This window comes from Eublepharis macularius, chromosome 11, assembly GCF_028583425.1.
Source record: "Eublepharis macularius isolate TG4126 chromosome 11, MPM_Emac_v1.0, whole genome shotgun sequence".
Classification (NCBI taxonomy): Eukaryota; Metazoa; Chordata; class Lepidosauria; order Squamata; family Eublepharidae; genus Eublepharis; species Eublepharis macularius.
In genome coordinates, this window is record NC_072800.1 from 10,793,077 (window position 1) to 10,937,255 (window position 144,179).

General features: G+C 46.3%; 1 protein-coding gene across 1 annotated transcript; it reads right to left on the reverse strand.

Annotated features, from left to right (window-relative positions):
- Window positions 1–11,758: 11,758 nt before the first annotated feature.
- Window positions 11,759–91,264, reverse strand: SLC9A3 (solute carrier family 9 member A3). The gene is made up of 17 exons (XM_054991718.1): window positions 91,060–91,264; window positions 56,572–56,874; window positions 43,162–43,322; window positions 41,104–41,182; window positions 35,895–36,072; window positions 33,849–34,069; window positions 32,004–32,206; window positions 29,777–29,866; window positions 26,901–26,971; window positions 25,373–25,502; window positions 22,762–22,877; window positions 20,296–20,425; window positions 19,204–19,380; window positions 17,399–17,456; window positions 15,484–15,591; window positions 13,993–14,236; window positions 11,759–12,329 (listed from the first exon to the last, which is right to left on the reverse strand). Exons 1-17 carry the CDS (start codon window positions 91,262–91,264, stop codon window positions 12,326–12,328), a joined length of 2,478 nt encoding a protein of 825 aa, XP_054847693.1. The 3' UTR covers window positions 11,759–12,325.
- Between the last annotated feature and the right edge of the window lie 52,915 nt (window positions 91,265–144,179).

Here is a 144,179-nt window from a genome sequence, read left to right on the forward strand (position 1 = left end):
TGGGGCGTGCTGTATGCTGTTTTAAAGTTCCTGCTTATTAGATTCACCTATTCTTCTGTGGGGGGAGGTGTCTTTTCCCCTGTTGCTGGTGGTTTGTTATTGTAAATTTTAGCTAGTTCTTTGGGGAGGGGCTTGTTTTCCCATGTTGTTGTGACTGCTCTTTCTTTACAGAAGATTGGTTGGAGTTTCTGTTTTCTGGGGGTGTAGATGTTTGGCTTGGTGTTCACTGAAGATTTTTGTTGGTTGGTTATTCTTCTTGGGGGGGCATGTTTGTGCTTGGTTCATTTTATCTAGTGGTGCTTCAGTGTACTTTGGGTAGTCAGAGAGGATTGTGTGAGCTTTTAAAAAGTGTTTTAAGATAGTTGTAGGTCTTGTAAAACAAAACTTAATTAGTTTTTAGGGACCAAGAGAATTCCCCCCCCCTTAAATAGACTTGAGTAGGAACGAAGAAGGGTTCAGGTGTGTTTGTTTTCTACTCAAATTCTTTAGATAAATTGGCCACCTATTAATGACATTTAATTTTTTATTTTATTTATTTATTTATTTCAGATTTCTACTCCGCCCTCCCTGTGAGCGGGGTCAGGGCGGATAACATACTAAAAATACAATTAAAAATTCATGTACATTAAAAACAACACATTTAAAACAGGGTGGTGGACAGCCTTCACAGGGAAAGTTAAGAGTTATACACCCCTTTTTTTCAGGCTGGCGGAGGCCCAGCCTCAGCCATATACCTGACAGAACAACTCTGTCTTGCAGGCCCGGCAAAAAGATAGTAGGTCCTGCTGGGCCCTGATTTCAGCAGACAGAGCGTTCCACCAGGTGGGAGCCAGGACCGAAAAGGCCCGGGCTCTAGTCGAGGTTAGGTGGGCCTCCTTTGGGCCAGGGACCTCCAACAGCTGTTTGTCCCCTGATCGGAGTGTCCTCCGGGGAATATATGGAGAGAGATGGTCCCGTAGATACACTGGTCCCAGTCCGCACAAGGCCTTATAGGTCAATACCAGAACTTTGAATCTGATCCGGTACTCCCCTGGCAACCAATGCAGCTCGCATAAGATTGGTGTTATATGCGCCTTATTTGGCACTCTCATAATAACACGTGCCGCTGCATTTGTACCAGCTGTAATCTCCGGGTGAGGCTCAAGGGCATCCCTGCGTACAGCGAGTTACAGTAATCTAGCCTAGAGATAACCGTTGCTTGGATCACTGTAGTTAAGTCATGGGTTGACAGGTAAGGGACAAATTGCCTGGTCTGCCGCAGAGGGAAAAAAAGAAGACCTGACAACTGCTATGACCTGTGCCTCCATTTTCAGAGAGGCATCCAAGATCACCCCCAGGCCCTTAACCCTCGGAACTGGCACTCACGGTGCCCCATCGAGGGCTGGGAGCCGGAGTCCTGAACCTAATCCCCTATGGCTCAAACACAGGACCTCCGTCTTCATTGGGTTCAGTTTCAGCTGATTCTGCTTCAACCAGCCAGTCACGGCTGCAAACGCATGTTCCAGGACATCTGGGGCTGAGTCAGGCCGGCCGTCCATCATCAGATACAACTGGGTGTCATCTGCATATTGATGACACCCAAGTCTGAAACTTCGCACCAACTGGGCAAGGGGGCGCATATAGATGTTAAACAATAATGGGGAGAGTATTGCTCCCTGTGCGACCCCGCACACCAAAGGGTGGCGGGATGACAATTTCTCCCCAATCGCCACCCTCTGTCCCTGACCATGGAGAAAAGAGACAAGCCACTGCAAGGCAGTCCCTCGTATCCCCACATCGGCGAGGTGGTGAGTCAGAATATCGTAATCGACTGTATTGAACGCTGCCGACAGATCCAATAATATCAGCAGCGCTGAGCCACCTCAGTCCAGATGTCTATGAAGATCATCTGTGCGGGCGACCAGCAACTTCTCTGTCCCATGTCCCGGACGGAACCCGGACTGGAAGGGGTCTAGGGCTGATATCCTTCAGGAATTTAACTAGGCTTTCCCTGCCCATCTCTGGCTCCCTTGGAGCCAGGTCAGGCACATTAGAAGTAGATTTTTTGTCATAGCCTTACCTGTTGATTGGGGTTCAGGCCAGGGGTAGCTTCATTCCTGAAGACAGTTCAGCTATTTGTTATTGTAGTGACAACATACGTTTAAACTAGCAACAGAGCCCATTGTGAAAATAAATACAACGGGCTCTAACAGTGGGGCCCTGGGAGGGCTGTGCAGGCGCGGCCCTCTTACAGCCCCGCAGCTGGTGCAGAGGCAGCAAGAAGGTCGTGCAGGGAGGGGCTCACGCTCCCCTGCCCTCTGCCTCATCACTGCCTCCATGGCCCCTAAGAGGCCTGCTGCCAGCAGCACGGAGGCCTGGCATGGACCTCCAACAGCCCCACAGCTAGGATTTCCAGGTACCCCTCACCTCCCATTGGGACCTGGCATTTACCGTTTTCCGAGTACGAGGTGTTCTTTTGCGCGCATGCAAAACACATGTGTGCCCTGGAGCCGGCGTGATGCTGTCACTTTCGAAAGTGACATCACCACGCCAGTGCACGAGTGCTGCCATGCTCTGCATGGGGCTGATTCGGCCCATTTCGGGCCCAAATTGGCCCCAAATGAATCATGGAAACGCTCCTGTGAGCAGTGCAATGTCACTTCCGTGACGTAGCTGTGCCGGTTAGGAGCGTGCATGGCACGTGCTTCTTAGGTGCCTGCTGGTGGCAGGCAACCTCTGGTAGCATGTCCCTCTCGCTAATCGCTGGGCGATTGGCAGACTAGGGGGCAAATCCCCAGGAGTTTTTTGCCACCAGCGGGCATCTGGAGATCCTACCTGCAGCTGGTGCAGAGGTGGTGGAAAGGCCACTCAGGGGGGCTAGGGCTCCCCTGTACTGTGCCTCCCCGCCACCTCTGCGGCCCCTCAGAGACCTGCTGCCAGCGGCACACAAACCCGGCATGGACCACTGATGGCCGCAGAGGTGGTAGGAAGGCTGCATGGTGGGGACAGGGCTTCCCCCATGCTGTGCCTCCCCCTGCCTCAGAGGCCTGCCGCGCTGACAACTGACCTTTTATTCTGGTGCAGGTGCACCCGCAGTGCGACTGTGCCAGAATAAGTGGTGAGTTGTTGCCAATATGACTTGGCTTTTATGTATAGGATGCAGTCTTTTAAAACGTTTGAAGAGCAAGATTATGGTCTAGTTGCATGAAGTTTTTCTTGTTGCTAATTCTGGTGCAGCATGTGAGAATATTGATCCCTGCACCTTTCTCATTTTGGTCTTTGGTGGAAAAAAAACAGGCAGCCAATTTGTGAATGTGTGCTCCTTTTAATGAGTAGCACCACATGGCTGTGTGTCTGACCATATTCAATAACATCATCAAGTGGCGGCGGGGGGGGGGGGGTCTATATTGGGGACAAGTTGCACCTGCTTAGAGCTCTTACATGAAATTAAAAAATTAATACATTCCAGTGGTTTAAAGCCATTAAAAATGGCTCTTTAAAGGAGCCTTGTGGCTTTAGTTGCACTGATGGCCTTTGCAACACTCGTGCTGTTCCAGGCCCTGCCAGCTTCTCCTTGGGGCACAGCAGGAGTGGAACCACGTCACTGGGCCCACTGGCTGGTAGGTAGTCACCCCCCCCCATCCACTGGCTTCTATATGTGCAGGGGTGGGCTCTCCAGTCCTGGACACACTCATCTCTAACATCTCAGTGGGACTGGAGTGTGTACATGGAAGCCTTTGTCCTTGTGTCTGGATCGCAACCTCTGCTTCCACAGCCCTGCTCGCCTTGTCAGTTAGTGCAAGCACAGCATTTGCCCTATAACAACAACAGGGTGCGTATATACCGCCCTTCCACTCAGAGCAGTGAACAAAGTCAGTGTTACTATTACCCCCACAAAACAATGGAGGAGTGTCAAAGAATAAGGAAATTTACTATAAACAGTTTATTGCATGCATGCACGGAGAGCTGCCTGAGTCACTCTGAACAACCTAAACCTGGTAACAAGAACTCAGAGAGGCGAGCTCTGCAAGTCTTGGGCAGAAACATTTGTTACATGCAAAGAACTTGTTGCAGGGCCAAAGGAGAAGTAACACGTGACTGGGTCACATGACCCGGCTCTCGAAGAAGGTGTGGCATCTCGAAGAAGGCGTGGCATCATCTTTAATGCCTCCTGTTGTACCTTCTTCTTCCACAGCAGCTGGGGCTGAGAGGAGTGGCTTGCCCAAGGCTACCTGCAAAGTTCATGGCTGCAGTGGGAGTCGAACCAGCAGAGTGTTGGCTTGGAGCCCTTAACCACAATGCTACAGCAGTTCCGCAGGAGTCTTTCCTCAACATGCCTTCTTCTGCAGTACAAACCTTGCCTAGCAGTCATGACCAGCTCCAAGCCAATGGAAAATCTCACGGAAACAGGGCCCATGCTCATGTAGAACCAGAAAGCCCTTCCCAAACCCATTGAGAAACTGTAATAATTGCCAGAAAGGGAAAACACTGTGCACCAAAACACCAGTTGGGATTATTTATTTATAGCATTTATCAGCTACCTTTTCTCCACATGTACTCAAGGCATGCAAGCACCAAGTGATTACTGACCCACTGGGGGACGTCAAATCGCGCCGTTTTCTTGGCAGACTTTTTACAGGGTGGTTTGCCATTGCCTTCTCCAGTCATCTACACTTTACCCCCAGGAAACTGGGTACTCCTTTTACCAACCTTGGAAGGATGGAAGTCTGGGCTGCAGTACTGCAGGTTACTCCTGTACACCATGGGGCTCTTACATGAAATTACCCAAGCTCTGCTCATGACCTGAGTTTGACCCTGGCAGAAGCCGGGTTCAGGTGGCCAGCTCAAGGTTGACTCAGCTTTCCATCCTTCCGAGGTCGGTAAAATGAATACCCAGTTTCCTGGAGATAAAGTTTAGATGACTAGGGAAGGCAATGGCAAACCACCCCGTAAAAAGTCTGCCAAGAAAACGTCGTGATGCGATGTCCCCCTGTGGGTCAGTAATGACTCGGTGCTTGCACAGGGAACTACCTTTACCAAGGCAGCTTACAAAGTAAAATAGAAACCAATAGTTAAAACACAGTTAAAAACAGAGTTAAAACAGTGTTAAAATCCAGCCCACATTGAAAAAAAGTCCTAAATAAAAGTCTTCAACCGCATCCTGAAGCTAGATAATAAGGGGGCTAGGCATGCATCCCTGGTGAGATTGTTCTACAATCATGGGACTGCCACCAAAAAGGCCCTATCTCGCTTACCCACCACTTAAGCTTCCTTGGTTGATGGGACAGTCCAGCGGGCCTCTCCCTGTGATCTTAACTCCCAGGCAGGAACATATGGGATAGCCTGGTCCCAAGCCATGGATGGCTTTCAAGGACAGAACCAGCACCGTGAATTGGGCTTTGGAGTGGATTGGTAGCCAGTGTAATTGCTGTAATATTGGGGTCACATGTTTCTGATAACTGGCCCCAACCTGCAACTAGACTGAACCGTCTTCAAGGGCTGCCTGAAGTAGAGCACACTGCAGTAGTCCAGTTGAGACGTAACTAAGGCATGGATCACTGTGGCTAGATCAGACTGAACCAGGACTGGATGCATCTGACGCACTAGCCGAAGCTGGGCCAAAGCACACCAAGCCACGTCAGCCCCCTGGCTTTCTAAGGTGACCACTGTGTTAAACGGTACTCCTAAGCTGTGAATGTAACTTTTCAGGGGGTGTGGAACCTCATCCAAAACAGGGGAGATCTCACATCACTGGTCAGCTTTTCTACTAACTTGGAGAATCTCTGCCTCTCAGGATTGTTTCAGCTATTGCATTACACTATGATCAGTTTGGTTGGGACACCCACAAACACATTTTGTTGGATAATATCCCTCTCAGGCACATATCCACTGAGTCACCTGCTTTCTTTCTCCCCTTGTTATCCTGTGGAACATAAACTGCATCAGCAATGCACTGTAGAATATACAAAGGATCAACTATCTCCCTTCATTATTTGCCAATGTCATTAATTTTCCTATTAATATTAGCTATAATACTAACAAATGGGCTCTGTTTGTTTGGCATTATAGTTAGTTATGATTCAAATGCTCCTCTTAACTGACTGCTGTTGGAAACAAAATGCTTAACTAAGTCTGCTTCTTAAGGGCTTCTAAGTTTTGATGATAGTTCATTCAAATGAACTGTAGACGTTTTGAAAGAACTCAAGTCAGGAAAAGGTTCCAATAAATTACTTTTAATGCTGTATTTTTTTGTCATATGCAACCTTGCTAAACATACAGTTTTTGATATTGTACATCAGTGTCATACGATTCAATGTCAAATGGTTTTGTACAATCTGGTGTGCAAGCATTATTATATCAATACATTTCTCAAGCATAATAACCATGTAATTATCACAAAGAAAGGTAAAATTGTATTGCAAATCACCCATAAAATCATTTAAAAGCACCAGCTCTTTATGGAATCAGATTGTTAAGGCACATAATTATGAACATTTACAGCTTTTCCTACATAAAAGTTTTGATGTTTTTCACACACATTATACAGCATATTCATATCTTTACAACTCATTTCAATAGATTGCATATTTCTGATATATGTATATATACATATATATTCATGAGCAAGTTAATAGTGCAACGTAGTAAAATTTATAGAAATATAGAACTTTAAAATATTCTCTTTCCACAATAAAGACAGTCATGGTTCCGTGTTAGACAAAAAGCAAAATACTCCCCCGAGGCTAACATATGAACATATACCCACCCCCCTCCTTCACAATAATTCATTTATTATCAGCTTATAGACTTCCCCACAAGTCCACTCATTTCAGTAAAAGTTTCTAGCATTCCAAAAAGCCGGAGCATCATCAATCCAAAGTTAAGCACTTGTCGAGGCCATTTGGTCTCAGGGCCCAACTGCACAACACTCTCCCTGCAGGGCCTGATTGCAGTCATGGGGAAGGAGTTCCAGTTTCCCTCCAGCATCCCAACATAGTTTTCCCAAGTTGAAATAGTCCCAGGGGCACCTTTTGTTCTATAGTGGGGCTGCATATACTGTACTTAGGGGGGGGGTGTAGCCTCGCAATGGGGCAACTAATGCCTCCCTCCGAGCCAGGACTTTTTTTCTGGGAAAAGAGGTGATGGAACTCAGTGGTTTGCCCTTGGAGAAAATGGTCACATGGCTGGTGGCCCCGCCCCCTGATCTCCAGACAGAGGGGAGTTTAGATTGCCCTCCGCGCCGCTCGGCGGCTCGGCAGCGCAGAGAGCAATCTAAACTCCCCTCCGTCTGGAGATCAGGGGGCGGGGCCACCAGCCATGTGACCATTTTCAAAAGGTTCCGGAACTCTGTTCCACCGCATTCCAGCTGAAAAAAAGCCCTGCTCCGAGCCATTTATGATGCTCCTCCTCCCCCAACGCCATAATCTCAATTCAAATCAGGCCATGCTGCATTTGAGTAAGGTTGCAAAGAAAGCAGGTTGGGTCAATCCAACTTGTGGCCAAACATACCGCCTAGTTTGGCCTTCAATGGAGGACTTAGGTGTGAGATGACCAGTGGAATCCTAAGCAGATTTACTCCAGTCTAAGGCCATTCAAGTCAATGGGCTTAGACGAGTAACTTTTCTTAGGATTGCATTGGACATTTTCCCTATTGATACCAGCTGGCCTGAGAAGTGCTTGATTTTGACTGGATTGCATTCTTGACTTTCACGCATCAAATTCTTCACAGGTTTGAGACTTTTAGACATACGTGTTGTTCAATAGTTCCTGTCGGACTTGACAACAGTTTGCAATAAATTTTCATAGACATAAATAGAGAATAAAAGATGCATGGTGGTAATTCCTTTTGTTAAAAAAACAATAATATTGCACAAGAACAGCAAAAGGATATGGACATTTCGAAGACATTTTTCAGTACCTATAAATCAGTCTTGTGCTGCTTCAACATAGAGGTATATATTTCAGCCCTGTGCAGATCAAACCTAATAACAATGCTAAAGGCATAGCCCCACAAATTGATGCTGGATCTATGAAACAGTTCCACCAGTACTCACGTCCTAGGAAGTCCACACACTACTTTACATGTGGGTATTTGCCAATGGATCAACAGATACAGCAAGATTACATGTATGTACCAGAGAGCCATCAGACACCCATTTGCACCAGACAGAACTTTCACAGCACCTAAAATGCAATGTTTTTTGAAAATGCTCGCGTGCGTTCATCCAGTTGCAAATAGTCAAGTAATAATGTACATGCATGTATGAACTGGCCCCATGAGATGTTAAGGATGAGGTCTTCTGGGAGCTGTTAACTGTGGGCTACAACGCAGAGAGGGAGGTGTTTTCTTGATTCTCCGAGCATCTTGAGACAGAGTATGTTTCTAAGGGTGACCATGCAAGGTGCGTACCTATTTGTGAATGACAGAACACATATATACTAAATGCTACTGGCTTTCATTAAAAAGGAGTGCAGGAGGGGAAGAGGAGCCTCCTTGCTTGAAAAAATGGCTCGGAAGTTGAAGGTTCAGGACATGATGCAGCCCAAATGGGAAGCTCTCTTTAAGTTTCAGTGGGGAGATGCAGCACATCTTTAAACTTCTTCCAAGGGACAAAAAAGGACTTCACTTTGTTTGAGTTGTATCCCTGATTAAGAGGAACAAGTCAGCCATTCTGCCAACGAGCATGGACATTTTTTTAAAAAAAATCTGTGTTTAATTTAGTGGCAGTTCAGTTTTGCCACAAACATTATGGGTTTTATTCTTGTGAAAAGGAGAAGTGAATGACATCCCATTCATTTGCACATGTGCCAACATACTTCTGTAGAAGCAAAGTTTGGTCTAGGGACATGAATGCTGCAAATGTGGTACCCCAGTGGAGCAAATAGTGCCCCCTGGTCATTACAGGGTGGGGACAGCTGAAGCTCCACCCCCCCTGCCATGGTCCCAACCTACAGCGGGTCCAGCACACTTGGGATCTTTGCTTCCGGTAGGTCATGAGATGGCTGGGCTCATGGCTGTCAAGGTAGAACTTGTTTAAGTATGTGACAGAGACAGGACACAAGAGAAACTAGGGTAACTCAAGGAAACTCTGAGAGCTGATCTGATGGATGTGTATACATTGCTTGACACAATGTTGAAGGCCTCCAAGCAACATAGACAAATAAGTCCTCCAAACCCTTTAGAAGAAGCCAACATGCATCTCAAAACCATTCACAGCGCAACTCAAGGAGAATCCGAAGTAGACAAAAAACAACAACAACCCTCAGTGAAATCAGAATTCTTCTGTTCCTTGCAGTGGAAGAAGTGATCCCTTAGAGCTAGTTACACCCTTCTAAGGGCCAAGCTAGAAGTGACGAATGACACTTGAACAGCAAGTGAACAGACTCATGTGTATTCCTCCCTGTTCACTTGCGCTCCACGTAGTGATTGAGTGGAGTGCAAGTGGAGTGCAAGTGGACAGGGAGGAATACACATGAGTCTGTTCACTTGCCATTCAAGTGTCATTCGTCACTTCTAGCTTGGCCCCAAGTCCACTAAAAATGAATTTAGAAGGGGTTTAACTTGATGATTACACTGTTTGCAAGGGATTACCTCTGTATTCAAGGTGAGCCATGTCAGATTATTTCTTCTGTTTCAGAATTGCTCTGACATCTGCATGATTTACCTGTACTGTAGTAGAGAATAGAATTCATTTGGAAAATGAGATCTATTTTGCTATCTAGGGTGGGCACCTATTTTGTCATTGCTTCAGAAAAACTCTTATAGGCACATTTCTATTCAGTCACAAAGTTGGCCCTGAATGGAAATAGAAGCCACACACACACACACACACACATCCAAACTGTCAGTTTACAGTACTATGAGGTGACCTGAGCTGTCATGGCACTTAAATGAGTTGTCAAATACAGAAACCAGCAACACTTGAGGAAACCATAATCTCAAAAATGTTGACCACACAGAACTAATTTGGTGAGATTCTTTAAGAGTGCCATCCTACGCAGAATCAGAAAGAGTCCAGTAGCACCTACAGACTACTACAGACTAACAGGGCTAACTCCTCTGGATCCTACGCAGTTACACCTGCCTAGACCCACTGATTTCAAACAGCTTAGACAGGAGTAACTCTGCATAGGATGGCACTGTAAGTCATCCAATAACACATTTAATTTGCTCTGGATGAGACTTATATGAAATAGATGCTTTATGAAAATGAAATGCTTGGGGTGGGGCACACTGAAGATCTATACAATTTTTAAATAAACATTCTTTAATACCCTGCAATATTGATTGTAGAAAACAGAGAATTAAACTGCCACAGATAAATTAGTGGTTCACACATGATAATATTTTACAATAGGAAAATATATCTTCTTAACTATCTCAGTTGATACAAAAAGGCACTAATCCATTACAACCAGAATAGATTTCTGCTGCCCCTTTTTGTGTTTGTAATTAAAATATGGCATAGGGAACTGTTTTAAAATGGTCAGGGATTCCAGAACTTGGACCAAGAACTCCAGGGTCCGAGGGTGGAACCTGGCCTAGTGGGCTAATGTGGATGAAGTACGCTCTGACCTGCAAGCCTACTTCTGGGGCAGAAGGGACAGAGAAATGTGCAATATCTAGTGTGCAATATCTAGTATGTGCAGCCTTTGGATTGGCCAGGCTTAATGTAAAAACCGCAAGCCTGGCTTCTGCTAAGAGAGCAGTGCTCAGTCTGCTGATTATGAGCTCCTACACCCATTCCTGGCCTAGATTTGGGTGCAGCTGCCCACAGTCCCAGCTTGGCCCTAACAACCACCACCTGCTTCCTTATCCAGTTTCAGAAATCTTCCTATCACACACTGCACCACCGTGCAGCCCCAGCTGAGGGAGACCGACCCGAGGGGTGGAGGCCCCAAAGGTGCCAGTCCAGAAGTCACCATATTCCAGCCTTCTGGCCAGCTGGCTGATGGGTGCAGGGGGGGGGTGGCCTCTGTCCCCCACAGCAGCAGTGGATCAGCAAACCATCTCCCAAGCGTGGGCAGCGTAAACAAAGCCATGGGAGCACAGGGACCTTCTGGCGAATGTGAAGGGGTGGTGGTGGGGGGGGGGTGGCTGAGAGAGCGATGGAGGTCTCGAGAAGGCTGCCAAAGAGCGAGCCTGAGGCTCCCAAGAAAGGGTGCGGGATAGAAGCTGGGGGGTGGGTGGAGAAAGCGAGGAGAAGAGCGAGAGTGGCTGAAAGAAGCCAGCCAGGGAGACCAAGGAAGGGATTGGAGGGAGGCAAGAGAGCAAGGGAAGGAAGCTGAAAGAGAGGAGAAGGTGGAAAAGGAGGGGAGGCAGCGGAAGAAGAGGCTGGAGTACCAACTGGCTTAGTGGGGAAGAGGAGGCAGCACTGGAGGCGTCAGAGGGGAGGCAGGTGCAGGCCAACACCTTGAATTTGCCATCAGTAAAGGCTCGCAGATCTGCAGTTCTCCGCTGAGCGACTATTGCGCGTAGCCATGGAATGGAGGCCTAACATGCCCTGCCCCTGGGCAGGAGCCACACACCCCTCTGGAAAGAAGACTGGATTTATTTATTCACTTATTGCATCCTGTCTTTTCTCAGTGCTCACTCTTCGATTCCTTCACTGCGAACTGGGGACGGCTGTTACATCGTCAGCTGAACAGAGAGTACAGTATTTCTAAAAAGACATTGCACAAAACAGTACAGCTTTAATACGAACTCCATATAATTCTCTCTCCCACACACTCACTCACTCACTCACTCACTCATTCACTTGTTTATCTGATTCAAGTCAAGAGTTACAGCTGGGTTTCTTCCTGTTCCCAAGGATACGGAGGGAAGTGAAATGAGGCTGGAAGAGAGGCCAGCTTCTGAAGTTTGGGTCGCTGCACTGGCTTCGGCCTGTGGAAAGAGCGCCGACTCTGTACCCGTCTGGCTGCTGCAGACCTGTAGTGCGGTTGTGTGTTCAGTGGCCAGTTCTTCTCGCGGGTGTTCCAAAAGACAGGCCCCTCTTGCCCTCTGGCCTCAGGAATGGAATGTTCCAGAAGTGAATTCACTGGCTCATAGCTTGTTTCAGTACAGTAACTTGTATTTAAATGTGCTTGATCACTTGTACTCGAGGTTGCCTGCCAGCGGAGGTCAGGTGGCTCCCAGCGAGGAGGAGTCAAATACTCCGAGAACGTGAAACTGCTCTCCTCCTCCAAAGGCGCATAGTCATTTTGCCAAGGCCCCGGAAGGCACACTGGAACAAAGCTGAGGCGTTCCTCTGGCAAATAAGAGTCTGGTTTGGTTTGTTCGTATTCCCAAGAGGGGAGCATTTCATCAGAGGAATATCCTGACACTGCAGCACCAAAAGTTAAGTCACCTGTTGCGGCAAAAATTGGGAAATCAGAATGCAGTTCTCTTATAATGTGCCCCCCAATTCAGTAAAGAGTGGCTCATTTTCAACAGTAATCTCCCCAGGGGCTCTTTGATCACTGTGGTCTGCTTGAAGGCAGTGCCACTTTTGCAGGGCATGAGATCGGCCGCTAGATCTTCTATCCAGTGGAGAACGGGAGGGAAAGACTACCCGAGTGCCAGCATCTCTTTGGGATTTCTTATTTTTGAGCGCCACCAAGTGGCCACATAGCTTAGTTTACAGTGGAAATATTTATACGTATATTTGAGGAAGGATCCGGGGGCTTCCCATGTCTGCATCCATCCCTCTCTCTCCCAGCCCTGGGTATGGATCACATGAGCTGTGGAGCTTGAGGCACTTCATTCGGGGGGGGGGAGGGCTGACTGGGGTTGCTGAACTCCTGTTTGCCCCATGATGCCATTCTACATGTCGACAGGAGGAAGAGGAGAGAAGGGCTCCGTTAAACCAACCAGAAAGTGCCGCACGTGGGCATAGTTCTCATAGAGAACTGAGCCATGCTTTCATTTTGTTAAATTTTAAAAGAAATAACAGGTGTATGTATATCTATAAAACCAAATTATTAATAATGGGACAAATGTTTACATTCAAACAAACTGTCATGCTTCTAGGCAAAACCACAACTTTGGGCTAACCTTCATTTCAAAGCCCCCACATAGCTTCCTGATGACCCACCACAGGACACAACATTTCTCAGCCCCCTGCCCTATTGCATATCAATCCAAAGAAACGTTGTGAAAAAAGGAAAGGCAGCTTAGGAGGAAGAAAGAGGAAGAGAGAAGCCGAGGAAGGAACAACTTCCAAAGAAAAGAGATGCTGTCCGTGTGCGAAGGGAGGCGGAAGAGGTCTGGCTCAGCCGTGCATGGCAGCAGCAGCTTCCCTGGAGGAAGGGGTCTCTTTGTACTAGTACAAGAACCTGCAGCATGAGCTTTGTCCAGGGCTTTTTTTCCGGGAAAAGAGGTGGTGGAACTCAGTGGGTTGCCCTTGGAGAAAATGGTCACCTGGCTGGTGGCCCCGCCCCCGATCTCCAGACAGAGGGGAGTTGAGATTGGCGCTGCTTGGCGGCGCGGAGGGCAATCTCGACTCCCCTCTGTCTGGAGATCAGGGGGCGGGGCCACCAGCCATGTGACCATTTTCAAGAGGTTCCGGAACACCGTTCCACCGCGTTCCCCCTGAAAAAAAGCCCTGACTTTATCTCATTATCAGGACTTTCTAAAGGAAAAGGGCTCTTGAGCATGAAAATACCGAAGTATCACCCGCTTTGAGGCTGACACACTTTTAAAGATCGGTTCAGATATATTTTTTTTCTTGGTTCTGGAATACAAAATGCTAAAGTTAGTGCCAGAAGTGACTAAAGAGATTAAAAGGAGGGAAAGGCTCTAAAGCGTTTAGATGTTAGTTTGCAGGGAATTTGTAAAATCAAAGGGAGCTGGTAAAATTTAAGGACCAGCATAAAAAAAAAATTAAGGGCCTGCTCAGAGTGCAGAATGAAGAAGGTTGGCTATCAAGTGTAGAAGCCCAAGGAGGAAACGTAAGAATAGCAATTTGCAGGTTAGATGGAGACTACAGAGAGACTGAAAAGTGGAGACAACCAGCATGTTTAAAACATTACATGGGTGCTGACTCTGGGAGGAAGGTTCGGGGCCGTTCTTCAGGGCAGTCAACTTGCAAAAAGGAATCTATGGATCGACTGCTGAGTCGGAAGGGGGCCAGCCGCTGGAAGTTGTTTGGAGAATACGGAATCTGCACTTGAGCCCTTGGGGACGGCACTACCGTCTCTTCGGAGGACAGCCAAGGAGGAAACCTCATGGGGGCGCTTTGTTCGATGTCAGCTGAAAATACTGGATTATCAATTCCTATAAAAAGTCCATGAGTAACAAATTCAGTGGTTGAGTAAAGAGATGTGTTCCTCAGTAGTCCGCAAGGCCATTGGCTCGCTGCAGCTGCCAGGTGGAAATGAGCAAGGCAGAACTCGGTCAGGCCCAGGGCTTTTTTTCAGCAGGAACGTGGTGGAACGGAGTTCCGGAACCTCTTGAAAATGGTCACATGGCTGGTGGCCCCGCTCCCTGATCTCCAGACAGAGGGGAGTTGAGATTGCCCTCCACGCCACATCAATCTAAACTCCCTTCTGTCTGGAGATCAGGGGGCGGGGCCACCAGCCATGTGACCATTTTCTCCGAGGGCAACCCACTGAGTTCCACCACCTCTTTTCCCAGAAAAAAAAAAGCCCAGGTCAGGCCACTTACGAGTCTGGCTCACCTTGCAGTTCAGAAGGCTCGCCTCAGGTGACTGAATTTAAATTAGAACAGGAAGCAGGTAGAGAGCAAGTCAGCCTATGACTTCATCTGGCCTCGTTTAGTCCACTTTCCCCCAAGCGTCTTTTGACTGGAGGTGCCATGGATGGAGCCTGGGCCTTCCCGACAGAGATACGCTTCCCCACTCAGCCAGGGGTCCACCCACAAAGGTGCTTTCAAGTTACCCAAAAGTGACAAATCAAGACAGTTCATAGTTTCATTAATTCTGGTTTATCTCATTAAAAATGGGAACTCCCTTCCCCTCTCCGAACAACAGAAGTATGCCTCCTCTACCGGCAAGAATACTGTTAAAAGAGTTAAGAACAGATAACCTGTTTATATTGGTACAGACCTTTTCATTACCCAGATCTTTGACAGGCATCTTTTGACGCGGTCTGTCTAAAATCAGACCAGTTCTGTACTTTTTAACTCTTTTGTGGCACAAAGCACTTTCTCCCTTCTAATGACAGAATGAATGCGGAAAATCAAATTTTGTTTGAGTTTGCACAATGCAGTGCTACAATTTTTCCAGTTCACTATGAAATCCAAATCCTCGCTCCTTTGGAGAACTGAAAAGTTGAAGTTTTGCAGCCCCGAGAACTAAGTTTGGTGCCCAGAACTCTGGTTCACAAAGTTTATGCCAGTGGACTGAAAATACGTTTGACTCCAGATATGAAAAACCCTACGCAATTTTTCATTTCGGTGGCCATTATTACATCACAAATCTTCACCCAATCATGATCAGAACCTGAACTGACACAGTACCTTGAGAATACTGTAGAACAAAAATCCCATATTGATTTCCTTACCACTTGTATCTGTGAAATTCTGCCGGGTGACATTAGCTAGGAAATCCATTGCCCGCCCTGCCTGGAGATGTTCATAAGCATTCTCTTCAGCTTCACAAATCTCTGTTTCTGAAAGGAAAAAAGATGAGATTCATCACTAAACTGTATGATTATACTGATGTATCTTCCAAAGAAATGTACTGTAGATCTTTGACAAGTTATCCAAATCAGCTTTAAAACTGCTGGCGTGCTTAAAACTGAAGAGTCATATGGACTAAGCCACTGGTGAAGTATGAGAATGATTTGGGCCTTGTCATGTCCCTTCCCCTTTGACAGAAGCCTTCCCTGGAGAACTGGCTGTTGCAGAAATTGGTTTCTCCAAGCAAATCCACGGAGTGCCGTTCCCGGTGGTTTTGTTTGTGTTTTCTATCTATCAAAGAGCAGGGTTTTGTATGTGTTTAATATTGTTTTCTTGTTATTTGGATATCTGTAGTTTGCATGTGGATAACCAAGGACAGAAATGGGAGGGCTGAGTGGGAGGGAGGGGTGAGCCTTTATTAATGACATGAAATCCCTGATCTTGCAGGAAAATAAGGGGGGGGACAAGCCTCTACATCCTTTACAGATGCGCAGACAACATGTGGTTGGATTAGGCTGAGCATGGCCCGGGCAGCTGTTTTGCACCCGTATCACTGGCAGTTCCCTTCTGCTTGGGAGATCTGACAGCCCTCCTATCCATCTTTTTCTTGCTGCTGGACAGGTAAAGAGGGAAGGGGGAGGCTGTGATTAGTCATTAAAAGGCTAACTCAGACAGCCCCTGAGCAAAGGGAGACATTAGCACAAAGTTAATGCATTGTACCCTGCAAAGCTCCCTGTGCTACACACCACTCTTAAGTACAAGTAAGATTTTATTTATGTTACTTATAGTCCACCTTTCTTGGTGAGACTCACACATCCAACTCTACCAGTGTGGCTGTCTCTCTCGGTGCTAGTCTCCTTAGACCAGCCCACTTGTTGCAGCAGAAATAAATGGATTTAGGGATTTGTCTCTTAGAGAAGCATTAACTGTCATCGCATTAATAACCTTACATTGCGGGCAGCTGTGTTATACCTAAAAATCAACAGCATATACACACACAGTATGCTCATTTGGGCTCCAGTTCAACTATTAAACAAGGGCATTTCTATAAAGATAACAGAGCTATATTATAACAGAATGGTTCAGAAAGGTGCTTTTATAAAGAGGACAGAACAGTGGACTGTGCCACTGTGTATAAAACATGTTAACTGTTTGCGGGATGTATTTTCTTGCTCTCACTGCATAGTTCTATGTATTTTCTGTGTTGTATGACAACGTATCTAATACTTCATGCTTTGTTTCAGATTTCTGTAATCTTTGTCCTACTACATTGCTTATTTTATGTTTCATCCTATGGATTACATTGATTTAACCTACGTAATCCACCTTGAGTCTCAGTGAAAAGGCAGACTAATTAAACAAAATGAAATATTAAGACTAGTGCAACGAGCGAATGTTAAAGTAAACATCAGCAGGGCTTTTTTTCACCAGGAACACAGTGGAACGGAGTTCCAGAATATCTTGAAAATGGTCACATGGCTGGTGGCCCCGCCCCCTGATCTCCAGACAGAGGGGAGTTGAGATGGCCCTCCACAGCGTGGCACGGAGGGCAATCTGAACTCCCCTCTGTCTGGAGATCAGGGGGTGGGGCCACCAGCCATGTGACCATTTTCTCCTAGGGCAACCCACTGAGTTCCACCACCTCTTTTCCTAGAAAAAAAGCCCTGAACATCAGTATTCATGTGGGAAAGAGTCATCAAGAGGAAAGCCTGCACCTGCAGCAGGAGCCAAATTTTTGTCCCCGCTAACCCTTCAAAAGATACAGTTAGCTCCTATTTTTTCAACAACGCAACTTACCTTTCTCCTTTATGGCTTCTGTATACAGGTTTCCATTTGGTATGACGTTACTGTTTTTCTGAGATGAATAAAATGAGAGGTAAACATCTTTTTCACTGTCCAGAACATAAAAGCAGATTAAGAAGATATATTTCAGCAGATCCACATATTCCAGAATGAAATAGAATGTAGGCTTTCACGTGGCACATGGCAGAAAAGCACGGTCAGGCTTACGTTGTACTTCCTCGCTAAAACAGCCACCCCAGGAAAAGAGATCCATTTATTCTGTTATATAAAAGATGAACAGGGCTGCTCCCCCCGACCCTGGCAACATAAGCTAACGCATGCGTCGTCATTCATAGACTACAAGAGGTCACCCCCTCTACCCTGTCACCGCTCAGGAGATGCAGATATTCCACAGCAGAGACTCTGAGCTATAAACGGTGCTTCCAGGCCCGTTTTCACACTGCTTACCGGCCATGGAACATTGCGCGAAGCTCCCGGAACAACAGCGTCTTCCTGGCGCGATTTCGCACGAGAACTGCTGTTCTCGTGTGAAATCACGCCAGGAAGACGCTGTCGTTCTGGGAGCTTCGCGCAATGTTCCATGGCCGGTAAGCAGTGTAAAAACAGCACACGTCAGAAGGTGGCGACTGCAACAGCTGAGTCTATGCCTGCTTTCTCAGTGGTAAGTCCTACAGAATTGAATGGGGTCTATTCTCAAAGAAGTGTGGCGATAGACGGCAGGCACGGCTGTATAGTATCTCTCTAGTTCAGTTAAATCCTGCCCTTCTAACTAAGGAGCTGAGGACACCACATAATTCTCTCTTCCCGATTTTATCCTCTCAACAGCCTGTGAGGTGTGTGTGAAAGAAGCTTCAAGGCAGGGCTGCCATCCCCCTACTACTGAAACGGAGATCTCCCACCCCCAGCCCTGCCCCCTCCCTTCCCACTCACCAGGCTGGTGGGGGCAAAACACGCATGCACTTCCACTTCTGTATCACGCTGGAAAATGCTGTCGTCGCATGCAGTGGAAGCTACAGGTTGCAGTGGGGGAGAAATTGGCTAAAAAATGCCCAAAAGCTTAGTGTGTGTGTGGAGATTTTAGCAAATCACTCTCCCAGCACAGAATTCTGTGTTGAGCCAACAAATGACGTCATTTCCCAGCATGATGGGTGAGCATGAAAGTGATGTGCAGGAGGTAAGTTCCCTCTGGCCCCTGCCTCTCACTCCCATTTGATACTGGGGGACTTAGCAACCCTATCTACAGCCCAGTCAGGACTAATGCAGGACCCTGGTCTCAGGTTTGACTAAGAGCTCAGGGTTTGAAGAAATACATTTATTTCTAAAATAAGTGGGAAAGGAGGCAATAATACTGCACTCAATAAGGGGTGGTGGTGGTGGAATACACACAGCACTTTTCTTCCTGCGATGAGGCATCCAGTTGGAGCTTCCACACTTCACCCCACGACCCAATACCAACCAGCAGGGCTTTTTTTCAGCGGGAACGCGGTGGAATGGAGTTCTGGAACGTCTTGAAAATGGTCACATGGCTCCAGACAGAGGGGAGTTGAGATTGCCCTCCGCGCCGCCGAGTGGTGCGGAGGGCAATCTCAACTCCCCTCTGTCTGGAGATCAGGGGGCGGGGCCACCAGCCATGTGACAATTTTCTCCGAGGGCAACCCACTGAGCTCCACCACCTCTTTCCCCAGAAAAAAGGCCCTGCCAACCAGAGCCACAGGAAACCCTCCCATGGGCAGGGAGACTCTCCACTTCCTTTCCCTTTGCCAACATTAGTGAAACGACGGCTAAAGCTTCGCTCTTACTCTTTTCTGGCCTCGGTCTCTCTTGTGGATCTTGTTCAGCTTTTTGGTGTGGTTGAGGCCTAGCTTGGTGCTCTTGAACGACTCCAGGCGTTTCCTCATGGTTCTCTGGAAAATCTCCCTGTTCTGCTTATCTTCTTCACTGGGAGCTATTTCATGACGGCTGTAAATATGTTTTTGCTGGAGCCGAGAAGGGGAAAAAAAGAGGAGAAATCCCTGACGTCCAGGACAAAGACACCCAGCTAGAAAAGCTGGCTTCTTGCCACCTTATTTTTAATTGTTTGTTATTCCCTTTCACTGAATCTTGACTTAGGGCTCCAAAGAACAATGAGGATTTAAAAAAAAATAATGCTAATGCCACTGTGTCGAAAAGTTGGAATTATTGAGAAAGGCTAGGTAGGTCCACAGTTAATTTACCTTCACAAAATAAGAAACTGGGGGACACACAAAGCTGATCCCTCAAAAGGAGGGAAAATCTCAGTCTGTACAGTCCATGCGTACATGCAGATTCTGAAATGAATGCAAAAGTAAATCCAAAAGAACCCAGCAGAGAATATTTTGCAACCTCCTGCTCGTACAGGATCGCAAAGAAGAAATGAGACAGGAAGTGTGAATGCCATGCTGTCACTCCCCCCATTTCGGGGGTCTGGGTTCCGATCCCGCACTCGGAAGACACACACATTTTCTTGCATTGGGAGTTTACACTCTCCTCCCGCCTCAGATGGAACTTCAGATCATCCATAGTGGCTTTCAAAGCACAGAGCGGGACCCTAACATGAGCAGAAGGAAAATGCTGTTCTGGAAAATACTTAGATTGCACGCCATGCAGTATGTCATATTGCCGTTCCACTTGCACAAGAAATTACACAAAGCTCTTGCAAAAGAACAGCTCTCAAGTGTGGGGTATAAAACAGCCCTTCCAAAGGCAGAGAACAGCCTGTGGATCCAAACAATGGACAGCTACTCATGTGAGACGAAAATCCATTTTTGAAACCGGATTCATTTGAATGGTTTCCCCTGGAACATTAAAAAACGGCATTGTTCTACCCCTCGGGTTCTGGATTTAAGTCACCCATCTGAGCAGCTCGTTCCTACCTCTTGCCTGGGCTTGTACAGATACTGCTGCAGAGTATGGTGCGTGAACATGTCCTCTGTGTCGCGGATGCTTTTTCTTCTCTGCTCTATTGCCTGCATATCAAGGCAGACGGAACTGGCAGTATCCCTCCTAGAGCAAAAGAAACAAAGATGGGAAATTAGGGTGTGTGTGAGGGGGGTGCTGTCCCCACTGCGCTCATCCAACAGAACTGGCAGGCTTGCAAACATTAAAACGCAGTGCGTGGAAGGAAGGGAGGGAAACATCCCTCCGTCACGTCGGCTCCCTTTGACTCCTGAAAAGAGACCCGCAGGTTTTCAAGAGCTGCACGGAAGGGCAGCCTTCAGGGCCAGCCCAGCAGGACAAGGGGATGAAGTTGTCCTCCCTCCTTAGTGGTGCTGTACATGCAGAACAGGAAGGCGGAGCTATTTCAGCTCCATGTCCCTCCTCGGTCTCCCTCAACTCCAGTTGCTGTTCCTCCACACGGCTCCTCTGCCTGATCTCTCCAAGGGTTGGAAAGAGCTACAGCTGTGAATGCAGCAGAACTACACCTTCGGCGCACAGAGTGGCCAGAGATAACCCTGATGCAACTGCCTGCCACAATTCCTTCGTAGCTCATGGTTTTGTATCTCAAAGAGGAAGCCCTGCTTATTAGGATCACAGAGCTGGAATAAAACTGCCCCGCTCTATGGCGTACTTGAATGCTTTCCTAGGAATCCTTGCACATAGAAAACTAGCACATATAGGTTCTAGCTTCTCCTTTGGCTCAATGTGCTAGTTTTCTATATGCAATATGCACTCCTCTCCACGGAAATCCTTAGTAAAAGGCAAAAGATTTATGCAATCTGAAATCACAAGATAATATAAATAAATATATATGACAGTTTAAATATATAGTTCTGCATATTCAGTCTGAAGTGATACAATCTAGGAAGTTCTGGACTGGTTAACACAAGTGGTACGATCCAGCCAGAGGCAAGCATTTGTTAATCCCATTGATCTGAATTAAGAGAATAAAAAGCAATCCAGGGAGACTGCAATCCCATGCAGATTTGAGAAGTCCATTTAAATCAACGCAGTTAGACTGGAGTAACTTGGCATAGGACAGCACCACAAATCTTCCCTGTTTTAAACAGTGGGATTTAACAGGGCTGGACTTGGGCTGCATTGTACCCAAAAGGTACTCTTCCCCCTCAGCTGCTGCTTTGTGCTGTGTTAATTTTCAAGTAGTTGATGAACACAGTGGTTAACTGGTTAGGCTGCAAATCAGCACTCTGCTGGTTCGACTCCTACTACCGCTATGAACCCAGCAGCTGGCCTTGGGTAAGCCCCTCCTCTCAGCCCCAGCTTCCCCACTGTATTGTGGGGATATTAACAACAATGACTTGTGCGCAGCTCCGAGCGGGCCTTTAATCTCTCTAGACAAGTGGTATATAAGCACAGCTGCTGCTATTGTTATTATTACCATCATCATCATCATCACTCCACTGTTAATCTCTGTATCTAGTTGTAAAGTGGCCGGCCCAGGTGTGGATGATGGAAGGAGCACAGCCAGGCCACCCACGGATAAGGTAGGGAGAATTGTTATGGTCAGGGGATCCCCACGTTGTGCAGAAAGAGAAGATTCTGTACATTAACCAAAACAAGGAAAAAGAAACAGGCCAGATTAGGACTGAGCAGGATCCAGGAGGGACAGCTGAGAGAATTATTGGGGGTGGGAGGAAGAGATGAGGGAATTGGCCTGCTCAAGAGCTTGGGAGCTTCTACAGCCTGACGGGCAAGATGGATGTGAACGGAAATGTCTTTTTCCAGTCTTTTATTTATTTCAGATAATACATTCAAACAGGGACACTTCTGAATTGCTTATCCTCCCATGGCCTGTGATGCCTCACAAGTCCCCAGCCTGTCTACTCTGACAGCAAAACCATCATGAAGGCAGGGGCAGGGGCCCTCCCACTGACACGGCAGGGACCCCTGTGGGAACTCTTAGACACGCAGGAAAATGTTAATTTGTGCCTTTAAAAAGAAGCTACTAAAAAAAAGAATGCCGAGGGGAGCTGAGAGTAAGGCAAAGAAAGAAAGAAAGAACAGAAGGAAGCAGGGAAACAGACCTGCATCAAGTGCCCCATTATTATCCTGGAGGGAGAGACTGGGGGCCAAGCTACAAGTGAGGAATGACACTGGAATGGCACGTGAACAGACTCACGTGTATTCCTCCCTGTTCACTTGCGCTCCACTTGCACTCCACTTGATGATCGAGTGGAATGCAAGTGGAGCACAACTGAACAGGGAGGAATACACGTGAGTCTGTTCACGTGCCATTCCAGTGTCATTCCTCACTTGTAGCTTGGCCCTGGGTCTTGAGGAGGGAAACCTCCTAATGTTTTATGCCCCACATAATTCCTTATGGGAACCCAGTTTATCAAACGGTATTCATAAAGTAGGGGCCAACGTTCTGCTTCACTTACAGTAACTGGGAGACAGAGGGTTCTCCGTTCATTTGATTAATAGTGCTGAAATCCACGTTGGCTGTGTTGTCAATGCTTGGAGAGCGGATGAATGCCAGAGAACCTCTTCGCTCTCCCTGGACAAGGAAAAACAAGACATTGGTGTGCAGGCTTTTTTTTTTTTACATGAAATGATAATGACTTTACATAAAAAGGAGTGAAGTTTTAAATGAATCCTTCAGGGCAAAGGGGAAAATGTAATTCCACTCTTCACTTTTCTGTGCAAGCTTTACCCACCTACAGCTATATAAAAAGTGGAGGTGGCGGGCGGTGTTTGTTTTAACCGTTGTTTATATAAATGACACTGAACTTATTTCCTGATTTCCATCGTGTAAATAACCATAATGAGCTTTTAAAGTCAGTGATTGCCGTGGTAACTGCACCTTAGTTTATGCAAATACTGTCCTTTTGCTGGGCTCAGGAGCACAAATTCCAGATCCGTGTGGAGTCCCTGCCAGTTTCTGCAGCAGAGATTCAAGAGTTCCTCCCCTGCCCATGCCACACCAGAAGTGTTAGAAGAAGTCACGCCGGCCACTAGCGCTCTCTTCTCAGGGCTTCCTTGCACTGTGTGAACACGTCTTTAACTAACTAGGTATAGTCCCAGGAGATGCTTTCTATAGTGGGACTGATTCTGAACTGAACACTTCAGTAGCGATTGGCATCAAAAGTAGATATTCAAAGCCTGAAGAAAACCACATGGGACGTGTGATCCAAGAGAATCTCACAGTGTTATAAACAGTAATCTTTGATCCCAATAAACGAGAAAATTAAACTTTCACAGAGGTTTGCTGTTCACGGCTGCTGATGGCACGTCTGAGCCTTCCTGGCTGCTGCTGGTGCCAAACAGCAAAGAGTAAATTACCACCTCATGTAACCTCTGTATTGCCTGGCATGCACACTGTATCTATCGCCTGGGCTCGATCCAGCCAACATCAGGCATTTTTAGGTCTGTGGCAAGCGCTCACTTTGATTAGCGAAATCTTAAAGAGCAGCTTAGCTGAACTGAACAACCTTCATACTGAGAAATGCATGAAGACAAACTTTTCTAACTATGAACTGCTGACCCTTGTGTGTCATGTACTTAACTGGATGGTCGTGAAGGTTCAATCACTGGCCTTCATCCAGAACAAGGGATCCAGTCCTTCACAGGTACCTGGTGCAAATTACCATCCTTTGGATTACTCTAACTAATCATAACTGAATGTTTACAAGCCACCAGGAAGCTTACCCAAACTTCGGATATTTTGGTTGTTGTGTGTTTTCCAGGCTGTATTGCCATGGTCTTGGCATTGTAGTTCCTCACGTTTCGCCCGCAGCTGTGGCTGGCATCTTCAGAGGTGTAGCACCAAAAGACAGAGATCTCTCAGTGTCACAGTGTGACTGTGACACTGAGAGATCTCTGTCTTTTGGTGCTACACCTCTGAAGATATCAGTCACAGCTGCGGGCGAAACGTCAGGAACTACAATGCCAAGACCACAGCAATACAGCCCGGAAAACCCACAACAACCATCGTTCTCTGGCCGTGAAAGCCCTCGACAATACATTGGGATATTTTGTTTATTAGCTTTTGGAAGAGTACGAAGCAGATTCTTCCCCCTGTGAAACACCCGCAGGGGTGCTTCGGCTGCATCCACCCAGCATGGCTGAGCTTCCTGTTTATTCTCCATTGGGAAGGACTAGGGGGGTCTAACTCCATTTGGGAAGATGCCTTGAACAAAGACATGGAGTCCCAAAAGACTCCGAGGGACCCTGCCTGGCCTGACGTCCTGGTTAAACAGTGAAGAAGAAAGTGAACGCATTTTCATTTTGATGCCTTCTGCAAGTATTTAGATATCTTCTGCTTCTTAAAATACCATGCAAATTTCTGATTTTCCTTTTTTTGGAAACAGCTTGCTGAATCTAGATTTGCGTTTTTGGGATATTTCACCTTCCACCTACCCGTACTGCCCTGCTATGCGATTATGTCATCATTCATACTGGAGTTATTTCCCTGTGTATGTGCATATGTGCGTGTAAACATGTGTGCTGTCAAGCAGCGACCAACTGATGGTGACTCCATCAAGGGGCTTTCAAGGAAAGCGAGAAGCAGAGGTGGTTTCCCATTTCCTTCCCCTGCAGAGTCTTCCTTGGTGGTCTCCCATCCAAGTACTGACCCTGCTTAGCTTCGCAGACCTGAAGAGATCGGGCTATACCACGCTGCGTTCCCCACCTGACTCCTTATCGAGGAAACATGTGTGCTGTTCATGTGCAAGCTGATGGCAGAAGTGCTGAACCCTCGTTTGATCAAAGAGAACCAAGTCTGAGTACAAGACTTTAAGCTTTCCAGCGCTCTGCTTGTTCCCAGCGATTTGGCTTCTCCAGAAAGTCTCATTAACAACCAGTCAGGCAGATGCCAAGCTCATTGAAATCAATGGGATAAAAAGGCTTACCCATGGTTAGATCATGTCCCATGGTTAGATCATGTCATGTTTAGCATATTACTAATGTGCTAAATTACTAAAGTTTAGCACATGAGACCCAAATCTAAACAAGGCAGCATCAGGTTTCATTCAGAATTATTTTTAGCCTTACCTCAGCCACGTAACTAATGGCATCTTTTAAGTTGAGCTCGCGGAAAACTTTAAGAATCTGGTCTCTTGTTTTCTGAGCAGACTGCCGCATCAGGACCTTGCTGAGGACTTTTCTGTCGAAGTTGGTCCATCTGATGATTTCAACAAACAGGATGTGGGGCAGGTATGAGATACATGGACATGCACACGGTTATTTAGGCGACCAAGGCTGGCACACCGCTTGAGCACGAAGAATGAATGCTGGGCAATGTCACAATCAAGAAAAAGAACTTTCTATTGATCAAACTACAGGCGTAACATGTGTCAGGGTTCCTCTAGCCCAAGTTTGTTGCAGTCAGTCACATATCGCACTAATTTCTCAAGATGTTGAGAGTTCTGAAAGAAGCAGCAGCAATTTTCTTGCATTTGCAAAGGGCAAGGAAAGTGCTGCTGCTGCTCTACACAAAGCTTTCCGAAGTGTTCCGAAATGCTTCGGAAAGCTTTGCTTCGGGCTTCCCTAATTGGCTCAGCAATGCTGAGGCCAATTCGGGAACCCTCGAATCTATACAAATCGGGCCCTATTCGGGTTAAAAACCCGAATAGGAAATCCGAAGCACGCACCCCTAATACAGACATCCTCTGAACCTTGTGACTGGTGGCAAAGCCCAGCTGGACAGGTGGCAGCATCAGAAACCAGCTTGGCTTGGCTTTCCCATGAAGGCAGCTTCCTTCTTCGTGGTGGAGAGTGCCCTCAAGTCATAGCTGATTTATGGCGACCACTGGTGGGGTTTTCATGGCAAGAAACTATCAGAGGTGGTTTGCCATTGCCTGCCTCTGCAACCCTGGTCTTCACTGGCGGTCTCTCATCTAATTACTAAGCAAGGCTAGCTTCTGAGATCGGAGAAGAATCAGGCTCACCTAGGCTATCCAGGTCAGGGCAGGTTCCTTCTTTACACACACTGAATATTGCACTTTCAATCCACTTTGAAACTGGATTTTACAATGTGAAAATGCAAAATCCACTTGTGAACAATTGCGAAAGTGCATTGGAAGTGCACTGAAAGTGCATTATTCAGTGTGCGTGAAAGTGTCAGCCTGTGGCCAACCATGATACACGAAGGCCATGAAAGACATTTTCAGTAGGGATATTCTACCACAGGAGCCCTTCAAATTTTTCTGTGAAGGACAACATTATAGTAGAAGATAATGGTAGTTTAGCTTTTAATTACCTCACAAGTTTACCTTTCCAAGCTGAGTTAAAACAAACCACAGCGTTTAGTGCTAATACGAAGGGGATTAGATATGCAAATTCTGAATTGTTTCTAGCGGGCACAGTTGATACAAAGATTTCAAAGAGTGGGAAGAATGCCAGCAATTCCAGGACCTGATAGCAAGAGTTTCCCCAAAGGGTGTCCGACTAGGGGCAACAACCTGTTTCGCCCACTTTGGGCCCTCCGATGAGCAAGCCGACCTTATTGTTCTCCTAGTGACCCTTTTCCATTCACTCTGAACTGTTCCATTCCATTAAGATAACTCCCAACTCCACTTACTTGTCCCTCATGTAATGGTGTCCTATTTGACCAGATATATCTTCAATAGCCGAAAGAATGTGGTCAAAGGCCTATGAAAACAAAGAACATAAAATCAGCCAGGGCTGGCTCATCACAGCCATTGCCCTAGGACAGCTTAAATGCAGACAGGAGCCAAGCCTGGACAGTGTACACACATCGGGGATAAAGCAATCCGCTTGATGAAGGTCACTATTGGTTTCAATGATATGCATGATCTGAATCTGGCACGACAACCGGGCACCTGGGACTTTGCTCCCTCCGATCGCTGACAACAAGGAGTGTGTCCAGGGGTGCCCCACAGGACTTTGGCATGACCAGAGTTCCCTCTGTGAGGTCTGCTCCCTGGGTGGTATCTAGTTTTGGTGGTATGCCGTTCTGAGTGGAGAGATGATGAAGACAGCAGGCAGAGGCCCTCAGTCCCAGGTAAGAAGCGGGTGTAAATTAGCGAGGAAGCCTCTGTGGGTCAGATTTGCACCTGGGTCTTTAAGAGCCTTGCAGGTTTACTTTTTAAAAAACCAGAACACTTCACTATCACAGCAGAGTAGTCTAAACAAATCCCCTCTGAATCCTGCCTCATTATCGGCAAAGACTGCTGGTCTATTCTTGTTTGGCTTGGCCTTTCCCTTTATCACATACCTTTCTCAGGGCCAAACTACATGCTACGAATTTTGACAAGTCAGGTCCAGCTTCCCTGGACGCGACTCGCTTTCCCCACAATCACACAGCAGCTGCAAAGGAAGGGATTTTCAAAGGCCACAAGGGACTGATTCGGCTCAGGACAGTGGCTCGGGGAGGAACTCTGCAGACCTGCCCTGCCCACGTTCATAACATGTAGTTTTGCCCTCAGAAACATATTGGCACAATTCGCAGGGGTCTTAACTCTGTGTTTGTGTGTATAACAGCCCAGATTTAATCTGCCGTGCCTCTGTGTAGCCTTTGAAAGCAGCTGCCAGAGTAGACTGTACTGAGAGAGATGGACAGATGACACGGTTTTATTACAAGGCAACATCGTCTATCAAACAAGACTCCAGCAGGGGAAACTGAGGCAGCTCTGGGGTTGTTACAACTGCATATAGATATGACACCACGCCTCCACTTGAAGCCAGCTGGGTGACTTCGGGTCAGTCACAGCTCTCTCAGAGCTCTCTCGGCCCCTCCCATCTCACAGGGTGATTGTTGTGGGGATAATAACAACATAAACCGCTCTGAGTGGGTGTTAAGTTGTCCTGAAGGGCGGTATATAAATCGAATGTTATTATATTATTATTATTGTGATTGGAGAGAGAATTTCTTTGATTAAAATTATTCATGCACTATCAATGATTTAAAAAGAGCCATACCTTGGGGAAGGTAATTCGTGCTTGCACACTGAAGGCAACAAAGTTTACCCCCTGCAACCTAAAATTCTGGTATCTGAATTCCTAGAGAGCAGGACCCTCAAGACTCAGCATGGCAGGTCCAGCCTAGCTAGTTTTTTCTGGAGCTGAACGCCGTCTTTTGAGCTAAACACCGAGTGGACACTGACTCCTGCATGTGCTTCTGTTTTCCACCATCAATACTAACATGTTTATGTTGGGTAGAGCCAAAAGCTCTGGCTGTCAGGAAAGGCACATCCAGCCAGTGCAGAAATATATTATAATGTCATTCTCTTACCACTGGTGGCTTTGGGTTGTTCATGAGCAGTAAAGATAAAATAATAGCTTAGGAAGGAACACAGGAACCTGCCTTACATTGCCAGACCGTTCACCCCTCTAGCCTAGAACTGTCTACTCTGTCAAGAGTTCTCCAAGGTCATAGGGCAAAGGTCCTTCCCGGTCCTGCTGCCCAAGAACCGTGAAGCCAAAGATATCAGGGACTGACTCGGGGCGCTCCTCACGCAGAGCATATACTCCGCCACTAAGCCATGAGCCTGCACACAAAAGAACATCAAGATGGGTAGCCATGTTACTCTGTCTGTAGCAGTAGAAAAGAGCCAGAGTCCAGTAGCACCTATAAAACTAATAAAAATTGTGGTAGGGTACGAGCTTTTGTGAGTCACAGCCCACTTGTTCAGATACACCTAGAAGGTAAGTCCATCTATCCTTGTATCTTGGGGAGTGATTACAGAAGCGAATGATAATAGCCAGTGAATGACAAAGATGGACATGATTGGATAGGGTGGGGTATTCAGAGGGGTAGTGGGTGTGGAGAAATCAGCATTGGTAATGAGACAGGAAGCCTACGTCTCAATTCAGACCAGGTGGAGGCATTGTCTTGAGCTTTGTTATCAGTTGCAGTTCAGCACTCTCTCTTTCTAAGGTGCTACTGGACTCTTGCTATTTTCTACTACTATAAAAAAAAATGTTCCTGTTGGCCCCAGGGACAAGAAGGGCAAAATGACACATTCAAAGCAAAAGTTGGACATCTTCAACAGTATCAGAAAGAAACAAGCGACACTTTTTCTCTCTCATGAAGTGGTAAGGACAGGTTATTGCTCCAAGACTAAAATCAACCCCCCATGCTCAGGAGCCCCAATTCTTCACAAATGAACACCATGCTGCCAGACCCAGAAGCACAGAGGCTCCTCAGCACCTTTGGGTCTGACTCAGAAAGGGCTGGGACTCTTCCTTGGCGGCAACATTAGGGCAGGGTTTCTAGAAAACAATAGGCAACCGTTACTCGACCTCTTTGGGTGAAAAAGTATACAAGACTCCAGCATAGACCGCTTGCCATGTGACCTTCCCCCTCAGCAACCTCTCTTTCATTGTCGTGTCTTCTGTGCAGTCCCACATGGGAACTGCACAGAAGAACAGTCGATGAACAACCGTTACAGGTAGGTGCACCCCTGTTTTCTTCCCCAACCTGGCCTGGCTTACCCTGCCATGGAGCTTTTCATTTAGCTTGGGTTCTCTGTGCTCGCTTTTTTTCACCTTCAACCACTGCACCAAAGGCTTGATTGTCAAACCCTGCGGAAGGAAACAAATACATTAATTTGACTTTAGTTGAAAGGGGATTTTTTTTAAAAATAATGGAGACTGCCCACTTACTCTGGCCACGGATGTGCTACAGCAAGGACAAATGCAGTTCACTGTGTGCATACCCATCAAGTGGTGTGCGCATGTGTGCACACATTCACACAGATGCCTCTCAAATGCTCACGACAAAAGAGGCATCAACTGGAGACCTCCTCATCATGCAAAGTGGGCCCTGGCGGTGGGGTTGTATTCAAGAAATGCAGGAGAGACTGGTCAGAGGATGGCTAACCATGCTCTGCAGGTATCCCAGGCCCGCTTATAGCGGGCTTGACTCAACAGAGCTGTCTGCGCAACCATCTCTTGCTCAACTTCTCAACACTCCCTGAACTCCAGAAAGGTGTTTGCTAGATCCCCCCTCCCTGTGCCAGTCACCGCTGCCCCATGCCGTCTTTGAAAGGCCTGAAATGTGGGACACCCATGGGTTCTTCGCCAAGCCTGGGCTGTTTGAGCTGGCAGTGTCGGCACGGGAAGGAGCTATGCCACAGCCCCTGGTGCAGTTTCTGCATTTCAGACATAACTGGCAGGAAGCCCCGGCTGCAATCACACGGCACCAGGCTGCAACCCACAAAACCTACAGGAGCAGGCACCGAACATCCCGGCCCTACTGCCTTCTGAAGCATCTACCGGAAAATTGTCCACACCACTCCACTATCGAGTCTTGTCCAGCATCTATTCGAATGCACGACCAGAAACAAAGACTAGACTGCTCTGGTACAAGATCAGTTTCATTCATTTAGAAAATGTGTGTGCTCTTCAAACCTGTGCGAGGCAGTTCAAGGAAGTGTAAAAATATAAAACGTTATTTCCAAATTTCACAGGTGTTCAGCAGATGCTACGATGTTCAAGCGCTGACCGATGGCTCTGAATGCTCTGCAGCTCCAGAGCTTTTGACCATCTCTGCCTTTATAAAGATTGCTACAGGAAAATTAGGATTTTCCTCTCACTCATACTATCCAGGGAAACCAATGACCAGCTATTAAAGCAGAAAGGAATTATATAAGCACATCCTTCCGCTCCCTATATATTTGTGGTGTAAAGATTTTTGAATGGAAAATTGTATTTGCTCTTGCAGGTACAAGCAAGGGCTTGCCTTGGTTTTATGGCTTTCTCATGAAATATTAACTTGAAATCTATTAATGCACTGAGGTTTTCCATGGAGGTTTCCATTTTCCCTGCAGAAAAGATTGCATTTTGTCCTGCGTGGGACCAAGGGAAAACATAAAACAGGGTCTCCGGTTACGGAAATTATTAAAATAATGACACTCTCGGCTCATTGACAGTGCCTGAGTTTAGGATCTGCTTTTGCTTTGGGACCTGGTCAGACTTTATTTCCTGAACACAATACAGCGGGTGTGTGTGTGTGTGTGTGTGGAGTTTCAAGCTCCTGTACATTAAATGCCCTACCCTCTCACTTCCCATGTCCAAAGTCGTGTCTGACCTGGACTTCATTCAGAGACTAAACAGTGTGTTCAAGTAGATCCCAGGTGCAGATGAGCAGAGGACACAGAGAGCCAAGCTACAAGTGACGCCTGACACAGGTTGGACACTTGTCAGCTTCCCTCAAGTTTTGATGGGAAATGTAGGCATCCTGGTTTTACAGCTTGGCTCTCCATTACAGCTGCAAGACCAGGATGCCTACATTTCCCATCAAAACTTGAGGGAAGCTGACAAGTGTCCAACCGGTGTCAGGCGTCACTTGTAGCTTGGCTCTCAGCTATCCGTTTAGTCCAGTTTCACCCCACCTTTCTTCCAAGAGTGTGGGGCTGCATGGAGGTTTCTCTCCTCTTCATTTTACCCTCATAGCAACTCCCTGAAGGAGGTGAGGCTGGGACTCTCCCAAGACCATCCAACAAGCGTCACGGCAAAGTTTAAACGCCAGCTCCCCTGGTCCCAGTCCAGCACTTTAACCAGGGTGCCCCACTGGCTGGGTAAAGCGGCGCTTTCTCCTTGAGAAGAGGAGGGCAGGCAGAGCAGGGCGAGGGTGTGGCTGGGTTCAAGGAAGTATGGTCTGACCAGGCCCTTTGCCTTCCAAAGCACATACGAAAAAAGGTGGAGTAACTGAAATTACCTGGAATATAACTGTAAAAAATACAACAATGATCGTTGTGCTGACAAACAGGTTTTTTTCTTTGACTCGTTTTTCATCCAAAAGCACCACCAAAGCAAAAGCGACTGCCCCACGGAGGCCACCGTACGACATCACCACTTGGTCGATGATTCCCAGCGGGACCATGCGGTAATAGTTCAGCACCCAGGTCTGTAGAACGACACCTGTGAAAACAAATGCCGCGGTGTCACACGAGCCCGTGGAACCGCATTCCTTTCGGAATTAGGAAATGTATGACCAGAGAAACATCGTAAAGCAGAGTTGCTGCTGAAACGCAAGGCTTCCCCACCTAGAAACGGCAACTCTGCTGATCGCGGTGACTGAACGGAAAGGTGAACTGCCCCAAGCCAGCAACGGTCATGCTTTGATACAGGCACAACTTCAGCCCCGTTAGACTTATCTGCTCAGTTCAGCTGGGGCTGGATAAACATTGTAGTTCACCTCCTAATCTGCAGCACTCACAGAACTCCGTGGCTGGATCAGGACCGAGTAGCAGCATTTTTTTTTTAAAGTGGAATTGCTTTTTATTTTCAATCTTGCTGGTGCTAACTGTGCTTTGGGATTAACAGAGGAATGCCATGCAAATAAAATAGGTGCTCTGAAATGTCTTAGATGTGGACTACATTCATATCAATGTGTAGTAAACCTTAATGCAAAGGCCTACTACCTTTTATAACTAAAGAGCCAAAGTATGTCAACATTCAGAGCAAAAGACCTACAAAGAGCCAGTATAAGGAAGTACCATAAATGAAAATAATACATTATTGATAATAGATGTGTTGATTAATAATCCCTAAAGCTTCTGCAGCCCAAACACTGGTTGTTGCTAGACCTTTAGCAGGAAATGGCACACTGCAGGAGCACCCTGCACAATTGTTTCAGTGCACTGGCATAAACCTGCACATTGTTTGCACATGGATTACTGGCAACTGTTCACCTCTATAATTTCCCTTTCTGGAAAGCATCCTTAAAAAGCCTTCAGCCCCACAAATATCCTTGCCTGCCATTCCCTTCACATACTGTTTATTCTAGCATTCCGCTTACCCTTCCACCACACTTTAATTTAGAAAATCCATTTTCTTTTTTTATGAGTGCTGTATTTGGTTTCACACTGAGCTACATTTCGCTCTGGAGCCATTGGGTCTCTTCATGAGGACTACCCCACCCACATTTTACTTTCCCCTAGCTGTTAGGAATTACCTCAGCCTAACCGTGGACAGCCTTACCTCCCTGTCAGAGTGAGTCTCAAAGCAATTATCAGGTCCAGTAACAACTTAAAGACCAACTAGATTTCCAGGGTGTGAGCTTTCGAGAGTACTGGACCTGAATCTTGCCGTTCTCCTACAGACCAACACAGCTACCCACCTGAAACTATCTTCAAAGTGATTATGTGAGAGACAGGGAGAATGAGGTGCTCCTGGAACACCACCTGGAAGACACCAGAGCAATTACTTCTAACCAGAAAGCATGGCCAGCATTGGCTAAGGACAGGCAGCTGCCCAAGCCTCAGGGATGTTACAAAGGCCTGGCCGGACCTGGTGCAGGCACGATACTTATTCTACTTTCCTTGTTCTTCTAAGACTCAGACCAGCAGGGAAGGGGTAGGAGCAACAAACAAGCACCCTTTTGCCAGGGAAGAGACGGGGCTCCAATCTGGCCACTGCAGTTCTCTTGAGGAAAAACAGTGCCTGATGAAACATACCAGAGATTCTAGCTTTTTCTTCCCACCGAGCAAGTGAGGATGGGATTCCCAAACTCACAATCAACTAGCAATCTCATCAGGAACGGGAGAACCCATTTTCTTACCAATGGCCCTGTAGACAGAGATGAAGACCAATGTCAAGAGTATGAAAGCCGTGTTCCAAGTCCAGATTTTAGGATCAACAGCAGAAATTCCCAGGAACATGAAAATAATTGTCTCCGCACCACTAGCCAGCATCTTCATTGTGTATCTCACAGTAGTGGTGGACTGCTCTGAGATATTCGCCTTGACATATTTCTGGCAGCAGATACCACAGAAAGTTATACTGGAAGGGGAAAATACAAGAAATGGTTTAATGGTCCTTGTAGTTACCTTCTCTCTGCTGAGGTATCTATTCAATTCTTCTTGAATTGATTTATGACTGTTTCTCTACATATGAAGCAGGCCAAGACTGCCAAAGGATTTGGGCTCCAGAATCATACGTAACACATAGGCGGGTATAACAACAACAAAATTCGATTTATATACCGCCCTTCAGGATGACTGAACACCCACTCAGAGCGGTTTACAAAGTATGTCATTATTATCCCCACAACAAAACACCCTGTGAGGTGGGTGGGGCTGAGAGAGCTCCAAGAGAGCTGTGACTGACTCAAGGTCACCCAGCTGGCTTCAAGTGGAGGAGTGGGGAATCAAACCTGGCTCTCCAGATTAGAGTCGCGTGCTCTTAACCACTACACCAAACTGGTATATATAAGAGATTAACTGGAAGGCCACGTTGCAAGGACCAGGGTATTCCTTTGTGTGTGTCTTTAAGGAAAGGGTAAAAATAGGTCTCAGGAAGCCAAGCTGGCATCACATATATCTGGGAGCTGGATTTAAAATAACAATGCATTTTGTAACAATTTAAAGACTAAAAATAATTATTGTTTTATCGGTTAGGGCTCATCAGATGCATGGCGTGTTAGCTAGGGGTGTGCATTTCAGAATACCCCACCTCCTTCTCAACCCAAACCCCACCCAGCCTGCTGTCGAAAGTTCTACGGAGCCTGCCTGGCTCTTAGCCACCAGCCCTGATCCTTTGCTGGTGACCCTAAAAGCACTGAAAAACCCCAGCCGCATCTTGAGTTGGCTTTGTAGAATTAGACCAGCCTTGGAACAAGCTGGTGGACAAAGGGCAGACTTGGGCCATATGCAAATTCTCCTTGCTTGCACAGTATCAGCCGTGTTGGGCCCAATCCATTGCCGGCTGCGGCCATTGTCCTGACAAGCAGTCCATCACCCAACAGCCCGTTTATGTTTAGGACGTTCTTTCTGTGAAGCTGTTTTCTTCTGTACTTAATTGGCATACTTTTTCAGCCCACTTGGGCTTTCATTTTTAAAGCTTTCTGGAAACACTTGTAAGCAGGGCTTTTTTTCAGCTGGAACGTGGGGGAATGGAGTTCCGGAACCTCTTGAAAATGGTCACCTGGCTGGTGGCCCCGCCCCCTGATCTCCAGACAGAGGGGAGTTGAGGGCAATCTCAACTCCCCTCTGTCTGGAGATCAGGGGGCGGGGCCACCAGCCATGTGACCATTTTCTCCAAGGGCAACCCACTGAGTTCCACCACCTCTTTTCTCAGAAAATAACCCCTGCTTATAAGTGAGATAAAAATCTTAACACTTTAAATTGTGACTATCCTAATAAAACCCGCAGGTTGGATTCAACCAGTTTTTCAACTGGTGAAACCTGCGTGGACAAAAGCCATGTGGAGGAGGGGCTGTAGTAAGGAGGAGAACGGAGTGCGACTAAACAAAAAAGTTGACTGGATCCACCCCTGTGCCTCCCCACCCATTACAAATGGTCTCTGTATTTTTGCTGAATAGATTTCAATTTTACGTAACCACATTTCCCTCGGCGCTGCCTGCATTTCATGGCCCTTTGATCCTGTTGTTGTTTCTGCAAGATTCCTATATAAAAAGATCCGTATTGTGAAGATTCAGTCACAGCAACTGAAGATGTGAGCTCTAATCCATTAAAGTTTGCGACGGATTAAATTTTGCTACTCTTTAAGGCGTCACAAGGCTCCTGTTGATTTCTGCTGCAACAGACTAACATGGCTAACTCCTCTGGAACAAAAAAGAACACACGAGCAACTCACTCAAACTTACGCAAGGATGGCAGAAAGAGAAAGCATCTCAGCTGTCAGGTAAGAGAGGTAGGAGATGACAAACACAAATCCCGGCTCGATGATTCTGACATGCTTTGTGAAACGAGTGACGAGCGAGAGCAGGAATGCGAAGGCCACACCAATTAATGTGCCTCCTATGCTCACCACAAAGAAAGACACTGCAAGGCAAACAGAAAGAAACCATGTTGGAACGTATGTATACGTGGGCTTAAGGACTTCTGCACTTCCACGTTGATTGGCTGGGAATGATGGGGAGGCAAAGCTGCATTCACTGCTATCCCCAAAGAATTCATGCATGGTAATAATAATAATAATAATAATAACATTCGATTTATATACCGCCCTTCAGGACAACTTAATGCCCACTCAGAGTGGTTTACAAAGTGTTATTATTACCCCACAACAATCACCCTGTGAGGTGGGTGGGGCTGAGAGAGCTCGAGAGAACTGTGACTCGCCCAAGGTCACCCAGCTGGCTTCGTGGAGGAGTGGGGAATCAAACCCGGCTCTCCAGATTAGAGTCCCGTGCTCTTAACCACCACACCAAACTGGCTCTCAAACTGGTAAGGGAACTGGTGACCACTCCAGAACAAACAAAGCCTCTTTCATCCACAGAAATATTGCAGAAGGCCCTGGATTGTTTCAGTCTATTTCAAATAAATAAGTATTTCAGATTATTTACAATCAAGGCAGAAATACTGCAGAAACAGTAGCAGTGTAATCACTTTTTGTTAGGACCAACTGAAATATCACAAAACAGTGAGCAAGTCCCCCACACTCATTTTGATTTGTCCTAGTACCAAGAAAGGTATCACACTGTTTGTTTGTTTGGGGACTTTAAAAATAGTGCCCTGATTGTGAGACATTAATGGGCATCCAGAAAATTATCTAAAGGTTATGGTTGCAAGAGATGCCCTCCTGATGCCACGGCAGTGTCAGGAATGCCCCAGCCATGGCACGATAAATGCACCGAAAGTCATGGAGAACTGGTCGGAGGATTCCGAATTGGAACTGAACAGCTCAGCTATGGAAGAGCCTGGTCAAACCTCAGGTCACTTCCAGGAAAGCAACTAAAGCATATGAGATTCCCCAAGATCCAGAGGTGGGAAGCAGACTTTCCAATAGGAGACAAGTCTTCAGACTGAGCCCCCCAAAAGAAAAGAAAACCAACCTGAGATTCATTCCTTTCCGGTGTGGCCATGTGTGGGGAAGCCACAAATCCTAACTTAAGTTTATAATCTGACAGTCATCACAGAGACAATTCCTAGTTTCTGTCTGAAGTGCTACATGGAGAGCAATTTGTGATGCTGAAATATACAAGTTGCTTACTTATTTTGACTGCTAATCCATGATGCCATGGGCTGGGGCTTAGGGCAGGCTCCAGGAGAGAAGGGTCTGTAGGCACCAGAGGCACTTCTGCGGCTAAAGCTAAGCAAGCATTGCCCTGTGAAGTTCCAAGGGCCTTGCCTGGAACCAGGTGCACAGCCTCTGGGCTTCTTCGAGATACAGGTGCACAAGCGCAATCAATTAGTTGTAAATATAAATAATAAATACGCGGGGCCAAGATAGTTCCCTGGCCCTGGCAAATAACAAAGAAGGCACAGAAGGGAGGCTAACTTTTTGAGAGAGTAGAAGAACGAAAAGAAGACGCATACCAAGAGAGAGAAAGGCAGGCACCTCTCTGTGCCCCTCTCTGCAGAGCATGACGCAGAGAGATAAGCCCCCCAGACTGACACTTGCAAAGGTGGCCTGAGCATGAATCAGCCCTTCTGCAATCGAGCACCGCTGCCTTTTGCCCATTGGCAATAGAGAGCAAACAGTTTCCCTTATCTTTTTTTATGGCAGCCCTTAAAGTACATAAAAAAACATTATAAGCCTGTTAAAATTCCAATAAACGGCACAAAATGTACCGTGCAGGAGTCGCTGCTAACACAGACGTGTGTCAAACCACTCTGGCCAAGTCCGCGCCCAGAGATGGAGCCTCTCAGGGCTCAAAGGCAGGACATTTCTGTGGTGCTCTCTGCCCCTTATCTCACCCAGCCCCCTTGGCCGACACCCTCCTTCTCACCTGCTAAAGCAAGCTGAACTCCAGGTGTGCCTCTCGTTTCAGGGGGGGGGGGAACTAATGGAGGAAGAGGACAGGAGGGCCAGTGGTTGCACCAGGGTTGCCAACTGGCCTGAAGAAAAAGTCCTGTCCCTTTAAGAGAGGCAGACTGCATGGTAATGGGCAGTTCACACTTTTCACGGCATGGAGGTAAACAAGATCCCATCAAGCCTCTATTAAAGGGACAAAACACCCCAAAACTGTGCTTTAGAAGCGTAAAGTGTGGCCTCCGGACCCTTGCCCTAAGGGGGGGCCAGTTTGGAGCCTCCTCTTAGGGCCAAGCTACAAGTGACGAATGACACTTGCCTGGCAAGTGAACAGACTCCCGTGTATTCCCCCCTGTTCACTTGTGCTCCACTTGGACTCCACTCGATCGTGGAGTGATCGAGTGGAGTGCAAGTGGAGTGCAAGTGAACAGGGAGGAATACACATGAGTCTGTTTACTTGCCCTTCAAGTGTCATTCGTCAATTGTAGCTTGGCCCTTAGTTCTACCATGGGCTTAGGGCTAGAAATTGAGTCCATGTCCTGCTGAAGTGACGTGAACAGCAGTGGCTCGTTATGCAGCAGCAGCCATGCCCAGCACAAGCCGTTAAGCAGCAATGGAATGCAGACCCGCTCCTCCCTAAAGCCCACCGCAGGCTGATTAAACCGGAGGGCCATTCTCCCTGTGGACTTTGGAGCCTCCTCCCTGAATAATCAGACCCTAATGAACGACCCAGGTCTCCAAGACAATGAGCAATGGACTGGCCCCAGCTAGTTCCTCCCCTTATCTTAGTGACCGTACAGGAAGATTTTTGCGCTCTCCTTAATCTTGTCATTCACCCAGGTGTCTCTAAGCCTCTTCCAGGAAACATTTTCAACTTTTATGCAAACTAGGAAAACTCCCCCTTTCAACATCAGTCTCTTCCCTTCTTTAAACTTGAGTGCTTCTCCAGAATTAGATTTTCTGATATCCTTAATGCAGGCAGGATCTAGCAGGTGATCAGACTTCTCACAAACCCTCCCAGAGACAGTCATCTGCCACTCCCTGTCTTTTGTTCACTCATCATTGCCCTGACTTATGACCAGCACATTCCAGATCATGTACATCTGTATTATAAACATTGTCCCAAATCCTCAATACTTTGCAGCAGTTTTTTCGGCCAGGTTCCTTGGAGACACGAGCTGGTCTCTGGCTCTACACCCAACTCGTCTGCTCTTCACGTCAGGACTCTACGGGATGGGTTGTATGCTCCCCCCCCCTTTTGTTATCCCTTATAGACAGGTAGCTGTTAGGGAAAGGTTTCGGTTTGCTGCTTTGCAATCTTTCTCTCATTTCTTGTAACAGTTGTTTAATTTGGCTTATATGATGTCAATAAAAACTCTTTTCATTTTAAGCGTGTTTATTTTCCCTTGTTATTCTGGGCTGGATCTAGACCTTGGTATACACAGGTTAGGTTACCCTGCGATACACAGGTTTGCTCTGGGACAGCAAGGGGGGATGCCTTTGCTTGTTATAGGGTCTCCGCATGTATAGCAATGCAGAGAACCAAAGGTCTGGGCACTGCCACTTGGCCGAGACCCTCTGCCTTATTTTTCACAATCAATTACCAGGAGCTCATTAGCAGTTACAAAAGTAATGACTGCTGAGGAATTACACAATTTTAAAGTTGACAATGAGGAAATTGTTCAAGATTTTCTATTCCTTGGTTCAATCATCAACCAAGAGAGCCTGCAATGAAGAAATCAGAAGAAGATTGAGACTCGGAAGAGCAGCTGTGAGGGAGCTAGAGAAGATCCTTAAAGATAAAGATGTCTCTCTGGGAACCAAGATCAAGATAATCCAGACTATGGTATGCTCCATTGCCATGTATGGATGTGAAAGTTGGACAGTGAAGAAAGCTGACAGGAAGAAAACATTCATTTGAAATGTGGTGCTGGAGGAGAGTTTTGTGGATACCATGGACAGCCAAAAAGACAAATAAGTGGGTAAACCAAGCCTGAATCCTCCCTAAAAGCTAAAATGGCAAAACTGAGGCTATCGTACTTTGGTCACATTATGAGAAGACAAGATTCTCTGGAAAAGTCAATAATGCTAAGAAAAGTGGAAGGCAGCAGGAAAAGAGGAAGACTCAAAAGGAGATGGCTGCACTCAGTCAAAGAAGCCATGTCCTCCAGTTTGCAGGATCTGAGCAAGCCTGTTAATGACAGGACGTTTTGGAGGTCTTTCCTTCATAGGGTCACCACAAGTTGGAGGCAACTTGATGGCACATAACACACACACACACACACACATGCATTAACAGTTGTGTGGTGTGTCTGTGTGTCAACACTACCAGTGTCTATGCTGCAACACAACATGTTATCCATGTTTCATGTCTCAGATGTACTGAGGCATCAGGAGAAGGGGATTTGCAGGGTAGAAACGGCAGGTGGACAGGACAGAGAACTTTCCCTAGCCGCTGCTTTCCACAGCTCCTCTTCTCTGAGACACAGGCATTTTCACACTGCTTACCGGCCACGGAACATTGCACCAAGCTGCAATTCTCATGCAAAATCGCGCCAAGAAGATGCTGTCATTCCGGGAGCTTGGCACAATGTTCCGGGGCCAGTAAGCAGTGTGAAAATGGCCAATTTCCACGCAACATGGCTTCTAGACCCTTGTCTGTAGTGGAATCAGGCCTGGAACTCCAGGTGGGCGGGCAGTGCAGAGTTAAAATGCCAGTCAAGGAAAAGGGTTAAGCACCTTTCTACCCACCCACTCCCCCCCCTGCTTTGCAGTAGCTAGGCATTTGGAAGTCAGCTGAGAACATTTTGTTCCAGCTGAAGCAAGGCTGGTTAGGTAACCCTCCCAGATGAATTAAAATCAAGCAGGGTGTTCACAAGTTCCACACTGGGAAGTGGGGGGGGGGGGGAGGTACCAGTAGAAGTGATGCCCATGCATTTGGAAATGTTGTGTCCAATGGTGTCCCTCTAAGATGTGAGAATAAGCAAGGATAGGAAGAGATGAGGTGTTTGAGGTAATGGGATATATCACCCCCGTTCCATGATTCAAATCCCACATATTTTTGCCAAAGAGGGAATGAGCTTTAACAGGCCACTCACCTATGCCTTTGACACAGTCCACACCAGTCACATTTTCACCTCCGATTGCAACGAATGAATCAAAGACATTGTAGAGCACCTAGCAGGGAAAAGAAAAGGTAGCTGAACAAAGGAAGAGGAGGGAGCCCTCTGGGGAAGCACACAACAGCCCAACGCACAACAATAAACTGAGCCTACCCAAGCAATCTGTCTGTGGCTATTTAGTATTTGTCAGTATTCTCCCAATCAAAGAAAGACCTGAGCCTACCTAGAGTTCAGATGCTACATGCTGAAATGATTCGTGGACACAGACTTTCCAATATTCCAGAAATGAAAATGGGACACTTAGCAGTAGGGATGTGCGCTTCAGGTTTCTGATTCGGGTAAAATACCCAAATCGGACCCGATCCGTAAAGTTTCAGGATATCTGAATCGGGGACAGCATGCTGGCCCTGATTTGGAAATCCCGAATCAAAGCTTTCCGAAGCATTCGTAATGCTTCGAAAAGCTTCAGGGCTGAATTTAAAGGGCCCTGCCACTGCTTGCAAGCAGCGGCGGGGCCCTTTAAACATCCCCCCCCAGCCCGATAGTAGGGGGATCCCCCATCAGCTGAAAAAAGATGCCATTTGAAAGCAGCAATACTTTTCTTGCATGAAGCCTCAGTGCAATTTCAGGCTTTCAAGGCTTTGCAATTCACGTCACACTTTTTAAAGTAGTAGTAATACTGCAATGTTGGAACCCTTCTCCCCTATATTTGCTGATTGGGCAGTCCCCTGCCCACTGGAGAGGCAACTGGTGGCAGAGTTCTGGGGGAAAACATGTACTTTTTGTGCTTGTTCCACTCTCTCTTTTTTTTTAAAGCCAAGCCAGGAAAGGGTTAAAATGCTGCTGCTTCATCCCCTCCAGGCAGCTTCCCTGACACTTTGTTTCCAAAGGGCTGTGCAAAATGCCTGGATTTTTTTCTGTTTGGCAAAGCCAGAAACATGCCTGGGAGGGAGGGAAAAGTAGCCATTTAATCCTTTCCTGGCTTTTAAAGCCAGGAGGAATGTGCAGTAACATTACAATATTACTATGTTACAATGTTACAACTTACAACCATTCTTGCCTTTGAAAAAAAGAGTGTGTGTGCTCCAAAGGAGGAAGGGAAAAGCAGCCATTTAACTCTTTCCTGGCTTTTAAAGCCAGCAGGGAATAAACAGCAACATTAGGAATCATTCCAGGCTTTGGGGAAAAAAATTAAGAGAGTGCTTGCATACCCAGGCAGAAGGAAGCCAATGGAGAAGCAGCCTTATGACCCTTACCTCGCTTTAGCTCCTGGGGAAAAGGAGAGTGGTGGGCGTTTGAAAACAGCAACACTTTTCTTGCAAGCAAGAAAAGTGTTGCTGCTTTCAAATGCCAGCAGCTTTTTTCAGCTGATGGGGGATCCCCCTCCCATCAGCTGAAAAGCAGCTGGTGTTTGAAAGGGGAAAACCAGAAGCACACACCTCTATTCTGTGGACATTTTGCTGCCCCAGAAATGACGTTTTCATGAACCAAATGAACCGGTTCGCAAATCGGGGCAAGTTCGTGGTGGTTCATGGTTCGGGAAATGTCACGAACTATGCAGTTCAGCATTTTCCCGGTTCGTGCCCATCTCTACTTAGGACACATATTCTCGGGCTATATTTGCGCCATATATTTAAACTTAGAAGCATAATCTCCTTAGCTGCTTAGACTGTGATGTCCAAATTTACCTGAAAGTAAGCCCCACTGAACTCAAGGGCATGCACTTCTCAGTAAGCAAGTGTAAGATCAGGCAGAATGGATGCAATCCTACAAATATTTACTTGAACTCAATGGGACTTGAAAGTAAACATGCATGGGGTATCACTTAAAGAAAGTTTTGTTTTCAGCCAAATATCTGCTTCACACTCATCAGTAACCTCTTCAGTATTAAACGATTCGAATTTTTAGAATGGAAAGCTCACTTGTCTGTAACCTGGATTATCCAATGTTTTTATGGCTTACCAGGATTCCCACTAATTTACAATCAAATTCTCAGGAAACAGGTTTTCTTTGGGCCTCAAGACAGAAACTTACCACAGTTACAGCATCATTGAGCAGTGATTCTCCAAAAACAATGATGAAGAGGACTTCATTGACATGGACTTCCTCAAATACCGCCAGCACAGCAACAGGATCCACCGCAGCTATGAGGCTGCCGAACAAGAGGAAGTCCAACACCCCAATATCAAGAGGGCCTACAAGGACAAAAGTGAGCATCTCATTAAACCCACCCCTCTTCAAATGAACGAGATTAATTTACAACAGCTCAGCTTGGCCCTCAGCATTCACCAGGCACCAATGAAGGAGGCCGGGGCTGCACTGTGAAATACTTTGCAAAATGTGCTGTTCTTAAATCAATGTATATCCATTCGAACAGGAAATGTGAGCAACTCTGAATCAGTGAAACAAAGAAAGAAGGCAAGTTAAAAAACGAAAGACTTTATTCAGTAAGCATGTCATGATGACACACATCCTAGGATGTTTTGTTCATGTACTACTGTAGCCTTCCAAATGTCTTGGCCATTCATCTTGAGTTTGGGGACCCTGTTGGCCTTGTCATCAAAGCATGTCTCTAATTATTCTGTAGCAAGGCAGGAACTGCATCATGGCTGTGATTATTCACTGGGAGAAGGACAAGAGGATTGTCTTAATATGGGCATATAGATGTGCTTTGTGACGTGTGCTAAACACGCAATTGAGAAGCACATTCTAAACACACATATCTCCCACCGTCACTACAGGCCCCTCTATTCCAAAATCCACCCTCCTGAAATTCTAACTGTTCTTCAGGAAACTGTCCTGAGAGTTGCAGTGTGACGCCAACGACCAATGAAGATTGGTAAGACCCGCACTCTAGGCCATTGCTGGAATTGCAGAGAATAGGATCTCAGATTCCAATGAGTGGAAAGGATGGAAGATAACAAGTACTGAGGCCCCTATTTCTTAAAAGGTTGTAGGGTTATATATACGGTTGCCAGGTTAGTACTCAGCTACTCACTGCCCTGACCTACTCTTTCATTGGCCCTTGTGTCCACCCTGTTATCTTACCTGCTGGAACAATCAGGTCTCCCCTCCTGCTTCTCAATAGACAGGTGAGCAATAGAACCAAGGCAAGAGTGAGGACCTGGTTACACGTGCTCTAAAATCGTGCTCGATTGGGGGAAACCCCAACTCTACTTGAGGTTAACATGTGACCCCCTTGTTCACCTTCAAAATGGTTTGGGGGAAGGGAAAAGGGCTGCCATGTGTGCTCACCGAGGCCGGAGCAATTTCTCCTTCCTCCAAAGCATTTTGAAGGTGAGTGTGGGTCACATGTTAAACTCTGCCAAAGTTGGGCTTCCCTCCAATTACACGTGAGTTTACAGCATCTGTGACCAGGCTCTAGTATTGAAGAGGCCACAGCTGTATCCACCTTTAGTACTGCTAAAGGACCTGGGCTGGTGCTCCCACTCATGGCCTTCAAGAATTCGCAGGAGCCTTTGATAAGGGATATGGGGTTGGATCCAGACAGCTTATGTACTCAATCTCACCCATCATTCCTCTCTTCCCCCCCCCCATTTTTTCACCACTGCGCGTGGCTTTTGTACACGCAGGTCCCATGATTTTCAGCACAGCCAGAGGCAGCATCGGGGAAGGCATTGGCCTCTATGCACAGCTGCTGTCTCTTCAGAGTAACTGGTTGGCCACTGTGTGACACAAGGTCACTGGTGTGATCCAGCAGGGCTCTTCTTGGTGGGAAAAGAGGTGGTGGAACTCAAGACTGCACAATGACGTCACTTTGGATCAGCTGGAACAAGGGGGGAGTTTTTTTAAGTTTAAATTGGCCTCGGTGAAAATGGTCACAGGGCCGGTGGCCCCGCCCCCTGATCTCCAGACAGAGGGGAGTTTAGATTGCCCTCCGCGCCACGGCACGGAGGGCAATCTCAACTCCCCTCTGTCTGGAGATCAGGGGGCGGGGCCACCGGCCATGTGACCATTTTTAAGAGGTGCTGGAGCTCCGTTCCACCGCATTCCCACTGAAAAAAAGCCCTGTATATAGTACATAAAACTGATGAACTGTCAAGTCCACAGAGTTGTGAGATTAAAGCGTTGAGACTTCTGGCAGAGAACATTCATTCTTTCCCAGAACAACATTTTGCAAGGTCCCTCACAGGAGAAGAAATTATTCTTAAACCAATTTAAGTTTTTGATGCAGCTACTTTCGGAGAGAAATTCTGGCATAGCTTTTGGTGCTTCTGCTGCGTTGACTGTGATGATACACTTGTCCGACTTACTCCTGCTGCTTTACCATTAAATCGCAGAAACTGTCTTAGGATTATGTGGGAAACCTTAGTAAGAAAAGGGACAACAGAACAAGAACAACAATATTTAATATGTTCACCCGCCCTGCAAGTGCAGGGGAGGGGGCCATAATAGCACAGAAGTCTGAGGCTGTCTTGTTAACTCTAGCATCACGATGTCCAGAAACAAAGTCAGCAACGGCTGCCTGAAATTTAAGTTGGGCATCCAACAGGGAAAGCATCATACTTGGCAACAGGAGCTACACAGCTTGATGAAGAGTTCTGAAGAACTTGAAAGCTTGTACATTTATTTATTTACTTCATTTGTACCCCATCTTTGTCCCCCATGGGCTCAAAGCAGCTTACATTATTCTGTTCTCCATTACATCCTCACAGCAACCCTGCGATGTAGGTTAGGCTGACAGTCTGTGACTGGCCTAAGGTCCCCCAGCAAGCTTCCATGGCAGAACAGGGATTCAAACCTAGGTCTCAGATCATAGTCAGACCACTATACCACACTGTTTTGTTTTGTGTTACTCTGAATAGCCCTAACAAAAGGTACATTATGGCTTTTGTTTATATTTTTTTAGGGCCATCGGTGACATATGGTATCAGAATTGTCACTGGGATATATCTTCTGTTGTGATGCCTAGCATTATGATTTGCACTAAAGGAGGAAAACTTCAAAAAGAGAAGTTAATTATAGTTAGCTTTCTCCACGCCCAGCTAACACTATTGGATCTACAAATCACATAGCTTCAAGCTGTCCTTCCTATAATTTTGTCCCCCAGTCAATTTAGTTCTGCTTTGGTGCCAGTTGCAAGTGTGCACACATTTAAACGAACGAACATACAGAAATGAAGCAGAAATGCCACCTTGCCCTGTGTAGCCACAAAGCCCTGAACATACAAGGAACGGGTGATTATTTCAACAGGTACAGGGAGAAGAGATTCAAAAGCAAGAGGATGGTTTTTAAAAAGGTACAACGGAAATCTCATTTCCCCATAGTTAGACATTTTTTCAGCAGAGAAAAGGCTTTGAAAATGGAGAGATTCTAATTTGTCTTGAGCTCATCACGATACTTTGGTACACAAATATATGGTCTATTTAAAAATACTTAAAACGAAACAAAAAAGCAGGCAGGACACATGCTCCTTTTCTTAAAAGCGGAGAGATGGTAGGAGTGGCAGAAGAAACCAGAAGAAATTCTGCAATATCATCCACGTCTAGTACATTAAACAGTAAATTTGGACTACATTTTTTAAAAAAAATGACAATTCCACAATCTTCCTTTTGTTAGGAAGTTTGAACAGGCACAAATCATTCATCAATAGGAGTAACAAAACACTTTTAAGATGCAATCACTTAGATGGACCACTTATCTTTTTATAGGTTACCAATTATGTTCCCCCATGATAATCTTTAAGGCTTGAAGAAGCGAGTGAGCTAATGTTTACGGGAATGCAGTCATTTCAGTGTTCATCTTGCCGCAAGAAATTTGCGACCACCTAACAAAACACCGGACCAGGGGCAGATGTCTTCCTAGACCTGATTTTTGTTTTGTTTTGTCTGTCCTTCCTAACCATGCCCAGTAATTTAAGCTCAGCAAGTTCCCCTCACCACAGCTATCATACTTTTTACAGCATGTACATTCAGGGAATTAAAACTGGGACAGGAACATATTTCATTCCCGTGTTGCATGCACACTGCATCACAACGGAAAGTAAAAATAGAAGGATTCGAATGGTGTGAATGAGCCACAATAAAAGGGATGTGTCCTTATAGTGACATGGCCTTCGGAACAATCGAAGGAATCAGCGGGGCATTTTCGAAGCACTGCACAGGGGCGCTTCTATAGGGCAGCAGCAGCAGCAGCAGCAGCAAGACTATTGGGGAAGAGGCAAAACTTGTCTCCTCTAAGGAACTATGCAACAAAGAACCCGCAAACACTTACTAAGTATCCCTTTGAATGATGACAAAGAACAAAAATCATACAACAATTGTTAAATGTTTTACTGTCAACAATATATAACTTAAACCAGAGCTTTTTTTCTGGGAAAAGAAGTGGTGGAACTCAGTGGGTTGCCCTTGAAGAAAATGGTCACATGGCTGGTGGCCCCGCCCCCTGATCTCCAGACAGAGGGGAGTTTAGATTTGCGGAGGGCAATCTCAACTCCCCTCTGTCTGGAGATCAGGGGGCGGGGCCAGCAGCCATGTGACCATTTTCAAGAGGTTCCAGAACTCCATTCCACCGCGTTCCAGCTGAAAAAAAGCCCTGACTTAAACACTTCCATTATACCTCATACAAGTGTAGTTAAGCTTCCAAAGTAACTCTTTGTACTAGTAAGGAGGTCAATTCTTAAAGTGCTTATATATAAGGCAAACCATCTCATACAGGATGCTTATCTGTAAACCAACAAATTGCAAGGTGCTAAAGTGCTGGTCCCAAACGGACTGACCTATTGCACAAAAATTCATAAAGTGAAAATGCATAAATGGCACCCTTCAACGTTCAAAGCTCATAAGCACTATATCCCAATAGTAACAGAGAGTCCATAGATAAATCTTGACACAGTGATTCTCATAGAGTGGCTATGATTAATCCTGTCTCCTCTAATGGGCTGTCCAGATCCTTGATACCCTGTTTCAAGGTAAGTCTTTTTCAAAGAGGCACAGTCAAAGCATATGCAAGGTCTTTACAAGCATCACAGAAGTGGTGGCATCCTTATGCAGTATCTCCTTGTGTGTTTAGAAAGGCTCACAAATTCATTGTAAGATATCCTCCTGACGCCTAAGGAACTGGCATTACAAGAACGATGGACAGGTTTAGTTCCCCACTATTCCTTAGCAACAGCTGCCATTCACTCTTATAGGCAAAATAAAACAGTTCTTGGGGTACTGTGATGGAAGCAATAATTTGATCCAGACCTTCGGTCGCCCAGACTTCACCAAGGACCCCAGAAGTGATCAGGTTCCCCCAAGGTTCCTATAAAACACATGACTTCCTTCCCCTCAGTTCCCAATCTATCTGTGTGGTAGACAGGGATTTTTTTCGGGGGAAAGAGGTGGTGGAACTCAAGACCGCACAATGACATCACTTTGGGTCAGCTGGAACAAGGGGGGAGTTTTTTAAAGTTTAAAATGCCCTTGGCGAAAATGGTCACATTTAGATTGCCCTCTGCTTAGCGGCATGGAGGGCAATCTAAACTCCCCTCTGTCTGGAGATCAGGGGGCGGGGCCACTGGCCATGTGACCATTTTTAAGAGGTGCCGGAACTCTGTTCCACCGCAGTCCTGCTGAAAAAAAAGCCCTGGTGGTAGATATTTTGCTAGTCAGCCCTTGGGGTGCCCATTATCCTTTATTAGCACATACACCATGAAGTTTCCAAGGCCAAAGTAAGGGAAAGGGATGTCTTCTTATTTGAAATTTGGAACTAGATCCATTGGTGGTGGGAAGTTCCGTTAAGTCATAGTCGATTTATGGTGACCCCTGTTGGGGTTTTCAAGGAAAAAGACTATTAGAGGTGGTTTGCCTCTGCGTAGAGCCCCTGGTCCTCCTCCTATCCAATTACTAACCAAGGCTGACCCTGCTTAGCTTCTAAGATCTGACAACAACAACAACAACAACAACAACAACAACAACAACAACAACAACAGATTTATATACCGCCCTTCAGGATGATTTAACACCCACTCAGAGCAGTTTACAAAATATGTCATTATTGTCCCCACAAAAAAACACCCCGTGAGGTAGGTGGGGCTGAGAGAGCTCCAAGAAGCTGTGACTGACCCAAGGGCACCCAGCTGGCTTCAAGCGGAGGAGTGGGGAGTCAAACCCGGCTCTCCAGATTAGAGTCCTGTGCTCTTAACCACTACACCAAACTGGATCATGCTTGCCTGGACTATCTGGGTCTCCTTTATAATGAGGCACAAACCATCTTCCAAACAGTAAAGCCAAGCAATTCCAAATCAAGTGAGAACACACTACTTTCGAAGAGCAAGCAAATAGTTCCATCAATTGTGTGAAAGCTGGGCCATTCAAAGCCACAAACCCCGCCCCCCAAGGTTCTTCCCTGCCCCTTCCCTCTATACACTTTAACTATTAAAAAGGGCTGTGCGACTGAAGTTTGCTTCCCATCTGCCAAGCTTGTTTTTTAAGAAAGGAATGCTCCTCAAGACAGTAATTCCATGAGCTCATTCATTTACCCCCCAACAATTGATTTAAAGGGCAAAAAAAATTATTTCTAATTCAGAATTAAAGGGTTTTCTGGCAAAGAACGTCCTGAGCCCACACAAAGGAAAACAAAAGCAATTCATCACAGTTAATTTCACAACAATGCCTCCTGTAAACTAAACCCTAACACAAACATCACACTTGCAAATCTTAATGCTACCAAGATGGCAGCTGGGCTTTACTGTAAGTTCAGAAGAAAAGGTGAACTTAAGCTGCCTTTGAAATTTATGCAACCAGATCTTGACGGGCAACCTGAGAATTCCACTCTTTTAAATGCAAATATCCTTTTTTTCTCAGAAGATGCTAGTTCAACTGGCAGATGTGTTACTACAACACATTTGGAGATGTTTTTCAAGATTATGGCGCTTTTAAGATTATGCTCATTTTAGAAGGTCAGAGTAACCAGGAGACCAGCATTCCACACGCAAGAGATGCTTGGCTCATGTACTTATTATAGCACCAGTCCTAGAAATGGTTCATAAACTACTTTTAAAAAAACACTACAAGTCTGTCTATAAATGTTTTAATTCCTGCTCAATTTTCTGTCAGCTCCTGCTGCTTCTCTATTTGGGATGTGCATTTAATAAAAAACAAACAAAATCCATTTGCTATCATTTCCTTCAAAAGAAAAATGAATATAAATCAAATGTCATTCGTTTCTCTGGAGCCTGACTGTCTGGTTTAAAACATTGGTGCAGAGGCCGGATTCCAAGGAAGAGGAAGAAAGTTCTATGACATAAAACAGTCACCAAAGTTAACACCTTCTAGCATTCCTTATTGGTTAACTAGTTTATGCGCTTCTGTATGTGGCTGATCCCGGTGAGTTTGTCTCACCAGTTTGGTGTAGTCGTTAAGAACGGCAGGACTCTAATCTGGAGAGCCGGGTTTGATTCCCCACTCCTCCGCTTGAAGCCAGCTGGGTGACCTGGAGCCAATCACAGCCCTCTCAGAGCTCTCTCAGCCCCACCCACCTCACAGGGTGATTGTTGTGGGGATTATAATGGCATACTTTGTAGACAGCTCTGAGTGGATGTTAAGTAGTCCTGAAGGGCGGTATGTAAATCGAATGTTGTTGTTTTTACTGACTGTAACAAATAGAGAATTTGCCTATATGTACAAACAATGAGTTTGTGTCTGTTTTTTACTTTAATGCACATAAGCGTTTCAGTTATTTTCACCACATGCATGGAACGTTTCGCATAAAATGTACAAGAGACAGGAAGTTGTGTCTGCCTCTGGTACAGGATCAAAGTGTAAAGTGGGGTAATTTCCAGGGCTCTCAAATACCAGCTGTTCTCCTGTCCTGCTGCTTGTCTTCCTCGGCGTGCAAGGAAAATGTCTGCCCTCTCTGCAACTCTACTGGTCTGTCTCAGGATTTATTCATTTATTTCACTGCCTCTCCACCATATTTAGTGTTTGTGGTGATTTACAGCATACATATAAAAACACTATTAAAACAATATAAATACAAACATTAATATCAGTAACGCAAACAATAAGTAACTATCCTCTGTGTAACTCAACAGGCCTTCCTGGGGTGCCAAAATGCCTGCCTGTGCATACTCTGCCTGTGAGAATTTTAGTTGCTTATAAAACTGGGACACCTTCTGCTATCTGTCCTTAATTCACCAAGGATGGAATTCTGTTCTGTCTTGGCAGCCGTGTCCTGGAGCTGGCTATGGACTCCTCCAGAGTAGGGATCCACACTGTAGCCAGATCTGCCCTTCAGGTCCAGTCTGAGGTTTCCCAGGTTCAAGTTTATAAGGTTGGCAGGGACAAACTGACCTCTATGAACTGGTACCAGCAAAGCTAGGGCTTGACTGAGAACCAACCCTGCAACCAGCACAGTCTGCAAGTAGGGGGCTGGTGGTCTGGGATCTAGCCCTCAAGAGGAGACACCTGGGGTTTGGCAAGGTGGCATCTTCTTGGGCTTTCAGAAGCAGGCCCCTCAGCTGACCCCTTGGAGTCCAGAGGTGCTGGGTCAAGGTCTGGTAATGCTGGCACCCCCTGATCTTCCCCCAGGGTGTTCTCTAGATCTTCCCATGCATCCACTCAGGAGACTGTTCTGAGACCATTCCAGGAAGGGGTCACAACAGACACAACTTTCAAGGATTTCATCTCAGTTGCATGGGAAGAAAGGTTATAGCTACACAAATGTTTGTCTTTACTTGCTTACAAAACTGGGACACTTCTTCCTCTGCCTGAAATTTGTTAACTCCAGCTTGTTACAGAAAGGGGACCGTTTTCGGTTCTGAGTCCCAGATTGAGCCAAAACGGTGATCTAAAAATACGGGTCAAAATTCAGTTTACCAGCCAGCTTCCGATATTTAGGCACCGAGGCCACAAAGGCAAAGGGAAGAGCCTCGTTTCCAAAATACCCACAGCTCTGAACATTCCTTTGCTCTTTAGCAGGAACAAGTAAGAGCGATCCAGAGACATCCACCTTGAAGATGTGCTAAAAACCAATTTGTTCAAATGGAACTTTTTTCTTCAAAAGTAAATTTCTAGCTCTGGAGAGACAGGTAGCATAGTGGTTTTAGCGCTGAACTAGGACCTGGGAGACCCAGGTTCGAATCCCCACTTTGCCATGGAAGCTTGCTAGCTGACCCTGGGCCAGTCACACACTCTCAGCCTAACCTACCTCACAGGTTGCAGTTCTGAAGATAACGTGAAGGAGGCGAGCGTTCTGAAGGGCAGGATATAAATCGAATGTGATGATGGATGACGATGATGATGATAGTTGCTTTGGGACCCCCATTGTGGGGAGACATGGGGTATAAAATGCTGCTTGCAGAGAAAAAACCAACAACAGCACTTGGGAATGAAAATAATCACACAAAAATTGTAACTTCATACACAGAATTTCTCATCTCTTAAAGTGCTCAGTGCAAACTATATCACTCTTAACAATACAAAGATAGTATCAAGACCTATCTGTCCAAACAATACCAAAGAGGATTATAAGTCGTCGACCGTGTCCCTTTAGGAGAGTCTCTCAGTGGAAAATGAAAGTCTTGTAATATGTTTGTTCTCCTAAATAAACACTGGAGACTCCCAAATGGAGAGCTATCCTCTTGAAATGTTGACAAGTAGAAGAGCAAAAGGAATTGTATGATTCTTATCCTTTTGGAGCAGGGAGGGTGGAAGGAGGAGGTCCGGGAGGTCCGGCTGCTCCTCTCGTCCCCGCGGATGAAAGGTGGGTAGATGAAAGTATATCTGAAGACAAAATTCCTTTGCAGGTGGATTCCAAGGAAGAACGAGGATCCCCACAGAGCCCCCTGGCCCTACAAGCTGCCGGCTCGATCATTCAGCTTGTTTCATCGAATGAACACTTCCTCAGGGGCCAACAAAACTTCCATCAAAGAGAATAACTGTTATGAATAAAGAAATTTTAAACACGAAAACCCATGTTTGTTCCTAATAAGTTGTACTACCCCGAACAAGGCAAAAGCCAACTCACCACCATCAAATTCAAAAATTCTCACGTGCAAAGTTCAACGCACAGCAGGGCGGACACAGTAGGAAATCCCTCCAAATGGAAGATTTAAATACAAAACACGCAGCACATACCACATGTTGTTAAAGAGACAGTTCATACCAATCACAAAAAGCAAGATATTTTCAGTGTTTAATCCCCTGGGTTGCAACGTCCCGAGATGCAACTTTGTAGGGCCAGGGGGCTCTGTGGGGCTCTTCGTTCTTCCTTGGAATCCACCTGCAAAGGAATTTTGTCTTCAGATATACTTTCATCTGCCCACCTTTCATCTGTGGGGATGAGAGGAGAGGTTGGACCTCCCGGACCTCCTCCTTCCACCCTCCCTGCTCCAAAAGGATAAGAATCATACAATTCCTTTTGCTCTTCTACTCGTCAACATTTCAAGAGAATAGCTCTCCATTTAGGAGTCTCCAGTATTTATTTAGGAGAACAAACATATTACAAGACTGTTTCATTTTCCACTGAGAGACTCTCTTAAAGGGACATGGTCAACAACTTATAAGCCCCTTTGGTATTGTTTTGATATATAGGTTTTGATACTTTGTATTGTTAAGAGTGATATAGTTTGCACTGAGCACTTTAAGAGATGAGAAATTCTGTGTATGGAGTTATATTTTTTGTGTGATTATTTTCATTCCCAAGTGCTGTTGTTGGTTTGGTCTCATATTGTACCTTGGGTAAGCCTCTGTCTTTTGTACCACGCTTGCAGAGAAAAGCTTGAACGCATCAGTAAAGTGCTTCTCATTCAAACAGGCTGTTACTTGTGCAAAGCAGCTCAGCAAAGTTAGTTAGCACGCCAGAGGTATGTCACTTGGACAGGTGTGGTACTGGGCAGCTAACAGAGCATGCACAGCTACTTTGCAAACGCCAAGTCCCAAGGCGAAGTGCTTCTGCCTTGCCTGCTTCACATTTCAAAGAAACCACACAATACCAGGACACCACTATAACGAATGTACATATATTCCTGTCCACATGTAAAAGTGCAAAGTGCAAAGTGCGATGTGTTCAAATATATACAATACAGAAATACACAGTATAATCATATACAGCACATATGTTGTTCAAACAAGTCTTTACAGTCCGTACAGTTCCTTGCTTTCATTTAAAGTGCAACATGCAAAAAATTTTTTAAAATGGAAGCCCATGGAGAGAATCGTGGAAGATGTAATCACATTCCCAGTCCCAAAATTCAAGATTTATCCAACAACGCCGACGGGGATGTGCAGGCAATTGTCATTAACCCGTTTCATGAGAGAACTCACTTCATCTTGGGCATACAAAAATTCAGACTGGATACAAGAAAATTGCAAGAACCAAACTCATTCTCTGAGGGCTTGAGAAGAAGGTGGTGTTAACGGACACCACCTTCTTCTCAAGCCCTCAGAGAATGAGTTTGGTTCTTGCAATTTTCTTGTATCCAGTCTGAATTTTTGTATGCCCAAGATGAAGTGAGTTCTCTCATGAAACGGGTTAATGACAATTGCCTGCACATCCCCGTCGGCGTTGTTGGATAAATCTTGAATTTTGGGACTGGGAATGTGATTACATCTTCCACGATTCTCTCCATGGGCTTCCATTTTAAAAATTTTTTTGCATGTTGCACTTTAAATGAAAGCAAGGAACTGTACGGACTGTAAAGACTTGTTTGAACAACATATGTGCTGTATATGATTATACTGTGTATTTCTGTATTGTATATATTTGAACACATCGCACTTTGCACTTTGCACTTTTACATGTGGACAGGAATATATGTACATTCGTTATAGTGGTGTCCTGGTATTGTGTGGTTTCTTCGCAACAATTGTTCCAGGGCCGCCCGTGGTTTTTCCAGTGCTTCACATTTCAAGCAGGCCTTGGAAGGAAACGGAAGAATCCCCCAACCTGTGGGGCTTCTGTCTGCTTCCATGCTAGCCATTTACAACTGCCAAGATTACATTACACAGTTTTCATGGGGACTTCAAGTGGCATGACTGCCAAACATTCCAGTGTTTTCTGTGTTGGTTCCTACCTTTTTTCAAACTCGATTTGGGATGCAAAGGCAGTTGTGTTATTCATCCATGCATGTCCTGACAAATTTGAAGCCTCCCAAACCTGACCCCCCCCTCTCTTCTTGCCTCCTCTCAGCTTAATTAACTATTTCCTGTCCAGTTTCTTGCCAGTCATGGCAGAGCATTCACGGCTTCCTATTAGTTCTTGTTCCCTGGAAACTCACAAGGGCTAATTTTATCTCTCTTTGCCATCAAAGTCATTCTCCTTTTTTTTTTTAGATTTTCATTATAGCTCCATTGCAAAATTAATTGATGCAAGACACAAATTATAGTGATAATTTGAAAAGAGTGGTTTTCAGTGCAAGCTGAACAAAAACCAGTATTTAATACCTCCCTGCACAAAAATAATAATTGATCCACTGAACAATTGATTCCGGCAATTCGAATAAGATTTGCTGGAATTCAAAACATTGTTTAACAATTGACTGAGGAATGCCATGATGGGCTGGCAGTGGGAAGAGCAAGAAGCATTTCACAAGGCCATAAAAGCAAGAAACGGAAGTAGGGAGGAGCAGAAAGTTTGCTGAGCAGAACTTACTAGGAATTAAATATCACAGCAAGATCTTGCCTATGGGGGCCGGCATGGCAGGAAAGTTAGGGGGAATGTGTCACTGTATGAAGTGCTGTGCTGTGCTGAGCCTTCTCTTCCGCTCCATGGCAACTGGCAGGTGATAGGTAGGGAGCAGGGGGTAGCAACTTCCTGGGGGTGTGCACAATTGTAGCTGCATGATGTCATTTCCAGCATCACCCAGAAGCCATGGAAGTGACATCATCATGCAGGGATGAGGATCACATGCCCCTCCCCTCTCCTTTGGCCAGCCTGCTTCTAACCACCAATCAGCTGAGAACTAGTGGGCAGAAGCCTTGATTTCTGGGAGACTGCCCACCATAAGTGGGCACCCAGAAAGTCTACTTGCAGATGAATGCTGGAAAGGGCTGAATGAGCAAAGCGAAGGGTCCAAATGCGAAAGCTGCCCAGGCCAGCTTCAAAGTTTGATGCTGCGACTCTTTCTTGAATACGATTCTGGGCAGACCTGTTTATGATTGCCCTAAACAGGCAAAGGTCTCACCTCATCCTCCAGTCTCTGAGCAACTGGTACAGCCCCAGCCCACTCCACCACTGCTTACCCTAATAAGATTCATCAGGGAAGTGGTGGAGAGTGCCCTCAAGTCAGAGTTGACTTATGGCGACCCCTGGTTGGGGCTTGCATGGCAAGAGACCAACAGAGGAGCTTTGCCATTGCCTGTCTCTGCAACTGTGGTCTTCGTTGGAGGTCCCCCATCCAATTACTAACCAAGGCCGACCCAGCTTAGCTTCTGAGATCTGACGAGATCAGGCTCACCAGGGCTATCAGGGAGATAAGCTAACAAATAAAAGCCTTACCCATTATTCCACTGAGGTAGACCCCATACAGTGACAGGCCTGTTGTAGCAGCATTCCAGATGGTCCCAATGACAGCATACAGGAGGATCGTGCCCAGGTTGCCAAAGAACAGCCGATTTGGCATGAAGTATCCGGCATCTAAGACGATGGGAGGCAGCAGGTAGAAGAAAAAAACGGTTGGCGTCATGGTGAAGGAAGCAATGTGGTCGGCTGCGTACACAATGCCACCGAGGCAGATGCCGAGGAAGATGAGCAGAGCACTCTCGGGAACCACGCTAGTGACTTTATGGGACAGGTGGAAAACTGCCAAAGGGGGGAAAAAAGAGATGTTTCCGAGTTAGAAAGCAAAAAGCAATAAAATACATGAACAATGAAGTAAACATGATTTTCACTAGGACTGCATAAATGCGTGAAACAAACTGGCACGTCTGCCCATAAAGGTGAGAACTGGAAGAACAGCAGTTCGTTTAACAGATTCTAGAAAACTGTGGTGCGCCATCATCTTGGCAGTTTACCCCTGTCTACTTACTACTGTTCATCTTGACGAGAAATTCCAGTGGGACAGCTGATGAGCAGTGAATGTGATCTGGCAAGCTACGATTTGCCAGATTTCTGCAGAAAAGCCCGGTGGCTCTTTACTGCCCTTGTCCCAAAATAACGGACAGAGAACATGCAAATGTGAGCCCGTGTAATGGCCAGAGTGATGGACTAGGATCTGGAAGAACCAGGCTCAACACCCCACTCTGCCATGGAAGCTTGGGGGAGACCTTGGGCACGTCACATACTTTCAGCCCAACTTCACAAGATTGGTGTGAGGATAAAACGCAGGAAAGGAGAATGCTATAAGCCACTTACGGGCCCCATTGAGGAGAAAGGAGAGATATAAATGAAGCAAAATAAAATAAAAATAAATAAATATGATCTGTTACCAGGGTATGCCCAGTTCTGTCCTCCAAGGCAGATATAATTGGCTAGAATGCCCTTTTCTAAAGACAGTACCTCCTGTGCCCGGGGACAACTCATTATTTTCCTTTCCAGTTTGGATATTAAAACAGAGAGAAACAGCAGTAATTTAATCCTCACTAAAATATTTTACTGCTACAGGAGTCTGACTGCTTGAAAAGGCGGGTGCAGATGTCATGCGACAACTTAAGAATGCAGGAGCCAAGAGAAAGGACGCAGCAACCTATACGCACGGCAGAGAACAGTGAGGTGGGGGACTGCATCTTAGGCTGTTCCGCCTCTGAAAAACCTTCCTGCCTATAGAAAACTAGCATCTTGATAGGGAAAAGGCTAGGCTGCATTCACCCATTTTCTCTGACATGTTAGTTTTCTAGGTGGACAGAGGGGTTTAGGTGTGGGCACAATGGAATACGAGTCCTTCAGACGCAATCCAAAAAAGTGCCACCCAGCTAGAGTTCCCCAATGGCAGCCCGTTGCATGTACAGATCAGTTCTACGTGGCTGAACGAGTCTTACACCTTTAAGACTTTACTAATCCAGGCGCAGCTACTTCTGCCAATTAAGTCTTTTGGCACTTACACCTGGGTTGCATTCTGCACAGGAGCATCACATTATAGGCTGGGGGAAAGCACCAACTTAAATCTGCTAACAGAGTTCTAACATGTCAGAACTCTACAGGTAAACCACCAAAGGACCCACTATTTTGCCATTTTGGAGAGAGGGGATCCAGATTGATCAAACAGGCACAATCCATCAAATTCTCATGCACAAGCCCGACTAAAATTGGTAAGAGCCACAGAGTGCTGGATCCAATTCATCTTAATAAGAATTCTATAGTAGATGTTGCTACATGTTCATTACAATGGCTGAAAGAGGTTCAGATTTTCGGCCTTACAGACCAAAATGATTTTTACCAAAGAGATTTGAGAAATTCCTAGAGTGTCACTGACACCATGATGTCGTTTCCAAGTACGCAACCAGACAAGACCTCATGGCACCACACTATGCCCATTTCCCACACACATCTCAATGCACCCAGGAGTTGCCAGTGTAGGGTCGGCAGCCTCATGGGACCTGGATGTATAAAAGTTGCATGGGATGAGGGGTGCGTAGTAAGGAGAAGAACTGAATGAGACTTGAGTTCAAATGCTGGCTGGATCCCATTCTTTAAACGTGGAATGGTAAGCCATCTGGTGCAAAGTGAATGGGTGGGTAGGCATGTTTCAAATAAATAAGTAAATAAATAATTCTCTAAAACATTCAGCCCCCTTTTTAGAGTTAGAAAGAGAAAATTAAATTAACGGACAGGAAAAATAACACAGTTCAAGTCGAATGCTATAGGAAATCCTGTTTTTTTTTAATGCCATATTACACACATAAAAACACATTAACTGTTGTGTTTTGGTACATTTTTCAGCAGTGTGGTTTATGGAAGCTTTGCTAAGAGTTCTGTAGCACCACGAGAGATTACTTTCCATTGCAACCATTTAGTTGCTTTTGTATAAACGACATTGGAGGAACCAGGCTACAAATAGAAAGTAGGGGTTGTAATCTGTTTAAATGGTCTTAACTTTCCCTTAGATCTTCCTGATAGATGCAGAAGTGTCTCATCTTAGTCATGCTGTTCTTACAATACATATTAACAAGCTGCTAAGGACCCTCCAAATTTTACAGTTTGTCCAGCACATTATTACCAACAGAGATCTTTAGATTTTTCTTAGCACAACACAAAGGCACTGTAGGGGCGGGGGTCAACTTTTATCTTTGTGCGCTACTTAAAGAACAAGAAAGACAGAGACAGTTGTACATTCAATTTGATGAGTTAAGTGGAATTGTATTATTTCCAATACGCTGCTACTAAACTTTCAGTTGCAAGCAATGGACAAGATACAAAGACCCGCGCACCTAGTCCCATACACCCCAGAGAGCTTTGGTTCATATGTTACCATGCTAGCAATCCATTGCTGGAACCAAGAGATCATTCAAAAGTAGTTTGTGAAGTAGCAGGGCTTTTTTTCAGCAGGAACGTGGTGGAAGGGAGTTCCGGAACCTCTTGAAAATGGTCACATGGCCGGTGGCCCCGCCCCCTGATCTCCAGACAGAGGGGGGTTTAGATTGCCCTCCGCGCAGCAGCGCGGAGGGCAATCTAAACTCCCCTCTGTCTGGAGATCAGGGGGTGGGGCCACCGGCCATGTGACCATTTTCACCGAGGGCAACCCACTGAGTTCCACCACCTCTTTTCCCAGAAAAAAAGCCTTGCGAAGTAGTATGCAAACAGAGAGGAGATGAAAGAAAAAAAGTCCATACCTCACCGGCCTCAAGTAGCTGTCTTGGACCCCGGCTAATGTTTCCTATCCCATCAGTTCTTGGGGTTACCAATCTCAAGGGTGTGGCTTGGATTTGTCCCCAAATTACAACTGAACTCCAGACTACAGAGATCAGTTCCCCTGGAAGAAAACAGCAGCTTTGGAGGGTGAACTCTATGGCATCGCAGCCCTGTGCTTCGCCCCTCCCCAAATTTCACCCTCCCTAGGCATTGCCCCCAATCTCCCAGAATTTCCTAAGACAGAGCTGGCGGTCCAGGCGTGTCCTTTCTTCACACAGCACTGAATTTCTAAGCAAAATAAGGCTTCATTGCATGTTGTACCCTCAAATTTGCTTAATCATACTTGACATGTCAGCCCCCCATCATATTTAGGGTCAATGCCAGTGTCAGCACATGGTGAGGTGGGGCAGCTGCCAGGGTTCGTGGCTTCTGGTGTGGCCCACTGCTGTTGACTCCCCGCTCACGCATCTCCTCTGATGTCTGAATTCACACCCTTCCATTGCCTGTTTATGAGTGCTTTGCCACCTCTGTTCCCAGCTGCTGGAGAAGGGCATGTGGGCGGTACACAAAGCATCAGCATTCCTAAGGGCAGTGGCGCTCCTAGCTGCACACACTACCATTGGTGAGGAGCATGCAGGCAGGGTGGGCAGCTGTGACAGCGGGTGCTGGGAGAACTTGCAAGAGGGCAAAGGAGGGACACGCAGGCAGGTGGGTGCATGTGGGTGGGAGGCCAAGAAGGGAATCCTAGCAGTGGGCACGGGGGGGGGGGCTGAGCATTCTCTGCCCAGGGCCCCCCAAACCCTGGAACCAGCCCTGTCTAGGATGCCCATTCAGACATGCTGACACCGCCAACATTTATCTGAGCTCTTAACATACATTTTAATTATCCTTATTAACATGGACACAATGGCTGAACACACGATAGCATGTTCCTGGAGCGATTTCTGATGTCATTGCGCCACATGGTACAATGACGTCGGAAATCATGCCAGGAAGACATTATCATTCCGGCAGTTTAGCGCTATGCAGGGACGTGTGGATTCAGCCAATATTTTATAATGTTTCCAGAGAAGCATTCACAGCGTAAACAAGGGCCAACTCTACCTATCTAATTTCAATGTTCTCCTGTCGTCCGATTTATCTGGACATACCTCACTTGTTGCCTTTTTAAATGAAGCAGTGGGACTGCTTTCAACAATCTGGTCCACAAATCTGTTCCTCCAAATCACCTTGACTTCATTTGCCTCCTGTTCCGAATTCTACTGCATGCCGTTTTTTGACAGTGGGCGTGGCGGCCTCTCCTTGCCTCTGATAGGTTCCGTGCTCTTCTCTCGCTCTGCTGCTTTCAGATAGACTGGGGTGACCCAGGCTAGCCTCATCTCTTCAGGTCTCGGAAGCCAAGCAGGGTCGGCCCTGGTTAGTTCTTAGATGGGAGTCCACTAAGCAAGCCCAGGACCGCTATGCAGAGAAAGGCAATGGCGGACCACCTCGGAGTGTCTTTGACCTTGAAAACTCTACGGGATCGCCACAAGTCAGCTGCGACATGACGGCACTTTACACCATCGATGCAGAAAGGCCACATAATGGTGATAATGTTGGCTTCTCTTTCTCCCTCAAATTAGGATCCATTAAAAAAATTTAACAATGAAAACAAAGCGTGAGAAAAGATCTTTCCCTCAACAGTTGTTGTTTTCCGTCTGCATAAGAAATCTCCATCTTCTGGGAACCACATGTGGATCTCATGTTGATCAGTATTCAAACTCCTCATTCCCAGCCCATTTCTCCTTCTGCTTTATCCTGATTCCCTCAGCCAAGCAGTTCAACCACATGGGCTCCTATCCTGAGTCCCCAGTGAGTCCCAACCTACTACTTAGGGGCAAGTATCCTGTGCACATTCCGACAGCATTTCCTACAAACCCTCTCTAGGCCTCCACCCTACCACCACGAATGATTAAAGTGTCCTCCTTTTTTCTTTGTTATTTTTCACAGACTCTAATAGTGCTCATGATATTAAGATCCTGAACAAATAAACTTCAGATGCTCTTTGAATTTTGCAATAAGAAATAGATACTATTGACAGCATGAGAGGATGTCTCCACCCCTGTCTGGTATTCTGTGTATACATAAAAAATATTATAGTGGTGGTTTCCAGGAGTCGACTGTTGGACTAGGATCTGGGAGACCCAAGTTCTAATCCCCCCTCTGCCATGGAAGCTTACTGAGTGATGTATTGTCGAAGGCTTTCACGGCCGGAGAACGATGGTTGTTGGGGGTTTTCCGGGCTGTATTGCCGTGGTCTTGGCATTGTAGTTCCTGACGTTTCGCCAGCAGCTGTGGCTGGCATCTTCAGAGGTGTAGCACCAAAAGACAGAGATCTCTCAGTGTCACAGTGTGGAAAAGATGTAGGTCATTTGTATCTACTCAGGAGGGGTGGGGTTGAGCTGAGTCATTCTGTAAGAGTTTCCCAGGGTGTGGAATGCTAATGGCGGGAGGCTTCACTGTATCCTGAGGAGGTTCTTTTGCATATGGATTGGTGCTTGATGTGCTAATCTTCTCTGCAGGGCTATTGTCGGGTGTGGAGTGTTTTGTTGGCCTGGTGTTTTTCAGAACTGGAGCCCATGCACAGGGAAGCCATTGAAATTCACAAGCATAAGCAAAACTTCAACAGGAAAGAAGAAACCTTAAGAATGAACAGAGCATGGGCTCCAGTTCTGAAAAACACCAGGCCAACAAAACACTCCACACCCGACAATAGCCCTGCAGAGAAGATTAGCACATCAAGCACCAATCCATATGCAAAAGAACCTCCTCAGGATACAGTGAAGCCTCCCGCCATTAGCATTCCACACCCTGGGAAACGGTTACAGAATGACTCAGCTCAACCCCACCCCTCCTGAGTAGATACAAATGACCTACATCTTTTCCACACTGTTGTCAGGTTCAGTGGGTATCTGAGCTGTACTGTCTCCATTTTCTAATGCTTCTAGTGTTTAAGTGCTTTCCCCACAGGTGCACAAGTTCCCAAGCAGACTTCTCACCGAACGAGATTGTTTTGTCTAACAACGTTCCATCCCAGATTGGCCTTGACAGAGTCCAGCTTCCCAGGACTGAAAGATGTTGTTTTGAGAACTGTGGGGGGAGGCTGGCTCAGCTGGGAACTGTTACTTTGTACCTCATGATTTGCTCTTCATTGGTAACAATGCTCTTGTACCATCCTGGATCCCTTATCCAGGACAGTGGACTATAATGGGTCATTTCTACAGTAAAGTTTCCTTATTCAAACAATGGACTCTTGTTTGCTTGTAGAGGAGAACCTGTAGGAAGGATATTATTTAGCCACAGTCTGACATTTTTGTTACCAATCATGTCTCAGTCGGGCCCAGCGGAATCCAAAGCCGTCCCAGACAGGGATCCTTTGTTTGAGCCGTATGCGTCTCCCGACAACCCACAAGTGCAACCCCAAGAACTTCAAACACCTGCACCAGCAGGGAACGGAGCTTCAACTACTACTCCGCCTCTAATCGATCTCGGCAGTGGGGAGGAAAAACCGAAGGCCTCCAAGCCAATGGCCACCACCATCCCCTTGTTCTCGTTACCTACACCTTCGGAGTGGGGACCCAGACCCCGAGAAACGAGGGAGCGCAGGACCAGTGGGGTGCACCAGCAATTACCCATGGACGGGCGTCGAAGCCTAGAGACAGTCCCTGAATTGGACAGTAGCCAACCATGGCTGTTTTGGAATAGGACGACCGAGCAAACAGAATGGGACACGTCCCGCCGCGGTATCCTAAGTTGGGATTATTCGGAACTCACTCCGTGGTCGGAGCAACCAGAGGTTTCCGAACAAAGTTGGGTGCAGATGCAACATCGCACCCTTGCTGTGGATTCCGGCATTTCGGCAGTTACGGGACTAGCCAAAGGGATTCTAGCAGCGAGATCGCAAGGCGATCAGGGAGACCCTCCACCTTGGGGGCCAATTTCCCCGGTGGTAGCAGTCGCAGGGGGCTCCACGACGGACCAACCGGGTCCCAGTAGAGTTCAATTGCTGGAAGCTAGGTTGGTCGATATGGAACAAAGCCTAGCCCATGCTATACATTTACTCTCATTGATGGTGGCGGGAGAGAGACCATCACCAGAAGAGATGGCTATACAAATAGCCACCCTACAAAGTGTAATTTCCAATCCGGGGGAACCTGCCCCGTTGCAGCCGCCGCCCTCAAACGAGTCTCCCGTGCAGCCCCCAGACGAGCCTTCCGAATCGGAGGAAGAGGGGGAGCCCTGCCCTGGAGAGCCGGGAGACTCCAATGGAAACCCCTAGGCCGGACGAGGTTCCGCATTCCGGGGATACTCCAGTGGAAGTTCCAGGAGGGAGTGGAGAGGAGCCAACCCGCCCGACAGAGTCGCCGGTGGTACCCCCTCCAACTTCCCCGATAACGGTCCGGCCGGACCAGCCAGAAGAGCCTCCAGCTCCCCCAAGGGAGGGAACGCCACACCAAACTCCAGTAATCATCCCCATACAACAAATCCTAGGGGAGGATCAACCAGTGGAGGTCGTACCACGAGAACAACCTCCAGGTCCCAGACCAACGACGCCGGGAGGGGCAAGCCCGCGCGGCCCAGCACCCATCAGGCCTTCGCCGCAGCGGCCCCTCCCGCTTCGACCACAACTAATACCACTACAGCAGCCGGTAAGACTACCTCCAATGCAACCTGTATTCCCACCTCCAGATCAACTATTACAGCCTATACCACTTCGACCCCGCCGACCCGCACCGCAGCGACCAATCATGGCCCAACCTGTTCGGCCACCTCCAGCCCAACCGGTGCTGCCGCCGCCAGCACAACTGGTGCTACCGCCGCCAGCACAACCGGTGCTGCCACCGCCAGCACAACCGGGGCTGCCGCCGCCAGCCCACCCGGTGATACCGCCGCCAGCACAACCGGTGCTGCCGCCACCGGCCCAACCGACGCTGCCGCCGCCAGCACAACCAGTGCCACCACCACCAGCCCAACCGGTAAGGCCCCCTCTGATACGCCCCGTCCCGTATCTACCACCGCCGCCGGGGGCCCCCGGGCAACCATTATGGCCCCAACAGCCTCCTCCCGTGCAGCCAGCGCCACTGACCATTCCGATGGACTATTACCCCGCACCAGCCCCAAGGCAAGACCTTCCAATGGGCTGGGTGAAACTGGAAGCTACTTTTGACGGAGATCCCTCGAAACTGGGATTTTTTCTGGTACAAGTAGTACAGTTCTTCAATCGATGGGGACATCTTTTTGGGAGTGAGGCCAGCCAGATTGAACATCTCGGTTCACGGTTACAAGGCAAAGCGGCAGACTGGTATGTAGGACTATACAATATTGGGGCCCCGGAACTTAATACCTTACAAGGGTTGGTGGATGCTATCCGGGCTCAATACGAAGACCCCTTAGAAGAAACCAGAGCCCGAACAGAATTGCAAGCCATTAGGCAAGGCAGCATGTCGGCCAGAGACTATGTTACAAAATTCCGACAGCTAGCCGCTAAATGCCCTAGATGTGAAGAATCCACTAAAATAATCCTGTTCAAACAAGGGCTGAACCCGAAACTTCTGGATAGAGCCCTCATGCAAGACAATCCTCCTACTTTGTTGGGATGGATTCAACTCACATGTGAAGTTGAAAATCGGATATTGGAGGTCCGCTTAGTTGAACAACAACAACAAACGGGACAAAGACGCCCCTTAACTTTGCAGAAGGGAGGACGAGGTACTGGATACGCGACCCGCGGAGCGAGGGATGCTAGATGGCAACAGGGTTTGTGTTTGCAATGTGGGCAAGCCGGCCACTTTGCGGCACAATGCCCGTATCGGCCTGTGCAAAGACCTCCGCTCCAACTAAGGCGTCCAACCCCTGCTCCATTCCCCACGTTACAACGCCCAACACCCGCTCCCCAATCGGGTAGAGGCCGTGGCATCTCCCAGCGACCTGCCCCAGACAGAGGATTGGAGGCAGAAGAGCTTATGGAATACGACCCTGCTACCCCAAATATAGAAGGGAATCCAGAAAGCCCCCAGTCGGGAAACGAAATGGATCTGTCGTAAAAGGGCCCAAACGACAGATCCACTCCCGACCCGTCCCAACCAGGGACCGGCCGCATGGGTCCATATTATTCATGCCAGTGACTTTGCTAAACCCCGAAAGGAAAATGCACATCCGTGTACAAGCCCTCATTGACTCAGGCTGTTCAAGAGACATCATCGCCCCAGCCCTAGTCAATGGATTAGTATTGCCAATCCGGGAATTACAAAACCCAGTCATTTTCGAGCAAATGGATGGCACCAACATGAACCCCGTCACTACAGAAACAGTCCCAGTGGTGACGGGCATGGGCCAACACTGGGAAAAAAGGTCGTTTGTCATCAGTACAACAGCCAAATACCCGTTAATTTTGGGCAGCAAGTGGCTATGCGATCACAACCCCTACATAAATTGGGCAGAAGGTAGTATCACCTTCACCCACGCCAACTGTGAAAGCCATCGGTGGAACCAGAATTGGGGTAGTGATCCAACTCACACCGAAAAGGCTCTTCTCACCCAAGAAGAAATAAATCAAATACCCGAATGCTACTGGTCCTATTTGAAGGCTTTCTCCGAAGAAGAAGCGGACACTCTACCCCCGCACAGACGAACTGATTGCGCCGTCGAAATCTTACCAGGAGCCTCACTACCCAAAGGCCGACTCTACCCTATGAGTCTCCATGAACGGGAAGAACTCCGTAAATTCATTGACACCAATCTTCACAGAGGGTTCATCCGTCCAGCCAATAGTCCCCATGCAGCCCCGGTACTCTTCGTGAAGAAAAAAGACGGGGGACTTCGACTGTGCACAGACTTTAGGGGACTTAATGCTGTGTCGACCAACAACGCCTATCCCATCCCGCTCGTCCGGGACCTTCTCAACGTCGTGGCGCAAGGTAAGATCTTTACAAAATTGGATTTAAAAGATGCTTACTTCCACGTCTGTATCAAGGCGGGAGATGAGTGGAAAACCGCGTTTAATACACCCCTCGGACAATATGAATACTTAGTTATGCCTTTTGGATTGACGGGAGCCCCGTCTGTATTCATGTCCATGATAAATGAAGTACTACATGAATTTTTATATAAAGGAGTGGTGGTGTATCTTGATGATGTGTTAATTTACTCAGACTCTGAGGAGGACCACATTCAACTAGTTCAAAAGGTCCTGGCCACTCTAATGAGTAATAAATTGCCCATCAAGCTATCCAAATGTGAATTCCATAAAACTGAACTCACTTACCTTGGTTACTGTATATCTCAAGAAGGTTTAAAAATGGATCCAACCAAAATACAAGCGATCCAAGAATGGCAAACTCCCACTACCCGTAAAGAACTGCAGTCTTTCTTGGGATTTGCCAACTTCTATAGAGACTTTATTGCAAACTTCGCGCAAATCACGCTCCCCTTAACAGAACTGTTAAAAACCAAAGATAAAGGGGACCAAGCAAAGAAACCCTCCTCCAAATTACAATGGACACCCGATTGCCAAACAGCCTTTGAATGTCTGAAAGGGCAATTTGTAACAGAACCCATTCTCTGCCACCCCAACGAGAACTACCCTTTCATAGTACAGGTCGACGCCAGCGATACTGCAATTGGAGGAGTCTTATTGCAGAAGGGGGAGGATGGGAAACTGCGGCCTTGTGCATTCCTATCAAGGAAGTTTTCGGAGGCTGAAAGGAATTGGAATGTGTGGGAGAAGGAAGCCTTTGCAGTAAAAGCAGCCCTCACTAACTGGCGGCATTGGTTGGAGGGGGCGCGCCACCCCTTTGAGGTTTGGACAGACCATAAAAATCTGGAGGCCCTTCGAAGCCCCCGCAGATTAAATGCCAAACAATTACGGTGGGCAGAATTCTTCTCCAAATTCAATTTCACTTTGAATTACCTCCCGGGCAAAACTAACTTTCTTGCGGACACCCTATCGCGCATGCCCCAGCACAGAAGCAAACGGGAGGAGACTATAGACACTGTCTTCTCACCTATGCAATTGGGAGGCGTGGTAACTACATGCAGCCGCGCAGTCCAGCCCCTCCCGCACAGTCAAGAGTGGAAAACGAAACTTAAGGCTGAGGTGGAAAAGGAGGGGGATAAAATACCCAAATCCAAGCTGAATCAATCACCACAGGGGTATTGGTTATCCGGAAATAGATTTTATGTACCTGACAGCCTACGAAAAGAGGTCTTACAGCGGTGTCATGATGCCCCCACTGCAGGACACTATGGGTACTTGAAAACGCTGCATTTAATACAACGGCAATTCTGGTGGCCGGGCATGCGCAAAGACATTTCCCAATACGTCGCCTCCTGCCCCATTTGCCTCAGCGCCAAAACCCGCAAGGGAAAACCTCCGGGGCTATTGCAACCCTTGGAAACGCCCAACAAACCTTGGGAAACGATATCCATGGACTTCATCACTGATTTGCCAGTATCCAAGGGACATAACTGCATTTTAGTGGTAGTGGATCTGTTTTCCAAACAAGCCCATTTCATTCCATGTACCACTATACCTACCGCTCGAAAACTGGCAGATCTATTCTTAAAACACGTTGTAAAATTACATTCTTTTCCATCCAAGGTAATTTCGGATCGCGGCGGACAATTCGTTGCCAACTTCTGGCGGGAGCTTTTACAGATGTTAAATATTGAACAAGGAATCAGTTCAAGCCACCACCCACAAACCGACGGGCAGTCCGAAAAAACTAATCAAATCTTAGAGCAATTCCTTCGTTGCTATATCAACTTCCAACAAGATAACTGGGTGGACCTCCTCCCTCTAGCAGAGTTTTCATACAACAACAGTGTACATGCCTCTACAGGAGAAGCCCCTTTCAAAGTTGTGTACGGAGCCCACTTTAACCCTTTTCCACTGGACGCTCCCCCTTCCTTTTCCCCGACTTCACCAGATGTGTCTTCTTGGTGGGGGGAGGCAGCCCAACAATGGACTCTCATTAAAAAACACCTCGAGAAAGCCAAACAGGATTACAAAAAGTACGCCGATCGCCACCGTGCGGCCGAATGGGATTTGCAGCCTGGAGATCATGTTTATATATCCACCAAAAATCTAAAACTAGCACAAGTCAGCCGCAAACTAGCCTTAAAATTCCTCGGACCTTTTACAGTGCGCAAAGTGATCAACAAAGTGACTGTTGCTGTAAATTTACCCAAAAATCTGCGCCATGTACATGATACATTCCATGTCAGCCTGTTGAAGAAGGCTCCAACAGATGATAAATGGCACGTCAAAGCTCCACCCATTCCAACGTTAATTGATGATCAAATACACTATGAAGTACAACAAATTCTGGACTCTAAAATCAAACGCAATCAGTTATTTTACCTCATCAGGTGGAAGGACTTTGACTCTGGGTTTGATGAGTGGGTGAATTCTGTACATGTTCATGCTCCTAGATTAACCAAAGCTTTTCATACTCGCTATCCATATAAACCTGGGGGAGATTTATTTTAAGGGGGGCAGAATGTCAGGTTCAGTGGGTATCTGAGCTGTACTGTCTCCATTTTCTAATGCTTCTAGTGTTTAAGTGCTTTCCCCACAGGTGCACAAGTTCCCAAGCAGACTTCTCACCGAACGAGATTGTTTTGTCTAACAACGTTCCATCCCAGATTGGCCTTGACAGAGTCCAGCTTCCCAGGACTGAAAGATGTTGTTTTGAGAACTGTGGGGGGAGGCTGGCTCAGCTGGGAACTGTTACTTTGTACCTCATGATTTGCTCTTCATTGGTAACAATGCTCTTGTACCATCCTGGATCCCTTATCCAGGACAGTGGACTATAATGGGTCATTTCTACAGTAAAGTTTCCTTATTCAAACAATGGACTCTTGTTTGCTTGTAGAGGAGAACCTGTAGGAAGGATATTATTTAGCCACAGTCTGACAACTGTGACACTGAGAGATCTCTGTCTTTTGGTGCTACACCTCTGAAGATGCCAGCCACAGCTGCTGGCGAAACGTCAGGAACTACAATGCCAAGACCACGGCAATACAGCCCGGAAAACCCCCAACAACCATCTTACTGAGTGACCTTGGGCCAGTCCCACACCCTCAGCCTAACCTCCTCACAGGGTTGTTGTGAGGATAAAATAAAACCCTGCCTTGCCCAGGCTCCACCTCTAGAATCTCCAGGAATTTCCCAACCCAGAGCTGAAACCCTATTCGACAAACTTTAACTCTTTATTTTAAATTATTCATAATATTTTTCAAAACAGATCAACACAAGATAACTAAACCCTCTCAGTCGTATAATACAGGAATACAGATATAAAATCTCTAGACCTTTTGGAATCAGAGAAGATTTGTGGTAATTGAAATATATGCAATACTTATTAGTTTACTTCTTTAACAATTTAAAAGACATACTTTATCAATGAGCATACACAAGTTTCCTATATGTTGGACTGGAAAAACTAAGACACACGTGTTAATGTAGCACACGTGTTAATGTAGCATGTAATGCTGCACGGAGCTCTTTCTATGCTTAATATTGGGTGTGTGTGCAGTTTTGTTCATAGGAAACTAAAGTGAAATCCTATGCAGAGATGTTCCAGCGGAAACTCTTGTCTACGTTTTAGGACAGGAGTTGCTCTACATAGGATTTCACTGTCAGTTTTCTACAAGCAATATTGCAAGTATACTCAGTACTAAAGAGAGAGAGCTGCAAACAGCTACGTCCTATATTTCCTTAGCACATATATCCATATTATTTTTTGCCATCTTGGGAAGGAAAAATAAAATAAAAAATAAAATACAACTTTTGTAGTGAACAAAAGATAGTATGTTATTTGGACAGAAAAATGCCTCATATTTGGATGCTGAGTTAATATTTGTAACACTGGGTTCTTTAATCGTGTATAATCATCATACACATTAGAGCAAACTGACTGTAGACAATATCAGTCTCGTTTAAACATTAAACATCCTTGAAAATACGCTCCATATGTCCACCGGACGGACAAGATTTATCATTATCTTATTTGAGTCAACAAATGATAAAAAGACAATTATCTTTTTCTACAGTTATTTATATTTGTGCAGTGATTTTGTTTGCAAAATATAAATAAGTGATCAAGTGACTTTCAGTGCTCTTATCATCGCGGCACATAACAGAAGGTCCCAAATGACTCCCCTAATGTATCAGCCAACAAAGCTTAACCAGCTCTGCACAGAAGTTTGTGTTTGTCACTACTCTCTAAGGTTGTGGGAAATAGATGGAAAATTTCCCATATTAGATACTTAAAAAAAAAAACTGGTTAGCACTTGGCTTGCGTCATCCTTGCTCAAAGGTTCGTTCCCTGCCACCCGCTTAATGATCACCATGGAACTCGCGCAGCATTGTAATGAGCTAATTAAATCTATGATTTAGGTTACTTTTCTCTGTGGGTCAACGAATTAACAAGCTTACATTACTAATTTAAAAGGTGGTCACCATTTTAGGTTCAGGAGGTCAACCTTACTCATTAGGTCGTGGAGGCCACTGGAATACGCAGGCGGTCATGCAGACACCTTTATGTTCAATAAAAGAAAGAACGAGGAGAAACTGAAAAAGTAGCCAAGGCTGAGATTCCCTAGCCTATAATATACTGAGCATATTTTCATACTTGAGAAGTGCTTCAAGGTGGCATATATGACAGCCTGACATGAAGAACAGATAACAGAGAAGCTATTTAAGCCACGCTTACTTCTACTGTGTAATTGGTCTGTTTTCTAAGGGTCTCTCTACACAAGACCGCTTACACAGAGATGCTCAAGTGACTTCCTTTCTGTGTGGTCTTATATTCAAGGGTACTCTGTCGCATGTATCCACAATGGGGGAACAAGTGTAAGATCTTTCACTTGATGCTACTCATGTAAAATGTCTTGTGTAGAGAGACTCTAAGACTAACCACTCAAGGTGCAGTTAGGGTCACCTAAAAGGCAGCTGTTCCATCGGTTTCTGAAAAACAAAGCAGAATGGACTGATTCTACTAGTAAGGGACGCTAAAATCATATTCCGATACCACATATGAACACACACAACAAACTTCTTAACATCATACCTTGAGCTTTAAAAATAGTTAGTGACCAGGATTAGGGAGAACTAACCATACGGGAATGTATGATCAGAAATTTAGAAGTCTCTGACTATTAGCTTCTGAGCCACGTGAACACTGCTCTTGGAATAAAACATGCAACAACAGGTATGTCTGATATGTTAGTGATGAAGTAGCCAATGTTCATACTCATACCACAAAGTTATGGCGTAAGTAACACTGGAGAAGGATATTCTTGTTCACACCATTACTCCTCCCAACTGGTAATGTTTATACAACAACTATCACAAGATACCCGCTAATTCTGATGGCTTTGTAGTGGCCAGATTTGTTTAGTGGCGCCTGGATTTTTATGCTGTTGATGTAATTGTGCATCAATATTGATGTTTTATTGTATTTTAATAATATATTTGTTGGAAACAGCTCTGAGCCTGCTTGCGGGAAGGGTGGGGTATAAGTCAAATAAAATAAAATAAAATAAAAAATTTGAAAAAAGGATTAGATATAAATACGGCAAATAGTCTATCATCTACTATTAGCTGTGATCGTTTCATGAAACCTCCATGTTCGGGGGCAGCATACTTCTTACTACCAGCTGTTGGGGAAATAACAAAGAATGCCTATTGCCATCAAGCCCAGCTTTTGAGCTTTCAAAAAGTATCTGGTCACAGCTGGATATGGTTCCAAACCAAAGCCGTTTTATGTAAACCTGTTGATGCCTTCCCAACATTAGTTATGTGCGGAATTACAGTTGAGGATCCACACGCTGATGGATATCATGCTGTGAAGTAATTCACCTCGATTTTTCATCTGCAAAGAGTCTGTTCAGATACTGATTCTGCTCCCACCCACTGCATATCTTTGTCAGCTGTGGTATGCTATTTTATTTATTTACTAGCTTGATACCCATGCTTCGCTATGGCATTTAACTACTTTAAATCCAGTTATAATACTTATGGGTATGTAACATGTTTTGGTTTGTGGGGAAGGGGGCTGAGTTGGTTTTGTAGTATAATAGCATAGTACCCGAGTTTCACAAAAGTGTCTGAATAAAGCGAAGCGTGTTATCCCTATTCAGGAGTCTTGTACTGTCTTTCTTCAACAGTCTGCACTTTCCTTTACCTGATTTTTACCTCAGAACTCAGAGTTCCACAGCTGACCAATCGGAGAGAGGGGGGATGCAAGCAGGCAGGAGCCTGCCAGCCACACAGGAAAGCCACAAAGGGAGATCAGCAACCCTAGTGAACTTTGTGGGAAAGACTGGGAGGTGCATTTTATTTCAAGACACATTCAATGACTCTCAATAGCAACTGCAGACTGTTTAGAGTGTGGGGAGTGAGGACCAATCAGGCCGCATACGCAAATGACCTTGAAAGGCTGGCCCAATCAGGGAAGAGTGGCCGAGCTGGCAGTGGGCAGAGATGTAAGCAGGCAGTAGCCTGCCAGCCACACACAGAAAACACATTTCACCCCTTTTGACCCCCTTAGGGGGCAGATTTCTTAAAATCCCTTCTTAGTGGGTGTTTACATGATGAAAGGAATGTTCTCCCCAAATTTCATGTTTCTAGGTCCAGGGGTTTGGGTTGGGCATTGATGAGTCAGTCAGGACACTTGTCTTTATATACAGTATATATATATATAAGATTTTTAAGTAAGCTCATTTTACATCATGGCACCACACCACTACTTCTCTGCCCCCACTGCTATTAAGCAGCAAGTCCTCTAAGTCTGCAGCCAGTTCTCAGGGAGTAATTTACGCGCCCCCAATCTGCACCCAAGTTTCAGTTGATTGTACCCCAAAACTCTAAGCTCTCCCCCTCGTGTTTATATTTTTCTGTTGGGAACCACGGACAGTGAAATGGCGCTCCTTTTTAATGGCACTAGAATGGCTTTTGTTTTTTAAAAAAGGTGTAGCATCTTTTGCTGTGCTGCTCACTACAGTGGACAAGAAGGATAGGAATATTAGCGCAAAGAACATCTACACCAGAGAAACTGTACTTTTACTCCACAACAAAAGAACTTACTACAAATTGGCTCCTGGGGAAATCACAAATGCAACAGGGAAAGAACTTGAAAATTGCAAACTGTTACCAAACTTCTCTGCAACCGCCTTTAAAAGTACATGACAGAAACTGTGCCCCAACTGACTGGTGCAGAACCACCCTTAGATACAGAACACTGGACTTTAGAAGGACCTTTGGTCTGTTCCAGCAAAGCACTTCTTGTGGCTTTCAAATTCTAAACTACCTCTAAGACCAAAGTTTAGTGACCCCCATATAAAGGCAAACTGTAACATGCCTTTAATCCTAAGCATATATATTAGGAAGTACCCCTCCCCCCATTCAAAGAAGACTTATTTCTGTTTAGGATTAAGGCATTTAAGTACCGTAGTTTAAGTCCAGCACCAGAGGTCAGAAAGATCATTTAATTTTTATTACATCCTTTGCTAACCAGTGTTCAGAAATTGGCAATAACACTAAACAGCATTAGAACAAAACAGCATTAGAACGAAAAATGGTTGCCTCGGGTGTTCATGAAATCACATCAGCTGAGGTTGTAGTCCAAAGTAAAACAGGAACATTAAGTCAAGGTTGAGTAAGTAATATAGCCACAGAAGTTATTCTTAAGACTAATTTGCAATTTTAAAAAACTGGACGTACCTAAATAGTTTTGTGGTAATTAAATACCCTTAAAACTATGTTGTGAGGAAGGGGGGAATAGCAGAATGTGGAGTCTGGTAAAATTATTGAAGTAAGACTGCCCATAAAAATTGTCCTGTTCTTCTAACACACATGACTTTTTTTTTACTTCTAGCCACTGAGGGGTAAATTCTGAGGTTGTCACTTCCTACTTTCTTCCCACAAAACAGAGGGCTTCATTGTTTCTTCCCATCCTGTTCATCAACTTAGGACCTGTCACAGCACTGACTTGTGGAATATTTCAGGAAGATGGTGTATACAAACTGGGAAAGGCCTCGGTTTTCATAAATACAATGTCACTGTCTTTTGGTAACTCCCTTTGACAAGGGGCATAACTGATGGCGCCCAAGCCAAATATGACTTAGTAGAGAATCAAATAAGGCTCTTAGAAAAGGAAAATCCAATCTTTTAAGTTAGGTATATCGGAGGGGTAGGTGAGATGCTAGAACAACATTTATGTGAAGAGCAAGATTCAAGTCCAATAGCATCTTAAAGACTTACAAAATTTCTAGGAGATAAGGAACCTTGACAATCAAAAGCGAATAACCTGGAAATCTCATTGGTCTTTGAGGTGCTACTGCAGACCAGCACAGCTGCCCACCCGAAAGTATCTTGTGCACGGAGGGAAAGGCAAGCAAGGATTTGGGGGGAGGGGATTTAAAGACTTCTTGGAGAAGCTTTACAGAAAAGGAAATTATAGAAGTGAAGAGTTGTCAGTAGTCCAAGCATAAACCACACACAGATTTATGCCACTGCACTAAAACAACTGCACAGGGTACTCCTGTGCATATTTATGACTTGTTGTGAGACTTCAATAGGGTTGTCAACCTCCAAGTAGGGCCTGAAGATCTCCCAAAATTACAACATCTCCAGACAACATATATTTCTCCCCTGGAGAAAATGGCTGCTTTGGAGAGTGGGCTCTACGGCATTATACCCCACTGAGGTCCCTCCCCTTACTAAACCCTGCCCTCCCCAGGATCCACCCCCAAATCTCCAGGAATTTCCCAAACCAGAGTTGGCAACCCTAGACTTTGTGTGTGTGAAGTCTCACAGCCACCAATGCTTGGGCTGCACAGACTTTACAGATTAATAATGTCAACTATCAACTAATGTCAACTAATGTAAGCTGGATATTTTAGCTATGCAAAGGAGCTTTCTTATGCTGGCTCTCGACTACTGAATTTGGCTGTTTAATTACAAAAAGGGACTCATGTCTTGCCCTCTTACATGCCCAAGGGCTCTGCTCTAGAGAGAAAACCAAATTTATGCCGACTGAGGTCCTCCACCATCACAAAGCCACATCAAAAGATACTTTCCATGGATAAATGGCAATCTAATAAGCCTCTCTCTATTCCATCTCCTTACCACACAGGAGGAACCAAAAGTAAACTGTGCTGTTAACTCATTTATTTGAATGCAGGATCTTGACTCTGACTTTTGTCTCTGGATTAAAGGGGGGAGGGGGGTACCCATGGAGCCAAGAATATTTTGGGATCAAATAAAGAAGGCACAGCACACTTCGCTCACTGCTTTTGCCATAAACTACAGAGATGGGGAAATAGTTGGGGGGAAGGAGTGTGAGAATATGAGACCCGTACCAGGACAAGATTTCACATCAGAAAATGGCTGAATAAGGTTCAATCTTTGGGGAATAATTTTTTAATACTATTGTATCTGAAATATATTTGTGCCATAGTCACAGATGAACTGCGGATACCTACATTCAAATCCTTGCAAGGCTGAGACTTCTTGGGGGCCTGGGCAGATCCTGCAGCCAGCTGTATGTTTTCATGGCCACACCTTCTCAGCTCCTGCATAGTAGGGGCAACCAGGGCTTTTTTTTCTGGGAAAAGAGGTGGTGGAACTCAGTGGTGGAACTCAGGACCGCACAATGTCATCACGTTTAAATTGCCCTTGGAGAAAATGGTCACATGGCTGGTGGCCCCGCCCCCTGATCTCCAGACAGAGGGGAGTTGAGATTGCCCTCCGCGCCGGCGCGGAGGGCAATCTCAACTCCCCTCTGTCTGGAGATCAGGGGGCGGGGCCACCAGCCATGTGACCATTTTCAAGAGGTTCCAGAACTCCATTCCACCGCGTTCCAGCTGAAAAAAAGCCCTGGGGGCAACCCCTGCTGCGAAGTTTTCCTCTACAAATCTCATTGGAATGAATTATGGATGGAGAACTTTTTTACTGGATTGTATTTTAAAATGATTTGGGACTCCAGAATTTAGCTTGCCCTTCCTGAGCACATGTTATCACTGGAAATTAGTCATCAAGATCTAGATTTTAATAGCTCTCTTTTAAAATATTGCTAAAGGTTGGTTTGTTTCTTGAGAATAGTCTTGAACACCAGTTTTTACTTATTATTTTTATGGTCATTTATTAACTTAACCCTTGTGCCTTCCTATTGTCCTGCAAAGAGGAGCAAGGAACTCCCTGGAAAGACCATCCTCGGAAGAGCTGCAAAGTTAAACAGTGACCGTGATGGAGCATCCAGCGAGCAAGAAGTGGTTGCGGTGTTTTCCTGATGTTGCTATTAGGGGTGGGAATTTGGGGGGCTAGACAGGTACCTATCCAGAACTATGTACTTAGCACTTGTTAGTGTACATTGGAGAACTGAAGATTAGCTTGACAAAGTACACAAAAGGAAGTACAAAGAGATTAAGGGTCAAATCACTGACTCCAGAGCAGATACACTGGCTTTGATGGAATTACTTCCAAGTAAGGGACTGGGGGGATTACAGCTTGTGTTTTGCCTCCAAAGCAAAAGGGTGGGAGGAGGGAGCCCACCGGAACTGACCAGAGCAGGCTGTATAGCCCTTAATTCTCAAACTATCTGACTCCCAGTAGTTCTGGGAAAGAGAAAGCCAAACAGATAATAGAGTAGAATTTGAGGCATCCAGAAACGAAAGAGATCTGCGTCTCCTTAAATTAGAAACCAGGTTTTTCTCAGATCTGGTTTTATATTTATGCTAAAGAACATTAGAAACATTGAAAAAATCAGATTAAAATCCACGGTTTTCCAGACATCCAATAAAGTCCATATAGGACATGAAACAGCCAAAACAGAAATATCTTCCATTAAAATCAATGAGTCTAGGAAATGCTAAACTTTGGCTGGATCATGTTCATAGAAATGGGCAGTGATTGAGGAATACAATATACCTGTACTTACTCCAATGCAGGACTATAGAGGGTTTTTTCCAGATATGCCATAAAAGAAGGGGGCCGTTTTAAGTTCACAGACACATTACAGTTACGCCCCATAATAAAAATCTATTTTGTGTAAATATTTGGGCGAGGGTCATCTTATATTTATAGTCATCTTCCTTTAAAATAAATATGATAGACGTGCCTAAAGATTTGTTGTCTGTTTTACAGTGGAGCTACTACATGGTCTGCCCTTTGCAATTTCTTGAGAACAGGCAAGTTCTGTGTACTGGGAAGTAGACACTTTCTGCCCTGGACGACGAACCATCTCACCCCTTAAAGATGGTCAAGACAGATAAATACAATAAGCATCACTTAAGAGTAAAGCTGTCACAGGTATAAGACACATAATTTTGGATATAGGTCAAGATGGGTAGCCGTGTTAGTCTGTCTGTAAAGAGCAAGAGTCCAGTAGCACCTATAAGACTAATAAAATTTGTGGGAGGGTAGGAGCCTTCCTGAGTCACAGCTCACTTCTTCAGATACAACTAGAATGTGAGTCCAATTTGTCCTTATATCTTGGGGAGTGGTGTGATTACAGAAGCCGAATGATAATAGCTGATGAATGACAATAGCAGGCGTGATTGGATAGGGTGGGCATGCAGAGGGGGAGTCGGTGTGAAGAAATCAGCATTGGTAATGAGACAGGAAGCCACAATCTCAATTCAGTCCAGGTGGATGCATCGTCTCAAACTTTGTTATCAGTTTCAATTCAGCAGTCTCTCTAATTTACCTTTGAAATCCATCTGCAATATAACTGCTACTTTTAGGTCAGCAACTGAATGTCCAGGCAGGTTAAAATATTCCCCTACTGGTTTTTGAATGTTTTGGTTTCTGATGTCAGACTTATGTCCATTAATTCTTTGTCGAAGGGACTGGCTATTTTGGATAGTTTGAGATCATCAGTTAGGAACGGAGACTGAGGAACAAACATACTTTCTGAAGATCTCGTCCACAGGCAGTTTGGTAGTGGTCTTCGCAGTTTTCAAAATGCGAATGGCCAAGTAATGCAATTTGCTAAAAGTAAGTAAAACAATTTGCTAAAAGTTTCACTTAAAGCAATAGGTCTTTGTGTATACATATACTGGTCATGCTTGCAAGCACGCTAATTCATGTAATTACATGAATTAGCGTGCTTGCAAGCATGACCAGTATATGTATACACAAAGACCTATTGCTTTAAGTGAAACTTTTAGCAAATTGTTTTACTCTAGACAAGGCCACCATAAAATGTATTCAAGGGTTGACCTCGCCTGTGAACCACCAGTTCTTCCTTCAGTTACTGCCTCAGTCGCAATGAATTAATTCCCAGAAGCCGTCCTGTTCAGGTTTCCATTCCATTTAAACTCTATTTTTGGAAGAAAGGAATTCCCAAGTGCAAGATCAATCCAATGAGCTGGTAACCTATTAGAAGAAGCAAGGGTCTTCTTGACAGATGGCAGCCAAACACACTTATTTTGAAAATCCTAATTTCTACTGCATGTCTGATTAAAGGAAATATTTCCATGCTTTCTTCTGCTTTCGGATCTGCATTTGACCTCATTACTTTGCCCCATAAAGCAATACTCATGAGAACATGATCGTGCAACTTACCCTTCTGAGTGAGCTAAGCAGCGCGTTGCATTTTGAAGAAAAGGGCAAAGAATTAAAAGTCCCTTAATTTGGTTCTGATGAGCTCAGACGGAATAGTTCCGGTTGAAGGAAAAAAAGAAAGCTATAGCTTTTCACCTAATTACATTTTACATCAGCACAAAAATTCAGGGCACAAAAACAAAGTATTCTTTTGTTCCGGATAATATGACAGCTGTGAAAATAATTACCTTTCCACTTACTATAACTAGGGAGAACAAAGTGATGGATATGATCCCCTTTTTTCTTTCTTTTTTTTCAATAAACTTACTTCACGGAAGCGATGAGATTTTTAAGATTGAAGCTGGGAGTGAAAAACTATTCCAGGCACCAGGATTAAATCTCTCGCTGCCCAGGTGGCCTGGATCTTGAGATGAATCGAGCCCTTTCCTCCACCGCATTTGCCACAAGAATGCCACCAAAATCTGACTCCCTTGGGCAACTGATTCTCTCTACTTGCTCTAAAAATGGGAAGTAGTCTTCATGAGGATCAGAGATGTCCAGGGCTTTTTTTCTGGGAAAAGAGGGGGTGGAATTCAGTGGGTTGCCAGCATAGGGGGCAACTCCTGGTGGGAGGTGGTGTCCCTGGTACCACATGCGCACGCGCAAAGTGCGCACATGCTCCCAGGGCCACACAATGGGTCAGCTGGAACAAGGGGGGAGGTTTTTTTATGTTTATATCACCCTCGATGAAAATGGTCACATGGCCGGTGGCCCCGCCCCCTGATCTCCAGACAGAGGGGAGTTTAGATTGCCCTCTGCACCACAATCTCAACTCCCCTCTGTCTGGAGATCCGGGGGTGGGGCCACCGGCCATGTGACCATTTTTAAGAGGTGCCGGAACTCCGTTCGACCGCATTCCAGCTGAAAAAAAGCCCTGGAGATGTCTCACACACCCTGTAACAGGTTCTTCATAACCACAAAGGACTGAATGAAGACCTTCAGCCTGTGGACTTCAGCCACACAATACTACTTCCAAATGTTATGACTGGGAGAGAGGATGAGTCACCACAAGGGAGCCATTTTGTGTGTCATCCCCAGGACATGGCAGATATTAACACGGGCCTCAGCAACTTGTATGAGCCGCAGGAACACACCGACTTAATGCTTTGCCTTGTTTCTACAGTAAGAGCATACCAAGTTTTCAGAATGGCCACCTGTTCGGATCTTCTCTTCAGTGTAGTCTTGAATGTTTTGTAGGGTACAGTCTCAGTTCATTAGCACACAAAACATGACCAATGCCCTACGTGACCTGGGTATGCAACCTTCCTCAAACATGCCCAGAAACTCCCTGCAGGTGTGCATAGGATCCTTGTAAGGTGAATCAATGTAGTACGGGTGCCTGAAGGCAGTATGTTTGAAGATCACTGGGTTACAGGTTCCAAGATACTGCTTTCAGCAGAATATTTTTACTGTGCCTTATTCAATTGGGAACCTGTCTTCAGCTCTAAAAGCCGTATCAGCACTATGCAATAAGAAATCTACTTATTTATCTGCTCTTCCTCTGCTTCTGGGCAAGACCAGGTGGATGCTAGACCAGAAGAACCCTTCATCCGAGGTACCTAAAGTAGATCTTAGCAGAGTGGAGCACAAGAAAGAAGGCAGGACCTAAAAGAGCTCAAGTCATAAAGAGTTTACAGATTAAAACATTCTCCTTGAGTCTTTGGCAAATGCATACTCTGTGCTAAAAACAGAAAATTTTTAAAAAGCTGGATTCTGCAACCTGCATAAATTATGAACATTTAGCAAATTTACATCAGTTCTTTGGCAATGTTTCCTTATATTGCATTGCTATTATACTGCATTCTGTATGGCCTAATAATAGAGACGCCCTATGGATGACCTCCAACCACAGAAGACATGACCCACCAGCTCCTCGAGCTTCAGGGAGGGATTTATAACAACATTTGATTTATATATTGCCCTTCAGGACAACTTGATGCCACTCAGAGTGGTTTAAAAAGTATGTTGTTATTATCCCCACAACAATCACCCTGTGAGGTGGGTGGGGCTGAGAGAATTCCAAGAGAGCTGTGACTGACCCAAGGTCACCCAGCTGGCTTCAAGTGGAGGAGTGGGGAATCAAACCCGGCTCTCCAGATTAGAGTCCTGCCGCTCTTAACCACTACACCAAAGTGGCTCTCCAAACTTTACTCAGGCATCTGTCCAGTGCTGAAAAGTCAGAGCACGCAGGGGTGGGGGAGATAGGGCTACACTCAGTCAAAGGGTGGTGAGAAAACGGCAGACCCAGAGAGCTTCACAAAGAGCAAGGAGGTGCCGCACAGGAAGACAGGCTTCAGAAAAAAAGAGGCGGGTCGGACAAGGACTGGGCCTCTGGTGCAGCTCCCTGGTATGGCCACTCATTCCAAATCACATCTCCCAGACCAGCATCATTTCCCTTCCCAGGTTCCGCCTCCTATCTGATGGATGAAAAGTTGCCTCCTAGACTTCCACTGAATTGTTGTTCTGATGTGTCCCAATAAGTTCAGGGGCATCTTTGGCAAGGGGGGGCAGGAGACTGTGGCACACCAATCCCTCAGCAATTTCCACATTGATGAGTTCTGGCTTGGGGTGTGTGTGTGTGTCCAAGGTCATGTGAGCACGGCCCATGCCCTTGCATACATATTTTCACACACACAGGGCTTTTTTTCTGGGAAAAGTGGTGGTGGAACTCAAGACAGCACAATGACATCACTTTGGGTCAGCTGGAACAAGGGGGGGAGTTTTTTAAAGTTTAAATCGCCCTTGGCGAACATGGTCACATGGCTGGTGGCCCCGCCCCCTGATCTCCAGACAGAGGGGAGTTTAGATTGCCCTCCATGCCGCTCGGCGCAGAGGGCAATCTAAACTCCCCTCTGTCTGGAGATCAGGGGGGCGGGGGCACCGGCAATGTGACCATTTTCAAGAGGCGCCGGAACTCCGTTCCATCGCGTTCCCGCTGAAAAAAAGCCCTGCACACACACAAGGTTTAGCAACTTGATTTTTTTTGTTTAAATAAAAACTGAGATTCTCAGAAAGCTGAAGCCTCCGTCTATGTACTTTTCTCTTACTGCAGAACTGCAACACACGCATAGCCCTGCTAGTAGATGCAAGGTAACCAATGCAGAGACTGCCGCACTGGGGTAATGCACTTCCCGCCACCCATCAGGAGACAGGCGGCTATATACTGCATCAGATAAAGTCCCCAAACAGGCTTCAAGGATAGCTCCAGACAAAGAACATGACAGCAATCTAGCCCTGCTGCTACATAGGTGCCATGAAAAGCAATAATGAAAGTACCTATGGTTATTTTCCACTGTTATATTACAGCTGATAAAAATGGACTTTGCCAGAATCCTAGTTGGACTTGTTCCCTGAGCCTTCATTTGAAATGTTTCCATTTTGGTGCCTCGTGTTTCCTCCTGGCTGCCAAGCAGCTAGGGCACAATTTCAGCACTTGGGGTGGCACCAGCTTTTGCTGACGGAGCTACTGGGTCACAGGTCTCATCAGGATCAATATTTTACAAGCACTTGAATGACTTGCGAAGGACAGAGGCAGTTGCAGCTGCATTACTGCAGGACAGTGTCCTGGTCTACAAAACCCAGTTCATTATTTTCCCTGAGGGCACTGGCATTTATTCTGACTGGCGCATTCATGGTTTCCATAGCACCCATACCCAGCAGCCTTTATTCCACTTGGTGATCTTGCTTCGGAACCGCCTACTGGGTCTGAGATCATGGGGTTATTCTGGGATATGGGTGCTATAGCTTCTAACATCCTTCAGAGATGTGGGGTAGAGTCCCACAGATCCATGCCACCAGCAGAAATGCTTTTCTCTAGTGGAAAAAGCCTTCTTCCATTGATGAAAGACACTTCAAACAGGGTCTTCTGATAGGGGAATGGTGGTGGAGTGCCCTCAAGTCAGAGCTGGCTTATAGTGACCCCTGGTGGGGTTTTCAAGGCAAGAGACTATCAGAGGTGGTTTGCCATTGCCTGCTTCTGCAACCCTGGTCTTCGTTGGGGGCCTCCCATCCAATTACTCGCCAAGGCCAACCCTACTTAGCTTCTGAGGGCCAAACTACAAGTGCCAAACTACAAGTGACAAATGACACTTGAACGGCAAGTGGATCGAGTGGAGAGCAAGTGGAGGGCAAGTGAACAGGGAGGAATACACTTGCCGTTCAAGTGTCATTCATCACTTGTAGTTTGGCCCTGAGCTCTGATGAGATCAGGCTCACCTGGGCTATCCAGGTCAGGGCATGACAGGGGAATGCTGACCAGAAAATCCCCAAGAGACATCCAGAACCCCTTTATCAACCTCCGGGGTGGCCATCCTAACCCTCCCTGGAGGACCCAGGAGTTAGTAAGTCTAAATCTCACCGGAGGATGGTCAGTCCATGACAAGGGCAGAGTAGAAAATTCCCCTATTACCAAACCATGTACCTTATCCCCAGAGAAAACCAAATCAAGGGTATGGCCCACTGTATGCAAAGGGAAGGGAATGTTCTGGAACAGTCCCATGGTTGTCATGGTGGCTACGGAGTGCTTAGCTGCTCCCATTAGGGCAGCCTCAGCATGACTCCACAAGGCCAAGTCTGAGATTGCCTCTGCCTTTTGGGCAGCAGGGTGGCGCAGTACACCAAAAGCACCCTTATTCTGCCTTGAGCCCACAGCATCAGGTACACTCACTCAGAAACCGGGGCTCTGGCTAACAAGTGCCACAGAGGCCTGGCTGACCACAGCTACCCCCCTCCCCAGCCACCAAGCCTAGGCTGAAGCTGGTCGAGGAAGCCTGTGGGATGGAGGGGCGTGGATTTGGAAGAGAGCCGCTCCTCCCTCTTCACCCACCCAAGTCTCCGCGTCACATACTGGGCCGGCCTCCCCACCCAGTGGGGCCAGTTCCAGGTTTTGAGGAGCCCTGAGCAGAGAGTGCCCTGGGCCCTCCCCTCCCATCTCCTACCCACCACCAGGCCACCACACCTGCCTTCTTTCCCTTCCCCCCACCCACATGCCTTTGACCTGCCTGCGTGGCCTTCCCCTGCCTGCTTGCGAGCTCTCCCACTGTCTGCGCGCATCACCGCCTGCAGCCCTTTCCCCCAGAGCATTGAGTGTCGCTGGGAGCACAAGCAAATAAGCGAGTGTGTGTGCGGGGGGGGGGGTCGACAGCAGTGGGCACTGCCAGAAGCCCTGGGCCCTGGCAACTGCCCCCCTGAAGGGCATACTGCTGCTGGCCCTTCCTGGGCGAAGAATGCTTTGTTTTGCAGCAGCCTGGTATTCAGCAGCAGCACTCTGAGGATTGCTGGAGGGACAGTCAGGTTGCCAGGGGTCCTTTGGTGGAGAGGACTGGAAGAATGGGTGGGCACAACCTGCCAACCCCTTCTCCCCCTCACCTGGCCTGTCCTTCTCCCACCACCACAGCCCCCTCTGCCCACCAGTGCCTCAATAGCGGCACCTCTCGGCCCTCCATAACAACATATGCACAGCTAGCAGCCTGCTGCTGCTGCTGCTGGAGGATCAATGGTGCTAAAAATCTGTCCAGAGGCCTGGCTGTGTCGACCACCAGATGAAGCCATTCGCTCCTGTGCCCTCTGTAGTCCGATCTCAGTCCTCTGCTCTGTAGCCACCGTTCTTCCCCTTATGCTGCTACAGTAGCTATTCAAGAAGGGGAGAATAGGGGTGGCTGGGCCAATACCAGTCAGGCTGCCTTCTGGCCCTGCCACCACAGTGGTGTTTAAGCCCCGGGGCTTGAGCCACAGGCTAAGAGCCAAAAGGCCAACAACCCTTTGGCACTCACCCTTCAGCTTATTCCCTTTGCAAACTGTCTTGTTAAAAATGCTCTGCCTGTGAAAAGAGGGAAGGCGGTTGCCCCTGGCAGGTCTTATAGCTGGCCCAGGTGACCTCACCTGCATGCCTCCCCTCACACCTAAGATCTGGGCAGAACTTCTGTCCTCCTGGCCTGGGACACGAGCCTTTTAGCAGAATTTGGAGAGCTGCAGCAGTCTGGAGCTGAACGAGCCGGCCCAGCCCAGGAGTTGGGACTGTTTGTGTACATGCATGCTGGTTGTTCATTTGTCTAAATCATATTCTGGTTTCTTTGTAAGCTGCTTTGAGTCCCCAGTGGAGAGAAAAATGGGACAGAAATGCCCAAAGAAATAACAAATCTGAAATCTAAAACCCATCATTCCCCTGGGTGGACATCCCATAACAACTGCCTATGGCCCCCAGGTTTTGTGTGTGTGTGTGTGTGTGTGTGTGTGTGTGTGTGTCTGTGTGTGTGTGTGTCCTGCAATTATCTAAGGATTTCACTTTCCATTTTTAAAAAACAATAAACATCTAGTCTATAAGATTTTGGAAATACGTTTGAAGATCTGAGAACCGCATAAGGCTCAATAATCAGGAGAAAGACAGGCGGACCCAACCGACAAGTCAATAGCCACAACTGGCCGACCAAACAAGAATGTGTTAGTAAATTAGAAGAAGGTTAGTTTTTATTTCTTCCATGCTATCACTCAGCTTGCTACAAATGGCAAATACAGGTATGTGTCTGCAGTGCTAGTAAAAAAAAAAGCCTACTAACTTTTACAGGCATTTGAGAGGTGAACAGAGAAGAAGCCAGAACCAACAGAACGGAGCAACTTTTACCCAAGAGAGTGGGGAACTCATTTAAGTCAGAGCAGAGGACTGGCACCCACTGATGTGCCTCCTTGCGCCCCCTAGCGGCCCTGCTTCTTGACCCCTTCCACGCTCCTTCCTTACCCTTTAAAAAGTTCCCTTCTTCTCTTTGTCCTCCTGTGCCTCCGTTCTACTTTTTCTTTATCAACTGTCTTGATCCTTCCTTCCACTCACTCTTCCCTTCCTTATTTTCACTGGTGGCTGGGAGCAATTTCAGCCACTATACCCATGCTCTCCTCCTCGTGCTGATCCAAGCAGTTGGCCGGTGGCATGAGCACACGCCCTGGTGATGCCCCCAGCTCTGGTGCTCAGCTATCTAACGTCTCGATATGAGGGCACAAAACAGGACCCCTGAAACAGAGATGGGCAGGCTGCACTGGGAGAAAGTGGCTTTTGAAGCGCCCTGTTTGCTGAGTTATTTATCAGTGATAATAAGCAAAACTCGAAATTATGCAAATTGGCAGTCGATCTTTTGGAACTGGGGAAAGCTGAACTCGGAGGAATGGTGCTTGGGTCAAGGCAGCCCTCGATTCCTTACTGAAATGTGTACAAGTTGCAGTTCGGAGCAGATGCGGCATTATCTGCAGGGAGTAATGTGAGCCTTGTCAAGCAGTGAAGTTCTGGGATCTCATTTCTTGCTGTAAATAATTAAGACTTGCACCTTGCAAAGCTTAATTGTGATCATGCATGTGTGTGACTAGAAGGAGGTGGAGACAGAGGAGGGGAGAGCAGCACCTAACAGGTATTCTGAATGCATTAAATTAGTCAGATGGAAACTAAATGTGATCACAGGCATCCGTTTACAGTTAGGAAATTTAACACAAGCATTGTTTACATAAGTCCTAAGACGGGAAGCACTCACTTGCCGCTGCAAGGCTCTGAGACGTTTCCAGCAAATAACTTCACCTCCTATTTGCTTATTATTGCTAAAGTACAGATTTAAAAGATATCTGACATAGCAACGTAAATCGCAGCTATGCTGTCCATTGATAAGATAGGAAGCCAAGAGCAATCAATATCTCTGTCTCCTCCAGGGACGGAAAAATCCTACTTTTAATTTGACACCTCAAAACCCGACACAAAGGAGCCAGCCTGTAGCCATCAATTTGGGGGAGGGGAGGGGGCAGGGAGGGTCAACTGTGAGGCGAACGTATCAGTATAAACATATCCCCCCTACCTAAACGGCAACATGAGAAAATTGCTAATAGGCAATAGTAGTCGAATCCTTGACTACTATGAACTACAGTGCCATCCACACAGATGCAGCCCGCTCTGTCTCAGTGGGATCTCCTGCTCTAACTTGTCTCTTTTCCACCTTCTGCCCCTGCAGAGGATGGATAATTCTGACATGCCTTTGTTCCAGTTGTGACTGGATCATTTAAACAGTCCTGATCAGGGCTTTTTTTCTGGGGAAAGAGGTGGTGGAACTCCGTGGGTTGCCCTTGGAGAAAATGGTCACATGGCTGGTGGCCCCGCCCCCTGATCTCCAGACAGAGGGGAGTTGAGATCGCCCTCCGCGCCGCTCAGCGGTGCGGAGGGCAATCTCAACTCCCCTCTGTCTGGAGATCAGGGGGCGGGGCCACCAGCCATGTGACCATTTTTAAGAGGTTCCGGAACTCCGTCCCACCACGTTCCAGCTGAAAAAAAGCCCTGCTCCTGATGCAGACAGGTAACAGAAGGAGCTCCTCTCAGAGTAACAACTGATCGACTCCTGAGGGCAAACTCTAGAAATAAACCTTCAGAGTGTAAAACATGAAATGTGCTTCCAGTCCTTAATGCAGAAGTGTCTCATCCATCAGAAGTCCTGGTAACGCTGTTTCAAGTTAACTGATTGAATATGAAGTCCAGTACAAACACGTCTTTGACAAAATAAAAAAAGAATGCCAAGTGCGTGTCAATCACCGGCGTGTTTCTGCAGTCATTGGCCAGAGCACTGGAAGCCACGAGTGACGGAGCTGCATATCTTCCCTTACTCACCTCCGTCAATAAGAACGGCCAGCACCAAGTTACAGCCAAAGCACACAAGTCAAGGAGTTCCAGGTACCTCTCCTTGGACAGGTTAAAGAAACGCACATTCCTTTCCTCTCTAGCAGTTTTCCCATTCAACATCTTTTCTCCAGCAGGTGGGAAATCTGCAGGAAGGCAGTCATTCTGAATAGGAAAAGGAGCAAAATGGAAAACGGGCAGACGTCTCCTTCCTACCTTCACTCCCAAATGCAAGCAGGCAGGGTTTGCAGGTGTGTGAGAGAGCGAGACGTGACATAAAGCTCTAGGAAAAGTGACCTGTAGCCACATGCAGCTTGGCCCTTAGTCCAGCCCAGTTAAGTGCTTGTAAATCCTACTGCAATCAGGGGGAGAGACTCCTGTCCAGCTTTTCCCACACTTCTAAAACCATGCGCTGAGAAGTGGCCCAGAATACCCCAGAAGCCCCCAGTCATGCAAAGCGGGCCCTTAGGAAACTTCCTAGCAGTGAGGGCAGCTTGACAATGAAGTTGGTGGCCAGGGGCCTTTAGACAGAGGCTGGACAGCCACCTGTCACAGATGCTCTGGTTTACCTGCCTTGAAGGGGGTTGGACCACATGTTCTATAAGGCCTCCCTCGTAATCCATCTGTACAATCCTAAGCAGAGTTGCAACTCTGAGTTAAACCTCAACTCTGCTTAGGATTGAACTTTAGCACCCTCTGGTAGCTTATACCACCCGACTGTTCCAGAAACTGTTACCTTTTAGGATAGGTACTCCAAAAGAATTACCTCCCCTTGCAAGCAACATTCAAATAAGGAACGAGGAAAGAATTCCCTAGGGGACACAGCAACTTTGAAAGACTCCTGAACTTTGAATCTGTTCTCAGTTGTCACTACCGGGAGGGTTTCGAGCGACACATCTGGCCGCTTTCTGTATTTACTTCATTTATACCCCACATTTCTCCCCAGTAAGAAACCAAAGGGTTGGTGAGTTCAGTGGCTCTGGTATCTCCATCGTGGCTCTCCGTTTTATTCTCAGACCAGTCCTGTGAGGTAGGTTAGGCTGAGAGTGTATGACTGGACCAAGGTCACCCAGCGAGCTTCCAAGACAGTGAGGATTCGAACCTGGGGCTCCCAGGAGCCAGTCTGGCACCCAAAGAACTGCACCACACTGGTTTCTCATCCTGCCACTCACGCAAGAATTTTTTTAAAAAATTGGCCAGCAACTCTTTTCACCACCGCAGGGCTCAGTTTGCAGGCAAGACCTTGGACAGCTCAGCAGGCACTCAAAACTCAGAAATAATATTTCTAGCTAATCCGGAGAGTGGGAAGAGCTTGCAAAGTGTTGAGCCACAGAACAGAAGCCTGCTTTCGATTGTTATCCGATAAAGTAAGAAAATAAAATTATCCCCATCACTTGAAGCCTTTGAAGAGAGAGGCCGGCATCTGGCTGTGGGGCCTTCTGCATGCAGAGAACACGCTCCTTCATTGAGCCATGACTTCTCCCCCAAAGATCCAGAGGAGTTGGCCATGTTAGTCTGTAGTTGCAAATAGTAAAGAATCCAGTAGCACCTTTAAGGCCAACCCACTTTATTACAGCATAAGCTTTCAAAGAACCAGAGCTCTCTTCATCAGATCTGATGAAGAGAGCTGTGGTTCTCGAAAGCTTCTGCTACAATAAAGTAGGTTAGTCCTAAAGGTGCTACTGGACTCTACTATTCTCCCCCAACATTACTGTTAAATTCTCAGCCTCTCCGTGGAAAATCAGATCTGGCAGCTCATTCTAGAGAAGAAAACCAGTAAGAATTGCCCCACACATACCAGAGCCACTGAACTAACCAACCAGTCCCTGGAGTGGATCACCACAATGGAGTATGAGGGCTAAAAGCAAAGCCAAATTCTAGGCAGATGTGGAGACTCCAGTCAAGCAAAATAGAAGTAGGAATGTTGAGGCTTTAAAAGAATACAGCAAAATGTCTCAAAATGTTTGGCCTGGGTGGGGCATTCCCCCCACCTCTGTGCTCTCATCAAACCCAAAGCCACAAACCAATGGCTACAGGGTGCATTCGATCAGTCCTCTGTACAGACCTTCAGGACAGAGCTTTAACTTATCCCAGAAGTGCAGAAGAGAAGGCTTTCTGGGTTCTCCAGCAGAACCTAAAATTGGCTTTCTGCTGAACATGGGCAAGCATAGTGCAAAGGGGCGACTTCCCTCCCTCTTCCTTTCCTCCAGAAATTTCAGCCCCGGACTCACTTATTCTAGGGCATTTGGCACGCTTGTTAATGTTGTGACCTTAATTCTGGAAGCCAGACCGCCGTCAGAGAACACGTCACCCACCAATGCGGCCATCTGCGATGCCCCCGTCTTTCACTCTCATCTTCTTCAGGCACCAACCCCCCCGCCCCCTCCGTATCCCCTGCCCCTGGGGGTCTTTCACCTCGATACTTAAGTGATATGGATATGAAAAGGAACCTCTCTTCAAAGGCATGAAAGCCCATAGCCAAAGTGTGCCACACAGGATGGAACAGAGTCCTAGAAAGTGCCAGAAAAGCTTCGGAGATGGCACAGACAGGGCAACTCCACTTAGCCGTGCCTGCGCTATGCCACTGCCGAGGGTCCCTATAATGAACGAATCCGCCAGTGCCGGAGGCCCCCCCCAGTGGTGCCCGCTGCTCCTGGGTTTACCCCAATACCCCTCTGCCCTTCACCCGGTTCTGCGGGCAGGACTAGCAGGGGCAAAGGAGGACAGCGGGGCCCGGGGGCCGGCAGGGAAAGGGCCGGCTCAGAAGAGCGGGCCGCCGGCACAGCAAGCCCGGGATCCGCGGCGCGGGGGTCTGCGGCGGAGACGAGGCGGGGCGCAACGGGCGCGCCTTGCTCCGCCGGCCTGCGGACCCCGCCCGCCCCCCGGAGGCCCCCCGCGCCCGGCCGGCACTCACCGATCTTGGCCAGGCTGGCCACCAGGATCCAGAGGGCGATGATGTAGGGGTCCTGCACGTGGTGCCACTTGAAGGTGACGATCTGGTAGGTGGCCGAGGCGTTGCCGGCCTCGCCCGCGCCCTCCTCGCTGCCCAGCGCGCCGCCGGGAAGCAGCAGCAGCAGCAGCGCCGCCAGCAGCCCCGCCGGGGGCGCCCGCCGAGCCATCGGGGCAGAGACCTGCGCGGGCGGGCGGCCGAGCGCGGGCCCTGCAGCGGCTGCCTGGAGCGGAGCGGAGCGGAGCGGAGCGGGGCCGGGCGCGCCGTCACACCACCCCCGGCTGCCCTCTTGCCCGCCTCGGCCCGTCTGCGCACGGCCGGCAGGGGTCGGCCGCTCCCCGCCCGCCGCCGCCGCCGCCTTTATGCGTTTGGCCCCCGGCGGGCCGGGCCGGGGCGGGGCTTGCCCGGCAGAGCCAGCCCGGCCGCCCCAGGACGCCTCGCCGCCGCCGGCGGGGGCGCGGCCGAGCGGAGCCGGCCGAGCGCTGCTTCCGAGGGCCGGGCCGGGCGGGCATCCCGGGCGGCTGGCCGGGGGAAGAGCGGGACTTTGGCCGCCGGGGAAGGGCCGGGCCGGGCCCGCCGGGGCTCTGCCTCTCCCCGCCGCGCGGCTCCTTCCCCGGGGGCGGCAGCGAGGCGAGCGGGGGCGGCCGAGGCGGCCCACCCCTCCCGCCGCGGGAAAGGGCGCCGAGCCCCGGAGGGCCGCCGCGTCGGAGTCCCGAGCGCCCCGCGCCGAGGGCCGAGGAGGCGGCCGGGCGGGGAGAGCGCCGCGCCGTCTGGGCGGCCCCGGGCTGAGGCGGCGCTGCTGCGGGAGGGGGCGGCCCTCGGAGGGCTCCGGCGCCGCAAGCCCGCCTGTCCCGGCCCACCCGGCGAGGCACGGCCGGCCGCGAGCTGCCCGCGTCGCCGGGGCCCTCCGGGGTGTTGCTCTGTGGGGAAGGGCTGGACGCGGGACGGGACGGGACGGGCCGCTTCTCCCGCGCGGGCCCCGGCAGCGCAGCGCCCAGAAGGGCTGCTGCCGACGGGAGTCGCTCTTTTAGGCTCGGCAAGAGTCCGGTGGCACCGATGAGACTCGCAACACTGCGGGTAGGGTAGGCACCTTCCCGAGTCACACAGCTCACTTCTGCAGATACGGGTACCCAGATACAGATGCCCGACACCTGCAGGTGTGAGCTGTGTGAGTCGGGAAAACTCCTACCCCGCCCCAAATGTTGTTAGTCTCATCGGTGCTACCGGACTCTTGCCCTTTTCTACTGCTACAGACAGACTGACATCTGGATCTGGTTCTTAGGATCGCATCGATTGTTTCTTAAGGTCAGCCGGGCAGAGGTCGTCCTTTCCTGTCACCTGCTACTTGGAGATGCTACCAGGGATTGTGAATTTCTGCCTGCCAAGCAGATCCAGGCATCTTGCCCGGCTGTGGCCGGTTTGACCAAAAAGCTGCACTCCCAGCTCATGCCTCCCCCCCCCCACATGCCCAGTGGGGGGCTGTTTCCATTCTATGGTAGCAAATTTGGCACATTGGAAGAAGGCAAAGAAGCCAGGCCAACACACATGCCCACATCTGACTGACTTGAACATTGGAAACTAGACCTGCCACCCCCTTGACACCCCCACCTCCCTTTGCCTGGGACATTCCTTGGCAGCTGCTCTAATCATGCCACTGGTAAGCCAGCAGCACCTTAGCATAGCTGAAGGGTTTGCGTGAGCATCCTTCTCCCAAAGAAACCCCTGGGCAAGCCTGCCCAGTTCCACGGTACTTGATGTGGCGCAGAGGGCAATCGAACGCGCACTGCAAAACCAGAACAAAATATGCAAAAGAGTTAATGTTGCAAAACAAAGCAGGCAAAGGAAGAGAATTGATGCATATTTGCTCCATTTGTACAATGCAGGCAGCCTAGAATTTGGCTTTTTAAGTTTTCAGGAACAAAATGCACATGGTGCGATACGAGTGTCCCTTTCGTGGGGCAGAAGCCCCTCCATCTGGGAAGGCATTTCCCCGTCATTAAGCACAAGGATTTGTCTCCTTCCCCAGTGCAGAGGTGCACATGGATGAGAGTTACCTGCAGTAAGTGAGAGCGCAGCCCAAAGGCGCTTATGACCTTTGCACAAGCCCCTGATGTGCACCAATTCTGGGGGACACACGTGAAGGTGACAGTCTGCCTCCCCTGTAGCAACAGGATTGCAGGCTGCCCTGCCCTTCTGAGCGGCATGCAGCCTAAGGCAGCTCTTATCTCTTTGCATATCCCTTCTCCCAGGGCTTGTTTATGCAATTTTAGGCTCAAGATTGTTAGACCTGACAGGCAGCAAGTCCTCTGAAGCTGGCTTTGTTTCCACCTCCACTGAATCAGCACTGCTTGCAATCGAGCGCTTTGGGTTTCTAAAGGTTCCCTTATAATACTTGTCTGGAGGCAAGTAGTTCCCCCCCAACACACACACACACACATTCACCCCCATTTTGCACATGTGGTTTGCAACAGGACATGCAAGCCGATAGAAGAGGCAAGATCTGAACTCGGGGCTGCCTGGATCTACAGCTCAAGCACTGTGCTGCACTGACCTTCACATCCCACAGGCTGTGCAGAAGAGATGAGATGGAATATGAAGGTTGCTGGATGACCCTGGGCCGGTCGCCCTCTCTCAGCCTAACCTACCTCACAGGGTTGGTGTGAGGATAAGCTGGAGGAGGGGAGATCTGTGTTCACTGTCCTGTGCTCCTTGGAAGAAAGACGGGCTCAGAATGTTTTAAATAAATAGTATATGCATATGGGGTTGGGAGCTCCATAAATAAGGCACAGCAAAAAAGCCTGGCAGCATCACGACTCTCGCAGCATGGCAGTGATACCATCAAGGATGTATCTAGAAATGCATGTTTGGAGAGGGTTCCTTCCTTGTTCATGTTAACCTATTTTCACAAGGGATTACCTGTCGTTCTCGTTCACACCTCAACAGAGAACGTGTGACATTGAAGCTATTCTTAGTTACGGGTGCCCTTCCCACCAGAGCACAGGTGGAAGCTTTGATGTTATTTCAATGGTGCACAGATTGGTGCCTGCCATTCCCTGGGCTGTGGATTTCGAAACACAGGTGTGGCAAAGGTGCCAGGAAGAAAATGCCACTCTTGTACCATCTTCACACAATGTCCACCAGCGCTCATTGTTTGCAAATAATGTAGGAAAACATCTTTTGCCAACAATGTTAGACTACAGTCCTATGCATACTTACTTTGGAAGAAAGCCCCATTAAAACAGCAGAATTTACTTCTGAGTAAACATAAATGCAGTAAATGGGAGAAATTAAGCACTAAACATAATTAACCAAATAATCTGGTATTCCAGGCATTTTCCAGCTGCATAGCATTCTAGAGTCTACTATTAAAGTGATGAAACGTGCAGTCCAAATTGTTTCGTCCTTCCAACCCCATGGAATTCAATCAGCTGAGAAGGGTGTAATTCTGCTTAGGACAACACTGTGTATTACACAAGCGATATCTCTTTTCTACAACAGGATAAACTTCAGAGTATTTATTATTATATTATTTATTGATTCCATTTTTAGCCCTCCCTCCCCACGAACAGGCTCAGGGCGGGGTACAATAAAATGCTCAGTACACATTAAAACATTCAAGTACATTTAAAAATACAGAAACCACAAATACATATGGAACAACATCTCAGATGGTGGCCCCCTCCAATTTCCCCAATCATAATGTTAGCAAAAAGGGGGGGGGGTGCACAGTTAATAATATTCCAGTTACGGCGCTTGTAGGAGGGCAGATGATTTCGTAACACACACACACACATTATTAATTTCAGCACAGTGGCCATTCTCTCCCCATACTTGTCTGTCTACATGGGTCGACTAAGCTACCTCGCAGGAACAGCTGACATATTCTAGGCTTTTTAAAATGACAGATTGAGGTGGGCCAGGAACCCACACACATTCCAAAAATCAACCTTTCCACTTAATCAGGTGAATCAAGGATCCACCCACACAATAAAGAAGTTCCTCTGCAAATCTTTGACAGTTTCAAGGGCCAAGACCGGCCTGCCTTCAGGGCACAGCCCCTGGCCGGAGAGGGAAGGTGGGCGCACACAAGCAAGGCTGCCCTTATTAGGAGTTCCGGGAGGGTCCGAGCCATTCTTGGGGGCACGAAGCCTCCAGGAACACAGTAGGCCCATCCTGGCCCACAGCCCTCAAGCTCGCAAAGTGGAGTCGATCAGCCAGCAGAGCAGATCTTTCTGTCAAGGGTGGATTGCAGCAGAGGGACTCTGAGCAGCTGGGAGGAGAAGGGATATTGTCTCCCCTGGCTGCCCCCTGCACAGAATCAGTTTTTACAGGTGGTTGTTGTGGGTTTTCCGGGCTGTGTTGCCGTGGTCTTGGCATTGTAGTTCCTGACGTTTCGCCAGCAGCTGTGGCTGGCATCTTCAGAGGTGTAGCACCAAAAGACAGAGATCTCTCAGTGTCACAGTGTGGAAAAGATGTTGGCAGGTCATTTGTATCTACTCAGCAGGGGTGGGGTTGAGCTGAGTCATCCTGTAAGAGTTTCCCAGGGTGTGGAATGCTAATGGCGGGAGGCTTCACTGTATCCTGAGGAGGTTCTTTTGCATATGGATTGGTGCTTGATGTGCCAATCTTCTCTGCAGGGCTATTGTAGGGTATAGAGTATTTTTGTTAGCCTGGTGTTTTTCAGGACTGGAAACCATGCTCTGTTCATTCTTAAGGTTTCTTCTTTCCTGTTGAAGTTTTGCTTATGCTTGTGAATTTCAATGGCTTTCCTGTGCAGTCTGACAAAGTAGTTGGAAGTGTTGTCCAGTATTTTGGTGTCCTGGAATAAGATACTATGCCCTGTTTGAGTTAGGCTATGTTCAGCCACTGCTGATTTTTCAGGTTGTCCAAGTCTGCAGTGTCTTTCATGTTCTTTTATTCTTGTCTGGATGCTACGCTTTGTGGTCCCGATGTAAACTTGTACACAGCTGCAGGGTATACGGTATACTCCTGCAGAGGTGAGGGGATCTCTACTGTCTTTTGCTGATCGTAGCATCTGTTGTATTTTTCGGGTGGGTCTGAATACTGCTTGAAGGTTATGCTTTTTCATAAGCTTTCCCATCTGATCAGTAATTCCTTTGATATATGGCAAAAACACTTTTCCTGTAGGAGACTGTTTTTCCTTGGTTGTTTGATTCATCCTGGGTTTGATTGCTCTTCAGATTTCATTTCTGGAGTAGCCATTTGCCTGAAGTGTGTGGTTTAGATGGTTAATTTCCTCATTGAGAAAGTGCGGCTCACATACCCGTCTTGCGCGATCCACTAATGTTTTCATTATGCCTCTTTTCTGTCGGGGGTGCTGATTGGAGTTTTTGTGTAAGTGTGAGTTGGTTTCCTGTAGACCTTGTGACCTAACTGAAAGTTTGCTTTGCGGATGACAAAGGTATCCAAGGTATCATTTGGAGCCATGGGGAGGAAGAATTGATGGGGATTTTGAATCATCTCAACAACATCCACCTGAACATACAATTCACAATGGAGAAAGAAATCGAGGAAAAACTCCCATTCCTGGATACCTGGGTCATCCGCTGTCATTCCACTCCCAGAATATTCCATCTGGTCCCAGAGACATTTATGGAAAATCCATTCCACATTTTCTTTGCAACTTTTTTTGTGTTGTGACGCATTTCAATGGAACCCAGCAAGTAAACTGGCATCCCTGGCTCCCATGATCTCCAACGGGCCTTCAAGGCTCTCCTATTATTTCCAATGGGCAATCCTCCTGTCATTCCTTTTAATACATCAGGGGGGGGGACGCAAGAAAGAAAGGCGGGAACAAGGGGGACAAAAGGTCAGACGGGAGCGCGCTGCTCCCCAGCCAGCTAGAGTGTCTCTTGCTCCTGGAAGCTTCACCCAAGGCTTAAATTGACAGAGAGAGAGTGGAGGAGGGGGGAACAAGGCAGAGAGAGATATTTCCCCGCTGATGGGGCTGAACTCAAAGCTCCTCAGGTGCTGGCTGAGCAGGAAGACAGGGCTGCCCTTCTGCACTCCAGGAGAAATGCCTTGCGCCAGGAGAGGAGAATTCCTGCGTGAGTGCACGGGAGTGCTCACACTGCAAGGAACTCCAGTTGTTGGAGGGTTGGCACGGCACCGAGTTCAGCGCCTGTGGCGGGGGCCGGCTCTGCCTCAACTGAAGAGCTGGCCCTGGGCGGAGGGGTCAGACTCGTCACCTATGAGCCAGCACAAATACTCCAGGGAGACTTTGAATAATAAAAAATGTCATGAACTCCTCCTCCTCATGTCCTGCCCTGGATCCTTCAGGCTAGACTGATCTCCTCAGATCTCAAAAGCCACTCCAGCCCAAGTACTGGTTAGTACTTGGACTGGAGTGGTGGTGGAGAGTGTCCTCAAGCCATAGTTGACTTATGTATGGCAACCCCTTGTGGGGTTTCCATGGCAAGAGACTAACAGAGGCGGTTTGCCATTGCCTGGCTCTGCAACCCTGGTCTTCGTAGGAGATCTCCCATCCAATTGCTAACCAAGGCTGACCCTGCTTAGCTTCCGAGATCTGACAAGATCAGGCTCACCTGGGCTATTCAGGTCAGGGCACTTGGACAGGAGACCACCAAGAAAGTCCAGGGCCATTACACAGAGGCAGGCAACGGAAAACCACCTCTGTTGGTCTCTTGCCTTGAAAATCCCACAAGGTCACCGTAAGTCAGCTGTGACTTGACAGCACTTTATATGCATGCACTCCTCACCCTGACGGCATTACCAATTTTCTTCTGTCCTAGTAACAGAATATAGACTAGGAACAGCTCCCAAAGTGAAGCCATCTGCTAAGCAATGCAGGGGCGGGGGGAGTCCTATGAAATAAACACTTCAGAGCAAAGAGCCTAGCACAGGTCTTTTTGCAATCTTTTCTTGGGTCTTCAAGAGGGGACGCGAGGGTTACTTTGCAGCAGCCAGTGAGCTACCAGTAGGGGGCTGTGGCTCTGTGGCAGAGCCTCTGCTTGGCATGCAGAAGGTCTGAGGTTCAATCACCGGCCTCTCCAGCGAAAAGGAGCAGGTTGTAGGCGATTTGGATGACCTCAACTTGAGACCCTGGAGGGCCACTGGCAGTCCGAGTAGACAATAATGCTGGAATGATGGTCTGATTCAATACAAGGCAGCTTCGTATGTACGTATACATACCTGTTGGAGACCCCAAACTTAGACACAGCTCCTGCCTATGAGAGAGCAGCGACAAGAATCGGAGGCAATGGAAGATCACTTTGCCGCTAGCACAGAAGGCCCTGACAGAGGGCCTCCCACATACCAGCAGCACAGCCCAAACACAGTTCTTGAAATCCCAGAACTGTAGAGCAGCTTTCTCAGGAACGCTACCTGCAGGGCTTTTTTTCAGGGGGAACGCAGGGGAACGGGGTTCCGGAACTTCTTGAAAATGGTCACATGGCTGGTGGCCCCGCCCCCTGATGCGGAGGGCAATCTAAACTCCCCTCTGTCTGGAGATCAGGGGGCGGGGCCACCAGCCATGTGACCATTTTCTCCGAGGGCAACCCACTGAGTTCCACCACCTCTTTTCCCAGAAAAAAAGCCCTGCCTACCTGTACCATGTGCGGGGCCACCAAGCCGGGTCTCTGTAGCCATCCACCTTCCAGCTTCTCTCTGGCTTCATTGCATGGTTTCCCAAACCTTAACTAGATAAACAAGCGAAACCTTTGACGTATTACTACTATTAATAATAATAGAGCAGTAGAGAGCACCTCCTCCCAGCAGGGAGGTTTTAAGAAAAAGAGGAAATCAGTGCTGGGTTTGGAGACAATGTTTGAGAGGAAAAAGTGAGGGGAACAACTTTGACCCACAGGAGGGAAAAATTGGTTCACATCATCCTAATTCACACGTAATCTGCATTTTGAAAAACTGCTTGTTTGAGAAATATTAGTGCCTTTCATTTAAAACATTCGAGCAGAAGTAAAAACTAGCATTTCAGATGCCATACTGTGAAATGTTTATACTTCATCAAGTTTTCTTTTTCATTTCAGCAATAATATTTACTTTCGGAAGCCAAAAATAACTCCGCATTTTCTCAGTTATATGAAAACTTTCCCAAAACCACCCCCTCCCATATTTTCCTGTTCCTGTATATGGATTATCTTTTATCAACCACAAGGCTGCTTGCTTTTGCTTTGCAATATAATGATAACCTTTTTAGCAAATTGTTCTTGGCAAGCTAACAAATGCAGCAACAAACTCATTTATTCTACAACTATTTCCTTAGACTTGCTACTTCCCAAATATCAAATAGAGGGCAAAAAATTTCCCGACCGGGGGCTTTTGTAACTCCTTCAAGATTAGAAAGCCAAATATTTTGATTGGTTCTCTAGAGATGGGCTGTCTCATTTGGGGCCTTTAATGCTTATAGGTTTAGGAAACCAAATGTTGAGATGGTTCTGTAGAGATGCAGGGGGAAAGGGAGGAGGCATGCACGAGGCAAGGAAATTAATCCCCTGGTAGGAAACAGAATTTCTGACATACTTTGAGGTGACACAGTAATCTCACTGAAGTTTGAAACCTTCCAAGATTCCACTTGTATTGTCATTTGAATTGGGGGCCTCTGGGGCTATCACAATTTTATCCTTACAATAAACCTGTGGGATGGGTGAGGTTGGGAGATGGTGGCTGGCCCAAGGTCACCCAGTAAGACTCACGGCAATGCACCGATCTCCACACAAGTTCCCTGGTTCAAGTCCAACACCATCTCTAAGGTGGTGTGGTAGTTCGAGTTAAACGAGGAATGGGGTGACTGGGCATCACATGACCACTCAGCTGCGAAGCTCTCTTGGTAACCTGTGGCCAGCCCTGTTTTTCCAGCCAAACTGACCTCACACAGTTGTAGCGAGGATAAAATGGCGAAGGAGTCAGCCACATACACCACTCTGAGATCCTTGGAGAAAGAGTGTTCTTCCACAACCATGAACAGCATCGATGTAACAGAGGAACAAGAAGTTCAGTAAGGCTCCATCTACACGGTACAAAGACCTTAAATCCGTTGGTGACATGTGTCCATTGTCTCCCACACATGATGAGAGCATTGTGCCTCCCAGACAAATACCATCTCTTTTCTGTTTGCAGTCCTAGCATACAGGGAGACGTGGCTTTAGCGCTCCTCCTCGCCACTGTTTTTGTCTGAGACCACGCCATGGAGCTACTATTGGCTCTGTTGTGAAACTTACATGCAGCCACATAAGAACCTTGATTTTTACAACAAAGGTAACAGCTGCTCTGTGGCAAGTTCAAAACTGCCAAAAAGAGCCACTGGATTTCTGGGAGGCACAAAACTCTCAGTGCACACATGATCCAAAATTTCTGTATTGTTCCCCAACAAGCACAAGGGCTCTGTAATGTATAGATGAAGCCTAAAAAGCTCTACTTCCTTCTGGGAACAGCAAGGATAGAAATGTCTATAAATCGCTCAGCAGAACGAGATCCAAATGCCATCTGATAGACCTCCATTAAAACAAGAGCCTCCATGATTAAAACCAGTGGTCTTCAAAACATTATTTATTCATTTACTTGCTGATTTCCATTATTTATAATCCACCTTTCTCCCTGAGACTCAAGTGGATTACACAATTCAATACAATCAACAGCAGGGACTTCAATTCAATAGGGTATCGACTGCCGAAATTTGATAACAAGCCGAAATCTCATACAGGGCTGAACCAATGTTGAACAAAACATAGACAATTTGACATGACATAATTAATGACAGTAACAGGCAGTGCCCAGTAGTATAGTCTACAGTCTCTATCCCTGTATTGAAGGGCTTCTTCAAACCCTTTCCTTACAGCACAGTCCTATTACCAGGGCTCATTTCGAGGGGGAATGCGCAGGAACGCAGTTCCGGCAGTTCCCCAAAGAGGTCACATGTCAGGTGGCCCCGCCCACCTGACTCTCGGCCATTTTGGGCCCGTTTCAGCCTGGATTAGGGTCGAAATGTCCCGGATTGGGCCTCTGACGGGTGGTGGATCACTCTCCCACTCAGCAGCAGCCCAATTCTGACCGTTTTGGGCCCCTTTCCAGCCATTTTCAGCCCCCTTTTGCCATTTTGGGCCCAATTTCAGCCCTGAATGGCCAGAATTGGGTCCAAAACAGCCAGGATAGGTGATGTCAGGGGGAGTGGCATATGCAAATCAGTCATGCCAATGACACACTTCCGGTGATGGCAAGGGGTGTGGCATATGCTAATGGGTTATGCTAATGGTTATGCTAATGAGTTCCGCCAGCTCTTTTTCTACGAAATGACTCCTGCCTATTACCTGTGTAAGGAAGCCCTCCTGAATAAACCGGTTTTGCATGGATTGCAGGAAGCCAGGAGAACAGGGCCTTTCTGGACCTCTTCAGGCAGGCTGTTCCACAGAGCAGGGGCCACCACAGAGAAAGCCCGTGTATGGACAGCTGTTGAATATTGCCCATTTGCAGAGTGACACCTGCAGAAGAGCCTGTTCAGATGAGCGAAGCTGCCTTGTTGAAGCATAGGGAGAGAGGCGTTCCCATAGCCACGAAGGGCGTTATTAGTCAGGGTCCCCAGATGGGTAGCAGAACTCGAAAGAATGAGCAACGTTCCCTCACTTTGGGGGAGGACTGGCTGTCTGTGTGTGTGTGTGCCCAGACTGCAAGGGTTCCACACCCTCTGCTTCATCTTGCACATACGCATTTCACAACAGGCTCTTCCAGCCATCCTCTCACTCTTGAGCATGTGATCTGTTGCTGCCTGCTGTTGAGAAATGGTCTCTGAAGAAGTGAGGTGGGCATCTAGCCTTAGGGCTTTCCCCCGAAACTGCAAGGCAGAGCTATTAAAAGAGCTTATGGAGTAGCCTGAAGGCTCTAGATGTGGCCTTTTTGTTTTAATTACAGTAAAGAGTCCAGTAGCACCTTTCCTTTAAGACTAACCAACTTTATTGTAGCATAAGCTCATACGCTCAAAACCACAGCTCTCTTTGTCAGTTCTCAAAAGCTTCTGCTACAATAAAGTTGGTTAGTCTTAAAGGTGCTATTGGACTCTTTACTGTTTTGGAGCTACAGACTATCACGGCTAACTCCTCTGGATCTGTTTTAATTATGTATTGTACAGATTTTAGTAGAGGTTTTTAATAGTATGTATTGTTGTCCAATATCTTGGGTCCTGACTGTACTGGGTGAAATAAGCAGCAGGTAGATGGCAATGCATGGTCACTCAGCAATAGAGAGTGTTCCTTTTTAACACAGGCAGGTTCAGACACAGATGGAAACACAAACACAAACGCACACAAGATCTGCCATGCCTTCTCTCCCCCTTCCCCTGTCCTGTCCTGTCCACTCACTGCTCTCTCTCCAATGCACCATATACGTTTCCAATGCAGAACCTGTCTCCCCATTGGTGAGACTGTAACTTTGGCTCCTCCTCTTCCCATCACATGACTTTAAAGTCATGTGACTACCTGTAATGTGTTTGCGGCTCACTGGGTTCCATGCTGGGGCCTGGGTGTTAAAGGAGGGGCAAAGGCTGAAAACCACTGCAGCAATGTGCGTCGGTATCCTATGAATTCCATTCTGACTCTGTAATGATAATGATGAGAGGTGATTTGAAAGTCGCCCCAATCTGTAATGTTTTATTCAGAAATGCAGTTGCTAATTGTAAGATGGACGAACCACAGTCAACCATATATCAAATATACTTGTAACCTTTTCTGAGGAGGGGGAGAGAAAAGGAAAGTTCCATATTCTATAAATCTTCATACACACATTCGCACAGCACACACCGAAGTGACAAAGTCCACACAACACAATAGCCCAGGTCATAGTTTCAAGGTCTACTTCAGTTACTGAAATAATCATAAGACTTTGATAATGTAATCTAATTTTGATTATGGAAAACAAAGTAATTTCTTTTATATCCAGTGTTTGTAGCAGGATGAACCGAAGTGTTTGCAAACTGTACTTCACTTCCTCTTCCCTTTACCCCAATAGTCCAAGTTTAGAACCATCCCCTCCACATCACATCATCTCCCATTTCACAAGGTAGCGAGCAACCGGGATGCTCATTTTAGGACATAATCTATCATGCTGAGAAAGTGTTCTTGCTTAGTTCTCAGCCTGAAACTGATCGTGCCGGGGGGTGCCAGTTGAGCACTCCATGGGGCAAGTGGAACTGGATAAATCTGGACAACTCTCTGTTTGATTCTACACCAGCCCAGTAGGTCTCCAATCTAGATTGATTTCTGAGACCACCTGGTCTCTGAAATGGACCAAGTCCAGTCCTAAAACAGATCAAGGAGAGAACTGGGCCGTTTCCACACAGCTTACCTTTACTTGGAACGACCCGGAACATGGCGCAAAAAACACAGACGATCGCGTTTTCTCGTGTGAGATTTGCACGACAATGTCAACACCGCGCAAATCTCGTGCGAGAAAACGCGATCTTCTGCGTTTTTTGTGCCATGTTCCGGGTCTTTCCGAGTAAAGGTAAGCTGTGTGGAAACGGCCCATGACTGGAAATCCTAACATGTCAATGGGGTTCAGGTAACCCTCTATCTTCCCTAGCAGCTGGAACGGGGGGAGCAGGGAGAAATGCCAAGTCTCAATTTGTTTATCTCTCTACATAATAGGAGAAATTTAGCCAGCAGCACTTTTACAGTACAATCCTGTACAGAGTTATGCCCTTCTAAATCCATGGATTTAGACAGGCATAACTCTGCCTAGCATAACAACAACAATATTCGATTTATATACTGCCCTTCAGGACGACTTAACGCCCACTCAGAGCAGTTTACAAAGTATGTCATTATTATCCCCACAACAAAACACCCTGTGAGGTGGGTGGGGCTGAGAGAGCTCCGAGAAGCTGTGAGTGACCCAAGGTCACCCAGCTGGCTTCAAGCGGAGGAGTGAGGCGTCAAACCCAGTTCTAGCCATCAAGCAGCTTTGCTCCCTTTGTAAACTCGGTGCCAGCATCCAGGTTTCATTAACACCTGGGCAGAAACTGTGGGTGTGTGGAGCTCTTGGCCCTCAGGGAACAGGTTTGTTCTCTGGAGTTCCCAATCTGGAGAATCTGAGGGAGAGAGAGAGAAGTTTGTGGCTGAGGCCTTCAGGGACCTACTAGAACAGTTCCACCCCTGTGCTGACAGCTCTTCTGCTGTTGTGGAGATTGAGGGGCCGTTTCCACACGGCTCCCCGCTGCTCGTAACAACCCAGAAGATCACGCAAAAAACGCAGAAGATCGCGTTTTCTCGCACGAGATTTGCGCGACATCATGTGACGTCGCGCAAATCTCGCATGAGAAAATGCGATCTCCCGCGTTTTTTGCACCATCTTCCGGGTTGTTACGAGCAGCGGGGAGCCGTGTGGAAACAGCCAGGGTCTCAAGGTTGCAGTTTACCAGGCTTGAAAGGCAGAATGCGATCTCTTAGAAGGGACTCCTTCCTTGGATGATGGGCCAATATCTTCTAGCATCAAGGATACCCCTCTGGGATTGGGGGGAGGTTAGCTTTTGGTAGTGGGTTAGGAGTATGGGGGCCTGTAACAGCCATTTTGACTGCAGGGTGACTTGCCCATCTGGTGTGAAGGTTGCAGACATCACGTGCTGTCTAGGTAGGTTGATAGATAGGCCATTTTCACACTGCTTACCAGCCACAGAAATTGCGTCAAGTTCCCAGAATGACAGCGTCTTCCTGGCGCGAAGTGTGTGAGGTCATTGTACCACATCGAGGATTGGGAGCCTGGTCTCCAGCTCGATCGCCCCACGACCCAGACACAAAAGCTCCATCTTCAGGGGATTCAATTTCAGGTAACTCTGATGTAACCATACCGTCACAGCCTCAAGACCCTTGGCCAAGGAATCCGGAGCGAGATCAGACAGGCCGTCCATCAGCAGATAGAGCTGGGTGTCATCCGCACACTGGTGACAACCCAGCCCAAAGCTGCAAGCTAACTGGGCGAGGGGGTGCATATGTAGTGCTTTGTATTTTATATAAGTTTCTATGCGCTATCTACTGTCATTTCTATCTTCACTTTTTAAATAAAATTTTTATTATAAAAAATAAAAAATGGGTCAAAATTATCATGCCCCTATATTGATCTATGTTGCAGCCTCTTTTGGAATACTGTGTGCAATTCTGGTAACTGTATTGGAAAAAGGACATTGCAGGGCTGGAAAAAGGACAGAAGAAGGAAGACTGAAGAGTTGAGAGGTTTCAATTTAGAAAAGAGACACGTAAGGGAAGACATGACAGAAGTTTATAAAAATATACACAAGGCAGACAAAGTGGACAGGGACTGTTTTCACACTGCTTACCGGCCACGGAGCATCATCGTGCCAAGCTCCTGGAACAGCAGCGTCTTCCTGGTGCGATTTCGTGCGAGACACGCAGAATCGCACCATGAAGACGCTGTCGTTCCGGGAGCTTGGCGTGATGTTCCATGGCCAGTAAGCAGTGTGAAAACGGCCAGAGACAACTTTGTCTCCCTCTCCCAAAATACTAGAACAACGGCATCTAATTAAGCTAATTACGGCAGTAGATTCAGGATGGACAAAAGGAAATACTTCTTTACTCAATGAGTGATTAAAATGTAGAATCTGCTGGCAGAGGATGTCACGATGGCCACAGGCACAGAAAGCTTTAAAGGGGGATTGGACAGATTCATGGAGAACAGGCCTGTCCATGACTAAAGGGAACCTCCACAGTCAGAGGCAGTCAACCTCCAGAGTAACTGGCCGGCCACTGGGTGAGAGGGTGCTGGACTAAATGGATCACAGGTCTGACCCAGCAGGGGTCTTCTTATGTTCTTATGCATTGCTGTCATGATGCAGTTCACCTGCCCTGACCCCAAGGGGAAAAGTGTATGACAGGAAGGCTGTTCTGGGGGGGGGAGACCTTGTGGGATACATAGTCCATGCACTGGTGAGGATATTTTTTAAAATTTTTAAAAATATTTCAGAATAAAAGGGGTACAGAAAAAGAGGGGGAGATACAGGGTCAAAGGAACAGTAAGATTTTGCACTACAAGAGTTATTAAAATACAGAGTACACAAAACATATCTTAATCAGAGTTAATCAATGTTGAATGAAGAATACATATACTATTCCAGCTACTATATGTTTTCACATTTACCTTCCCAAACTAAATACGTCATTCATGAGGATATTTTTGAGGCTGCACCAAGCAGGTACTCTGAAGAGCAAGCCACAGACATTTTACAAACAAACAAACAAACAAACAAACACACACACACACACACACACACACAAACAAACAAACAAACAAACAAACGTTGCCTGTGTCTGAGTTATGCATTGTTATAGAGGGAAATTATCCAGGGACTCAGGCACTTAAGAGAAAGTAAGTAAAAAAAATATTTGGATGGCATGCATATTTATGGCATGACAAAGTAAAGGTCAACTCGATGTTCCTGCATCACTTTGTTCGGAGAAGTTTATACATAATCTGGAAGAAGTACAGAATTTATCTACAAGAAGGAACCCCTTTGTGGGTGGTTCCATATGAGGTGATAGACCCGAGAGCTGTTGATAATGAACAACAATGTTTAACGTATAAAGAAATAACTAAAACTGAAGCATCCAAACTTAGAATAAAGACACAAGAGGAACTATCACCTAACTACGATTGGTTCCAGTATAGACAGATCAGAGACTTATATAATTCGGACTCTGTAAAGGGAGGTATACGAATAGAGAATTCGGAACTAGAGCAGACCCTTCTTAAAGAAGATAAGAAAAGAATATCCAAGGTATACCAAGTACTGTTGAAGTGGTATACCGAGGATGAGATAGTTAAAACACAAATGGTGAAATGGGCTATAAACTTTAATAAAGAAATAACAATGGAGGCATGGGAATACTTGTGGAAAACTACAATGAAGACAACGACATGTATTAATATCAAAGAGAACATTTATAAAATGATCTATCGTTGGTACATGACACCAAAGAAGATTGCGCTAGGGAATTTGAATACTTCTAATAAATGCTGGAAATGTAAGAAGCATGAGGGCTCCCTCTATCATATGTGGTGGTCGTGTGAGGTAGCCAGGCAGTACTGGGGGGAAATAATAAGAGAAATGAGTGAAATTTTACAATTTCAAATTAATAAGAACCCAGAACTCCTGCTACTGAACTTGGGAATGGAGGGAATTCCAGCCCAACACAGGACGTTGATATTTTATATGACAGCAGCAGCTAGACTTTTGTATGCGCAAAAATGGAAAGTACAAGAAGTGCCAACTATTGAAGATTGGACTTACAAATTGCTGTATATGGCTGAAATGGACAAGATGACAAGAAAATTGAGAGATCTGGACTCAGGGCAGTTCAACACAGACTGGGAGAAGCTGAAACAATACCTGGAGAAGAAATGGGAGGTGGGAGGAAAACTGTGGCAGTTTGAGAACTACTGAAGTATTGAAGTAGAGGGGGGAGACTTTACCGGGGGGAGAAGAGATAAATGTGAATTAATAAGCAGTCAGATTAATAGATTGACATATATATAGATATATATAGGTTAACAAACAGAACATAGAGAAAATAATTAATTATAAGGACTAAATATAAGGAGCGATTAACTAACAATATTTTCTTTTTTTTCTGACAAGTTTTGTACCAAACTGAATGTCTGAAGATATAGATGGGTCAAATTGATTGACTACGTGAGGAGAGATATATAGAACTATTATAAAAAGATAGAATGAGTAATATATATAGAGAATAAGTCAAATTGTTTGATATAAACGAATGTATGATCTATATGGTTTATGATATATAGAAATACCTGAAATTGAAAAATTGGGATAAATTGTTTATCTAAGATGGAAACAAAGGCTTACAGTTTGGGCATATAATGTTAAAAATAGTTAAGGATGTACTGCTTAGAATAATGGAGAATATATATTTGTTTTAGATAGAGGAAGCTAATAAAAGTAAGGGAAAGGGGACAAAGGGTTGGAAAGCTGTTGGAGGTCAACAAAAAGGGGGGGGAAAGGGAGGGGGTTAGAGATGAAAAAATTGGGGAAAATTGAATGTAAATGTGGAAATAATGGATTCTAACCCAATAAAAATTTTTCAAAAAAAAAAAAAAAAGAGAAAGTAAGCCTCACAAAATTCTTTTGAAATAAAAAATTAGTGTCGCACCCCCCACCCCCCAAACCTAGATATATGGTATTCTAAGGTGTGGGAACAACTTATCATGGAAAAGATTTCTGAAAGGATGCAACTCGCATCAGATCCAAACAGCTCAACTTACTTTTATGAAAAATGGCACCCTTTTTTAGATTTTCTCACAAAAAATGATCTCCTACTTACAAAGCTACCTTACTACACAATCATTAATCCAGAGATTTGAATTCATATTTTTATTTAAATATCTAGTAATTGAATAGCTGCTAATGAATATATCTGCTGTGAAATTGGAAATTTATAATGATCCATGTTTGTATTATTCAATTAGTTGTGGAAATTTATTGGCAATATTGTACTTTACGAACTGTTAAAACTTAAGGATTGTTTTAGTTAGTTGTATTTTGTGATATTGTTGTTACTATTTTTGAAAAAGTTAATTAAAAAAAAATTACAGTGAAATTGCTTCCCTTTCTATCATTTGTTGACTTGAGATCTCTCCAATAAAACTCTGGAATATTATGATAATGCTGGCTATATCATACATTCACTAACTCTTTAAACATTTGATTTACCTGAAACAGGGCTGGATCCAGCCATCTTTCCCACTAAGTGTCTCTCTACACAAGGCATTTGACATGCAAAGAACATGTTTTGGGAGATGCAATATTAGCCGGGAAGGGTAGTTTAAAAAGACAGAGCCAGCGGCAGGGCAAACGCTTTGCTATACACTGGAGCTGTGTGAAGGGGCTGTAAAATGTCAGAAGGGAATCTTCGGTCCATTTATAACCTTTCCGGGTCCAAGCCCAGCTCCGGAAGGCAGCTCCAGCCCATTTCCATTTCTCACTACCCTCTGGTAGCGATCCTACACCGTTTTAGACTAAAGAGGTGAAACGGACAGAGCCTTTGGGGAGGCGAAAATGAAATTAACAAACCCTCTGAGGAGCGATCTCTGCCAGCTCTGTCTTTTAAAACTATGCTTCCTGGCTAACATGGCATCTCCCTATACTTGATGAACACGCACTGAGCTGTCTCGTGTAGAGAGAGACTTGATCTCACGCAGTTCCCCTCCCTGTTATAGCCCTTGACCCACGTGGGTTTTTCCACCTGCTGGTTCCATGATTCTCAGAGTCAAAAGGTATTCCTTTTTCAGGTTGGTTGGAGCCAACCTACAAGTTAGTTAAATTGCTATGATAAATTGTATGAAGCATCTAAATAAAGTGTTTTTTTTTTTTTAAAGGTAAGGTCCTCTTTCCAGAATTAGCAGCGGCCAGATGCTTCATTGAATGCCTTGATATTGAACATATGAAGCAAAGTACCGACTGTTTAAGGGTTTCTGTTGTGTTTGGAATCACAGAATGCTTTGGCAAATCTCTGTTCCAACCCCCTGTACTATCCTTTAGTCCACTATTGCACACTATTTGAAGCCAAACTAGATAAATGCTGGGGTCTGTGATTAGATCACATTTTAGCTACAAAAAGTAGCACGAGGGGACACACATGGACCAGGACTATGGTACCGAGGACAGGGGCAGATTCTTTCTTATTGCTACATTTCTCTGATAGGAAATGCTTCTCCTTTTCCAGCTCTGGGAGGAGAAAAATCAGGGTTGTTATGGGGCGGGGAATTTCTTTTTCTGAAATTCACTTTTTTAGATAAACCATTGGTTACTCACTCTCTTTTTTATCTTTTCAGAGCAGGATTTCTCTTTCATTTTTGTTATTTATCTTTGGAGAGAAATCAAGGCACCCTTTTGTAACTTCAGCCCTTGCATTTATGGGCCAAGCTACAAGTGACGAATGACACTTGAACAGCAAGTGAACAGCCTCGCATGCATTCCTCCCTGTTCACTGGCGCTCCACTTGCCTTCCACTATGTGCCGTCATTGTCCCGTCACTCTGCATCGACTGGTTATTGACTGGCTAGAATGACTGTGTATTGTGAGACCTTATTAACACCTTGCCCGTGAGGAAGCGGTCGTCGCGAAACGGGAATTGACAAACGCCTGGCATAGACCCGTTGGCTACCCTGCAGGAACGGTTTGCAGTGGCTACTCTGCAGGAACGGTTTGCAGTGGTTGTTCTACTGGGACGTTTGATTGTAACATGGTCTACACACAGAGAGACTCTTATTTACCTATATTGCTTACCAGTTGGTTTGTTTATATGCATTACTGATGGTTCATTCATTGTAATATTTACTTGACTCTGTATTGACTGCATTTACACTGGGCACATTGCACTTTATAAATTGTTTGATATAATTCAGTTTTGTACTATGTTTCTTTAATGTTACAGTTCATTGTATATTTGCCTTCTGTATGGTTGTGGTTAGTTAGTGTGCCACACCCCCTGACATCACCTATTCTGGCTGTTTTGGACCCAATCTTGGTCATTCAGGGCCAAAATTGGGCCCAAAATGGCAAAAAAAGGGCTGAAAATGGCTGAAAAGGGGCAAAAATGGTCAGGATCAGGCCGCTGATGAGCAGGAGAGTGATCCACCACCCGTCAAAGGCCTGATCCAGGCTGTTTCGGCCTCAATCCAGGCCAAAATGGGCCCAAAATGGCCGAGAGTCAGGTGGGCAGGACCACCTGTCATGTGACCTCTTTGGGGAACTGCTGGAACTGCATTCCTGTGCGTTTCCCCTCGAACTGAGCCCTGCACCCCAGGATGGTGCTCTAGCAGGAAGACAGGAAGGCTTAGGAAGACACTGCCTGCCTCTGAACATCTACAGAGTGAAATGCTGAAGTGCTGCAGAATCTCCTTCAAATTTCTCTTTGATCAGAAAGGAATTGATTGGAAACTGACTCCAAATTCCTTAAAAGAGGGAAAGAAAAGGATTGCTGGATTTCAGGGAGAAATTAAGTAAAGAGGATTGGAGAGAATTTCTCTTAACAACTCTAGGAAAGATTGAATGTTGGCCAGAGAGTGAAGGCGATTTGGTTCCTGTATTGCAACTACCTATTTCCCCTAAAGGCTCTGCAAGAGAAACAGAGTGGAAAAGTTACCACCTCCTTCCCCTACGTCAAACTGCAGATCCATATTTTCAGCACAGATCCTGGGCTTCCCTGATAGCTTTGCCCCAGCTCATTAATTAACATGCTCCAAAAAGAGCGCTGAAACACCATGGCACGAGCTCCTGTAGGTCATATACACATGCCCTAAAGGCAGAGACTGGCAAGGATAGCCTTGCAGGAGATAATTCCTTGGGGCCAGCCGTTCACTCGGATGCAGGGCACGCTAAATGATGCTGGGCGTGCAAGCAAGTCCTGTTCATCAAGTATTGTACCGTCCTGGATGCTATCCCATTTTCTTATCTCTGATGCCGCAAAGCGAGGAAGCAACCTTAGGGCATAATTTCTTTCAGATCTCAGTAACCCACAATAACCATTGGGGTGTTAGAAATTCACAAAACTGGTCTGAGGAGATCATTTTCCCTTCTGATGTCTAGAATCCTCCGATTTTCTGTTGAACGGACAGGCTATCTTCTTGGTTCTTATATTCAACAAGAACAGGGAGACCTCACTACACCTTGTATAAAAATTTTCATACAGAGAAGTTTCACCTAACACATCCTCAGATTTCCTGTTTCTTCTATGCAGCCGTATATCGCTGGCTGTTCACATCTTCTCATCAATACAACCCCTGAACTTCTCATTCTAGCAGTTAAGCATTAAGTTTGGAATGTGGACAATCTGATTTGGGAAATATTCAAATGGGCCGTTTCACACGGAACATCGCGCCAAGCTCCCGGAATGACAGCGTCTTCCAGGCACTATAATCGTGCTGCTGTTGTTCCAGGAGTTTGGTGCGATGTTCCGTGGCTGGTAAGCAGTGTAAAAATGGCCATGATCAATCTATTATGTTTGCAAGGTTTTGCATATTGTTCTCATGGGACTTGCCAAATACTCTAACCCATAGCCCACTGTGCAGAATCAATAGTATTATACAGGATTTTTTTTCTGGGAAAAGAGGTGGTGGGACTCAAGACTGGACAACAACGTCACTTTGGGTCAGCTGGAACAAGGGGGAAGTTTTTTAAAGTTTAAATTGCCCTAGGTGAAAATGGTCACATGGCCGGTGGCCCTGCCCCCTGATCTCCAGACAGAGGGGAGTTTAGATTGCCCTCCGCACCCCTCTAAACTCCCCTCTGTCTGGAGATCAGGGGGTGGGGCCACCAGCCATGTGACCATTTTCAAGGGGTGCCGGAACTCCGTTCCACTGTGTTCCCGCTGAAAAAAAGCCCTGGTATTATACTACAAGGACCTGGAAGTGCTGAATTATCATTAAGACTTTCCAGACCTGTGTAGGTATATCTTCAGCAGTGCAATTGTAAGCAGAGTTACAGCTTTCTAAGCCCATTGAATGAGCTTAGAAGGATGTAACTCGACTTACGATTGCATAGCAGGTCACCAAGTGATCAACTTGTACTAGTAAATTTCAATCAGATACTTTTACTTCCATTTCTATGGGCTGGTTCTCAATAATGAATTCCTCTATGTGATTATACCCATAAATAGACAATGCACAGATGGTCATTCTATCAAAGGCCAAATAGCCATATGCCATTGATTGTCAAACTGCTGGGGATCGACAACAGCGAAACCACCATGCCCTGCAGGTGGTGTTCCTAGAAGCATCTAGCTAGCCACAGGTAAAAACTTGACTGTTTGAACCAGTCTGTCCAGCAGGGCAGTTCTTATTACTCTCTACTTGGGTGTTAGGGGTTATGACGGTGAGTCTTCTTGGTATATAGCAATCAGGTGCTTGCTTATGACCCGTCTCTTGCACGTGTGCAGAGTTTGATTAACCATCTTGGGTCCAGTTTTCTTCTTTGATGTACATGACTTAGAAAGGGATGGAGCATATTAAGCCGTGGGGGTTGAAAAGCTTGCAGAATTTCTAAGAGGACAAATAAAATTGATTGTTTTGCATCTCTAATTCCTCATGATGCCTACCAAACGAGTTTGTCATGGGTTGAATGTTGAGCATGGTCACCAGAGGTCCCCGCCACCAGCAGGCGCCATGGGAACATGCACTGGGTGCACGCTCCTGGGGGGCACAAGAATGTCACTTCTGGGAGTGATGTCGTTGCGCCAACCATGGGAGTGTCCCCAAATGGGCTGAATCGGCCCTGCACGCGGAGCACAGCAGTGCTCACATGGCTGACACAATGATGTCACTCCCGGAAATGACCTCATCGTGCATGGGCCAGGAGCACAGGCACACGAGGAGAGGCACACAGGAGGCAAGAGGTGGCTTCCAGGCCTCCCCTCCCACTGGGAAGGTAGAGAGACCCAGCGACCCTACAGAGGGCGGGGCTGCTGCTGGTGGCTAGCCTTGGCCTAGCAACCCTAGTTGATATGGGTGTCTGTGGGGAGGGCCAGGATGACACACAAGCCCTAGAAATTCTGCATTAACTAAAATATTTTATTTGATGTATCAGGACTATGGAGTTTTATTACCCCTGCTAGTCAGCAGGGAACCTAGAAGGAGATCTCTGAGATCATTCCTAACAAGAGAATTGTTGCAAGTTTGCTGTTTGACAATCCAGCACCCAGGCCCAGAATCTGTGCTCTGTGCTGGCCAGCCACAGCAGTGGGCAGAATGCCATTTATTCATTGTGTTCCTCTAACATGACATCTCCAGTCAGTTTCACAAGATCTTGACAACCCACAGAGACAGGGAAAGAAGTTTGCATTAAGCTGTCCTTAAGCACGATCTTCTAGCAGTCCATTTTTCATGTTCTCTATATTCCCCACCCCTGCCCTGATCAAGGGCACCTCCCTCTGGCTTGGGCCCAGCCAAAGGCCCTCCCCTCAGTCTGCTATGGCTTTGGGCCCAAGTGGAGCAAAGAGCACGGTACAGCAGTCTGCCTGCCACCTGTTGGATCTCCACCTGACAGCCTGAGTCAGGTGGCAGGTAAGGAAAAGGAAGTGTGCAGCAGTGTTGATTGTGTCCAGCCTGGAGGAATAGAACTGGGGAAGCAGTTTGAGGCATAAGCATTGAAAAGGAGACCAGAGAAGAATGGGGGAAAGAAGGAAAGTTGGCTGGCTGAGTGCCCCCCCCCACATCAATGGTATCAAGTTGAGGTGGGAAATGGTACAACATCCGTTGGAGAGAGGATTCTGGGAGCTCATCGCATTGATTTAATCTGTGCTGGATTAAAAAAAAAATAGAAAGGAGGCTATAACTGACCAGGTTGTAATTTAATTCAATATGTTTTAACAAAATTCTTTTGAAGAATAATTGAGTTGATCTCAGTAGACTGTGTTAGGGTAAGCTGAATAATTGGGGTAAAGTTTTGGGGGGGAATGACTTGTTTTAAAAAACTTTTGAAACTGTCAATAAGACAGAGTAAAAAAAAATTATTTGTAATGTCCTTGACAACTATACATACAGTATTTTATGATGTTAATATTTGGGAATTAATGAAAACCACATCGCATTTTTTATAAATGTTGCCCTTCCAACAAAAAACCAGGTGATCAGAATAGAAGATGTGGGTTATTAGGTTTAATAGTGAGGGAGGGGCAGGGTATAAGAGAGAGTAAACAGGAGAGAGTTCAGTAAAATGGAGGGGGCACTTCTCAATTGTTTTATTGCTTTCATTCCTTCTTAGGCTTAACTGTTCATGGTTACGGATGCGGCTGTAAGGGGCTTCCCAACTGCGAAACCAGTGTCTGCTTATTTTAGATTGCTGAGTTGATTCTTTAAGACTAACCAACTTTATTATAGCATAAGCTTTCGAGAACCACAGCTCTCTTCATCACAGCATCTCACGAAGAGAGCTGTAGTTCTCGAAAGCTTATGCTACAATAAAGTTGGTTAGTCTTAAAGGTGCTACTGGACTCTTTACTATTTTGCGACTACAGACTAACACAGCTAACTCCTCTGAGCTGATCCTGTACCCCAAAATTAGAATTCTTATTTTGCAGTTTTTGACCTGGGCAGTGCCAGTCATTCACTTGTGAACCCAAACAAAGGTAGCATCAAACAGCAGTATTGCTGGTTATGAGAGACAACGTTGGCCAGGTTGATCAAAATCGATGCTAATCTTGGACTCTGGTTAGAAACTTTGTTACTATAACCTTGCTTTCTTTTTTTATCTTGTTGCTACTTGCCAACAGGATATTTGTAGGAATATTTTAACCTCAGAATTATTGATTTAAAGCAGTTCATTCATAATCCTTATCAATAAATTGCGTTCTTATATTATTTTCTTGATTTATTTGACGTAATCATGAGCAACAATTTATTTTCCGTGCCATAAATTTTTATATGACTTACAATGTGTAATCTACCTGGAGTCTCAATGAGAAAGGTGGACTATAAATAGTGTAAGTAACTAATAAGAAATTACTGGTAAAACTAGTTATAATAGAAGCATTTGGGGAAGAACTTAAAAGGGGAAACAATTAAAGATCCACAGATCTGCTAGCATTACCCCACAAGGGCAAAAATGGGGTAACACCGTGTGGGCTGGCCTGGGCTCCTTGGAGGAGTATAGAATACAAAGGGTATAGACAGTAATAATTTTTAAATGTCTGGGTATGCAGAAAGTGTTCTGATATATCTCCATGGGGACACATTTGAAGCGAGCCCTACCTGGTGGTTATTACACGTGCACGAGTACTGATTAGCAACTTAGGATTTCATTAAAAATAAATCTGTTATCCTGATCAATACAAAATGCAGAGATAATTGAAATGGCTATGTGTTCGTGCTTCTTACCTTCAGCAAACCAGTTCCACATTCTCTCGAGTGCTACTCTCTACACTGCCTTGCCATTGAGCTATGGGAACAGTGGCAACTCTCTACTCCCCTTTGGCTATGCACTGAAGGGGAAAATTGAAAGTTATAGTCATGTCTGCCCTCCGTTTTCAGTGAGGAACCTCCGAGTTCCCCGGGATACTGTTTGGAAAACACTGAAGTAAAGAAATACGCACACATACCCAAAGTTAATAAATGTGCGCCGGCCTGTGGAGAGACAGCAAGGAACCAACATTTCTCCAGCCCAGCTAGTTACCACAGCATTTTAATCCCTTCATCCTTTCCTCCCCTATTCAGGGACAACCTGTAACTGTTACACAATAAAGTAATTTGGAGGAAGAGTTCAAGTTTAACATAGCAAGGGGGAGAGAGTTCACGGAAGGGCAACAGAGGCTAGATGCCGGTTTCCAAGGGCTTGTTTTTCCGGAAGCAGCTCCTGACAGTGTCTCTGATCTCAGGGATCCTTTTGTTGACGCTCTCCAAGGAGCTGCTCTGCTCAGTAAGAACTGCTTTAAAGGAAGCGGCTGAAGAGGAAGCTGGTAGACAGGCCATATCAATCTGAACTAGCTGCTACTTAATGTTAGGACTTCACCATTTGCCCACACGCAACCATGGCTGTTTCCACACGGCTTACCTCTGCCTGTAACGACCCGGTAGATCACGCAAAAAACGCGGAAGATTGTGTTTTCTCGCGCGAGATTTGCGCGACATGGCGCAGAGGGCAATCTCAACTCCCCTCTGTCTGGAGATCAGGGGGTGGGGCCACCGGCCATGTGACCATTTTCAAGAGGTGCCGGAACTCCGTTCCACCGTGTTCCCGCTGAAAAAAAGCCCTGAAGATAGTGACTGACTGACTGACGAACTGCTGCAATCTCCATGTGATTTCACAGCACATTTTTAAAGGTGTCTGGGCACATTGGGGGGAATGAACTCCCCGGAGAATAATATTTGTTGCAATTTCTGTGCTATTTTGATGTCATCCCCGCCCAGGCTTGTCCCCACAACCTGGCCGTCCTCCTGTGCTTTTCACAATAACCTGACGTGCAAAAAGTGACGCTTTTATGCCTACCACTTCATCTACTTAAAAGAATGGCAAGCGCTTCGCCTGCTTGATGACTGCATGTGGGCTGCTGAAAGGCGTCCGCCTTGCTTCACACACACAACCAATCGGCCTCTCAAAAGAGAGGTTGTGGGGTGAGAACTAGGACTAGAAGAAAGAGATGGCAGCTAGAGCAGATGAGAGAAAGGAGGAGAAACTGATTCGAGCCATGGGTGCCCCATGTAGATACAGATCTCAGGAGTCTTTGCCATTTTCTCCTAGGTGCCTCCTCTTTGGAAATGCAAGACAACTGAGTGGTCATGAGTACTAGAAAAATTTGAAACAGACTTCTCTTTTAAACCATCAGCAGTTGGGGGGAGGTCACCAGCCTTTTTGGGGGGTTGTCCCAGGTAGCTTTTTACAATGACTAGCTCCTGCGGTTGAAGCACTAAAGTATTTTTCTGCAATCCTGTTTCCACAATCAAGATTCAGAGACGACCATTCAGAATTCCAGAGTGATCGTCACACCGTCTAGCTGGTCTGTTGAGTGATTCGTATCATATGCCCCTTTCCCCCCTTAAACTCCACCTAGCAGAGATAACCCCCCTGCTGTTGTTTTCTCTGATCAATCTTTTCATCCTGGAAAGAGAAAGAGGTCAGAAAAGAGCCTTGAGTCTTCCCAGGAGTTGTTGATTCGCTTTCTGCTCATTTCAATGTCTAGTTCTCCCCCTAGGGTGGCCTCCCAGATGGGATCATATCAGCAGGGCCAGAATTTCATCCTCTAGGCTGAAAACCTAGAAAACTTCTGAATATTCCATGAAGGGCCATAAAAGGCACACGTGTGTTCTGAAAGCATGGTGGTCTCCTCTTTCCAGTTCAGTGACATAAACAGGTAATGGCAGTCAAAGTCTGTGGGCAACCCCAGGCTGCCCTTTTAAAAACTAGCTTCCAATTGTTCTAAGTTAGGGCCAAGCTACAAGTGATGAATGACACTTGAATGGCAAGTGAACAGACTCAGGTATATTCCTCCCTGTTCACTTCTGCTTCACTTGCACTCTACTTGATCACATAGTGGAGGGCAAGTGAACAGGGAGGAATATACTTGAGTCTGTTCACTTGCCATTCAAGTGTCATTCATCACTGGTAGCTTGGCCCATAGTGGTTCTAGAGATACACTACTGAATGGGAAACCTGAGTACTAACCCAGTTGCACAGGGCCTGACCTCTCCTACGACCGCTGTACTTTGTCCTTAATAATAAGCATAGAAATTTAGAATTGTATATGGAACACATGGATTTAAGATGGAAGAAGAGGAAATGATCATATGACAGGATTTGGTCTTCGGCTTTATACTGTAGTGTTCCAGATGATCAGACTCCAGCGCTAGAGCAGAAGTCACAGGAAGGGGGGCGGCCTATAGCTGTCACTCATGGATGGGATGCGGAGGTATCCAAAGTGATGCTTTTCCCAGCTAGAGGACTTGCTTGAGTATGAAGCTCTTATTAGTGGCGGAGGAGCACATTGGCTACGGAAGCTAATCCTAATCAGATTTTACAACCACACATAACTGGAGCTGACGAATGGGAGCCCATGCTACCCATGATGCTTCCGATATGCACAGCTGGTATTTTGTGTGGATGAGGCAACTCATGAATTTTCCATATGCATACTTCCAGGGCTTTTTTTCAGCTGGAATGCGGTAAAACGAAGTTCCGGAACCTCTTGAAAATGGTCACATGGCTGGTGGCCCCGCCCCCTGATCTCCAGACAGAGGGGAGTTGAGATTGCCCTCCGCGCTGCGGAGCGGTGCAGAGGGCAAGCTAAACTCCCCTCTGTCTGGAGATCAGGGGGCGGGGCCACCAACCATGTGACCATTTTCTCCAAGGGCAACCCACTGAGTTCCACCACCTCTTTCCCCAGAAAAAAGCCCTGCATACATCACCTGTCCACACCAGCAACAGCGCTGATCTTGTTCATGTGGAACAAAGCTCCGTGCGTATGAAAAATCTGCACATTTTCACATAAATAATATCAGCACGAGTAGAAAAAGAGAGATCATTCTTTTATAAGCAAGCACTGAACGGTACTAAGAGTATACAGACTGGCAATATACCTATAGAGTTTTTGATGTCTGTCAAATAATAATAAGAAACCATACAGACAGAAACTTGCATTTCTTCAAATGAGATGCCTTCATGACAAAATCCTGACAGAAGCAGTTACTTCGTGCCTCAGCAAAGGAAAACAAAAGCCTTTCACCCACCATCAAGCTGTTGATTGCTCCTGGCTGTGAATTTATGCTTTGTCCCACTGCTGTGCAAATAGACTTCACTCTGATCAATAAAAATATAAATGCAAGAACGTTCTGCTGAGGAGGAAACAATCCACACTCAATATTCTGTGGTAACCTTTTGTACGGAAACATCGTCTTCTAGGGGGCTATGAAAACAGAGAAAGAACAATACATTACGTTGTTTGCTAATGTATAGATAACGAAATTGGATTTTTCAGCTCAGGTTGTTTTCCTTTTCTTAGAAGAGGGTAAAATTTTATGACCTATAAGCAAATTACCCTGACTTGGATGGCTCAAGCTAGCCCAATCTTGTCACACCTCAGCAGCTTAAGCTGGGTTGGCCTTGATTAATTCTTCGATTGGGGGAAGCATGAAAGTTGGTGTGGTGTAGAGTTAGAATGCCAGGCAAGGATCTGGGAAACCCAAGTTTGAATCCCTGCTCTGCCACAGAAGCTCATTGGGTGACCTTGGACCAGTCAAACACTTTTTACCTCACATGGTCATAATGAGGATAAAATTGAGGAGAAGAGAACGATACAAACTGCTTTGGATCCCCATTACGGAGATAGATGCAGAGGAGTTAGCCGTGTTAGTCTGTAGTAGCAAAATCAAAAAGAGTCCAGTAGCACCTTTAAGACTAACCAACTTTATTGTAGCATAAGCTTTCGAGAATAACAGTTCTCTATTCTCGAAAGCTTATGCTACAATAAAGTTGGCTAGTCTTAAAGGTGCTACTAGACTCTTTGATTCCATTAGGGAGAAAAATAGTAAAGACAAAGAGAGCTGTGGTTCTCAAAAGCAACTACAGACTAACATGGCTAACTCTTCTGGATCTATGATTAGGGAGAAAGGTGGAGTATAAATGAAGTTTTTTAAAAAAAAAATCTAGGGTGGCTATGTAGAGACAGGCAATGGCAAACCACCTCTGTTGGTCTCTCACCTTGAAAACGCTATTGGGGGTGGGGGTTGCCATAAGTTGGCTGTGACCTGATGGCACTTTCCACACATACATGCATGCATAGACACACAAATTATTCAAACAGCCAAACTAGATGTGATGGAGCAATTACATCTTTTCTTGTGTATGCGTTTTAAAGGAGGAATGTGAGGGATTTAATTTGAACATCAAAATGAGTGCGCAAGTGAGGAGAGCTAAACATATCTCCTGTTTGGTCTTATCTCCCCGTAGACCATCATCCCAGGCCCTTTCTTCCAAGCCTGGCTCTGGGGAGACTGGCTGTGGGGAGATAAGATGGGAGGGGAGGAATGTTCTCCTCAGCCATTCACCTTTTTGATGTTCCAACTAACCCTCAACCTGCTTTTCATATGAATGGGGCTGGTGAAGCAAGTCATCCTCTTTTGGATGGAGATCTCTTGGTCCCTGGGCAACACCCAAATCTCCTTATCTCTTTCAGCCTTTTCTTGGTGTAAATTGGCCAGGTCCTGACATCTACCTCAGTAGGAAAAGATGTCCCCCGTACCTTGGCAACTGTCACTACCAGGGAACCATTTTATATCAGGAAAAGGATGTAAGGATGTAAGGATTAAACTCCCCTTATCCTGTGCCCCAGTCCAGTTCAAAATCCGGGGCCCCCGTATTCCTCAGGAAGACAAACATCTATCTAGAAAACTTTAAAGAGATCCACGGCCGAGTCACAGATCTACAAGGTCTCATTTAGCCAGGCCCTTCATTTACAAGGTCACTAATAGATACTAAAGTTTTTACTTTCATTTGGACTTCCTTGTTCTGACAAAACATAACTACAGATACTCATTCATCGAGTGGTAACTTATCAAAATGAGTGTGTAATCACTGGCAAGTTAGTAATGTGGCAAGTTACCAGTCCTTTGCTTCTTCAGTTCTCTGATAGAGAAGCCCATAAAAAAACAACCTGTCCTGAACAGAACTTTCTGCCAAAGTGTGTACATGTGTTCGCTATAACGTGTGAACAGGGCTATAGACGACCTTTTTAATACACATTTTGCTACACATCTGGACCTGATGTGTAAGTAAAATCTATCTTACCATGTGACATGATGGTACAGATGACCAAATTTTCCTAGAGTAAGCAAGATTAACCAAGGGTATGGGAGTAATCTGTATGAGCTCTCTGTATTATCCTGTAGTAGACAGAACTATACCAAATATTGGATACAGATGTGTGATAACATGTGAGGTAAACTGGGCCCCTGTATTTAAACACAGACGATCATTTACCATGTGATTAAGCTGGTTGTATGGCAATAGTCAAGAATGGGAAGTCTGCCCAGTATCTACGTTAGTAGACTACTTAATATTGTACACGAGAGTTCATAATATGGATTTCCGTTGGTTTACAGCCCAGACACTGTATATAACCTTACCCATTTGTGTTGTCCAAGAAGAACTTATTGACTTTTTTTCCTAATGACTATTTACATGGTGGCTCATCTGTCATTAAGTAAGGCAAGGTACCATTGCACAAGCTGTCTCTTTTTTCCTGGTGATATTCCTGACAGATATTCCTACTATATGATAGTCCTAATATGATATAATATTCCTAATATTTTCTGGTGATATTCCTAATAATAATATGAATGAAAAGGAAGACACTCACTTATGAAGAAAAATGCTCCCACATTTTATTTGCTTTCTGAAGTACAGTATATTGAGAATAATAATCTGGTCATACATGAAAGAAACAGATTTCATAGAATCATAGAGCTGGAAGGGACCTTACAGACCATTTAGTCCACCCCCCCCTGCCCAATGCAGGATCAGCCTAAAGCATCCCTGAAAAGTATTTGTCCAGCCGCTCCTTGAAGACTGCCAATGAGGGGAAACCCACCACACCCCTGGGCAGCCGAGTCCGCTGCTGAATGACTCTTAGCATGAAGAAGATTTTCCTAATGTCCAGCCTCAACCTTCCCTCCTGTAGTTTGAACCCATTGTTTCAAGTCCTATCCTCTGCTACCAACAGGAAGAGCTCCCTTCCTTCCCCAAGTGACAGCCTTTTAAATACTTAAAGAGAACAATCATGTCGCCCCTCAACTTCTCCAAACCGAACATTCCCAGGTCCCTCAGTCTTTCCTGGAAGGGCTCAGTCTCCAGGCCCCTGATCATTCTGGTCGCTCTCCTCTGCACCCGTTCCAATTTGTCCACATCCTTTTGGAAACGAGGCCTCTAGAACTGCACACACTACTCCAGGCGGGGCCTGACCAATGTGGTATATAGTGGGACAATGACATCCTGTGATTTGGATCTTATGCCTTTGTTGATACACCCCATTTTTTGCTGTTGCATCACACTGACTGCTCATATTTAGCTTCCCATCCACCCATATCCCAAGATCTTGTTCATACCCACTGCTGCCCAGAAGTATATCCCTCATCCAGTATGCACTCTTTGCATTTTTGTTTCCCATGGTAAGTAATTGCACCAGTGAGTCACATTGGTGCAATTACTTACCATGGGAAACAAAAATGGGTGGCGGTGGAGCTCCAAATGCCATAACCTTCTGAAGGCCAGATTCTTGATTATCGCCTAGTCATTATAACAGATTTTATTAAATTTTCTGCCTTGATAATTCAGTCTTCAAAACTGGCAAGCTCAAAATAATACAAATAATTCTTGATGTCCATGGGAATGTTGTCTTAATGAAACAGTGCTGTTTTCACACTGCTTACCAGCCATGGAACATCGCGCCAAGCTCCTGGAACAACAGGGTAACCACTGCAGTACTTGCGTGAAATCGCGCCAGGAAGACGATTTCATTTCGGGAGCTTGGCGCGATGTTCCGTGGCCGGTAAGCAGTGTGAAAATGGCCCACGTCCTGAGTGACTGCTAATATGGATATTTGAATATATTTCTACCAACGATGATTACTGCAAATTCCATACAAGGGTCAGGCATTCAGTTACAGATTTCTACATGCAGCAGTCACTAGTATAATAATTTCACAACCTCCCAGTAAAAAACGTTTTTTCAAGCAACATTTAAGAAATTCCTTTGGAACCACAACACAGTGGGTTGCACTCAGAAAAAATGGTCACATGGCTGGTGGCCCCGCCTCCTGATCTCCAGACAGAGGGGAGTTTAGATTGTCCTCTGTGCCACTGGCGTGGAGGGCAATCTCAACTCCCCTCTGTCTGGAGATCAGGGGGCGGGGCCACCGGCCATGTGACCATTTTCAAGAGGTTCCAGAACTCCATTCCACCACGTTCCAGCTGAAAAAAAGCCCTGCCCATTCCATAGTGAAGCTTGCTGACCATGGGTTAATCAGCCTAACCAAGGGTTAATCAAAGGATTGTTGTAGAGATAAAATGTTAGGTGGAGCTCCATATGCTGCCTTGAGCTTCCCACGGGAAAGGGAATATACCAGTCACCCCCACACGCATTCATGTCAATTGCTTTTTGTGGTCTTGCAGCTAAAACAGATCTATGCCACTCAACCGACAATGTGAACAGGGCTGCATTTAAGCGTGATCAGGCACTCCGGGCAACGCTAGCAGCAGGAGAACCACTGGAGTATGCTGAGACGCCTCACTGCCTGGCAAGCGCCCAAATCCAAGAATCACATGGGCAAGGCCTGTTACACGGCCCTTCCCATCCATTATTGCCTTCTCTTCAGGCTGGGCAAGGTTTGGGTTGGAAGGAAGTGGTGGAACAGGCTTCCTCGGGAGGTAGTGGGCTCTCCTTCTTTGGAAGTTTTTAAGCAGAGGCTAGACGGCCATCTGACAGCAATGCTGATCCTGTGAACCTGGGCAGATCATGAGAGGAAGGGCAGGAAGGGTTCCATCAGTCCTTAGTTCTCGTGGCCCCTTATTACACGCCCAGGGTAAGGCCGATCGCCACCTTGGGTTCAGGTAGCAATTTTTCCCAGGTCAGTTCACCTAGGGATCCATGCCATCTTCTGGGCACGGAGCAGGGAATCACAGGGTGTGTGGTGGGGACGTAGTTGTGAATTTCCTGCATTGTGCAGGGGGTTGGACTAGATGACCCTGGAGATCCCTTCCAACCCCGTGTTTCTATGATTCTAAGCATTTGGTTCTGTTCATGGGACTCCTGGATTAAACTGGGTATCAGCTAGCGAGGGACTGCACGAAGGAAGCAGGTTCCACTGTCGTAGCTGTAAGTGCAGAATGGTCCCAATTCGCTTGATGCAGGGCTGTTTCCACATGGATGCTTTGCTCCACCTTGACTTCCTTACAGCCCCAGGAGATTTTACATGACATCATCCCATGTTTTTCCTCTGCTTCACTGCAATCTTTCCCAAACCTACTTTGGAGTGATCTTTTGGGAAAGATCAGAGACAGGGCACCTTTTCGTGCTGTGTGAAAGGGAAGGTGCACATTTTTGCAGGTTCCATCCACATTAACACTATTTTGGTGTAGTGGTGTAGCGGTTAAGAGCGCAGGACTCTAATCTGGAGAACCAGGTTTGATTCCTCACTCTTCCGCTTGAAGCCAGCTGGGTGACCTTCGGTCAGTCACAGCTTCTAGGAGCTTTCTTAGCCCCCCCCCACCTCATAGGCTGATTGTTGTTGTGGGGATAATAATGACATATTTTGTAAACTGATCGGAGTGGGCATTAAGTTGTCCTGAAGGGTGGTATATAAAACAAATGTTGTTGTTATTCCTTGCCTCAGTTCCCCCATGTCCCCTGGCATCTTGGGAGGATTTTTTGGTTTTAAAAAACTACCAGTAACTGATATATCAATACAGTTTTACCACTATAGTGATGTGTCAACAGCGCTTTTTTTCAACTGGAACTCGGGGGAACGGAGTTCCAGCACCTCTTGAAAATGGTCACGTGGCTGGTGGCCCCACCCCCTGATCTCCAGACAGAGGGGGGTTTAGATTGCCCTCCACACCGCTTGGCGGCACGGAGGGCAATCTCAACTCCCCTCTGTCTGGAGATCAGGGGGCGGGGCCACCAGCCACGTGACCATTTTCTCCAAGGGCAACCCACTGAGTTCCACCACCTCTTTCCCCAGAAAAAAAGCCCTGTGTGACAATTACTGATTTTTTAAAAATTGAAAAAGCTCTGTGGTTCTACACTGAGAGAATGACTGCCATGGGGGTCTGAGGTGTGGCGAAAACTACCAGCGGGGGGTGATCATTTGCCGCCACAAATGCTTCTGGATTCGCAGTGGGAAGGAAAATGGAAAATCACTGCCATGTGCAAGTATCCTAGAATATGTTCCGCGAGCTACCAAGTTTGCATGAAGGTACTTTTTGAGAAGGTTAATGTAGCTGACTCATTGATTCCATTTGTATACAAAGATTTAAGTTTCTTTTTCTAGTTGGCACCCTTCCTCGTTCCTGTTGGCTCTCGTTGCTTGTTCTTTTTTCTCCGCAATGATCTTTCCTTGTTTTGGTTTTTGTAAAGCAACAGATTTTGGGCACGATCCACAGGGAAACTCTCCTGCACAAGTCACACACGAGCTCTGCAAGAGTACTTCCAGTAAGGGATGTGTGAAACACAGGAACCATTTGGCCACGATGGGAAACTTTTATACAATAGTTCCAGGAATTGTGATATAGTTTGTCTTGACCTAAACATTAGTTTTGGCTAAGATAGGGTTGCCAAATCCAGTTTGGGAAATTCCTGGATGTCTGAGGATGGATCCTGGGGAGGCCGGGGTTTGGAGAGGGGATGGACCTCAGTGGGGTGAAATACCAGAGTCCAGCCTCCAAAGCAGTCATTTTCTCCAAGGGATCTCACCTCTATAGTCTGGAGATCTGCTGTAATTCTGGGAAATGTGCAGGCTTCACCTGGAGGTTGGCAACCCTACCTACAGGGCATTCTGTGCCAATCACAGTGCCGATTCACAGATGTTTTGGGGTCCACCCCACTCTTGTCCTGCGTGGGATGTAGGCTTAGGGCGATGGTGGAGTTCATCTTGCTGTTCCGATTGGTGTGGTTCATTGACAGGATTTTATTCATCAGTATAAAGTTTGTTTGTTTATTTATTTATTTATTTATTTATTTATTTATTTATTTATTCGTATTTATATTCCGCCCTCCCCGCAAGCAGGCTCAGGGCGGATAACAACATTAAAACATTTAAAACATTTCATTAAACTTTAAACATTAAACATTAAAAACATTGTATAAAGATATTAAAAATAGCAGCACTCTTTTCTTGGTGGCGGCAATACCGTTGATTACAGAAAGTGCGACCGTGCAGTTGAGCATGGCAGCAGCTTCAGAACAGCGGTGGGCAGCTCTCATAGGGAGGGGAGTAGATGTTGTATCCTTCGCTCATTCTCAGGCCGGGGAACCAGACAGAAAGGTGGCCCCAGCCAACTATTGCTTTTCATGAGCAGGGAAGTTGTTCCCTTAAATCTTGGAATCTTCCATATTGTCCGGATAAAAATGTTCAGGATCCCGGGCAGTAGAGCTTAAGGTGAGTTTAAGCCCTAGATTACTACTGGGGAAGAGTGGAGACCATAAAACAGTGTGATTCTCCTTTCTTATTTCGCTGAAGAAAGCTGTTAATTGGTAAGATCTCAATAACTGCTTCACATTTCTAAACAGGATTGTTGCTGACCCGCTTTCTTCTTACCTGCTTTCCTTTCTCTCCAGGTAACCCAGGTAGCCCAATGTCACCTTTCGGTCCCTTCGGGCCAGGAAATCCTGTCAGGCCGGGCTTACCGTCTGGACCTGGAGGCCCAAGTCCATAATAAAGAAACTTTTCTGAACCACTTACTGGACTGATCTCCAGCTGGATCTACGGAAGCATTAGGGTTGCCAGGTCCCCTGGGGCCCAAACTGGGAGGTGGAGGTGGTCACGGGGTGTGTGTGTGCGCATGCTCATTCCAGAAACGATGTGATTGCCGGAGCAACAACGAAGGCACCCGAGTGTGCAGGAGGGCACTTTGGAGATCCCGTCCCCGCACCTCCTCTCCCCCCTCCAGCCAAGCAATTGCAAGCAGGGGCTGAGGGGGGGATCCCCCGCCCCAACCACGGGGCCTGGGGCCCTAAGAAGCATGGACATTACCCCAGGGCTTGTAGTACAAACAGAAGATGGCAACCTTTCAGAATTAATTGAGGAAGGAGTTCTTATTTATCCTGGATTGTGGCTGGCAATTCTTTATATAAGTGCAAGCATGTGTATGTCACTGTACACAACTTGTCGGCTTGGGCTTTTTGTGAGGCCCCTCCTATTTGGATTCTGTGAGGCCCGGGATGAACTTCCTCCTTGATTCTGATTGTGAAACCTTGAGTTTGACAGGTCTTGTCAGTGAGAATTGGAGCATTGTGAAACAGCCTCACGAATCCACCTGACCCAAATTGCAGTAGAAAGGTGTTCCAAGTGTGTAGCTCTCCGCTGACCTATAAAGAAGGCATGCCTGAAGCCGGTTCGCATTAGGCTTGCCAGTCGCCTGGTGGGAGCGGAGGTCCCCTGCCCCCAGCCTCCATCCCTGCAACCTCTCACCTGGCCGGCAGGGGGCAAAGGTGCAGGGATGGGGCAGTGGGAGCAAAGCGTGCTCCAGCGTGCTCAAGAGCACCCCCACGTCATGCTGGGAATGATGTCATGCCTGGTGCAATGCAGAAGTGATGGGTCACAGTTAGGGTTGCCAGGTGTCCGGTTTTGCCCCAGACAGTCCATTCTTTTCTGGGAGTGTCCAGGGGAAACACAGTTAAAATACTTGACATTTTTGTGCATGGGGGAGGAGGAGCAGCTGTCCGCTGGCATCCACGAGCTGGTGGCAGCACCAGCAGGCATTTCTGCACAGAATCTGCCTCCCCCTCTCCCCTACTTCCAGCACCCAGCCTCCTCCTGCATGCTGGGAAGCAGCAGGCCCCCTCGCCCGCCTGAGCACCAGAGGAGCAACCAGCTGGCCCAGCCCCCTTCCTTGTGGCCAGGAAGTGGCAGACCCACTGGCCCGGTCTCCTGAGAGCTGGGGGAGTGGCCAGCAATGACATCACTCTAGAGTGCCATCATGATGCTGGGCCCAGGAACACACACGTGCTTTGCTTACGTGTGAACAACTCCAGGGTCTGGTTTATTTTTTTATGCAAACGAATATTTCGGGAGCAGGTTTTTTTAGAGGAGTACAAGGATCTGCAGTGGGAAAGGAGACATAAAGCTTGGCTTCAAGTGCAGAACTCCATCCGCATCCCGACAGAATCTAGCCTAATTAGGGCCAACGCACACATTGGTGCCCTTTTTATAGATGTGTTCTGTGAATTCCCTGATGGGATCTTAATTCCCAGGTGTGTGCAGCTTGCAAGGAGAAGGAACGTCTTCCCCCTCTCCTGACCCAACAGCCCTAGGGAGCTACTCTGGAGCTGTGAGGAAACTTACATGTCCTTGTACACAAGTTTCCCCAATGGTCAAACAATTGTTCCCCAGGGTTGCTTCAACCTGGGAAACTGGCACTAGGATGGGGAAGTCTCAAGCTCCCTCTCAATTACCATCAGGCCTCTGAGCACTTGGGATCACGTAGTGATCAAATGGAGTGCAAGTGGAGCGCATGTGAACAGGGAAGAATACATGTGAGTCTGTTCACTTGCCATTCAAGTGTCATTCGTCACTTCTAGCTTGGCTCTGAGTTCCCAGCACAAAACTCCAGGCATATTTCTAATCCAGACTCCTTGTGGTGGCCACTTCTGGGCAAGATCCAGTTGCATGCCTCTCTGCACAGCGAACCAAGTTATTTTTATGTATTTATTTTTATATGTATACTACTGCATTCCTATGCAATGTTGCTTCAGTCTAAGGATTTCAATGGGCTTAAGACTGGAGTATCTCCTGCCTAAGAGTGCCCTGGAAATCGCCTTCCCACTTTGCAAAACACCCAAGGCAACTTTGAAAGCCTAGAAACACACACTGGAAATCATTTAATGAAATGCAAAATAATAACATTCAATTTATATACCGCCTTTCAGGACAACTTAACACCCACTCAGAGTGGTTTACAAAGTATGTTTTTATGCCTTTACCATGAATGACAAGACAAAGGCTATTGTACTTTGGTCACATCATAAGAAGACAAGATTCTCTGGAAAAAACCAATAATGCTGGGAAAAGTGGAAGGCAGTAGGAAAGGAGGAAGACCCAAAACAAGAGGGCTAGACTCAATAAAGGAAGCCACATCCTCCAGTTTGCAAGATCTGAGGGCCAAGCTAGAAGTGACGAATGACACTTGAGCGGCAAGTGAACAGACTCACGTGTATTCCTCCCTGTTCACTTGCCCTCCACTTGCCCTCCACTTGATCACTGATCACTGATCAAGTGGAGTGCAAGTGGAGCACAAGTGAACAGGGAGGAATACATGTGAATCTGTTCATTTGCCGTTCAAGTGTCATTCGTCACTTCTAGCTTGGCTCTGAGCAAGCCTGTTAATGATAGGATGTTTTGGAAGTCTTTCATTCGTAGGGTCACCATAAGTTGGAGGTGACCTGATGGCACATAACACACACACAGGCCTTTACTTATTTATTTGCTTGCTGGCTTATTTAAAACATTTGTTAGTCGCCTTTCTACCATGCAGGAACACCAGGCGGCTTACAATATAAACATAAGTAAAAACTTTAAACACCACACAGTTTAGGATGGCCTGTAACATAAAAACGAAGTTAATCATAAGCCGTCCTATATAAAAACCACGTTGCTGTCCCCCCCCCTGTCTTGTGGCAGCCAAGCCTGCAATAGCCTAGCGACCTATGCAAAGGTATACCCTGAAGACAACAGGGTTGTCTGATGTTTATGTTTTCAAAAGCAATGCACTTTTATGGCATCCTGAGCTTCAAATATCAAACAAAGAAATTATCAAGTCAAAGGAGAATTTCAGCATTGTAAAAATCAAAGCCTAGTTTTTATTGTGGGCCGTCCACTCTGTAGAATGCATTATCCTCAAAAACGATCAAGACCAGAGGGGGAAATACTCAGATGCCAGAACAGAATGGGCGGATCAGAGGGACTGATCCCTCAGAGATCCTCCTATCTGATCAAATGCAGACAACCCAAGTGAGGAATCCATATTCCCAATCAATGATGAGGGCATTATTTGTAGCCAGTCTAGTTGAAAGAATGTGGCTCTTCACCTCCCCAAGGGCGATTCCCATATTAAGCACAAAGGAAGGAATTCTTGCCTGCCCGGGCTATAGGGTAAATATCGAGGCCAAATTCCCACATTCACTTGTATGGGACGGTTGTCATGAAGTGACTTGCTGATTACATTATTTCAGGTGGGCAGGAATTCCCTAGAACACTGGCATGTAGTGAGAACTGTTATTTGTTGCAACTGGTTAAAGGCTTAGAGTAAGTACAAGCTGTGACAACATGGGAACGCCTAAATATTATGTGACATTGACTAGCTAATGATTTCCTGCATAGATTATGCAGATATGCATGAAAATGCTTTTATCTGGGTGACAGTGGGCAGGGCTTGTGTCTGTTCCATTCCAAGACTGACACACTTTATAAACATGCAGATGTCATTTGTGAATTGTACCTATATACACAGACATAGATCCAGTGAACTGCTTCCATGGGCAGAAGGATTTCCAAACATGGACCTTCTTATCTCTCTCTTGCTGCTGCGTAGGATTGCCAGCCTCCAGGGGGTGGCTGGAGATCTCCCGGAATTACAGCTGTTCTCCAGGCCATAGAGATCAGTTCCCCTGGAGAAAATGGCTGCTTTGGAGAATGGGCTTTATGGCTTTATTACCCTGCTGAGGTCACTCTCCTCCCCTAAGCATGTCACCTCCAGGCTCCATCCCCCAAATCTCCAGGAATTTCCCAGCCTAGAGCTGGCAACCCTATCTGGGGCCTAAAATGCCTCCTGCCCAAATGCCCCAGGTCCTCCAGAGACTGAGGGCCAAGCTAGAAGTGACGAATGACACTTGAATGGCAAGTGAACAGACTCACGTGTATTCCTCCCTGTTCACTTGCGCTCCATGAGTGGAGCACAAGTGGAGCGCAAGTGAACAGGGAGGAATACATTTGAGTCTGTTCACTTGCCATTCAAGTGTCATTCGTCACTTCGTGATTGAGTGGAGTGCAAGTGGAGCGCAAGTGAACAGGGAGGCATACACGTGAGTCTGTTCACTTGCCATTCAAGTGTCATTCGTCACTTCTAGCTTGGCCCTGCGTTTCAATGGGCATTATAGGCAGCAGAAGAAAGGAGGAGGAAAAAAAGGCATGCTCTGCAGATGGAAGTCCTTCCACTCGTGGAAGCAGAACGTGGGAACTGTGCCATAAAGCGGCATCTGCGCAAGGACTCACAGCAGTGCAAGCCCAAACCAGTTTTATAGAGAAAGGACGGGCAATTATTGGGCCTACAAACAGGGCAGCTCATGTCCATAGATCCAAACGTTATACATCCCATTCAACATGCCTGGGTTGACCTGGGCAAACGTTTAGAAAAGGTTAACTGAGTTGGAGTCCGGCACGCAAACACACACTCCAGACCCTAAAACTATGAAAGAAAGGGGTTCTCCTTACAATACCCCCTAACAAAGGCCGTGGTCAGTAAACAAAAGAGGAAGATCAACACAAATAATAAAGTTTTTATTATGGAATGTAAAACCAGGTTCAGAAAGTCCCAATTTAGGACTGCCCAACTGCACTTTAAATACATGTGCTCTCATAGGTTCATATCGGTGATAAATCGGAATTAGATTACCACTAAGCATTTGTGAATGCTACTACTCGCAGTTCCCATCCTGATAAATAAAAGGCAATAAAGGACGTAAATGTTCATGTAGTCCATAACTGAAAAAAGGAAAAAGAAATAATTCCACTAGTTATAGCAGGAGGTGGTGGGCTCTCCTTCTTTGGAGGATTTTAAAGCAGAGGCTAGATGGCCATCTGACAGCAATGCTGATTCTGTGAACCTGGGCAGATCATGAGGGGGGGGGGGGCAGGAAGGGTTCCATCAGCGTGTAGATCTCGTGGCCCCTTCTTACACACACAGAGTAATGCCAATCGCCACTTTGGGGTCAGGAAGCAATTTCCCCCAGGCCAATTTGGCTAGGGATCCTGGTGGTGCTTTGCCATCTTCTGGGCATGGAGTTAGGGTGTGTGTGTGGGGGGGGGGGCAGGCATTTGTGAATTTCCTGCATTGTGCAGGGGGTTGGACTAGATGACTCTAGAGGTCCCCTCCAACCCTATGATTCTAAAACATTTTTAATGGGGTGGGGGGTGGGGGAGACTGTAAAAATTTAACAAATGTATACATTCAGTAAATTCAGAAATTCTGAAATAGGAAAATATCTTCATCTCTAGGAAATTGCTTTCTCATTTCTATAGAGAAAGTAAAACATTTCCAAGAAGGCTATGCCATCCCCACGCTCTACTCCTCTTCTTCCACTGCTACGAGCTTGACATTCCAGTAAAAGGCCTGAACACACATTGTTCTGTTTAGAGGATGGGAGGGGGGGGGAAGAACCCACAACTAATTCCTTCTCTCTTCTCTGAGCTGTGGCACAAGGCAACCGCAAAAGAACTGTGAACTGGCATTCTGAACAGAGAACGTTTGACTGTTTCTTTCATACCCAGCGCCTCGGCTTTGGAAGGGGCTTCTTGCGATATTTCCAGACAGGTCTCGAGATTAGATTTGGTACACTGAAGGGAAAAATTGAGTGGAAAGCCAAGCCTGACCATATGACAGAAGAACACCATTTTCCGTGTCTGCTTGTTATCGAAGAACTGGGATCCGCATTGACGAAGATAATGTGATGTCACTCTTTAATCTGGCAAGCCTGCGGAAACCACTTCCTCTGTGTGTAGGCTGGTGGTCTCATGATTGCCATTTAAACCCTTTGGACTAGATGACCCCAGAGGTCCCTTCCAACCCTATGATTCTATGAAACAATAGTATCACACTATGACTAACTATAATAGAAAGCTGACAGATTCATTTTAACATTTCTATAAAAGTATATAAATATGCTGTTAACAATGCATCCAAGTTCTTTCCTCATATAACAAAGACCAGAGTAACTGAACAGGAGAAGAACAGGAATTTCACTTATCAACTCTATTAAGCAAAATCTAATTAAATCCCAGGTCCTAAATGCACTTTTCTGCAATCTCAAAATTTTTAACAAGTGATTTCAATCACCCTTTGAGCCTCAGACATGCACAGTCCTTGACATTTGTCATTTATATAGGGGAAAATCTTTGTAAAATCTTTTCAATCTCCCTAGTAAATAGAATTCATAAAATTGTGCAGAACTATATTTATTTTGAACAAACAGTCTTTACTCTAGGGAGGTTTTTGTCTAAAAGTATGAAGTCTGATTAATCTGAATTTTGATAAATGAAATGTATTTTCTCCCCTCATTTCTTCGTTATTTGAAGAACTTGCAACATCTTGAATTCTGGACAAAAGTGGTGATAAGAAACCTAGAATTTCTTTAGATGTGAGAAAGGCAGCGCGTGTCTGCCTAACTGTGTCTTGTTACATAAGTTATTTGAAATGTATTGGATTTTGCTGGTTAATGATAATCTGTGGGGATCACAGTTCATAAGAGATTTATTTGGAACATTTATCTTGATATTTTTCTAAGGGATATAAGCAGTGGGTTGAATCCAGAGCAAAAATTCTGCTTGTGCTGGAGCACTTGTCCAAATGGAAACCACATAGGAAATCCATTCCCCTACCGGGAGGGGGCGGGATTCCCTGCTCCCACCTTCCCCCCCCCCCACCGCCACTGCTTACCTGGCTGGTGGGGGGAAAGGTGGGGAACAGGCCTCCCAGGGCCAGCGTGGTGATGTCACTGACGTCACTGCACCGCCCTGACAGCACTCCTGCTCTTTGCAGGAGGCCGAATTGGGTCCTCAGAGGGCCAAATCAGGCCCATTTGGGGCTCAAGTTGGCTCACAGAAAAGCACGCACGTGCTCCCAAGCCTTGCGCAATGACGTCCCTTTCTGGAGGTGACGTCACTGCGCCAGTCTGGGGCTGCAAGCGCCGCCTAGTGGCATGGAGGGCAATCTCAACTCCCCTCTGCCTGGAGGTCAGGGGGCGGGGCCACCAGCCATGTGACCATTTTCAAGAGGTTCCGGAACTCCGTTCCACTGCGTTCCAGCTGAAAAAAAAGCCCTGGTCAAACATATTGTATCTTCACCTGCATTTACACTTGTACAAGATTATGTGCAACCTATTTCTGGGCACCACAATATATAGGGAGGCAAGTGGTAGGTGTTGCACAAGATCTTGCACAAGCAGAACTGCGTGAAGTCATTTTATGATTTGGCTTGCGCATCACTGTATCGAAGCCATTGTCCTGTTTTATAAAGAAATATCTTGATTGATGCAACTTTTGTTAGCTTGGGGCATGTATAAGAAGTTATTGAGTGCTGGAGGATCTTACCTTTTTATTTATAACAAAAAAAATCTCTGTTGTGAGAACAAGGCCTTTAGATTTCATATAAGATTAAGGTTGCCAGCTAGTGGCTGGTACCTGGTGGGAGACTAGAGAGAAGGAGTGTTGCAGCAATGCTGCGCTTCCAGGGCAAACCCAGAAGTTATGTCATTGAATAGGCCTGACACTCTAGGATTCTCTGAAAACTCTGTTTTTCCATATTTTCCCACCATTTTTCCCCTTCCCAGGCTATCAAGCAGTGGTGGGAGCCAGAGACTGCTGCTGGGCTATGACTAGCTTTTTGCATATGAGACCAGTGGTTACGACTGATATCCTAAAATGAAAAATGAATAGTTTAATTATGCCTTGGTTCTGACACTTTCAATTAAGGAATTATTTTGGTAAATAAAATAAGTAGGACTCCAAGAGGTAACTTGGCTAATTTCCAATTTTTATAGAACTTTAAAATGTTTGATGTCTAAAACAGATAATTACAATAGGACAGAATGGCTAACACATAACACCTTCAGATGTTTGGCATCTTATTTTGCAAAGGGTTCTGCTCCTTCATTCTGTCTCATTTTTAAAGAAAATCACTACAAACTTGGGTATCACCTTCTGAGATAAGAATTACAAAATGTAAAAGATGTTTGTTATTGGACTGGATAAGCTTCAGCAGACGACACACATATACAATGGACCTGTCCCAAAACCAGAGTTTACACACACAGGACTTTGCAATTAACAACAGAATTCAAGCTACTTTGTGATATTTCTTGCTTATGAAAACATTGAAAAGATTCAGATCCATTCACAATGACATTTTCCTACTCCACTTTCTAACCTAAATGCAACTATATTCTATACTTAAAGAATATGTGACAATAAAAAAAGGTGGAAGGAAGTAGATAGGGCCTGGCTTACTTTTGCAAAGTTGTTTTCCTTTTACCAACCTTGTAAAAAACAGATAAAATGTTCTTTATTGGATTGTAATAACCATATTTTGAAATATAATGTGTGGCATTTTTGTTTAATATGGCAAATGATTATTGTTTTAATAGGTTTGCAAATTAAATAAATTTCATAATAAAACATTGTTAAGGGAAATGTTATGTTATTCTTCTTTGTCCTAGCAGCCTTTAACAACAACAACATCAATATTCAATTTATATACCGCCCTTCAGGACAACTTAATGCCAATCAAAGCAGTTTACAAAGTGTGTTATTGTCCCAACGTAGACTCACACTGGCAGCAGGCAAGGGAAAACTCCCAAGTTGTCCAAGCCGGGCAGCACCCAGTTCCAAGGTTCAGGCACCAACTGGGCACACTCACAGCTTCAAGTCCAAAGGGGGCTTCCAGAAACACATCCACAGGAACAGGGCAAGGTCAGGGACAAGAGAATCAGTACCAAACACAGCACCAAGGTCAGGAGTAAGCAAACTCGTTGCTTCCACACAGCCACTCCCTCTTCGGCTGCTTTTAACCCTCACAGTGCTCAGCTGCCTGTGCTACAGCAAGCACTTGCCGGCTGTCTCAGTCCTGCTCCTGCGAGCACTCATCATCACTAATGATGCTGGGCCGGTGCTGTGCTGCTAGCCTGGCACTGTGCCTTCTGGCTTGGAGGGCTCTTCTAGCCCTCCTCTGGCAGCGCTCCCGAGGCTCTGGTGAGGAAGGGGGAGAGCTGGCCTGCCCCTGGCTTTCTGTTGCCAGCCCAGGGCTGGAAAGCTGAGGGACCGATGTACCAGGACCTGGCTGTGGATCAGTATCTGAGCCTTCAGGGCCTGCCTCCTCCTGCAGTGCCTCTGCCACTGGCTGTGGATCTGGGTCAGGTTCACCAGCTGCCTCTTCCTCAGAAGAGTCCTCTGAGTCTCTCTGCTCCGCTGGGCCAGGTTGGTCCATGACAGTTATCAGGGCCAGTGCCAGGGCTTGTGGCGCCTGAGGTGAGATACCTACTTGCGCCCGTTGCCCTGTGTGTGCGTGCAAAGCGCCTGCGTGCTCCAGCCCTGTGTGATGACATCACTTGTTATGTCATCGCGCAGGAGCATCCCCCTCACCTGAGGCAGGCGGCAGTGGTGAAGGGGTGGAGAGGTGAGCGGGGGGGGGGGGGTTGTCGGGGGCCGGCACGGCACCTCCTTCAGAGTTCAGTGCTCGAGGTGGCTGCTGGCACCACCTCCGTGGATGTGCTGGGCCTGTGTGTTATTATTATCCTCATGACAATCACTCTGTGAATGGGTGGGGCTGAGAGAGAACTCAAAGGTTTGCTTATGGGTGTTGGGCTCACCTGGAGCCAAGCCTAGGCAGGCAGCAGCGGCGAAACGGTAGAGAGGCAAGTGGGAATGTGGGCCGCTTCTAGGTCGGGGAGGTTGTCGGGGGCCGGCATGGCGCCTCCTTCAGAATTCAGTGCTTGAGGTGGCTGCTGGCACCACCTCCGTGGACATGCTGGGCCTGTGTGTTATTATTATCCTCACGACAATCACTCTGTGAGGGGGGTGGGGCTGAGTGAGCTCTAAGAAGCTGTGGCAGACCCCAGGTCACCCAGCTGGCTTCAAGTGGAGGAGTGGGGAATCAAACCCTGTTCTCCAGATTAGAGTTCTGCAACTCTTAACCAAACTGGCTTGAACCCTGTTTTGCAACCAGCACTACCTAATGCAGCAAAGTCCGTATCATATCCAATATTCTGGCTGCTTCCACACACATTGGATAATCCACTTTCAATACTCTTTAGTGAACATTTGGAACTGCTTTTCCATGTGTGGAACAAAAAATCCACTTCCAAAGGATTGCTAAAGTGCATTGAAAGTGCATTATTCAACGTGTGTGGAAATGGCCACTGTTTCAGAGGTCTACAAGCTGCAGACTTTTGGCTGAGAGGCCTGAACCCCCCCCCCCACCGCCCCCATTTTTTGGACTGAACTCCCAGGCAGCTGCTGAGTTCTGGAGAATTCAAAGGTTTGCACACTGTTTTATGATATTTTGGCTGGCCCTTATAAATAGCATTATAAAAATTATTTTGGGAGTTATTAACACGTAATACTGATGGCACAGGACAAATTGGCGTGGAGGGCATTATGGTGACTTCCGTACAGGCTTTTTGTTCCAGTTTGGGATCCCAACTGCAGTGGATTAGTTCTGAGCTTCCACACAACTTCACTGCCTATTGGTTGTCTTTCCATGGTTTCCCTCTGCTTTCTTAAATCACCTTTGATCTGGGTTTCCCTACCAATATGCAGCTGAAGCATGGGAGGGACACATTTTATAACAGGAGAAAGAGAGGCACTCATAGCCTTTGAACCTTTAACCCAATGACTCTGTAGAAATAGAATTGCTAATTCCACCAGGCCTGGAACTGATGACATCTCCATCATCAGGTGCTGAGAACCTGCAAGCTGTCGAGTCTTTCCCTTTTCCTGTAAAACTATTTTACAAGTTCTTTATTGGATTTTGCAAGAAAACACCATCAACTTTACTGCACTCTGGACTGTTCCTGTTGTTGCAATTCCAGCATCTACTTTATATGTCTGAGGCTGCAGGGATGACGGTTGAAGCAGCCACAAATGGATTAGATGGAATTACATTAATAGTTCAAAATATTTTTGCTAAACCTCATACTGCTCATTTAGATGTCTTGTTTTTGTGATTTGGATTGGCAGTTTTTATATCTGGCAGAACTCCTCGCATATGAATTAAGCACTATTTATACTTTCTGAAATAAATCAACTGTGTTTCTTGAATGAAAGAGGGATAACTGAAGATTGCATAATAGATAGCAATGTCCCATTGATTATTTTAGGACAACCTGCCTTAATTAATGGAAGAAACTTTTGGCAGTTTTTCCATTTTTTTTCCCACAAACAAGAGCTGCTAAAGAAGGCCAGCAGGCTTGAAAAGTGTCTAGCAACTTCTATCTAGCGACTTTTAAAGAAGCTTACAGGTAATTGATCTGGCTGTTATTGAGAATATGGAAGAAGAGATCATAGTACAACTGTCAAAAATGACACAAAATTGGAAAGCTCCTGGAAGGGATAAACTATAATTGCTGGAAACATTTTCAGAGTACACACAACTATCTAGCAGTATCCTTTAATCACATTGTTCAAGATTCAGAATGTGTATCGAATTCTCTATTAGTGCCCTTGTATCACATATATATGTTCTCCAAAATCTAGTGATTCCTATAGGTTAAATTAACATCCCCTTATCACTGGCCATTTTCACACGCCTTACTGGCTCCAGTATGTTGTGCAAAGCTCCCGCAAGGACAGTGTCTTCCTGGCGTGATTTCCTGGTTCTCGTGAGAAATCGCACCAGGAAGACACTGTCCTTGCAGGAGCTTTGCATGACGTACTGGAGCTGGTAAGACGTGTGAAAACGGCCACCTTCTTACCAGTTAAATACAAAATACTAGCTTGGGTGCTTGCCCAATAGAATCAGCTGTCTCTTGGAAGCCAACCACATAATTAATAAAGATAAACTTACAATATATTCTGTAATCTTAACAACTGTGCAAGAGAGAAGCCAATCTCTTGATACCATGGTTTGATTCCCAGAAGGCCTCCGCCTCTGTGCCTCACTCCTAGCAACTTCAAGTACATAAGGAATCCTGCTGCTGCTAGAAACAATAACGGCAAAATGAACACTGATGTAACATCACAATAGAAACGGCGATAAGATTCCAATCAAGACCTGTTTCTCGCTAGTATCACTCTTGGCTCTATCAAATGGCTCTCATGTGACCTCCCAAACAGCAAAGAAAGAATGAGAAGCGCATATGTTTTTGTATACAGAAGACATAGCATTATATGCTAAATCTACATCTAGGCTCAAAGCCCTTTACAGTAACCACAAAAATGGCCGAGGGCAATATAAAAATGTTATTTGGCCTTGTAAAATGTGTGCCACTCGGTGTAAAGGTAAAGTCACGATCCTTCTGCAACCGGAACACCTTGGTAAACGCAATGATAGCATTGACACTTGGCGGGGGGCGGAGTCTCATGAATGACACATTACGCAATACACACGGTTCCTGTCAAACCTTGTCTCTTTTATGGCCTGGTAAGATAGGTGGAGAGAATGGAGAAGTCACATCCTCCTCACATAAAGAGATTGACAAGAACGGGGGGGGGGGATTCTCCCTGCTGTTTCCTCCAACTGATAAAGTAATTGCTTGACAAACCAGAGCCAAAAAGAGTAATCCTTCCGTTTTATGTTTTAAACAGCACGTGTAAATTTATATAGAGATCACATACAGGTATTAAAAAAAAAAAATTCAGGTGCTTTTCTTTCTATGGATGATGATGTTTTGAGTCCCAAAAACAAGACGCTCAGCAGGTGTAAACAACATGTCCCCTCAATGACTCTAATGAACATATAAACCAAAAGTAATCGGAGGGCAGTTAAAATAATGGTGCCATCAACTGCTTAACATTCCGTTCAGTAAGCAAAAGTCCAACAGCACCGTAAAGAATAATAACATTTATTTCAATATTAGTCTTTAAGGTGCCACTGAACTTTTGTTTTATGCTTCTATACCAGACTGCCCAGGCTACCCCATTGCAATTAACATTCAGTTGCAGACGAACACGAGTTGGTTATATTTGTTCACTCATTATCCAGTTCTTAAAAACAAGAAATCTGAGGCTGGCGCAGGAGGAGTCATACAGTTATCAAGGGTTGTATAACACGTGTGTGGTGGACAGCCCTCAAGTCCTGGCTGACTTATGGCAACCCCTGGAGGCTTTTTCATAGCAAGAAACTAAGAGCCAAGCCACAAGTGACACCTGACACAGGTTGGACACTTGCCAGCTTCCCTCAAGTTTTGATGGGAAATGTAGGCGTCCTGGTCTTGCAGCTGTAATGGAGAGCCAAGCTGTAAAACCAGGATGCCTACATTTCCCATCAAAACTTGAGGGAAGCTGACAAGTGTCCAACCTGTGTCAGGCGTCACTTGTGGCTTGGCTCTAACAGAGGTGGTTTTGCCATTGCCTGCCTCTGCAACCCTGGTCTTCAGTGGAGGTCTCCCATCCAGTTACCAACCAAGGCTGACCCTACTTAGCTTCTGAGATCTGACGAGATCAAGTTCACCTGGGCTATCCAGGTCCAGGGTATATAACATGTAATGAGACCACAATTCAACCTAGGTATTTGTGGAATCAGTTCAGGACAACCAGATACAGCAGTCAATTTAAAATCCTTTTTAAAGGCCTCTCTATAGATAAAGACTGAGAATGAAATGCCAAAATACGTGTCCTGGGTGCCCGATTCAACTTGAAATCACATCGAAGATTGGGGGAACTACTTTCATAGCACTCTGGGGATCCGTTTGGCTCTGGAGCACGGTGAGGGGGGAGGAGGGGCTTTCCTCGTGCACTATTTTTGCCAGACGTTGCGTCAGATACTTGTGGCCTGACTCAGTCATGTCATATGCAGGGATTTTTTTCTGGGAAAAGAGGCGGTAGAACTCAGTGGGTTGCCCTTGGAGAAAATGGTCACGTGGCTGGTGGCCCCGCCCCCTGATCTCCAGACAGAGGGGAGTTTAGATTGCCCTCCGCACCGGTGCGGAGGGCAATCTCAACTCCCCTCTGTCTGGAGATCAGGGGGCGGGGCCACCAGCCACGTGACCATTTTCAAGAGGTTCCGGAACTCCGTCCCACTGTGTTCCAGCTGAAAAAATCTGAATGAACTTTACCATTCAACCTGACAAATTTCAGAATATATTAGTCACCAAATATCCGTCCTTCACATTCACCAAGGATCCATCCATGTTGATCTAATCTCTTTGAACAGAATCTTGTTTTACCATCCCATGCTGAAAACATTCTTCATGGTCACAATACAATTGGGAAAAAATAGCAAATTCATTTCCTAATGAGGAATTTTGGCGATATCCCTTTTTTCCTGATGCTGTTATTGTTCTACACAACATGATCAATAACTGTAGTGTTTTATGCTATAAGAGGGGAGAAACGTGCAAAAATGCAGCAGCAAGGACTGAGGCGTCACTGTGATTGGCGAGGAAGATGAAAGGGAGAGATCAATAGCTTAACAGAAAAGGTGAGAGTGCTCCAGTGTTATGATCCAGGCAGTGATCGCCTCTCTACTAGGATTGCCAGCCTCCAGGAGGTATCAACCACACCCTTGTAACTTATCACAATTATTTCAAAAGTGCAACGTGCTATAATCATACATTCCATCCGTTTCTCTGGCCTTTATTGCCGTTCCCGGTTGGGTTACTTCCATACATGCATATGAGTGTTTACAAGAAAGCAAAAGAAGTTATATACTGAAGGAGATCCTCTTTGGACTTTATTGCCCGTCTTGTTTGGGTTATTCTTGTATATGTATATGAATGATTGTATATAGATATACATTTATTGGATATGAATTTGATGTATGATTATAGCACATTGCACTTTTGAAATAATTGTGATAAGTTACAAGGGTGTGGTTGATTTCACCCGAGAGTTTTCTCTCTGGTAGTTCTGGTGGTATATTACGGGAGAAGCCATTGTTTTTTACACAGCCTCCAGGAGGTAGCTGGAGATCTTCCGGAATTACAGCTGATCTCCAGCTGACAGAAATGAGTTCCCCTGGAGAAAACGGCTCCTTTGGAGGATGGACTTGATGGCATTACACCCTGTTGAAGCCCCTCCCCTCCCCAGGCTCGACCCCCCCCCCAAATCTCCAGGAATTTCCCATCCCTGAGCTGGCAACCCTACTCTCTACAGCTGAAACACAGGAGTTTAAGATGGTGTGCGGGCAGATACTTCATAAATAGACTAGCAATAGAGCCCGCTGTGAAAATAAATACAATGGACCCCACAGCCACTGCAGAGGTGGTGAGAAGGCTGTGGGGGGGCTCCCCCACACTGCACCTCCCTGCTGGCTTTGCAACCTCTCAGAGGCTGTACCCAGCACAGAGGCCTGCCATACCAACAACTCACTTTTTATCCTCGTATAGGCGCACACGCAGGGCCTCCAGTTCACCTGCACCAGGATAAAAAGTGAGTCATTGCCAATACAGTTCAGCTTTTATGTACAGGATTACAGATTGCAGAAACAACAGATCTGCTACTTTCAGGAGGGCTGAAGTTAAAAATCCCATAGTCTCCTGTTGTCTGTGATGAAATGTACATATTTGTCAGCAAACATACAATATATTTGTTCTGAGTTTGCATAATTAAGTCTTATTCTCAGGCAGAAGGACAAGGAGTTAAGCAAGATGCAGACCCCTCGCTCTTTTTACAGCCTTCTTTTTCAGGAAATGGCAGCATGAGAAGAGAGGAGATGATCTTGAAGCCAGAAGCTGCTAGTGGAGGAAACAGGCTCAGATGTGTTTGCTCAATTTGGGGCGTGAATGGAGGCTTTGCCCAAAATCCTTCTAAATCTCCCCCAGTCCCGGACCGCTATTTCTTCCTGTTTGCAGTGCCAGTGTAACCCTTGTCCACTAGAGGGAGATAAAGAGTTGGGGTAGTCCTTATAAGGAAAAAAGGCAAAATTTTCCTTGAGAGACTGGAGGCCTGAAGCTGCAGGGAGAAGCACTCTCGCGCCTCAGAAACACTCCTTTCATGAACTCTCTATTAATGTTGTAGACTCCTGTGAAGAACAGAAGGCATCCCTGCGCAGAGCACAGCTACAAGTTGCTGCATTTCAAGGAACAGGCTAGTAGATGTCAGAAAGACGGAGACCTGGGTCTGCTTGAGCAAAACAGGCCCGTTTTGTTACATGATCGTTGCATATGCTCTATTATTGCATTGTTCCACATAAGATGTTTTCTTTTCCAAGTCTGTTCATTGTTATTTTTTTATAAACACAAGTGTCACTCACAAGGTGGGATCACACTGTCATAGACATGAACTCTCCCAGTTCTCAAATTAGATATATCTATTTATTTGATATTGTTCCTTGAACAAAACAGGTTACAGAAATATTTTGGCACCCGAACAGGGACAGTGCTGCCTTGTGATTTTAGCATTTATACATTTTACTATTCTTAAGCAACTTGCAGTATAATCTCAGCTAAAATGGAGCTGTGTAAACTGTACAAATTGGATCCAGATCGCTCTGTTAGGCTGAGTGGAGTATTGTCAACTGTGTCTGATACAGATTTGGAATGTTCCTTAAGTAACTTTGGTACCGTCAGCAAATATAAAAGGATGCCCGGTGCCAAAGTAGGAATGGTATTGTGTGAGTCTGAAGAGAAATTCTCTGCCCAGTTATTGGCAAAAGCCTGTAACACCTGTAAGTTAGAAAATCAGTGGGTAGTAACACCCATTAAGCAAAGCTTAAAGCATAGTACCCCACAAAAGAATGAGAAGTGTACAAGTAACCTGTCCAAGTCAGGGGAGACAGCAGAAAGGGCATTTGGCTCTGTAACGGTTAGTAGAGATTTAATAGTGGAGGAAAATCCTAGCAAAGAGCCCTTTCTTATTCCACCCACTGTGGCTGTACAGGTACCTGAAGGAGTACATAAAATGGTTGTGGAGCATGTTATAAAGTCATTAGCAACAGAAGGAAGTAGTTAT

Coding starts and splice junctions, on each gene's coding strand:
- SLC9A3 (XM_054991718.1), bottom strand. CDS start 91,264: ATGGCTCGGCGGGCGCCCCCGGCGGGGCTGCTGGCGGCGCTGCTGCTG. Junction 34,070..35,894: donor TCTCTTTCTGCCATCCTTGC/GTAAGTTTGAGT, acceptor TTCCCCTTCCAG/TATAACTTTCTGTGGTATCT. Junction 26,972..29,776: donor ATGAAAAGCTCCATGGCAGG/GTAAGCCAGGCC, acceptor TTGTTTTCATAG/GCCTTTGACCACATTCTTTC.